Source organism: Rattus norvegicus, chromosome 4 (assembly GCF_021556685.1).
Source record: "Rattus norvegicus strain SHRSP/BbbUtx chromosome 4, alternate assembly SHRSP_T2T, whole genome shotgun sequence".
Lineage (NCBI taxonomy): Eukaryota > Metazoa > Chordata > Mammalia > Rodentia > Muridae > Rattus > Rattus norvegicus.
The window spans coordinates 112,089,526-112,208,012 of record NC_141537.1 but is presented as its reverse complement, the minus strand read 5'-3'; the positions used below and the strand labels follow the sequence as shown (position 1 = coordinate 112,208,012).

The 118,487-nt window shown below is 39.2% G+C and overlaps 1 protein-coding gene, 1 long non-coding RNA gene and 1 pseudogene across 3 annotated transcripts; 2 read left to right on the top strand and 1 right to left on the bottom strand.

Moving 5' to 3' along the window:
• Positions 1-40,203: 40,203 nt before the first annotated feature.
• On the bottom strand, positions 40,204-108,791 carry LOC102556035 (uncharacterized). 2 transcript variants are annotated; one of them, XR_015687238.1, is made up of 3 exons: positions 108,620-108,787; positions 87,210-87,290; positions 40,204-40,632 (listed from the first exon to the last, which is right to left on the bottom strand). It is a non-coding gene; the product is annotated as an uncharacterized LOC102556035 (long non-coding RNA). The 2 variants fall into 2 exon arrangements; XR_015687239.1 differs by lacking the exon at positions 40,204-40,632 and adding an exon at positions 86,119-86,328 and having other exon boundaries at positions 108,620-108,791.
• LOC147994921 (peptidyl-prolyl cis-trans isomerase A pseudogene) lies at positions 71,345-71,922 on the top strand (annotated as a pseudogene).
• Reg3g (regenerating family member 3 gamma) lies at positions 98,196-100,751 on the top strand. The gene is made up of 6 exons (NM_173097.1): positions 98,196-98,215; positions 98,492-98,572; positions 99,125-99,243; positions 99,441-99,578; positions 100,158-100,281; positions 100,461-100,751. The coding sequence occupies exons 2-6, from the start codon at positions 98,497-98,499 to the stop codon at positions 100,526-100,528; spliced, it is 525 nt and encodes a 174-aa protein (NP_775120.1). The 5' UTR covers positions 98,196-98,215; positions 98,492-98,496; the 3' UTR covers positions 100,529-100,751.
• Positions 108,792-118,487: the final 9,696 nt, after the last annotated feature.

Sequence of the window (118,487 nt, the reverse complement as noted above, 5' to 3'; positions counted from 1 at the left end):
CAATCCTGGGTCAGAGTTTTTGACTGTGGGGTGGCAACCCCATTTCTCCACTTGATGCACTATCTTTCTTCAGGAGGTGGACTCTACAAGTCCCCTCTCCCCACTGTAGGGTATTTCATCTAAGGTCCTTCCACTTGAGTACTGAGAGTTTCTCACCTCCCAGATCTCTGGTACATTCTGGAAGGTCCTCCCACCTTCTACCTTCCAAGGTTGCCTGTTTCCATTTTTTCTGCTGTGCGTCAAGACTTCACTCCTGTCCCCCCAATACTTGATCATGTTTCCCTTTTCCCCTCCTTGTCCTCTCTCTCACCACGGTCCCTCCCTCCCTTCCTCCCTTCTTCTCCCCCTCCCTCCCTCCCTCTGTCCCCCATGGTTGCTTTCTTCTCCCACCCAAGTGGGATTGAATACTCTTCACTTGGGCCTATTGGCTTCTTAACCTTCTTGAGTGAGTTCTGTGGATTGTATTCTGGGTATTCTGTACTTTTTGTTTGGCTAAAGCCACTTATTAGTGAGTACATACACATGTATGTCCTTTTGGGTCTGAGTTACCTCACTCAGGATATTTTCTATTTCCATCCTTTTGCCTGCAAAAGTCATGGTATCCTCATTCTTAATAGCTGAATAGTATTCCACTGTGTGAATGAAACACATTTTCTGTATCCATTCTTCCATTGTGGGACATCTGGGTTGCTTCCAGCTTCTGGCTATCACAAAATATGGCCGCCATGTACATGTGTCCCTGTAGCATGGTGGGGCATTTTTTAAGGTATATGAGCAAGAGTGGTAGACTTAGTCTTCATACAGATCTATTTCCAGGTTTCTGAGGAACTTCTAGATTAATTTCCACAGTGGTTGTACCAGTTTGCAATCCCACTAGCAATGGAGGAGTGTTCCTCTTTCTCCACATCCTCACCAGCATTTTTTGTCACCTGAGTTTTTTATCTTGGCCATTCTGGTTGGTGTGAGATGGAGTCTCCGTGTTGTTGTTTCATTTGCATCTCCCTGATAACTAAAGATGTTAATAATTCCTTTAGGTCCTTCTTGGCCACTTCAAATTCCTCAGCGGAAAATCCTTTCTTTAGCTCTGTACCCCATCTTTAATAGGTTTATTTGGATTTCTGGAAGTTGAGAATTGCTCTTTCAAGGTCTATAAAAACTTGTGTTCTTATTTTGAGGGGGATTGCACTGAATCTGCAGATTGCTTTTGGCAGATCTGCCAATTCACTATGTTAATCTTTATCCTTGAGCACGGAAGGTTTTCCATCTTCTGATTTCTTCAATGTCTTTCTTCACGCACTTGAAATTCTTGTCATGAAGACCTTTCACCTGCTTGGCTAGAGTTACACCAAGATATTTTATATTATTTGTGGCTACTATAAAGTGTGTTGCTATCTATTTTTTTCTCTGAACATCTACCATTTGTAAGCAGGAAGGCTACTGATTTATTTGAGTTAATTTCATATCCAGATACGTTGCTGATGTGTTAATCAGCTGGAATTGTTCTCTTGTAGAATTTGGGGCTTTCATTTATGTATGTTATCACATCATCTGTGAATAATCATACTTTGAGTTCTTCCTTTCCAGTTTGTATCCCCTTGATATCCTTTTGTTGTTCATCTAAAACTTCAAGTATTATAATAGATAGGAAGAGAGTGGGTAACCTTGTCCTGTTCCTGATTTTAGTGGGATTGTTTTAAGTTTCTCTCAAGTGTCTCAATTTGATGTTGACAATCCGCTTGCTGTATGTTGCATTTATTATGTTTAGATATGTGCCTAGAATCCCTTATGTCTCTGAGACTTTTAACATGAAGGGGTGTTGGATTTTGTCAAATGGTTTTTCTCCCACCATTTACTGAGATGATCCAGTATTTTTTTTCTTTCACTTTGTTTATGTTGTAGATTACATTAATTGATTTTAGGTTTTGATCCATTCCTGTATCCCTGGGATGAGGCCTACTTGATTATGGTGAATGATGGTTTTGAAATAGTTTTGTGTCAATGATCATAAGCGAAATTGGTCTGAAGTTCTTTTTTCCTTGTTGAATCTTTGTGGTTTATGATATCAGGGTAATTGTGGTCTCACTGAATGAATTATGTAATGTTGCTTTTATTTCTATTTTGTGAAATAGTTTGTAGAGTGTCAGTATTAGTTCTTTGTTGAAGGTATATTAAATTTCTGCACTAAAACCTGGGCTTTTTTTTTTTTTTGGTCGGAAGACTTTTAATGACTGTTTCTATTTCCTTAGGGGTTCTGCAATGGTATAGATAGTTTTCCTAGTCTTGATTAAATTTGGTAAGTGTTACCTGTCTAGAAAATCATCCATTTTCTTTAGTTATTCCTGTTGTGTTGAGTACAGGTTTTGAAGTAAAACCCAATGATATTTTTAATTTGCTCAGTTTCTGTTTTTATGTCTTCCTTTTCATTTCTGATTTTGTTAATTTGAATACTGCCTCTATGTTTATTAGTTAGTTTGGTTAAGGGTCTGTCTATCTTGTTGATTCTAAAAGAACCAGCTCTTAGTTTTGTGGATTGTTTGTATTGTTCTCATTATTTCTAATTGATTGATATATTATTTTTTAAAAGGGTGAAACATTCTCTAGATAGCTGTTAAATCCATTTGGTTCATATCATCTGTTAGTTGTATGCTTTCTCTCCTTTGTTTTTGTTTCTATTACCTGTCCATTGGTGAGAGTTCGGTGTTGAAGTCTTCTTTTTTTTTTTTTTTTTTTTTTGGTTCTTTTTTTCGGAGCTGGGGATCGAACCCAGGGCCTTGCGCTTCCTAGGCAAGCGCTCTACCACTGAGCTAAATCCCCAACCCCTTGAAGTCTTCTTGTATTATTATGCAATGTTCAATGTGTGTTTGAACTTTAGTAAGATTAATTTTATGAATTTGGATGCCCTTGCAATTGGGGTATAGATATTCAGAATTGAGATGTCATTATAATGCCTTTTTAAAAATGAGTATGAAGTTGCTCCTTTCTTTTGATAACTTTTGGTTGAAAATTTATTCTAGATATTTATTCTAGATATTCTAGATATTAGATATTTGAATGGCTACTCTATCTTGTTTCTTGGGACCATTTTCTTGGAATACATTCTCCAGTTCTTTCCCATGATATCTTTCTTACTGAGGTGTGGTTCTTGTATGTAGTAGAATGATGGATTGTATTTATATACTTAGTCTGTTACCCTGTGCACTTTTATTGGTGAGCTGAGTCCTGGATGCTAGTGATTGCTAGTTTCTGCTATTTTGATTTTGGAAGAGTTTTTGTGTTTCTGATTTTCTTCCTTTGGTTTTGCTGTGAGATGAGTAAATACCTGTGTTTTCTTAGGTCTAGTAACACTCCTTGTGTTGGAACTGCCCTTCTTTTGTTGAGCTGGATTTTGGTTTTTCTAATTACGCTGAGTTGGGGTTTTTCTGAGTATAGTAGACTGTGCTGGCATCTGTTCTCTCTTAGGGTCTGCAAGACACTTATCCAGGATCTTCTAGCTTTTAGACTCTCTGTTGAGAAGTTTGGTGCATTGCCGATAGGTCTACTTTATATGTTGCTTAAATTTTTTTCCTTGCAGATTTTAGTATTCTTCTTTTGTTTTTTGCATTTAGTGTTTTGATTATTATGTGGCAGGGAGATTTTCATTTTTGCCCCCATCTATTTGTGTTTATTAAGCTTTTTATAATTTTATAGTCGTGTCTTTCTTTAGGTTAGGGAAGTTTTCTGGCACTTTGAACTGGGAACCTTCACTCTCTTCTACTCCTATTATTCATTCTTAGGTTTAACCTTTTTATAGTGTCCCAAACTTTCTTCATGTTTTGTGCTAGGAACTTTTTGCATTTGACAGTTTCTTTGATAGATGTATCAATTCCTTCTATGGCATCTTCTATGCCTGAGAGTCTCTCTTCCATCTTTTATATTCTATAGGTGATGCTCTTCTGTAGTTCTATTCTTTTTCCTAGGTTTTCCATTTCCAGGGTTGCTTCCGTTTGTAATTTCTTTATTGCTTCTATTTCCATTTTAGGTTGTGGGGCATTTTATACATTTCCTTCATCTGTTTGATTGTGGGTTTTATTCTCTTTCTTTCTTTTTTATATTTCTTTAAGGAATTTATTTGTTCCTCTTTAACATCTTCTATCTGTTTGATTGCATTTCCTGTATTTCTTTAAGGAAATTATTTATATCCTCTTTAAAGGCCTCTATTTAAGGTCACCATCTTGCTCTTTATGTATTTTGGGATACTCAGGGCTTCCTTTGTAGGAGAGCTGGGATCTGAGCTTGCCATATTGTATTAGCTTCTGTTGATTATGCTCTTTTCTTTCCTTTTGCCATCTGGTTGTCTCTGTGTTGGCTGTCCTGGCAGTCCTGGGTTGGAACAGGTCTTCTGAGAAGCAGGGAAAGCTACAAATTAGAGCAGGTCTCTTGGGAGATCTGGCTACATTAGAGCAGCCTCCTGGGAGACAGGAAGGGGTGGGGTGGCTAGCTGATCCCCTCATAAATGTATTTAATTGCAGAATATATCAAGGTTTATAATGTGGCTTTCTCCAGATGGTGGAGTTCTGTGAAAAAAAAACATTATATTTACAGTCATAAAGTGATTCTATACCCCTCAGTCCTTAATACTTTGTTTATCATTTTGCATCCTGATGACAATGAAAGTAGGGCTCCATATGATGAGACTGTAGAATAAAGTCAACACCACCCCAGAATCTTGGCATTCAGGCTAGAATGACATAAACTGTCAAATAAACTCAGAAGTAAAGAGAATGTCTCTTTCTCTGTTTGTCACTATGAACTTTAATCCTTCTGCGATTTCCAGGGAATTTTAGCATGAAGCACCTAAATCTGGATGAGGCAGAAGGAGTGGGGTATGGAATAGTGTTCTATGGACATGCTTTTCACTGTGTCAGTCCCCTTATAATTACTGCTTCAGAATGACCTTGAGAAGGAACTATTCAGATGAAGTTGGTTACTGTTCTCTAGAGAAGCATGTGGTCATGCTCACCATGGAAGAAACCTTATCTGATTGCTCCTGGGGACATTTATGCACTATTGATAAATGATGGGTTTTATGGAAGAGAATCCAGGTTTTTGTTGTTTGTTTATGTTGGTTCCAGCCTGGCCTTGGTGGGGAAAGAATGATATGGTTCCTGCCTCTGGGACAGGGTTGAGGAGATGTTCCTCTTCTATGAGTGTTGATGGCTGCCATGGACATAAGGCTGGTTTCTACTTTAAGAAATTTCCTCCATGTTAAAGCTAATGACTCCATGATCATCAGAGACAGCTCAATCAGGGAGGTGAAGATGAGGTAATAGGCTATCAAAGTGTTAAAAAGCTGGAAACTTCAGTGTCCATAGCCCTTAAGGCTGTGGAAAATAACTCTTAAAAGCATGAGTTCAAAAATATATAATTTCTCGACTATGCAAAATATAAGGGAAGCAATATAAATTAAAATCAGCCAGGGGCACAGCAAGACCAGCCCTAGATGTGGTAAAAATGGTAATTTCTTGATGGAGTCCCATCCAGCTAGCTTATCATTTGTGCTAAATAGAGGAGGGCAGATCTCTGAATTCTCTTGTAATATTAAAAGAAAATGTGCACTTTCTGTTTCCTAAGAGCTGAGGGGCTGAGGACACAGGATACTGATTTACAGGATAATCAAAAGGAAACCTGAAGTAAATGACTGGATTGACTGGGCTTATGATCTGCAAGAGATGAGCTATCCAGAAGAATTTTTTAGAATAGCAAGAGAAAATTGCTTGGAGAACTGTCTCAAGCAGAATATAGCAAGAGAGAGCTGTCTGGAGATCTCCAGAGAAACCAGATTAGAGAGAAAGAAAACAGAGCAGAGAGAAAACAGGCTGGAAAGCTGTCTTGAGAAGAGTATAGGCCACCTGCTTTGACCCACAATTTGACTTGGAGTCCTTTGTTTTTGCTGCTACCTCATAACCCCTTTCCAAGCTGAGGCTGGTCCTTGGCACTTTAAGATTGTGGTTCTCGGTACATTGTTCACACTCCAGTGAATACCCCACAAATAGAAGTAGATGGATGTAACAAAATGGGTTCAGTGGATTGATAAAAATGGACTAGACTGAATGGGGTTTTTTTTGTCTCATTTTGTTTTGTTTTTCAGTTTGTGTTCTTTTTTGTTGTTCTTTGTGGAGAGACAGAGAGAGAGAGAGAGAGAGAGAGAGTGTGTGTGTTGAACAGGAAAGAGCTCTTGGTATGGTCGTGTTTTTAATTCCAACTCCCAAGAGACAGATATAGGGCATTCTCAATGAGAATAAGGCCAGCCTGGTGTACATAGCAAGCAAGCTCCAGGCTAGTCGGGACTACAAAATGAGACCCTGTGTCAAGAAATCCAAGCATACACCCATAAACATATGCACACACACATACACACACACACACACACACACACACATGCACACACAGAGAGAGAGAGAGAGAGAGAGAGAGAGAGAGAGGGAGAGAGAGAGGGAGAGAGAGAGAGAGAATGAGAAAGAGACAGAGAGAGAATATGTATTTGTATTCATACACTTTTTGGAGAAAAAAGGATATGATAAAAATTCATTATATAAAAGCTAAGAGCAACAAAGCTTGGATCTGGGAAGAGTTAGTATGAAAGGAGTTGGGTGAATATGATCAAAACACATTGTAGGAAATTCTTATAGAATTAGTAAAATGCGTATTTTTAATGAGGAGAGATACCAGAAACTTCTAAAAACTCTACCTCTATAGAGAAGTCTATAACTTCAGGTTGTTATTAAAGATACATACTTTAAACATGGAATTCATAACTGCGAAAAGGAGGAACAGAGAATGTATGGGCCAAGTTCTTGCCTGGTATCTATTTTGACATTTCCTGCCTTCATTGGAATCATTTGCATATTGGGAGATATTTTTTTACATATAATTTTCTAATTTCTGCTATCCAGAGATAGAGATAGGAACTCCTCATGGCTTCCACAAACAGTCTTCTTATCTCTTCTCTAGACAAGGATAAGTTGAAAAGACAAGCAAAGTGTTCAGCCAACAAGGCTGAATTGTGGCCAAGGCTAAATTTACCCAGAAAAAAGGAGGTTTGTGTCTAGTTCACACAAAGATGTCACTGATGGCTACTTGGACTAATAAGTGCAACCTTTAGAGGTAATGCCTTTTTCTCTTCTAACAAAGACACATTGCAAATCTTCTATAGCCCAAGCTTTCTCAGTTACTCAAGCAAAGCCAATGAACAGCTATGGGTGAGAGCCACAGGGTGACATTGACTCTGGTTCATGCTGAATTCACACATTTCCCTGCATAATTTGATATCTACTTTTCCATTCTTACAACTGTCCCCTGATCATCTCTGATTTCTATTTCCATTTCTATTTCTATTTCCTCCTATATTTTTTGGCAAGCCTATGCCCATACTCTTCTTGTATACTCCCTTGGAAATTGAAAGCTTCTATGTAGAAACTTAGCTCGGTATTTAGAATAAAATATAATTCAATGTCTCCAAAGTCATTACTTTGGAGATTGGTTACTATAGTTTCTGTGATATATCATGGGTGTGCTGAAATTTTTTTTTTACATTGAGATGCAACATCTGGCTTCAGAACAAGTGTCATCTTATTATAGTAAAGGTAGGATTGGGTCTGGGGACAGTAGTTGGTGAACAATTTCCTACTTTACGGCTTTCAAAAGATATTATATGGTCCACAAAAATGATATTCAAAAATGGAGCATATATCTTTCACTGTTTTGTATTAAGACATCTAAGTAATATCTGTTTGTTTGGTTGATTGTTGTTGCCTTGTTTTGAAGAACCAGGAATTGGACACACTTTCTGTTCTTGGTACAAATGATTATAGCAGTGAGCTATTTTCCCCGCCTAAGCAATAGTTTTCCACCCAATGCCTCAAACTGAATTTAACCCCAATATTTTTGAATAAATGATAGAAAGAACTGTGGTGTAAAGTATGGCTCTATTGTGAAAGGTTACCACACAGGCTATACCAAAATAGACATGCTATAAGATTCTCACATAAACCAAAGTAATTTGTGGTTTATTTTCTTCATATCTGAAAAATTCATATATGTATACAATGTATTTGATCACACCAATCCCTATTATCTTTCCAAATTCTCCCAGATTCCATCCAGAACCAAGTCCTGTTCCCAACTTCACATCTTCTTTTTACAGACCACAGAGTTCTCTTTTCATGATCACTCTTAGCCCAAGACTTAACACAGCCTCAACTGTTTAGAAATGACTACTAAAGCCATAGCCTACTTTGTGCTCTGGCCTTCAAGTCACATATATTTTCTCCTACCACATTCCATACATCACAGACAGCAACTCTGATTAAGCACCAGAGGCAGTGGAAGAAGACTGAGGAACTGAAAAGCTGAGAGCCATTTCAGTGCTGCCACTCTCAAGTATAGAAATGTGTGAAATATCCTTTAAATTCATCTCAACGAAGATGGGTTGCTAGTCAAACCCAAATTTAATGATAGACATAAGATAAAACATATATAATGTTAGAGTCCACTATTAATGACTGAACTCTAAGTGGGGGAAGGTTATATTGCCCTAGTTTAATTTTTGTTACTGTGATAAAGTATCCCAACCCAAGCCAATACAGAAGTGGAAAGGGCTATTTTGAATCAAAATTTCAAATGATATTTCATTACTATGGGTAAGTCAAAGCATGAACTTAAAGCTTCACATCATAGCCTTTATCAGTCATGTTAAGACCATTTTTAAATCTAACCAGTACATGCACATGCATGTATTAAAACAACTCATTTCATTGCAGTGCAAACATGGTGTTGCTGTTCACATCACTGTGATAATTATTTCGACAGTGGACCAATAAGCAGAAATAGCACAATAGGAGTCAGAGATGGGTATCGCCTTCAGAGGCTAATCCCTAGTGACCTCTCCCACCCATGATACCATATCTCCTAAAGCAGTGGTTTTCAATCTTTCTAGTGTTGTGACCCTTTAACACCATTAAATTATTAATATTTTAATACTATTAAATTATTTTTGTTGCTATGTTATAACTGCAATTTTGCTATTGTTATGAAGTGTAAGCTAAATATGTCTTTTCCAAGGGACTTAGGTTACGCCTGTTAAAAGGTCCTTCAAACCCCAAATGGGTTGTGACCCTTAAGATGAGTCTTAACTTCCCTAAATTTTCCCAAAAGTAGCATCATCAGCTGGGAAACACATATGGAAAACCTAAGCCTAGGGTACAGTTCATATTCAAACTCACAGAATAAAAGTGACCTTACAAGGCAGTAAACACTTCCATATGCTTTAAATTTTCCAAAGTAGTGAAAGTGACATAATTCTATCCAAAGGAAATGAGGGAAGATCCAATCTCTCTTGAATAGTAAAGTAATTTTACAAAGAGCTTAGTCAGATTGAAAAACAAAAAAAAAAAATGAAGGCAATGGGAATATAAGCACCCAAGCTTCAGAAGGGTGCAGCTCTACCGGAGCTGTTTGCATTAGATGTCCAGCAGAGACTCCTGAGAGAGCTCAACGTACAATCTTCTGAATCCCTAGAAAGCGTGTAGAAAAACAAGCCTAGGTATGGAGTCATACTTGATGAAGCAAAAACTGTTTCAGGGATTTTCTTTTTTAAGAGAGGAGGACAGTAACTTACACTTTATGGGAGCTAATATTTAAAGACTAAGACCGAGTGGTGTGGGGCTGGTAAAGACACTTAACAACAATGCAGACTCACAGCCACTGTTGGACAGAAACACAATCCGGATGAGAAGAGGTTTGGAGCTGACATCAGGGAACACATTGAGGTAGAATGACTAGAAACACAGGAAGTCTTATGGTTTAACATTTTCTCCATACAGGAGCTGGAAATGTGGTTTAATAGTTAAAAGGGCTACCTCTTCTTTCAAAGAACTAAGGTTTATTACCCTAGCCTTGACAATGTGGCTCACGACTACCTGTAATTCCAATTGCAAGGGCATGTAACAAACTCTGTGGGCTCAGGCATGCGTGTGTTGCACATAAAGTCATGTAGGCATGCACGCCAAAAGCATATTGATTCGCTTATTTAAGAAAAGAACTCTCTATGGAATCCTTTCTTAAAAAATTCCATGCATTTTTCAACTTTTGGAAGGTAGAGATTATTTTTCTGTAATTGGTATTAATTATAAAACAATTTAATTTAGGTACATGGTAGGAAAAAAAACCATGCAAGTACAATATCATCCTTGGAAGCTACCTACTCATATAGTTAAAACAGTAGCTCTTAGAGAGCTGCTTGTCCTGAGAATGGAACTGTTCACACATAAAACACAACTATGAAGTACATCTCCTATGTCTATGTTTGACTTTTTGTTTAATTGGAAAATAGCAGGCATCATAACATCTGAGTAAGCTGCATATTAATTGGAAGAATCAGCGAGAAGGCACACACTCAAAAGCTGAGAAACGGGAGCCAGCGACAGACGTGAGCTAAAGATAGTTCTGGTACTTTTGTCCCTGTTGTGCATGTGCTCTGTCCCCTTGGCCTTTCCACAAAAACTAGACAGGGAACACTGCCATAGACAGCACAAAGAACCACATGCAGGCACAGCCTTTCAGAATGATCCCTTTTGGTCACTGGGGAGCCAAGCACAGCCCCTCCCCTCCAATTGTTAGCAACTTGGATGAAATACTGTGAATCTGGAAAGATAGTGGTTCAAGGAGTAGAAGTGGCATAAGACATGACCTTGTAGGCCAGATAGGAGTATAAAGGGCACGCTTCCCACCCGTCAAAAGTTCAGGAGGATGTGGTCATCATGATCTCATGCAATCTAAGCAGATCATAAATCTCAGAGGAAAGGCAGCTGCCAAGTGTTAACACCACTGCTTACTTTCAGAATATTGTTTATGAATGGTCTTCTCGGACTTTCTCTGTTTGAGACAGGGCCTCATGTAGCCCTGATTGGTCTCCAGCTTGCTATTAAACTGCTGATTATAGACACCACTCACAAAACCCACATTGTTCAGTCTTCTTTCTCTGCTTTCATTTGCTTTATTATTGTTTTTAAATAAGCAAGTGACAGGACCTCTGAAGTTACCTCTTCCCTCATCTTGCCCAGTGCATTAGCTACTCTTGCCAGTTTTGTGAGGAAACACCAGACGAAACACAGCTTAAGGAAGAGAAGACTCATTTTGGCTTGTGATCTAAAGTTATGTGGTCCGTTTTGGTCATATAACCCACTAATGACCAATTGCATTGCAGTAGTCATCAGGAAACAGGAAAAAAAAAGACTCAGTTTCAAATGGAAGTTAAATCCATTTGTCCCCAGTGACCCTCCTCCACCTGTCAGATCTTAGCAGAAGGTTTCAGAAGTTCCCCAACAGCAGAGCCACTCCAGGGAACAAGTAAGTGTTCAAGGCACGGGGTCATTGCACATTCAAATGTTATCACAGAGCAAACGGAGGTGGAGTGGGTGGAGAATGTCAGCCTGGCACTGATGAGGGCACAGTGTGCGCCTACAGCTGGGAGACAATTTTTCTGCACCTGGGTTCACTGTCAATGCAGCTTTGTGGGGACCATGCTCTGCAGGTGTCCCACATTTTCCTGAAGGCAGCATGCATGTCTCGGCAGCACCTGAGAGCAAAATAAATCCTCCCAATTAAAGAGCTCCATGGGAAGAGGATCGAAAGCACTATCTCAGAATCCTAATTGTTCTTTATTAAAAAGGAGACACTTTTTGTGCCAGGTGCAATGCCCTGACATACTTTATTTGCACCTCCTGGCTCTCAGATGCTGGCGTTTCTTAAAGCAGAAACAGCTTGTGCGTGATGAGGCCAGTTGCTACTGGCAAATCCCACCTCCTCACGCCAACATGAGAATTTCCATGAAGCATGCCAGCGGTGAACCCTAGTGTCTAAGGACACATTAAGTCAGGCTGCCTCTTCAGAAGACGAGCAATAAAATATCCTATAAATGCACCAGCTCAATTTGCAATTAAAATGATTTAGTGCCTTCATTGTTTTTTAAGTTTTCCCAAGTTTGCTGATGACAAAAATTATGTGGTGAAGCTTTCAAGGTTTTCAATCTGCTAATTAATCTCTGCACCCTTACAATAACCCCAAGCAATAAAAGGAACAATGGAAAGGGGTGGCTTTATGTCTGAGTGGATTAACCCATGGGGGCTGGTCTTTCCCAGCCTTGCTGACTTGTGCTTTAAAGTGGGTCAAATCATCAGCTAGCCCTGAATGCTGTGAGCAGTGGCACACATCAGGGTTGCTTCAGCGGCTACTTTTCTTCTGCTGCTGCTGCATCTGCTGTGAAGCCTGCTGTGAAGCCTGCTGCTTGCCAAACTTCTGTATTTCAAAGTACTAGGGATGGGGGGCAAAGGCTCCTGGAGGCTGAGCTTCAAGGAACAGTTCAGAGAGGGACAAAACAGTGACTCAAAGTCATAGGCAGAGCAAAGGAATAAATTCTGATGTGCTATTACACAGAAAGGTGATTACAGTTAACAACCTCAAAGACAAGATTTGATGTTCTCATCACAAAGAGATGGTGCTTTGGATGATGGATCGCTTAAATTTCCTGACTTCATCATTACACAATATATAAATGTGCCAAAAACATCATTGGCCACTCCATAAAAGTTTCAACTGTCTACCAATCGCAAAATACACTTAGGGCCCAGCTAGATGGCTCACTGGGTAAAGAAAGACACTTGCCACAGAGCCTGATGACCCAAGTTCATTCCTCAGGACCTTAATCACAGAATTGTTGATACCAACAAGCTGTCCTTTGACTCCTACACATAAACTCATGTGCACACACAGAGACAGATATGCACATGCAAACAAATAAATAAAACTATATTTTAAAATTATTCTAGAAAAAAGTTAATAGTTTATTTGACCAGAGTTATTAGACTGAGAGCCTGGGCCCTACCATTCATAAAAGCTAGGCTTGCCTACCCATGCTCAGTACATCAATGAAGGTAATAGATAATGAAAATTGGGAGGGGTGACTTGTGCCATGGGGCCTTATTAAGAAGAACAAAAATGTCCATTAACACTCCCACCTGAAGTCCATCTTCAAGTTCCTGTCATCAAATCTAGGTTTAGCTAGAAGGTAAGAGGGATGCCCAACTAAGTCGTGCTAATCCAGTTGTGTGATCTTATCCTTTGTTGACCCATCATTGTCTTTGCTCCTGTCTGTCCTGTAGGAAGAAAGCACTGAGTGGTTGAAGTCCTCAGTAAATCTGCCCTACTAACATGGTCATGGTCATGTCAAGGAGCCCAAAGCTGCAAAACCATGGAGGAATGGAAAAACCTCCCTGGGGGGGGGAGTGAAGATCAATAGAAAATGTTCACCATGATTTTCTCCGCTAATCCAGATTTATGACTGAAGACTGCTCCCCTGGAGAGATTGCTTCTACAGCGATTACCTAAACTTGTTCCTATCCTCCAACTGTGTATGATAACCCTGCCTTCGTGTTCATCTGCATGTAACAATGTCACCCTGCTGCTCAGGTACATATAAAAACCCACCAGTCTGTGCATATCTATATTGTAAACAGGTTGTCAGTCTGGTGCTGTAACCCCTCCGTGTGAAAGCACAGCTCACCTGACTCTAACTTTCTCTGGCATTTATTTATTCCATCATCATTCAAATCTGATCCAATTCTCTGGAGCTATGCAAGGGCACGACACTGTCCAACAAGGTAGTCTGACAAATTATGAGGGTTGGATAAATTTTTTTTCTGGAAGACAAGTTCCTTTTCTGGATAGTGCCATGATTCAGTTTTCCCCCTAGGGTTTTTGTTGTTGATTGATGCTTCTGAGGTAGTAGGACTCAGGGTGCTGTGTAGTTGAGGCAAGCACATTCGAACTCAGTTATCCACAGCTCTTAATCCAGGCTTTACCTGCTTCCATGATGAGATTGCTAAGGAAACACAATTTCTTGGTGTCCGTTCTTTCCATAACATGATAGATAGAGGGAGGAGACCAAGTGCGTGTTTTCAATATCCTTACTTCTGTTGTGATAGTTACAGATGAAACTCTCTAAAAAGAGCCAGGATCCCATAGCCTGTGTTAGGCTGATGCCAATGTGAGTTAAGAGGTCAATGTGGCCTCTCGGACAGCCCTTAGGGAATGGACAATGCTGTGTGGTGTTTTTTCCTCCAGGAAAACTCCCAGAATAATGATTCTGAGATTCAAATGTATTTACACTTTGGTCATAAGCTTTGGCTCATAACTTAATATCCCATTTATTCTAACCTAATTTCTGTCACAAGGCTGCTTACCTCTGCTCAGCTCTCACATGTATGTTCGCCTATATGTCCAGAGTAAGTCCTTCTAGCCTTGATGCTATCCCCAAATCTTTTCTTCCTATTGGATATCACACTTTCTAATCTACCATTTCCTATATGCCATAGTTTTTTTTTAATTGACAGGTGATGTGTCCATATAGTACAAGAGCTTCTTGCTACAGAACAGAGATATCCCAGCACAAAAGAATAGTCAATATTTGCCACTCGAAAGCTAAGATCCACTAAGGGGCAGTTTCTTACTCTAGGTTGAAATTTATTGGAGGTTCAGCTGTATTTGCTCAACAGTGTCACTGTACTTTTTGATGGATAAATCGCAGTGCACACTATTTGTATATTGCCTCTCAGCTCCGCACCCATTTCCTCTGTGCTAATCTGGAGACGAGTCCATCAGTTTGTATTTCTTGGACTTTTTTTGACAGAAACTAATGGATTCGATTGTGTTCTGCCATCACAAGACACTAAAGAAATGGGAATACACCAAGGGGTTGGGGTTGGGGCACAAAACCAACAAAAAGAAATGCCTCTCCATTTTCAGTTCCTGTCAGTATGATAGTAGTATTCCAGAGTAGCTTTGGCATGATTAGCACTGAGAGTCAGATCTATTTGGCTGCAAATATCATGCCCTGCACTCCAGTCCCTATATTCCTCCTTTGGCAGTAAAGTTTGGAGAAAGTAGATCCAGAGAGTGGTGAGCAATGCTCTTGGCATGACTCCCAGCTCTAGCATGTGAAATTTATATGGTTAGGAAGGCAACAGGAGTACCTAGAATAATAGTATATGTAAAAGAAGCTAAATGATGGAATTGTCAAAGTTTTCAGTGAACATTAACAAGTGAATTTGCATTAATGCTTTAAGTTTTCCATTTGTGCTAACTGGCTTTGGGGGAATAGAAAAATTAATTTACCGTAGAAGTCAGATATCAGAAAAACACATGCACACACACTGTTCTTCAAGCCACTGGTGAACAGAATTTCAACACCAAACAGATCCATCATTTGGAATTACACTGTCACAGCCCATCTGCCTACAACAGCCAACTGTTAAAACCCCCACCAGATAGCAATCCCATCCCAGATCATAACTGGTTTCCCATGCCTTCTGGAAACTTGTGTTGGATTTCTCATTAGAATTCCCATGTTCCATCAGCATGCCATTCTCCTTATAACACTTAAATGGGAAGAAAAGAACCCAAGGCAGTCTGCATGTTTGACAACTTTGGGATAAAAGAATCCTTGCAAAAGACCCAGAGAGTCTTACTAAACAATATAAAAATAAAACCCATGAAAAGAGAGTCAGCAATACCCATATTAAAATGAAAGACCAATAATTGTGAGGTTTCAGCAGCTGTAAGGGAAATTAATATTGTGGATTAATGTTTTCTGGGTAGCCAGCAACTCATTTTCCCTATAAGGCAGAACTTGCCATGTACACAGAGATGGGAAAAGCATCCATGACAAATTTGCAAGAGAAACACACGACCCAGGTGATACAGAAATGGGGGCATCCTAGCAAACAACTGAGCCAAAATTTCCTAAGAAAGCAACATCTATTTTCTTTAGCTTCCTTTGGCAAATGTTCTGTGTCCCTCTGAAGCCTCATTTTCTTATCTTTTGCAAAATGCTACCATTTCTTATCACCTATCAAAGCATGAGAAATGTCAAAGTAATGAATACTGACAAGGTGGCAAAAAAAGGTAACCCACAGTCATTGTGGTGCAAGTTCGGTTCAGCTCCGTCCCAGCACAGTACCACATCATGCAGGCCCATGAAGCTGTGCTGTCCCATCACAAGAACTGCACACACAACAGGTAAAATATTCTTGAATAACAGCCACAGAAGCCAATTTGAATTTGAAATGTAACTATGGCCAGAAAAGTAATGAGGTTTCTGAAAAGTTTAAACCACCTTCTGCCTTGACGGTATCACATGTTCAATTCAACTTATTTAACTCGTCCTCAGTGGAAAGAATGGTTAAATCATGAATTTGGATCATTAGTCATCTTTTTGCAGAAACTGCACTTCACAATTCAGGACATTGGTCATCTGAAGGATTTGGTTTGAAATATAAATAAAGCCCCATGGTACTCGGTGTCCTTGCCCAAGTCAAGAGAATTTCATTTTGAGCAGTTTTATTTCAAAAACTAAAGTTTATATGAGATCTTCCATTGTTCCTAGTACTACTTCTAGGGATTCTTTTCTGCAAAAGGAAATGCTGGTGCCTCCTTGTCCACAAAGGACACAGGGACAAACGTTGTACTTAAAATAATCAGTAGAATCATTTGCAGTGAACTGATTTTGCCTGCAGACTCACAGAGCTCTGTGGACCCTCTTAGGGCTGCACAGGCATGCAAAGCCACTGATTAGAAACTGATGTTGCTCAAAGGCAAAAAATAACTCTGAAAGAAGAATGATTTGAGGGCTAAGAAGGTTAATGTTCTTATCTAAAGTCAGGACTGACTCTTGATTGAAGACGCGGAAGTCACAACTGGGATTATTTCCTAGCAAAACAGAAGTAGAGTTGAAAAACTAACCTCTTGAAAAGTGAATACCTTTAGGAGATCCTACTACAGCCTTTTCATTAGTCTTATTTTCGGATGTTTTATTCCTTATTGGCATATAAGTAGTATGAAATCTCATGTTCAGATGGATATTCTCTGCTTGACTTGTATTGAAAGGCATACCCCATATATTTAGTATTGATATACAGGTAAGAAGAGACTTCAAAGACAGCACCAGACATGCCTGCTTCCTATGATATGTAAAGCAATTCATGCCATCCTCATTAGCTATGCAAGCTTTATAACTTCAGCCATGTTGAATCCATTTCCCCAAGTATCAAGATCCTTATGGATGTGATATCCCTTACTCAGGCTACTGAGCTACTACAATGCACAGTAACCACTACACTGACCCTGTGTGATTTTTAAGTATTCTGCTGGTGCTGATCATTGTGACTTTTTTCTCCATGATCAGACACCACTCACCTGTTAAATCTTCACACCTACTTGTCACCCACAGACAGCCTCTTGTTCCCTAAATTGCTGTACTTTTGTAATCTGCATCTAATATTTTTTCTTTTCCCTTCTGCCTCATTGAGCTTTCTGTGTCTTTTTTAAAAAAATGGATAATTTATGTATTTACATTTGAAATTTTATGCCTTTTCCCGGTTTCCCCTCTGCAAAGCCCCTATCCATCCCCCATTACCTGCTTCTGTGAGGGTAATCACCCACCCATGCACCCTCTCCCACTTCACTGCCCTAGCATTCCTCTACACAAGGGCATCAAGCCTTCACAGAACCAAGGGCCTCCTCTCCCACTGATGCCAGATAAGGCCTGTTCAGCTCCTTCAGTCATTCCCCTAACTCCTCCATTGGGGTCCCTGTGATCAGTATGATGGCTGGCTTTGAGTATCCACATCTGTATTGGTCAGGATCTGGCAGAGCCCTTCAGGATACAGCTATACAAGGCTCCTGTCACAATCACTTCTAGGCATCCACAATAGATTCTTGGTTTGGTGTCTGCATGTGGGATGGATACCCAGGTGGGGCAGTCTCTGGATGGCCTTTATTTCAGGATTTGCTCTACTCTTTGTCCCTGTATTTCCTTTAGAGAGGAGCAATTCTGGGTTAAAATTTTGGAGAATAATGGGTGGCTCCATCCCTCAACCGGGGACGTTGCCTAAACTCTGGATATGGTCCCAGACAGGTTCTCCCTCTCCTTTGTGGGATATTTCAGCTAATATCACCATGGCTTCCTGGGAGCTCTTGCTTTCCTGGTATCTGGGACGTTTTGGTGCTACGCCCAGTTCCCTGTACCCAGTTGTTACAAACCTCTGTTCAATTTCCTGACCCTCAATACATCTCCTCCATTTCCTCCCATACATGATTCTGCCCGTCTTTTTCCCCTCACTGTCCTGTCATTCTCCCAAATCCCTCCCATATTCTACTTCCCTTGATTTTTTTGTTCTCCCTTCTAAGTAGGACTGAGGCATACACTTCAGTCTTCCCTCCTCTTAAGCTTCATGTGGTCCAAGAGTTGTATCTTGGGTATTTCAAGCTCTTTGCCTAATATCCACTGATCAGTAAGTACATATCATAGTTCCATCCATTTACCTAAGAAGTTCATGAAGTCATTGTTTTTAACAGCTGAGTAGTAGCCAGTTGTATAAATGCACCACATTTTCTGTATCCATTCCTCTGCTGGGGTACATCTGGGTTGTTTCCAGCTTTTGGCTATTATAAGTATGTCTGATACAAACATAGTGAAGCTTGTGTCCTTTAATATGTTAGAGCAGCTTTTGGGTATATGCCCAGGAGTAGTATAGCTGGGTCCTCAGGTAGTTCAAAGTCTAATTTTCTGAGGAACCACCAGATTCATTTCCAGAGTGGTTGTGTGCCAGCTTGCAATCCCACTAAGAATGGAGGAGTGTTCCTCTTTCTCCACATCCTTGCCAGTATCTGTTGTCACCTGAGTTTTTGATCTTAGCCTTTCTGACTGGGGTGAGGTGAAATTTCAAAACCATTTTGATTTGCATTTCCCTGATAACTAAGGATGTTGATCATTTCTTTAGGTGACTTGGGTCCATTTGAGGTTCCTAAGTTGAGAAATCTCTGTTTAGCACTAGTCCCCATTTTTTAATAGGGCTATTTGGTTCTCTGGAGTCTAACGTCTTGAGTTCTTCATATATATGATATTAGCCTCTATTGGATGTAGTATTTATAATGATCTTTTCCCAATTGTTTGATTGCCATTTTGTCCTATTATCAGTGACTTTGGCATTACAGAAGCTTTGCAATTTTATGAGGTTCCATATGTCAATTCTTGATTTTAGAGCATAAGCCATTGCTGTTCTGTTCAGGAAAATTTCCCCTGTGCCCATGTGTTCGAGAATTTTCCCTAATTTCTCTTCTATTCATTTCAGTGTATCTGTTTTTATGTGGTGGTCCTTGATCCACTTGGATTTGAGCTTTGTACAGGGAGATAAGAATGGATTCATTTGCATTCTTACACATGCTGAACACCAGTTGAATGAGCAGTGTTTGTTGAACATGGTGTGTTTTTCCACTGGATAGTTTTGGTTCTTTGTCAAGGATCAAATGACCATAGGTGTGTGAGTTCATTTCTGGGTCTTCAATTGTATTCCATTGATCTACCTGTCTATGCAGTTTTTATCACTATTGCTCTATAGTACAGCTTGAGGTCAGGGATGATAATTTCCCCAGATGCTCTTTTATTGTTGAGAATAGTTTTCACTATCCTGGGTTTTTTATTATTCCAAGTGAATTTGCAAATTGTTCTTTCTAACTCTATGATGAATTGAGTTGGAATTTTGATGAAGATTGCATTGACTCTGTACATTGCTTTCGGCAAGATTGTCATTTTTTACTATATTCATCCTGTCAATCTCTGAGCATTGGAAATCTTTCCATCTTCTGTGGTCTTCTTCACTTTCTTTCTTCAGAGACTTAAAGTTCTCGTGCTACAGATCTTTCACTTGTTTGGTTAGACAAACCCTCAATATATTTTGTATTATTTGTGACTATTGTGAAGTGTGTCTTTTCCCTAATTTCTTTCTCAGCCCATTTGCTCTTTAAGTAGAAGAAGGCTACTGATTTGTTTGAGATAAATTTATACCCAGCTGCTTTGCTGAAGTTGTTTATCAGCATTAGTAGTTCTCTGGTGGAATCTTTGGGATTACTTAAGTATACTATCATATCATCTGCAAATAGTGATATTTTGACTTCTTCCTTCCCAGTTTGTATCACTTTGACCTCCTTTTGTTGTCAAATTACTCGAGGCAGAACTTCAAGTACTATATTGAATAGATAGGGAGAGAGTGTGCAACCTTATCTAGTTCCTGATTTTAGTGGGATTGCTTCAAGATTCTCTCCATTTAGTTCGATGTTGTCTACTGGTTTGATGTATATTGCTTTTACTATGTTTAGGAATGGGCCTTGAATTCCTGATCTTTCCAAGAATTTTAACATGAAGGGGTGTTGAATTTTGTCAAATGCTTTCTCAGCATCTAATGAGATGATTATGTGGTTTTTTTCTTTAAGTTTGTTTTGTGGTGGATACATTGATGGATTTCTATATATTGAACCATCCCTGCATCCCTGGGATGAAGCCTACTTGATCATGTTGGATGATTGTTTTGATGTGTCCTTGGTTTCAGTTTGTGAGAATTTTATTAAGTATTTTTGCATCGATATCCATAAGGGAAATTGGTCTGAAGTTCTCTGTCTTTGTTGGGTCTTTGTGTGATTTTGCTGTCAGTGTAGCTGTGGCTTAATAGAACGAATTGGGTAGTGTTACTTCTGTTAATATTTTGTGAAGTATTTTGAAGATTATTGGTATTAGGTCTTCTTTGAAGGTCTGATAGAATTCTGCACTATACCTACCTGGTCCTGTGCTTTTCTTGTCTGGGAGACTTTTAATGACTCTTAATGTCTTTAGGGATTTTGTAACTGTACAGATGGCTTATCTGTTCCTGACTTAAGTTTTGTACATGGTATCTGTCTAGAAAATTGTCCATTTCATCCAGATTCCCAGTTTTGTTGAGTATAGGCTTTTACAGTTAGACCTGTTAATTTTTTTAATTTCCTCAGTTTTTTTGTTATATCTCCATTTTATTTTTGATTTTGTTTATTTGGATACTGTCTCTGGGACCTGTGGTTAGCCTGGGTAAGGGCTATCTATCTGGTTGATTTTCTCAAAGAACCAGCTCCTAGTTTTGTTGATTCTTTGTAAAGTTGTTTTTTTCTACCTGATTGATGTCAGCCCTGAGTTTGATTATTTCCTGACATCCACTCCTCTTGGGTGTATTTGTTTCTCTTTGTTCTAGAGCTTTTAAGTGTGTGTCAAGCTGCTAGTGTATGCTCTCTCCAGTTTCTTTTTGGAGGCACTCAGAGATATCCCGTAAGTTTGGGTATGCTGTGCCTTCATTTTCATTAAATTCTAAAGAGTCTTTAATTTCTTTCTTTATTTCTGCTGTTTTCATTGTTATTTTTATTGTTATTCATTGTTGTTAGTCTATGGTGATCTGATAAGATGAAATCTGGTGTAATTCTGATAGGACTGCCTTTATATGTTATTTGACCTTTTTCTCTTATTGATTTTAATATTCTTTGTTTTGTGTATTTGGTGTTTTGACTATTATGTGATAGGAGGAATTTCTTTTCTGGTCCAATCTATTTGTAGTTCTGTAGGCTTCTTGTATGTTTATGGACACCTCTTTCTTTACCTTAGGTGAGTTTTCTTCTGTGACTTTATTGAAGATATTTACTGGCCCTTTAACTTGGGAATCTTTGCTCTCTTCTATACCTGTTATCCTTAGGTTTGGTCTTCTCATTGTGTCCTGGATTTCCTGGATATTTTGTGTTAGGAGCTTTTTTAATTTGCATTTTATTTGACTGTGTGCCAATGTTTTCTATGGTATCTTCTGCACCTGATTTTCTCTCTTCTATCTCTTTTATTCTGTAGGTGATTTTTATGTCTATACTCCTGATCACTTTCCTAAGTTTTTTTTTTTTTTTTTTTTTTTTTTTATCTCCAGGGTTGTATCCCTTTGTGATTTTTTTTTTTTTTTTTTTTTTTATTAACTTGAGTATTTCTTATATACATTTCGAGTGTTATTCCCTTTCCCGGTTTCCGGGCAAACATCCCCCTCCCCCCTCCCTTCCTTATGGGTGTTCCCCTCCCAACCCTCCCCCCATTGCCGCCCTCCCCCCATAGACTAGTTCACTGGGGGTTCAGTCTTAGCAGGACCCAGGGCTTCCCCTTCCACTGGTGCTCTTACTAGGATATTCATTGCTACATATGAGGTCAGAGTCCAGGGTCAGTCCATGTATAGTCTTTAGGTAGTGGCTTAGTCCCTGGAAGCTCTGGTTGCTTGGCATTGTTGTACTTTTGGGGTCTCGAGCCCCTTCAAGCTCTTCCAGTTCTTTCTCTGATTCCTTCAATAGGGGACCTATTCTCAGTTCAGTGGTTTGCTGCTGGCATTCACCTCTGTATTTGCTGTATTCTGGCTGTGTCTCTCAGGAGCGATCTACATCCGGCTCCTGTCGGTCTGCACTCCTTTGCTTCATCCATCTTGTCTAATTGGGTGGCTGTATATGTATGGGCCACATGTGGGGCAGGCTCTGAATGGGTGTTCCTTCACTCTCTGTTTTAATCTTTGCCTCTCCCTTCCCTGCCAAGGGTATTCTTTTTCCTCATTTAAAGAAGGAGTGAAGCATTCACATTTTGATCATCCGTCTTGAGCTTCCTTTGTTCTAGGGATCTAGGGTAATTCAAGCATTTGGGCTAAAAGCCACTTATCAATGAGTGCATACCATGTATGTCTTTCTGTGATTGGGTTAGCTCACTCAGGATGATATTTTCCAGTTCCAACCATTTGCCTAAGAATTTCATAAACTCGTTGTTTTTGATAGCTGAGTAATATTCCATTGTGTAGATGTACCACATTTTCTGTATCCATTCCTCTGTTGAAGGGCATCTGGGTTCTTTCCATTTTCTGGCTATTATAAATAAGGCTGCGATGAACATAGTGGAGCACGTGTCTCTTTTATATGTTGAGGCATCTTTTGGGTATATGCCCAAGAGAGGTATAGCTGGATCCTCAGGCAGTTCAATGTCCAATTTTCTGAGGAACCTCCAGACTGATTTCCAGAAGGTTTTACCAGTCTGCAATCCCACCAACAATGGAGGAGTGTTCCTCTTTCTCCACATCCTCGCCAGCATCTGCTGTCACCTGAGTTTTTGATCTTAGCCAATCGCACTGGTGTGAGGTGAAATCTCAGGGTTGTTTTGATTTGCATTTCCCTTATGACTAAAGATGTTGAACATTTCTTTAGGTGTTTCTCAGCCATTCGGCATTCCTCAGCTGTGAATTCTTTGTTTAGCTCTGAACCCCATTTTTTAATAGGGTTATTTGTTTCCCTGCGGTCTAACTTCTTGAGTTCTTTGTATATTTTGGATATAAGGCCTCTATCTGTTGTAGGATTGGTAAAGATCTTTTCCCAATCTGTTGGTTGCCGTTTTGTCCTAACCACAGTGTCCTTTGCCTTACAGGAGCTTTGCAGTTTTATGAGATCCCATTTGTCGATTCTTGATCTTAGAGCATAAGCCATTGGTGTTTTGTTCAGGAAATTTTTTCCAGTGCCCATGTGTTCCAGATGCTTCCCTAGTTTTTCTTCTATTAGTTTGAGTGTGTCTGGTTTAATGTGGAGGTCCTTGATCCATGTGGACTTAAGCTTTGTACAGGGTGATAAGCATGGATCGATCTGCATTCTTCTACATGTTGACCTCCAGTTGAACCAGCACCATTTGCTGAAAATGCTATCTTTTTTCCATTGGATGGTTTTGGCTCCTTTGTCAAAAATCAAGTGACCATAGGTGTGTGGGTTCATTTCTGGGTCTTAAATTCTATTCCATTGGTCTATCTGTCTGTCTCTGTACCAATACCATGCAGTTTTTATCACTATTGCTCTGTAATACTGCTTGAGTTCAGGGATAGTGATTCCCCCTGAAGTCCTTTTATTGTTGAGGATAGCTTTAGCTATCCTGGGTTTTTTGTTATTCCAGATGAATTTGCAAATTGTTCTGTCTAACTCTTTGAAGAAAAGGATTGGTATTTTGATGGGGATTGCATTGAATCTGTAGATTGCTTTTGGTAAAATGGCCATTTTTACTATATTAATCCTGCCAATCCATGAGCATGGGAGGTCTTTCCATCTTCTGAGGTCTTCTTCAATTTCTTTCCTCAGTGTCTTGAAGTTCTTATTGTACAGATCTTTTACTTGCTTGGTTAAAGTCACACCGAGGTACTTTATATTATTTGGGTCTATTATGAAGGGTGTCGTTTCCCTAATTTCTTTCTCGGCTTGTTTCTCTTTTGTATAGAGGAAGGCAACTGATTTATTTGAGTTAATTTTATACCCAGCCACTTTGCTGAAGTTGTTTATCAGCTTTAGTAGTTCTCTGGTGGAACTTTTGGGATCACTTAAATATACTATCATGTCATCTGCAAATAGTGATATTTTGACCTCTTCTTTTCCGATCTGTATCCCTTTGATCTCCTTTCGTTGTCTGATTGCTCTGGCTAGAACTTCAAGAACTATATTGAATAAGTAGGGAGAGAGTGGGCAGCCTTGTCTAGTACCTGATTTTAGTGGGATTGCTTCAAGTTTCTCTCCATTTAGTTTAATGTTAGCAACTGGTTTGCTGTATATGGCTTTTACTATGTTTAGGTATGGGCCTTGAATTCCTATTCTTTCCAGGACTTTTATCATGAAGGGGTGTTGAATTTTGTCAAATGCTTTCTCAGCATCTAATGAAATGATCATGTGGTTCTGTTCTTTCAGTTTGTTTATATAATGGATAACGTTGATGGTTTTCCGTATATTAAACCATCCCTGCATGCCTGGGATGAAGCCTACTTGATCATGGTGGATGATTGTTTTGATGTGCTCTTGAATTCGGTTTGCCACAATTTTATTGAGTATTTTTGTGTCGATATTCATAAGGGAAATTGGTCTGAAGTTCTCTTTCTTTGTTGTGTTTTTGTGTGGTTTAGGTATAAGAGTAATTGTGGCTTCGTAGAAGGAATTCGGTAGGGCTCCATCTGTTTCAATTTTGTGGAATAGTTTGGATAATATTGGTATGAGGTCTTCTATGAAGGTTTGATAGAATTCTGCACTAAACCCGTCTGGACCTGGGATCTTTTTGGTTGGGAGACCTTTAATGACTGCTTCTATTTCCTTAGGAGTTATGGGGTTGTTTAACTGGTTTATCTGTTCCTGATTTAACTTCGATACCTGGTATCTGTCTAGGAAATTGTCCATTTCCTGAAGATTTTCAAATTTTGTTGAATATAGGTTTTTATAGTAAGATCTGATGATTTTTTGAATTTCCTCCGAATCTGTAGTTATGTCTCCCTTTTCATTTCTGATTTTGTTAATTTGGACGTACTCTCTGTGTCCTCTCGTTAGTCTGGCTAAGGGTTTATCTATCTTGTTGATTTTCTCAAAGAACCAACTTTTGGTTCTGTTGATTCTTTCTATGGTCCTTTTTGTTTCTACTTGGTTGATTTCAGCTCTGAGTTTGATTATTTCCTGCCTTCTACTCCTCCTGGGTGTATTTGCTTCCTTTTGTTCTAGAGCTTTTAGGTGTGCTGACAAGCTGCTGACATATGCTCTTTCCTGTTTCTTTCTGCAGGCACTCAGCGCTATGAGTTTTCCTCTTAGCACAGCTTTCATTGTGTCCCATAAGTTTGAGTATGTTGTATCTTCATTTTCATTAAATTCTAAAAAGTTTTTAATTTCTTTCTTTATTTCTTCCTTGACTAGGTTATCATTCAGTAGAGCATTGTGATTTCTTAATTGGTTCTACTTCCATTTTTAGATTCTGGTTGGTTTTGTTCAATTCCTTTACTTGTTTGGTTGTGTTTTCCTGTAATTCTTTAAGGGATTTTTTGTGTTTCCTCTTTAAGGGCTTCCACCTGTTTACCTGTGGATTTTGTGTTTTCTTTAAGAGGGTTATTTATGTCCCTGAAGTCCTCATCATCATGAGATCTTATTTTAAATCAGAATCTTGTGTTTCTGGTGCTTTGGGTTATCCACAATTTCCTGATGTGGGAGAACTAGTTTCTGATTATGCCAAGTAGCCTTGCTATGCCTGTTGCTTATGTCTTTTTTTTTTTTTTTTTTTTGAGCTGGGGACCGAACCCAGGGCCTTGCGTTTGCTAGGCAAGCGCTCTACCACTGAGCTAAATCCCCAACCTTGTTGCTTATGTCTTGAGCATGCTCCTTGCCATCTGCTTTTCTCTGGTGTTAGCTGGCCTTGCTGTCTCTGAATGTGGCTTGTCTCTCCTGTAAGCCTTTGTTTAAGTCCTCCTCGGAGACTATCTCACTTCCAGTAGGATTGGGATAAGGAGAGCTGTGGTACAGGGTCTGCTCTAAGCACTGATTAAAAACCAGAAGGATCCTGTCTCAGGTTGCTCCTAGGTTACTGTGTTCTGAGGACTCTGGGCAGGTTTTTCTTGGGCCAGGTATTTGAGCAGAAGTGGTGACCTTTTTTGTGCTCTCAGGTGTATCAGCATTCCTGGGAGACTAGACCTCTCCAGGTGGGATTTGTGTACAGAGTGCTGTAGCACAAAGTCAGCTCCATCCATAGATGGAAACAGGAAGGCTTTCTGTGTCTTCTCAATATATTCTGTTTTTTTTCCTGAGATATTTTGTTTCTGTCAGCGTAAAACAGGGGAGTAGAACTCATTATTTAACAGAGTTTTATTTGAAATAAAAGTTAAGCAGCTTCAGATATTTGTTTCATAACTGATGAGTAGAGTTGATGATTAAATGGCCAAATCAAGAATGACATCACAGTGCTTTTGTACTACAGAGGGATGACTACGGTTTTAGTAGTTTTTCTGTTGGTTTGATAAAACACTATGAGCAAAAGCAGCTTTAGGAAGAAGGGCTTATTTTTTCAACTCATGGCTCACATTTCATCACTGAAGAAAATCAGAGCAAGAACTTGAAGGTAGGAATCGAAGCAAAGACCATGGAGGAACAGTATTTACTGGCCTGCTCCTCGTGGCTTGCTTAATTTGCAATCTTACACAACTTAAGATCATCTGACTAATGTTACCATGCACAATGACCTGGGCCATACCCCATCTGTGGGTCAAAAAAAAAAATCTTGATGGAATTGCCTATAGGCTACCCTTCAAGTGGCCTTTTCTGAACTGAGAGCCCAATTCTCAAATGACTCTATATTGGGTCAAATTGACATAAAACTCACCAGCACAACTGGCATTCAAGCAATCCGAGTTGACTAAGATCAGAGATATGTTAGTGTTTCTTCTGTTTCTATGGTAAAACATCATAGTTAAGGCAGCTAATTAGAAAAAGACTTATTTGGACTCATATCTCCAGAAGAGGAATCCTGAAAGGCAGAATGTACACAGCAGCACAGGCTGGGAAAGGGTGTTAAAAAACATGTCTTCCACAGGCCACACAAAGAGAGCAAACTGGATGTGAGATGAAGCTGTAGACTCTGAAAGGTACTCTCTGAAACACACTTCCGTCAACATGCTTGTAGCACCTCTTCAAAGAGAGCTTTGAACTGGACACTGAGAATTCAAAATACCCGAGTCTGTAAGGAACAGTTCTTATTCAAACCATATCAAGAGTTCAAGAACTAAAGTCAGTAAATCAGAAGTCCATGAGACAGATCGTCTGTGAGTTCTCTCTGTTAACCTTTTTCTGCTAGGGCAGTGGTTCTTAATCTCAATAGCGAGTGAAATGAAATTGGGGTACTTTGATAGTGGAGCTATCAGAAATGTTTGAAGCACTCCTCTTTGCAAAATGGTAAATCCTATTTATTGGCCTCAGGTTCTTTGCCTGTGAAGCGAGGAGGTTAGCTATGGACTCCGAGGTTCAGGGAGATTTGTGGTGCTGAGTTCACACGATGATACGCTGTTGTCTAGGCTGTTCTTATCACCCTTAGAGTACGTTTGAAGGTCTTGCGTTCTGGAGAACACACACTTTACGGGTATAGCTGTGACTCAGCATTTAGAGCAGTGGGCTGTGTCAGAAGTTTGCACACTTGTCCAACAAAACGACAAGGTCACCCAGTTAAGGACAAATGCACAGTCACTCCTAGGAAACAAGGACTCTGAGAAGAGTACTTTACCATCCTTCTACAGCCTTGTGCAGAAAAGAAGCATTTTATGTTGTTTCCAGCCCAGGTAGGGGCTTTTCTCCAAGGGTTCTCCCCTCAAGGGTGAGGATATGCTGCCACCTGCTGGTTCCTTGCTTCTTTACAAGAAATGTTTCCTAAAGTCAAAATAAGTTCAGATACACCAGAGTCTATCAGTAGTTACTAATCTATTAATTTTGTAAGCCTGATAAAATCCTGAGAGTGTTATAGATGTAATAACTATGTTAATTTTTATGTTTATATTTAGAGTCTCACAAAGGAAATGTTAACTAAAAAACAGTAACTGATATTCATAAAAAGTCCTTCAGAAAATTGCAGTAGCTCATTTTTGCATAATAGAAGATTTTAGCTTGCAGTAATCCTGTCAGTCTGCTATCACATGAGGTAATTGAGAGTTCTTTTACATTTAGAGTTGTTATGCATGCCACGTATCGGTAATAAAATGGTATTTTCATTTTAGGCATTTGGTATTGTCAGGAAAAATTCTGATTGTACTTCGTTGATTCAGGCCATTAGGCCCTGTGATTAATTTTCTCCAATTAGAATGGTGCAGAGGCTAAAAGTTAATACAGACACAAACACCAAGAGTTCTATATTTGAAAGGCTTTTGGATCCGGGGTTCAGGAGCAGTGTTTTATTTGAAATTACATTTGTTTTACTCTTTGGTTCTAGAACTCTGGGAATTTCATAGTTGTAGTTTTGTGTGGGCAATGTGCAGGTGTGCATGTTTACACGTGTGCTCATGTATGGGTGCATAGACATTTGTGCATGTGGAAGCCCAAGTCACTCTTGGTAACATTCCACCAGCGCTTTGCACCTTGCTTTTGGGATAAAGTATTGTATTGACCTGAAGCTTAGCAAGTAGATTAGTCCGGGCTGCTATAAGTCCCAGAGATCTGCTCGTATCCTCCACACCATGGCTGGGACTTCAGAAGCATCTCCTGACACCCAGGTTTCCATGGGGATGCTAGAGGTTAACTCACACCTCATGTTTGCAGGAAGCTCTTGACTGCCTGTGCTATCTGTCTACACCCCGATAAGTGTCCTGAGAACTAAATGTTTACAGTCTATGTGATTAGTGGATGTGGAATATTTAATAACTGAGACACCATTTTCTCTTTTCACCTTGAAAAACCACTAGAAACATTTGCATTCTTTTCTATGCAAACCACCCATTCATCACTGTCTTGTATTCTTCCAATCCACAGCTACGTTTGGCTTTGATTTTTGTCTTTGCATAAAGATAGTATCCATTAAAAGGTTATATTGGCCCCTTTCTCCCTTTTAAACATCCCATTCTTTCAGCAACTAGGTGTGGGGGTGGTATTGTCATTTCTAGCCAGCAAGGCTTTTAAAAATATTGATATCCAGCATCAGATCAACTTAATTCATAAACCTAATGGGGTAAGAAAAGAAACTCACCCATCTTCAGCATCCCCTCTCCTTGGTGTTTCCTTTCATTCTGTCCAGGTACCAAACTCTCCCCGAGTTACTAAATAAGTGAAAACCAAATTCACAGATGAAGAGAGAACCTTCCTACCCACAGAAAATACCTAGATATTCCAGAAGAACAGAATCAGAAGGTGGTGATGCACACTGAACCTTTTCTACAGGTTTTAGACTTGTTTTGATAATAAAATTCAAAGACAAACTCATAAATTACAATGGGTTCCCAGACCCTGCAACATTTGCAGCACAACTCCTGTACCTAAGACTCTGGGACAACTGCAGTGGTGGTGTGGGGATAGGAAAGGCTGAAAGAGGCAGATGAGATCACAGCTCCTAGGAATGGCAGGGAAGCTTCACTTGTGATATCTCCATGAAATGGCTGCAGAACAGTGACAATATTTATATCAACACACTAGCATGGAAGGAAGAAATCTCATGGAACCCCACCCTTAGACAAAGAATTAGGAATGCTGAGAGCTGGGAAGAAATAGTATTCTCCATTTTATCAGCCCTGAAATCATAAATCATACGTATACACTATGATGAATACTAGTAACACTAAACCCACAGAGCAAGAGCATGTGTGTGTGTGTGTGTGTGTGTGTGTGTGTGTGTGTGTGTGTGTGTGTATAAAAAATAACAACTAAATAAACAGAGTTCATGATTTAACTTGGGGTGGGTACGTTGGGAGAAGTAAAGGAAAGGTAATAGAAAATGATGCTTTTTGTAATGTGGCAGGAAAAGGAGAAGGCTTTGTGTTACAGCTAGGAAAGTGAGTGCAGAAAGTAGGCAGGCTTTACAGTGAGTCTTCAAGCCACTTCATTGAGTTAGGGTCTTTCTTTCAGGAAATAAATTGACATTTCTTATGAACAAAATATTCCATGCATGTTATTACCATGTCTGCAATTACATTATATTTCTTTTCAGTTTGGGGCTTCAATGAAGCTATTTGAAGAAAGGTTTTTTTATAACTCTTACCTTGGAATTGAAACATTCCCTCAGGAAGAGAGCCCAGAGGCTTGAATGATCCAATAACTAAATGAAAACTGTTTGCCACAGGAAGCTCATGAAAGTTACAAGATCCACAGTATCCCTTTCCAATGTTGCTTAGGCAGAAAAAAAAAAGCTTTTTTTTTTCTTAATGGAGAAATCTACAAACTGGGCAGGAAACTCCACAGTTTAAATATTCATTCTAGGATGGGTTTTTCACCCATGCTGTTGTAAGTAAAACAAATGAATTCATTAATTTATAGAGCTAGACTTGGGTGGGGTTATGTCTAGTCTTTTGATCATACATCCCTAAGGAAAAGTCATCAAACTGGACTACTGCCCATCAGTTATGCTATTAATGTTGAGAGGATGATAACATATTGAGATTCTTCTATCTCCAGGACGATCTTTGATGCTGAAGGCACCCATTGTCTGTGACAGAAAGGATGCTATCAGTCATGCACCATGCCTTATATACCTGAAGCTATCCAAACAGATTACCATATATCCCAACTTGTACCTTGGATACAGCTGGCTGTGGATCAACCTTTACATTCTCTTCTTTTCTGTCTAGCATTCCTGATGAGAACAGCATTTCCAGCTCACATTCAAAACCACTCATGGTATTCCTTTCAATATGCTCCTCCCTTCTTGCATTGATATCCCTAATATGTAGCAACCACTTCTCTGGCAGGTAAGGTGGTATGTTCTAATATAAGAAGCCCTGGAATAGAAGGAGCATAACTCCAACTTTGAATAACTATGTATGAAGTTTGCATGGTCCCTCTAGCACTTACAGCATCTGCATTCCTATGGAAATTCCTCAAACCTTTGAGACTTTGTTTTCCCAAAGGTACCATGGTTGTTCTAGACATAAGGATAAGATCATTCACTTCTCCATGTGCTGAACATTAGCTTCCTGGCTCTCTCCCCAGCTTTCTTACTTTCTAGATAAGTGACAAAGATAAAGGGGAAAGTTACAACATTTGTCCTTAAGCAATAGAGTGTGTTCTGGGCCTCACATCAATAAAGACCTGACACTGGAGATGAAGTTCATTTTGAAACACAGACTCCAAAGTCTAGAGACTGTGCCTGAAAACTAGTTTATAGAAGATCAATCTTATGGATTATGCTAGCCAAGAACACAGAACAAGTTTGTGACTTTACTATCAAAGTATCAGGGTACTTGACATTGTATCCCATACATAAGTGGCTTTGAGGACCAGTTGTTTCTTTTGTTCTGCCATTCCAAAAATATATACATAAGTACATATTTAACTAAAGCTTCTTCTTAAATTGCGATTACATAGCATCATTAACTCAGAAGTTTGAAATATCAACCATGTAGAGTCTTGCTGTTATAGAAAGCTTATAGTTAAAAGGTAAACAGAGCCATGTCCTTTCTAAAGTATTATCATGTTGAGTACTTTGATTTCCTGAAGAATTTCATTGTAACCTTTACATTGATTATAAAATTGTCCTCCTCGATTTTGAAAGAGAGACCTCTGAATAACTGTGCTTCTGCAGGTAGGGTACGTGTTGAGTGGTGAGGGAGAAAAGGTTTCGCTACTTAGCCAAACAAAACAGCTGAATCACACTAGGTGACAGAGCTGACTAACAGATCACCCTCAGACCCCACCTTAGATGCTTTGAAATGAGAGAAGGAAATAAGAGAACAAAAAGTTAGAAAGACTGGGACACGTTTGGGCATATCTTAGGGGAAAGCACTTGAGGGGCTAATCAGCCTTAGCCTTACCTGTTAAATAAGAATATTGATACCTACCCATAGATGACATGCTTTTCAAATAAAATAAATCACAAATGAGAGAGTTCGGCTTGGCCCATAACAATTCTCTAGTCCTACCTGCAGACGTATGCTGTGTCTAGTGTTTCTCCTAGGACGTGCCTGGGCTAAAGAAACGATTATTCTCCAGCAGACGGATGTCCACAACCATCAACAAGGCAATCATGTCTACAGCATTTTCTCTAGCTTTTGCGTGTTCTTTTTTGCGAGACAGCAACCCATACCTGCCTATCCATAACACAGAGTCAGAACAATCGGTTTGATTTAATAGAAGAAGTTTTACTAGTTTGCATTATCCTTGGAGATGGCACGGCCTCCCACACTGTCAAATCTGGGTTCTGTGCACTCCTCTGTGTGACACCAGAATTGGTAGTGGTACAAACACAAAGCTAAATCACTGCAAGGCAATGGGAAGGGAAATTCAGTAAGTTCTGGTTTGTCTCCTGCTGAAGTCAGCCAAGGAAAATTAACCCACCTCTTTAATCACAATTGTGCAGCCCAGAATCTTCAGCTGACAGAAATGATGATCATTTGGTCCATTGATTCTGGGATTAATCACTGGAGTTAATCTTGGCATGTATTGATCCCATTTCTGCTGGCTGTAAGTACAGTGCTCAAATTACTTATTCCAGGTCTGACAGGAATGGGTTCTCAAAACAAAGGGATTCAAAGATGAGCTATTACACCTGACAGTTCTGCACAGCCCCTAGTGACAGCGCTGTCTACCCATCTTTCTACAAGAGGGGCCCCTAATGGGGAAGGATCAACCACCTGTTCTTGCTGTTGTACACTGTTTCCTAAAGTAGATTCATCAGTGTCTGGAGGAATTGGAAAGTAGTTTTATCGCAAAGAATCTGAGCTCAACGTTTGGCTGAAAGGCAAGTGAATTATGTAGGCAGCATAGCAGCACAGGTCCATCTCACAGACTTGGCCTCTATGTCAAAAACATTGGCGTCTGTTACCTTGAAGTTATACTGAGGTGACTGAACAGACCTATCATGAGCCTCAGAAGCTTTATTCTAAAAATACCAGTTTGCTACATAACAACATGTTGGGTCACCCCTTTCCTAACCCAGTCCATGAACTTTTGGCTCTGACTAAAGTGTCAAAATAACTTATTTCAGCTTGGACTGGAAAGATTCACAAAACATAGGGACCCATTCTAGCTTTATATGTAGTGTGATCTGTTATTTATTAGGTACATCTTTGTGGCTTATTCCAAAAAGAACAGAACACACTAAAGCCTGGAAGATACATTGTATTTGTACCATGCGTGGTATTATGAAACGTACCATAAGCTAAAACCCATGGGGTTTGAGGGGAAGCGTCACCTGTGGCAGAGGAGATTTTATAAGGCAGACTGCGTAGCCATGATTTGAGAGAGCTGTAATGTTGTATGTCTGGAACTAAATTATTCGTGGCTGTCATTATTGCCCCCCCCATCATGCGTTAGCTGTTCATTGCCCACTTTTGCATTGGACATAAAAACTTTGTTATTGTCTAATGAAATTCTTTCGGAATGTACTAATAAACTCCTAACCTCTAACAAACCAAAGGTTAACAAAGCTATCAGACAGCATCTGAGATCTAAAGCAGACTTCCCTGCTTTTCTGTAACCTGATCATCCACCAACTATTCAACAAGTGTCTTAATTATTGACATTTTTGTTTTCTTTTTTTTTTTTTTTTTTGGTTCTTTTTTTTTTTTTTCCCGGAGCTGGGGACCGAACCCAGGGCCTTGCGCTTCCTAGGCAAGCGCTCTACCACTGAGCTAAATCCCCAGCCCCGACATTTTTGTTTTCTTAGTTATTATAAAACCTTCAGGAAACTGTTGTCAACTGGAACGGAGGTATTTAGGATACCCATGTTTCCTGGTCTTAGTGATGTATTTAGCTTCAGAACAAACTATATCTTATCAACTTTGAGGTGACAGCTCTACTTGTGCATTGACAGTAGGAAAAGTCTCAAAATGTAGTAACCCTAAGCAAGATCAAGGGAGAAAAATGATGAAATCAATAGATTTAGTAGAAAAGAGAGATCTGAAAGGATGCGCACAAGCAGGTTGTCCACTGATGAGTGCAGTGGCACCTGTATGTGCCCAGAACTCCCACATATGAAATAAATAGATCAATCAATCAATCAATCAATCAATAAACAAACATGCTTTAAAAGGATAAAGAAGCTGGGTGTCATTGGAATATGCAGTTGATATCAGCACTCAGGAGGCAGAAGTAGGCAGATCTCTGTGAGTTCAAGCCAGCCTTGACTATAGAGAGAGTTCCAGGACAGCCAAAGATGCACAGAAACACTATCTTGAAAAAACTAAAATTAAAAAAGCAATTATGTCTATCATAATATAGAGTTTTATGTCTACAAAGTACAATGAAGCGTTGTATGAAATTGAACTCTACCAAATGTATTGTCTTAGAGCAAATCTCTAAAAATTTTCTAAGGAGAAATCACAAATACAAAATTTCAGCTTGGTTTGAATCTATGAAATCCTGGTGAAATTGGTTGCACTGGGACTTAATTGCCCTCTCCTTTGGTACCACTGCAACTCAGTCTAATAGACATGTGGTGAATTGGAGGCCACTCTAATACCTGAAATGTACATTCAGTAGAATCCAACAGAGGCCAGATTTACAGGATAAATGATAAATGGTGTTACTTCTCCAATAAAAAAATGTCAAAAATATCCAGGAAAGTCAAATCTGATTTTCCTTTCTGATCTGTGTTGGTGCAAGGTGTGAAATATAGCTTCTTCTTCCGGGCTTAACAGGACCTACCATCAAGGACAAAGGCTGCACTGCCAACCTACATTAACCTTGGCTGTGTAATCACAGAAATAAAACAAGAAGATCAATACTGTGATAACTAGGTCTGTGCTGATGACAATAGACTGGTGACGCTTCCTCTGCAAATGAGAGAGGAGAAAGTTATGGAACACTTATTGCAATTCCAGTTACTGCTTCTTTCTGAGCCCCAGTTGAAGCTGCGAAATTGCATAGGAGGAGAAAAGCTAGCTGAAAGTCAAACATCATTGTTGAAAGCTTTTTCTTCTGATGGTGTCTATGTTGGGGCTTGACAGTTTTATAGCTATCTTGGGGTCATTTCTGCTGTGGTGAGTAGCAGCACTCCAGTCATGATCCTGCAAAATAAGAACAGTGGATTCTGTTGCAAAACATTTCATTCTATTCTCTATGCCACTAGCTTCTTCCTTAGATTCCTTGTGTCAATTATGGTTTAACAGTTTGCTGCTGTCCAAGCTAGTACACACACACACACACACACACACACACACACACACTAGCATTATCAGATGGAAGTGGGTGAAAAAATATCTTGGTCTGTCATTGGTGCAGTATTTGAAATGGAGAAGAATTTGTTTACATATTCATAGGAATAGGAATACCACACTAAAATTCCTTTCCCAACATCCAGAGCACATTCATCAACTTTAAGCCTGTGTACCCAGTTCTTTGCTAATGACTGACTCAGAGATGACCATACGACCCAATGTCTCAGAAATACAAGTTGGTAGGTATGTGTCGGCAAACATGAATCAATGGTACAGGCTGCTCAACTAGACATGTTAATGTGTGTGTGTGTGTGTGTGTGTGTGTGTGTGTGTGTGTGTTTGTGCGTTTACTAGCCATGACAGCAACAAAATGTAAAACCATAATGGACTCAAGGAATCTAAGGAATACACTACCAACATAGAGAACAGAATGAACTGTGTCACATCTGAAAAGAAATAGGCTCTTGAGTCCCTGAGCACCAAAACATAACTCTTTTTCAGTTCGCTAAGACAACCCCTTTATTTCACAAGCCAGGTAAAAAGAACTTGTAACTTAAAGAAATACTTCTGAAACCTTCCCAGGTAGGTAGCTACTGAAAGGAGACACTGTTCTTAAAGGTTAGATAATGGCCATATCACCAAGGAGCTGATCAGGAATAAAAATATCAATGTGCATCTGGCAGACACCAGTTTTTCTAATTAATGAAGTCTTCCATACATTTTAGGTTGTAATAGGTATTCAGCTTGAGAAATATAGCTAAGTGGTCAGATATTGGGTAAGTCTTACTTGTTCTTATTGATAGATGTATTGATAATTTTTCATTGAACCTAGTAGTAAGATTAGTGCTAATAAATCCAGTGTAGTGATGATTTCTAAAACAGAAGAAGTCAATTTGGACATTACCCCCAACCTTCTATCCTCATGGAACTTCTCAAATGTCACTTAATTTTCTGCTTTACAGAGACTGAGTAATGAATGTGGTAGGAGGTTTTTTCTCATAGCTTTCTCTTGTGGTTACTTATGATTTTCTATTCTTGTCCAAATATAGTTTTATATTGCTCCTTCAAACTTTTGAAAACTACAAGAAGGCATTCATTTGATGTCATAACCCTTCATGAACATACATAATTGAAAATTCTATTTTTATTTATTTACTTATATATTTATTTTTGTGTATGTGTGTGTTTGAGTGCATGTATGTTCACTATATGTATACCGGAGCCCATAAATGCCAAAAAATGATGTTGGGTTTTCCAAAACTAGTCACTTTAGCATTGGTTTTTTTTTTCTGGTTTGCCCCCCAAAAAGTAACCTCATGCAGATCATTAATGATATGTATATGGAATCCACTGGGTGACTTTCATTTCCATAATCATCCCCTACAGCTCTATGTTGGCGGTTGTTCTTATGTTCCATGTATTAAGATGTTAAATTCTGTGCCCCAAGATCTAAGTACATGACATATCCATGAGCATTGTCATAAATACTGAAGAGTCACTTGTATCAATGTGGTGTGAAAAGTGTTCCCCAATTATCGCTGATTAGTTAATAAAAGATTGAATAGCCAGTGACTAGGCAGAGGACATAGAAAGACTAAACTTTCAATCCCAGCCATGGGTCCTGGGGAAAAGGATGAGATAGAAGGGTTCACCATGAGGTAGGTGAGGGTCCAGAAGAAGAAGAGGCATAAAGCAGGTAAGCAAGAAGGTCACCATGAGATCAGACATGAGAACAAGTTGCCAAGTTCTCCATTAGGACAGACAGCTACATTAAAGTGAGCCAAGGAGAGACTAAATGCAAGTAACATAGGGCATGGAGCTGTGAAATGTCTAAATAGCACAGAGGGTTAGAAATATCTATTCAATTGTTGTGCTTAAAGCTTATTGAATAAATCTATAAGCCTCTGTTTCAATTATTCGGAAGCTACTGTGTTAGAAAAAACTGACACCTATAAATTCATCCTATGGCTGTAGAATATTAAAGTCATGCATGTACCACACAAATTTGTTAGAAATTCCTCACTGGATGTAAACCCTCTACAATTCTGATAAAATACACAAAATGAAATATATATTAATAATCCCAATCACGTGCCAACTCGTGTGTTCAGCCATTTACTCCAAGATCTCTAACTTCTTCAGCATTCTAGCACTCACACAATTCCTAGTTTTCTATATGAAAATCTTTAACAATTTATTTCTATATTACATTATTTTAGTGAATCAAAAAATATCAACCTGACATCTAATTACTAAGTCATTAGAGCAAGCAGAAGGCAGTCTTATTTTTCACGAATTGGCCAATCGCAGCCCCAGATTGTGGGTTCCTATAGTCACCTGGAGTCTAACAATTTCTATGACTCTCTGTACCTTTGAGAAGAATATGAATCATGTAGCCTTTTGTAGTAGTTTCCACCGGCTGTACCATTAGCCTGCAGCACTATCTGCCAAGCATTTGGGTGTCCTTGAAGAACTTGCTTTCCAATCCTTAGTAGTATCTTCCAGAAGCGCCAGCTGCCTTCTTTCAACCATTCTCCGTCAATGATCTCATCTTAGGCTTAAACATTCTTTTGCTAATGGCACTTACCATGGGCTGGGGATGTGTTATGATATGGCATGTTATTTTTGCTCCTAATTCTCTGCCCTTATATGTTGACATCCTAATTCTGGTAATTGAAGAAAAGGACTTTGGATCATTGTTAGGTAACAAGGAAAAGCCTCACAATGAGTCTAACTCTCTTAATAAAGGAACTGGGCACCTTGTGTTTTCTCATAAAAAATGACACCTAACTATGAACTGGGAAGAAGGCTTTCACCAGCATCAGACCTTCTGGTACCTTCATCATCAACTTCTCAGCCTTTAGATCTATGTGAATTTTTTTAAAGATAGCAATCATCTATTACACAGTTGTAACAGTCAGAGATGACAGAACTATGATGATTTTCAATTTTTCTTTAAATTTTATTTTTAGTTTATGGTATAAGTATTTGCTTGCATGCATGTATGTGCAATGCCTGGGGTGCCTGGTGCCTTCAGAGGTCAGAAGATGGTGCTAGATCCCCTGGGGTGGAAATAAGAATGGTTGTAAACCTGCAGTCATGTGGATGATAGAAACCTGGATCTTTCACAAAGACAACAAACTATTTTAAGTACTGGGCCATTTCTCCAGCCGTAGGCTCTGTTTTAATTAACATGTGCAGGTGTGCATGTGCGCGTGTGCGTGTGTGTGGGGGGTGTGTGTGTGTGTGTGCGTGTGTGCGCGCACGCGCGCGCATGCGTGCGGGCGCACGCGCATCTGTTCATTCATTAGCTAGGAAGCATTGAAATATAAACAATTGAGTCTCTTTAAAGGTTTTCTTTACTATTTAAGGTCACACAGACATTATGCATAACAATAGCAAATATTAATAGAAAAGGTGGTTTCAAAAATGGGCTCTAAAGACCTGTTTTAAAATAATGGGTCTTGACATAATTTTACTCACCTGTTCCTTTATCTATCATACACATGTTTAAATGGTATCAAACATCACACCCCATCTCTGGCTACCAAATGTTACCATTCACATTGTTTTAGAATTAATTATTTCTATTGTATTATTTGTCTAACCCTTTCCAACTGACTATTCTTTTAAAATAAATGCCAAAATACAGTGAGTAAAATCTATATCTTATATTTCTGAATCCTATGTTTAGAGATGTAGCATGTATTTTGTTACATGTGAACCTCTGGAAGAGATGATCTACTAATCCATTCTATAGTCTTCAATGATGACATATATTTCCATCAAACTCGTTTCTAAACATTTGCTAAAAATGAATCTCTCAAAACCCTAAAGGGCCTTTCTATTCATTCATCTTTTTTTATTTCTCAATATGGCCATCACAACATGCCAGAGTTGAATGTTGCTTTCAGGCAGTGGTCACCTTCCTCTTAATTTCTGTCATCCTGTCCAGTTACTCCCTTCCATGTCACGAGGAGCCACTTGCCCATTTTAATTCTCTTCTTCCATTAACTACAGGTCTTCTATGCTCTGCCTATAAGCTCCACCTCCTTGACTTGTAAACTGATCCCTAGTCTCCATTAGAGCACACCATGGTCTGAGCTTCAGTTTCTACTTCCAAGTTTCTATCTTCATACCTTGGCTTCCCTCAGTGATAGACTATGACAGAGGCATGTACACCAAATAAATTAAACCTTCCCTCCTCAAGTTATGTTTGGTCATGGTGTTATATCTAAGCAATAGAAACCTTGGGCAATTAATATCCCCTAATGTTATTGGTGCCCCACCATGTCCAGAGTAATATCTAATCTCTGTCCTGTCATAAAAGCAGACAAGCTTTTTTCCAAAACATTATCCTTGCATTTGCCCCAACCCCTGCAATTTAGCCCTAATGAAGTGTCTTTTGCCATCTGTGTTTGCGGCAGTTCTGTGTTTTTCATATTTTGTGTGATTTCTTTCCTGCTCAGTACCTGCTGAATACCTTTGCCCCCCACTCTCATTCTCTCCATCATTCAAAGTCAATTAAATATGTTATTGCATTTGCAGGCTTAATTCAGACCTCCAAGTCAGATTAAATCGTCTTCCCAGTTTTCCAACGACACTTGACACATCCTCAAATTAATATATGGGCTACAAATTACTGAAAACAGTTTATATATTTGTCTTCATCTTTTGCTTTGTTCATTTTCTGATTTCAGGATTTATGAAGAACATTGTCATTTTTTAATTTTTTTTTACACTCCAGATTTTACTCCCCTCCCGGTCCATGCTCCAACTGCTCCACATCCCATACCTATTCCATGCCTGCCCCAGTCTCCATGAGGATGCCCCTCCAGCTCACTCCACCCCCACCCCTTTGGACCTCTAAATTCCCCGGGACCTCCAGAAACTTGTGAATTAGGTTCATGTTCTCTGACTTAACCCAGACACACAGTCCTCTGTTTTATATGTTGCGGGGGCCTCATATCAGCTGGTGTATGCTGTCAGGCTGGTGATCCAGTGTCTGAGAGATCTTGGAGATCCAGGTTAAATTGAGATGCTGGTCCTCCTCCACAGCTTGTTCCAGCTTTTCCATCATGTTTTAAAAGATAAAGAATAAATAAATAAATGACTCTAGTGGAAAGATTTAAACTGGCAAAGACTAAGTTTTAAACTGACATTAAAAGCATTGATGAGATATTGTCAGTTATCTAAATTGGAGTGAAGCAAAGAAGGGAAAGGTAAAGTAAAATGATGAGGAAGGGAAAAAGAGAGGGGAGACATAAAGATAGAAGGAAGGAGATGAGGGAAGGAAAATGAGTAGACAGGAAGGAATAGGATGGGAAAGGTGAGGAGAGCTTGAGAAAGGAGAGAAAAATGGGGGAGAGGAGAGGAGGAGGCAAGCCCAAAAGCACAGTATGTATTCCCACTATGTGGTTTTGTCCTTCATAGAAGGAAGTAGAAACAGCCCTGAGAAGAAATGCAGAATAGTTAGGGGTAGATTACATAGTACCATAGGTCTGTTTACATGTTTTCTTATTAATGGCATACATGAATGCATGCATGCTTGTGTGCGTGCATGTGTGTGTGTGTTGTTGTTGTTGTTGTTGTTGTTGTTATTGTTGTTGTTGTTGTGCACATGCATGCCAGGATGTACATGCGTATTTTAGAGGACAACTTGCAGCAGCCTGTGTTCTCTTCTATTATATGGATTTAGGAAATCAAACTCAGGCCACCAGGCTTGCAGGGCAAATGCGTTTACTTGGTGAGTCAACTTGCCTGCCTTCACAGGTAAATTTTTACCCAAAAAAAGTCTTAAGGAAGCTCCAATGGGCTTAAAAAAGAGCTGTAGGGGTGCTAAAGATTCTAGGAGGCCAAATGAATAAATGTGGTATTCGTGTAGATGTAAAGTGTTGCAGACAAATCCCCTTAAGGTGTTCTTGGACATTTTCAGGATGTTCATTGCTTTCCCTTATGTCTGACCTAAGACTCCATGTCTAGCTAATTGTTTAAGGTATACTCCTAGAGAACCACTGACTTCCACTATTTCAAAGCTGTTGATGTCATTGCCATCTCAAAGGTACATCACAGTTTACCCTCTTTGAAATAACCCCTCTTCCTGTGGTCTTCACATATTACTAAGTACATTGCTTTAGGATTATTTTGTTGTTGTGTTTTTTGTTCTGTAGCTAAGGAAATCTCATCTAACCACGTCTTCAGTAGGACATGTTACCTGAGAAAACCTAAATCTGTGTTCCACTACCATGGTCACGAATACTTGTCTCTAAACTCAAGTTTCTGTTGATCTTTTCAAGGCCAGAGCTGTGCTTGCTTACGAAAAGTTAATCAGCCACACTATCACTTACTTTCATAATGCCAAGTTTTGGAACAAATCAATACTGTGCTCCCTAAAGTCATAGGGAATAGTGGGAAGGCAGTAAATGATCCTGTGGTGTTATATTACTATAGTAAGGGAGTCCGGAGGTCCTCTTCACTGAAGCATGAAGCTTACAGAACAGCAGCTGTTGTCATATGTAGGTCTGTGACTCTGATGTCCTCCCTGTATCGCAAAGGCCTCATAGCTAAAATAGGTCTTCTTTTGGGGGTGGAGAACATTACATGACCTGCTGTGGATCTAAATCCTTTGTCCAGTGGTTTTTATTTGTAAATGATGATACAGAGAGAAGCTACATTTTCAGGGTTGTTGAAAGGGAGTATGCCCTGGACAGAGATATCATTCCTGTATGGTGTGGTATTTGGCCAGACTTAATATGAATGGCCGATAACTGGATAATACCAAGCATTAGCTAAAACTGAAAATAAAAAAAGAAAGTAGGAAAGGAAAAAAAGAAAAGAAGCAAGAAGAAAAGAAAAACAGCATTTTACCCAAGTCTCCCCTCTCCTTTCACATACTGGGACTCTGTTGGTCATAGAGATCAAAGGTTCCAGTATTTTGTTCTGAGTTTTTAGCTAGCTTCTGTACACTTAGCTATGTTTCAGAGTAAATATGTTTACTTTTGCTTGACTTTCTTGAATTTCTTGCTCATTATTTTAGCCAACATGTTCTGTTATAGTGCATATCTGTGCAGGGGGAGGGGGAGGGAGCTGCAGCATGTTCCTGCAATGTCTGGGGTAGAGGGCCTGGGATGGATTCTCAGGCTCAACCCCTTCTCTGTGCACAGATGGTTGGCCTTGAACACTAGTAGTCCCTGGATCTTGCTTTTATAAGTGTCTTACTGATAGTTATTCCCCAACTTATTCTCCCTACTCTCTGATTCTTCCACCCTGTGCATTCTCTTATTTTCTCTATATCATCTTAACAAATGTTCTTGCATTTTAGCTACAAAGTTGAAATTACTTGAGTTTCTCTCAATAGCCACCAGAGGGGGCACCAAATTACTAAGATTCATTGAGGCTTGGAGGACAATACTATATTTCGAATTTTTTTTTCTTTTTAATTTCTCAAATGTTCATCTCTGCCTTTCATAAGTGCCTAAGTACCATTTCTCTGTGCAGGGCTCCACAAACTTTTCCCAGCCCTATAAAATGTCTTAGATGCTAACCTCTGCAGGTTCTAAGCTACTTTCTCTGCTTTCCAGCAGAGAATCTTAGCATTGAGATTTCCTTCCAAATATTCTTCGTTGTTGCTGCATCATGGCCAGATTCCATATCTTGTCCCTTGACCATATGGATACCTGTCCTTGGCAATATGGGATTTCACCTCTCATTACTTGGTACTAAATTTCAACGCCAGCAGATGTCACTGCAGGCACCCAGGATGCCACCTTACAGAGGCCATGTACTTGCCTTCTAGTCTCACTCTGAAAGATCCTACCCTGTATATTCTAGGTTAACCTTGAGAATTTACCCTATCATCTTCAGATGACGCAGAGATCTCCAGATGGTTTTAGACCCACCCAGGAAATCACTAGTTCTGAACCTAAAATTTCCAGATACAGTAGGAGGGACTACAAGGGCAGGCTTCTGTAACATCCATGGGTCTTCACATAATGTGCACTTTCTTGCCCTCCAAGGATCAGAGAAGATCTGGATCCAGATGTAAGACAGGTAGTTATTCCATTTTCAAGCTCTCCCAACTGTTCTGGCTTTTTCCCATGTGGGATGGCTTTGCTTTAAAGGCTTTCAAACAGTCAGAAACCTGGCGGCTGGAGTTGATATGAACATGGAAGGATGCTACTTACTAGCTTTCCCCTCGTGGCTTGTCGATCTTGCTTTCTGATAAAACCCAGGACTACTAGCCCAGGAGTGTCACCACCCACAATGGGCTGGAGCCTTCCCCATCAAACAGTAATTAAAACAATGCCTTATAAACCTACCTACAACCCAATCTTTTGGAGGCATATTCTTGATTAAGGTTTCCTCCTTGTAGATGACTAGTTTGATTCAAGTTGACATAAAACTATGCAGCCTAAGGTCTGTGTAGCCAGTGATATTATTTTTCATTTTTTAAATATAAGGTTGCTTTGGTGGCACACATCTGTAATCCCAGCACTGGTGAAGCAAAGGCAACATCAACTGAAATACACAGCACCATGACTTAAAGAAAGATAGAGGTTAAGTAGGTAGGTAGGTAGGTAGACAGACAGACAGACGGACAGACAGATGATAGAAAAGACTGTTGTTGAATCTGAGAATTAAAGAGGAAGACTTACTTGGCTACCTTTAAAGAGCACCTTGTATGTTAACTTTCCAGCCCAAGTCTTCCCTTAACACACATACCTCTAAGTCAAAGGCTCTCAACCTCCCTAATGATCCAAGCCTTTAGAACAGTAGTACCTCAAGTTGTAGTGACTCTCAACCTTAAAGTTATTTTTATTGCTACCTCATAACTGTAATTGTGCTATAGTAGTGAATTATAATGTAAATATCTGGTTTTGCTTGTTTATTTGTTTGTTTTTCCAGGGTCTTAAGCAACCCCTGTGGAAAGATTCATTAATCCCCAAAGTGTTCAAACCCGCAGGTTGAGAATGACTTCTCTAAATGATACCCCATAATACCCTACAGGGCTGAAAGAAAGAGGAAGAGAAAACAGATTCCATTCCCTGAATCCAATTTAGCCTCCACACAGCTCACCCTGTGCCCTGCAGGTAATCTTGCATTCTTTCTAGGAACTTCAAACTCCCCACCTCCAGCCTTCAAAGAATAATGGATCTTCACTTCCAGCAGAGGGCGCCTAGTCCCTGCTCTGAGCCGCAGAACTTCTTGAACTCTGTCTTGTACAACAGCCTCTGCAAGTACGTTCCAGCTGCTTTGCTAACCACCCTCTCAGTGTCCTCTCAGTTGAAGAGCAGTGTATCTACAACATCAAATCATCTGCTTTTTGTTAAGCTCCGTTGTCAAATTCTCCTTAGTTTTATTTTTTCTTTCAATTGCAACTAAGGATCTTTTTGCTTTCTGATCCTGCCTGCTTTTCTATGAGAAATCTAAACACCAGGGAGAAATGGATTTGATTAGGAAGCCTCTAAGAGGGTAAAGGACATCACTGGAAAAAAGCACAAGCAAACTCAGATCTTCTGAAAGCAGCGGGAGGTATTCACTGCTTTGGCCTCTGTTCAACCCTTTAAAACATTTCTCCCAAGAGTTATTAATATTTGAAAATGTTATTTTCTTTTTCATGCTTGCTTTTGTTTTACTTGTTTTGAGGTGGGATCACACTGTTCACCAGTTCAGACTGGTCTTGACTTTAAAATTCTTCCTCCCTCCACCTCTGAGTGCTGGATTCCAAACATAAGGCATGTGTTAAAAATGACCAGTTAGCAAATTATTTCCTCTTCTTCTTCTTCTTCCTCTTCTTCCTCTTCCTCTTCTTCTTCTTCTTCTTCTTCTTCTTCTTCTTCTTCTTCTTCTTCTTCTTCTTCTTCTTCTTCTTCTTCTTCTCCTTCTCCTTCTCCTTCTCCTTCTCCTTCTTCTCCTCCTCCTCACCTTCTTCTTCTTCCTCCTCCTCCTCCCCCTCCCTCCTCCTCCTCCTCTTCCTTCTCCTTCTTTTTCTGCTCCTGCTCTCTCTTCTCCTGCTCCTGCTTCTCCTTTTCCTTCTCCTTCTCCCCTTCCCCTCTTTCTCCTTCTTCTCCTCCTTCTTTTTTATATTTGTTTTGTATATGTGTGTGGTTTATGTGTATGTGAGTCATGTGCACATGTCTCGTGTTGCATGGAGGAAGGTCAGAGAATGGCTAGAGGGAATCAGCTCCCTCATTCCCACCATGTGGGTTATGGGGAATGAACTCAGGTCATCAACCTTGATGATAACTACATTTATCCACTGAGCCATCTCATAGACCCAGAATTACATTTGTATAAACTGATTTTCATTTTCTGGTCACTCCACCCATTGGTCTCTAACAAGAAATCACAGAAATCACAGGGAGACAGAACCAAATAAAACCACCCATCTTTTACTTTCAGAAAGAGAAGACCAACAAACAAGCAAACAACAAAACAACAAAGCAAATAACAATCAAGATCTTTGAAGTAAATATTACTTATACAAGTGCATTTGATGTCTTTGATTTCAGTCAACAGATTAAGAGAGCTGACTTTTCCTGCATCAGGAAGGCACTTCATGAGCTACTCAAAGGAAGTGTTGCACGTTTGTATTTGCAGTGTTGCTGAAACTTTCACCTTAGTAACTGCCTCATTTTTGTCATTCCATCTACAGGAGACATTGATTTTCAAGCATAAGAGAAGTTTGGATTACCTTGCTGTGAAACACAAAGGAGTGACAGTATTCAATTTGGGTTGAGGCAGTCTTTAACAGTGAACCCATTGCATGCCTTTACAAAAATCCCACCTCAGAATGTTCTTTAGTGGTTCTCATATATGGAGAAAGATGGGACTGGAGAGACAGTTCACATACCTGTTTTACCCACAGAGATGAACCATTTCCAAGAAGTAGGAAGGTCCAAGTTCAGTGAGAGAACACATCTCAAAAAATAACATGGAGTGTACTAAAAGATACTTGCTGTCAATCTATGGCCTCTACATGTACATACATGTACACTTCCACACACATGTGCACAGACTCATACTCACACACAACACAGGCAAACACAAAGATAAAACTTAAAGAATTCATTTTGAGTACCCAGTCTGATGCTCGTGTGACCATCTCTACTTCACCTCTAGTCAAGCATGAACTATAATTCTTACAAATTGTCTCCAATAATCAATAACACCACTAGTAAAACAAAGATTTATTATTGCGGTTTTAAAAAAATTTATAAGTGTGAGAGGAAATTAAGGGCTCAAGGAGACAAGTCAATAAAAGTACTTCTTTTATCCCTGGCCAAGTGCTTCCCTTGGATAACTATGATGCCATATCTATCTGCAATGTGTCCCAGGTGTGGCAGGCAGGAACATTGTACCCTGTGTTTATAATGCACACTGTGTTTACATTGCAATGACAAATGTTCTGCAACCTTTGTAAATTGTGAACCTTGACTAGTGACTCCTTTCTATAATAACAGCAGGAACCAGATAAGGAGCTTACACATAGCCTGGTTTGTGATAAACCCAGGTTAGGGGCATCCCTGGGACCACCACACAATTTTCCTTTTCTCTTCATTTCGACTTCCATTCCACTCATGAAAATTAATCTTTATTGGCAAATAGGCTGGATTTAGAATTGCCTCAGAAGCATGTCTCTGGGCATACCTGTCTGGACATTCCCAGAAAGGTATAGCTAAGGAAGGAAGACTCACCTATGGGCTATAGAGAGGAATTGAAAAAAAAGGGGGGGACTTAGAAAGCACAAGGAGCATCAGCAACCATTTGTCTCTGTTTCCTGGTCCAACAGAATGTGAGGAGCCCCAGCCACATGATAATACCAGGAACACATCCCTACCATGATGGAGTATGAGCCCAGATAAATTGATGCAGCTCAGGCCTGCCTGCTTCATAAAGGTTGTACTGCTCCCATTAGGCTGGCCCTCTTACATCAATTATAAATCAATAAAATGCCCATCTGCATACCCACAGCCAATATAATGAAAGAAGTCCTTCAGTTGAGGCTTTCTCTTCATATTGTGTCTAGTTCGTGTCGTTAACAATAAAAAGCAAGTAACTTGAGTTCAGTTCCCAGTAGCCACTTTGGACAGCTCATGACAGACTGCAACTCCATCATTCTCCTCTGTTCTCCAAAAGGACACATGTCACTATTTTATATAATAAGCTTGAACATGTATGGGTTTTCGTATCTTCAGGTGTCCAATTCCTGGGGATATCTAGGGATAGCCTACAACCTCAGGCCTGACTACCCTCCAACCACACCACACCTGTAGTTCTCACATCTAAAACTTTCACTAGTCCCCACTACAGGGCTTGGCTCTAGATTCTGAATGATTTAAATCCCTCTGACCAGGGTAAGTCACTAAACTTTGAACAGTAATATCTTCCAGATATTAGTTATTGTATGGACAGATTAACCATATAAGTTACAAGACAGATCTCAATTTCAGAACTAAGAAAAAGATCTTCAGAGTGCAGAAAAACCCACACTCCGGAGGTGCACACTCAGAAAGGCAGCTGGCGCACTCTCCTCTCTTGTCAAGCCCTACTTGGAGATCATTAGATCAGGTGGGCACAGAAACCTGAGTCAGCATTGAAAACAGAAAGGCATGCTATAGAATTTCAGGTTTTTAGCATGGGATGATGGTGCCCTCTTGTGATAATTTCTAAGACAAGCTGGTTTTCATCTGAGATGTGATGCTCTTATTGTCAAAGTATTTTTTAATCTTCTAGACAATCAAATATTTTATGTGAAATTTCAATATATGTATCTGACATTATGTAGAATATCTTTAGAACATTTTAATAAAATTAGTTCATTGAAAGTTTCATACATGTATATATTTTGAAAGATTTATTATTATTATTATTAATTATTATTATTGGTGTATGTTATTGCAGCATTATTTCAGTGCCTATGGAATCCAGAAGTTGGCAACAGATCTTCTTGGATGAGGTGAGCTTACATGTAGCTGTGAGACACCCCACTTAGGTGTTAGTAATTCAGGTCCTCTAGAAGGGCAGTAAATAAGCCATTTCTTCATCACTTTAACACTTGCATATTGAAAAAAGTCTAATAATTCAATATCCACACAAAGTGTGAAGAAAGAAACCATTGCAATAGATAGTTAAGGGTTTATCAGTGACAGGGGGTGTTGGAAGTCTGGAGCAGGAGGATTAAAGAGAGAAGTGAAGGGAAGAGTGCTGTAGGGATAGACTGTCAAAAGGGACAGCTAAAATTAAGGGCCATTTGACCAGTAGTATGAAAACCTATTACAGTGGAAGCTTCCTAAATATAAACACATATGACAGAGATCTAAAAAATCAGCAAATACTGGGGGATAAGAAGCCACAATTGTAGACATCTTGTCATCAAATAAAGTAGTACTGGGAATGTGTTATACCTAACTGAGATTTGGGCCAAATGAGTCCAATGGGAATCTACAAACAACCTAAGCTTTAGCCAAGACTCTAAGTTACTCTCCAAAAATGGACATTAAGTTCCTCCTTTTGGAAACGATGCCTACACAACTCATTGAAATGGAAAAGTTGAGTTGGTGCCAACATAAAGCCTTCACTCCAACATTCTAGTGTCTTTAGTACAGGAAGATATTCTACAGGTTACCAAAAGAGAAACAAAAATCAACGCAGCTTTGACACAGTGAAAACACTGCTATCCACTGAAAACAGGGAGAATCATGAAGCCTGCAAGACTGCTTGACACAGTTCCAGAGAAGTTGATCTGTGTGCTTCAATTGCTGTCCTTCTACCTGTAAATTTTGGGTTTTTGGTCTTTGCATGTTGCATTCTTTTTCTTAATTGGATATTTTATTTATTTACATGTCAAATGCCATGCCCTTTCCAAGTTTCCCCTCTGCAAACCCCCTATCCCATCCCCACCCCCCTGCTTCTATGAGGGTGCTCTCCGACTCACTCCCACTTTGCAGCCCTGGCATTCTTCCACACTGGGGCATTGAGCCTTTACAGGACTAAGGGCTTCTTCCCCAGTGGATGAGGCCATCCTCTGCTACAGATGCAGCGGAAACCAAGCAAACCCCCTCTGCTCCTTCACTCCTTTCCCTATCTCCTCCAATGAGGTCTCTGTGCTCAGCCCAATGGTTGGCTGCCCCACCTGTATCTATATCTGTATCTGTCAGACTCTGTCAGAGCCTCTCAGAAGACATCTATATGGGGCTCTTGTCAGCAAGCACTTTTTGTCATCTGCAATAATGTCTGGGTTTGGTGTCTGTATATGGGATGGATCCCCAGATGGGGGAGTCTCTGGACTTCCTTCAGTCTCTGTTACACACTTTAGACAGGAGCAATCCTGGGTTTTGTAGGTGAATGGGTGCCCTCTTCCTCCTTCTGGGGGCCTTGCCTATCCTCTGAATATGGTCTTACAGGTTCTTACTCCCCTAAGTTAGGAATTTCAGTCTTAGGCACTTTCTTCTTTACAATTCATTTTATGGCTTTTCCTGAGAAAACAATGTCTGAATTTTTTAGTAAAATCCTAAAATGAACTCCATCTCACTATTTGGACATTTTCCTCATGCCCTGGAGATCATAAGCACATAGATAATCACATAGCTAGTTGAATCCAGGAATCTTCTTGGGGTATCTGCCCCTGAGAAAACTCAAATTGTATAATTGGTGCAGGATAAATAGAGACAATTGACAAACTCTGACTGGCCAGGAAAATGGGTACAGATTCAGGGTCTCTTTTTGTCATAAGCTTAAAGCTCCCTGAAAAGGTAGTTTAATGATGGAGGGGGCGATCATATAGCATATACCCTTGGAGGAATAGAGCTCAGTAAATAAGGCAGATTGACTAAAATAAACTTTTCCTATTTCATACTTCATAGCACAAATGGGGTACCATATAGTTACCCATAGTCAAAATTTCTGACTCAGAATTGTTCCTGTTTAAAAGAACGAAAGAGACAGAAACAGAGAAGATACTGAGGGAAAGGTGGTCCAATGACCAGCCCAACTTGGGATCCATCTCATGAGAAGGCACCACAGACTGACACTATTACTGATGCTATAATATACTTATGGACAGGAGATGAACATGGCTGTCCTCTTAGAAGCCCAACAAGTAGCTGACTGAGACAGATGCAGATACTTATACTCAACTATTGGCCTGAAGTCAGGGACTCCTATGGTAGAATTAGGGGGCGAATGGAAGAAGCTGAAGTGGACGGTGACTTCATAGGAAGATCAGCAGTCTCAACTAACGTTGATCCCTGGGAACTTCCAGAATCTGAGCAACCAACAAAGCAGCTTATACAGCTGGTCCTAGGCTCCTTACACACACACACACACACACACACACACACACACACACACACACACACACACACACACACATATATATATATATATATATATATATATATATATATATATATCAGAGGACTGCCTGGTTTGGCCTCAGTGGAAGATGTCCCTAGTGCTCCAGAGACTTGAGGTCCCAGGGAGGGGGAGGCCTTATGGGAAAAGAATGGGATGAGGAACTGTGAAAAGAAATACCAGATGGGGGACAACACCTAGATCGTAAATAAATAAAATAATAATTTAAAAAAGAAGTTAGATATTAGTCTTTGCTATTTATAAAAACATCATTTACGATATTTTCAGTTTTTCTGGGGTGCTTTAAAACTATAAACATTTCCAGTCTGAAATACTATAATAATATGTGTGTTTGCTTTGTAGGAAACATTCTTTAGATTCTTTAAATTGGAGTTAAAGGGCTAATAATAAGAATAAAATATGTTTTGTTTGTATTTTATAATTGTAACTGAACTTGTAGCCCTGGCCATATAATGAAAATAAAACACATAATCTGTACCACTTGGATGATCAATATACTGTCTTTTTTCTGTCAAGATTTATAAATAAAGAAATAGTGGTTGCTAGTAAGTCGGAGCCATTGAAGTGGCCAGATTGCTAGTCAGTCAGAGCTGCCAGATTCCTCTGACCATCTCAGTTAACTTCCTCCCTCTGCTTGCTGCTGGTTCCTTATCTCCTCTGCAGGGAACACTGTCAGCAGGGGAAAGGCTCCCACTCTTTGATCTACAGTGGTTTTCTGCATGCAAGCTATGTTAGTGCAAAAATTGCAAAAATTGTGAGAGTAATGAAAAAAACATCTGATTTTACTTAAGGTCTACTTTATGAGATGGAGGTCATAACCAACAATATTTGTTGACCAAGAACCTGATACTAGCTAGGTATGGACCTAGAAGACCAAATAAAGTGATTCCTAATGACATTCTAGTATACTCATAGATTAGTCCATTCCTTTGACACCATCAGAGAAACTTCCTTCAGAAGCAGAGGGAAACAAATACAGAGACCCACAGGCAGACAATAAGTAAAGAGTGAGAGACCTTGGAACACTATCTCTAAATGGTATTCCTGCATCAAATCTCTCATCTCAGTATTTATGGAACCTTGCAGAAGAGAAGACCAGAAGTATAAGAGACACAGGCAATAGAGGACAACAAGAAACCAAAGCCCACTAAACCAATATGTTCAATACACATATGGATTACAGAACCTTAGACAGCACACACAGGTCACCCTTTCTGGAGTGAGTGAGCCATTGTTATACTTCTGAAACTATACTATGTAACCCAGTACAACTAGTGTGTTTATCCTATTGTGAATCACAACTGTGATTTAATATATATCCATTCCATCAGTTCCATTTTCTAGAGAGCACAAATACAGAATATATGTGCTAGAGAGTATCCGATATATCAGATAGATAAATGCATTAGATAGAAAGATAGGTAGAAACGCCCAAGGAGCAGAGGCAGGCAGGGCTAGGCTGATGTCAATGCCTGTATGTATGTGCCAAGGAAAGCATCCACTTCACGGTTGGGGCCACACAGCTGGGATATAAATAACCTGCATCACAGAAAATATCCCTTCATGTGGGTTACATCACAGAACTCTGCTTCCACAGAGCAAATGAATGGGCTTTCATCCAAAGTCAAGAGCATCTCCTTTTAATAGCCAAGAGAGTGGGCACATCCAAAGATGTTGACTCCTATCTCCCTTCTATGTTCTGTGATTATAAACATGGAGTTTCCTGTATAGAGAAGTCTTACCTCACTCAAGGGTTGCACTGAGGGATATCCCATACAGATTGCTCAACTGTTTCCTACGTTCATTAGAGGATTCATCCACAACCTAGGCTTCCAAAGTAGCCTCTGACAGCATAAGTTAAAATTCCTGTAAATTCTCACTTCAGGTCATCAACTCTTCTATTCTCCACCCCAAATGAAATATTGCTTAGTTCAGCAAATCTTTTATTCAGCACGTTTCTTTTGCATCTCAGTGGTTTTATTTCAACATTTTTATATTTATTGCCTACCATATGATACTTGTATATATTCTGCAATATTCGAATCAGACAAAGTATATTTTCACCTCACTTCATGCATTTGTCATGACTTTGTGGTCAAATATTCATAATCCCCTTTTCAAATGTATATATTTTGGTATATATATTAATATTTGTTTCTTATATTGGTAACTCAATATCTATTGGTAAATCTCTCATTTTATTGGATATTTCCTCTAAGAAGTTATTTACTTTTGTATATTTATGTGTATTGGAGCCAATGCACATCTGAGTACAGGCTATTAATGACTTGTTTTATGTCAAGTTGACGCAAGCTGGAATCATCAGACAGGGGGGAGCCTCAGTTTAGGAAATGCCTCCATGAGATACAGATGTAACCATTTTCTCAATTAGTGAATGAAGGAGGGGCCAATTCATTGTGGGATGTGCCATTCCTGGACTCCTGGTCCTAGGTTCTATAAGAAAAAAGGCCAGGAAGAGTACTTCAGTATGAAACACCCTTCAATGACCTCTCCATAAGTGCTGAATGCAGGGTCCTGCCCTGTTTGAGTTCCTATCTGAATTTCTTCAATGATGAACAGCAATATGGAAATGTAAGCCAAATGAAATATTTCTTCCCTATTTTGCCTTTTGGTTATGGCAGTTTATCACAGCAATAAAAGACTTCACTAAAATTTTCCTTGACAGAGAAGCAAGGAAAGGGAGTTAAAAGTTAAATCTGAAGATACAGATGGCTGGAAGTTGCCTGCCATGAGTGCTCAAAACTGAATGAGGGTCCTCTGCAAGAAGAGTTTGTACTTCAAAGGCTAAACCTTATTCCCAGCCCTGCAATGGGCATTCCTTAAATAATCTTTTTATTGGACATTTTTAATTTACATTTCAAATGTTTTTCTCTTTCCCAGTTTCCCATCCATTATGCCCCTATCGGATCACCCCTCCCCCTTCTCTAGGAGGGTATTCCCACTCACTCACTCCCTTCTGAGTACCCACCCTGACATTCCCCTACACTGTGGGATCCAGCCTTGGCAGACCAAGGGCTTCTCCTCCCATTGGTGCCCAACAAGGGCAGCCTCTGCTAAATATGCAGCTGGAGCCATGGGTCTGTCCATGTGTATTCTTTAGATGGTGGTTTAGTATCTGAGAGCTCTGGTTGTTATTGTTGTTCTTATGTGGTTGCAAACCCCTTCAGCTCCTTCAATTCTTTCTCTAACTCCTCCAATGCAGAACCCATTCCCAGGTCAATGATTTGCTGCTAGCATTCACCTCTGCATTTGTCGTGATCTGGCTGAGCCTTTCAGGAGACAGCTATATCAGGCTCCTGTCAGCATGCACATCTTGGCATCCCCAAAAGTGAGTGAGTTTGGTGGCTGTAAGTTTATGGGTTGAATCCCCAGTTAGGGCAGGATCTGAATGACCATTCCTTCAGTTTCTGCTCCAAACTTTGGATATAGAAATCTCCTCCTATAAATATTTTTGTCCCCCCTTATAAGAAGGACTGAAGCATTTACACTTTGGTCATTCTTCTTGATCTTCATGTGGCCTGTGGATTGTATCTTGGGTAATTCAAGCTTTTAGGCTAATATCCACTTATCTGTGAGTGCATACAATGTGTGGGTTGTGTGTGTGTGTGTGTGTGTGTGTGTGTGTGTGTGTGTGTGTGTTTCTTTTTTGTGACTGGGTTAACTCACTCAGGATGACATTTTCTAATTGCATCCATTTGCCTAAAAATTCCATTAAAACATTGATTTTGATAGATGAGTAATACTCCATTGTGTGGAATATTACTTTATCCATTCTTTGTTGAAGGGCATCTAGGTTCACTCCAGCTTCTGGCTATTATAAATAAGGCTTCGATGAGCATAGTGGAGCATGTGTCCTTGTTATATGTTGGAGCATTATTTGGGTATATGCCCAGGAATGTTGAAGCTGAGTCATCATGATGTACTATGTCAAATTTTCTGAAGAACCAGACTAATTTCCAGAGTGGTTGTATCAGCTGGAAATCCCACTAACAATGGAGAAGTGTTCCCCTATCTGTACATCCTTGCCAGCATCTGTTGTCACCTGAGTATTGGATGTGAGCCATTCTGACTGTTATGAGGTGGAATCTCAGGTTTGTTTTGATTTGCATTTCCCTTATAACTAGGGATGTTGTACATTTCTTTAGGCACTTCTCAGTCATTCAGTATTCCTCAGCTGAGAATTCTTTGTTTAGCTCTGTACCCCATTTTTTTTGGTGATTGCATTCTATCTGTTTATTGTTTTTGGTAAGATGTTCATTTTAATCCCAGCTGTCCATGAGCATGGGAAATATTTCCATCTTCCGGAATGTTTTTTTTTTTTGGTTTCCGGGCAAACATCCCCCTCCCACCTCCCCTTCCTTATGGGTGTTCCCCTCCCAACCCTCCCCCCATTGCCGCCCTCCCCCCAACAGTCTAGTTCACTGGGGGTTCAGTCCTAGCAGGACCCAGGGCTTCCCCTTCCACTGGTGCTCTAACTAGGATATTCATTGCTACCTATGAGGTCAGAGTCCAGGGTCAGACCATGTATAGTCTTTAGGTAGTGGCTTAGTCCCTGGAAGCTCTGGTTGCTTGGCATTGTTGTACATATGGGGTCTCGAGGCCCTTCAAGCTCTTCCAGTTCTTTCTCTGAGTCCTTCAACGGGGGTCCTATTCTCAGTTCAGTGGCTTGCTGCTGGCATTCGCCTCTGTATTTGCTGTACTCTGGCTGTCTCTCTCAGGAACGATCTACATCCAGCTCCTGTCGGTCTGCACTTCTTTGCTTCATCCATCTTGTCTAATTGGGTGGCTGTATATGTATGGGCCACATGTGGGGCAGGCTCTGAATGGGTGTTCCTTCAGTCTCTGTTTTAATCTTTGCCTCTCTCTTCCCTGCCAAGGGTATTCTTGTTCCCCTTTTAGAGAAGGAGTGAAGCATTCACATTTTGATCATCCGTCTTGAGTTTCATTTGTTCTAGGCATCTAGGGTAATTCAAGCATTTGGGCTAAAAGCCACTTATCAGTGAGTGCATACCATGTATGTCTTTCTGTGATTGGGTTAGCTCACTCAGGATGATATTTTCCAGTTCCAACTATTTGCCTACGAATTTCATAAAGTCGTTGTTTTTGATAGCTGAGTAATATTCCATTGTGTAGATGTACCACATTTTCTGTATCCATTCCTCTGTTGAAGGGCATCTGGGTTCTTTCCAGCTTCTGGCTCTTATAAATAAGGCTGCGATGAACATAGTGGAGCACATGTCTTTTTTATATGTTGGGGCATCTTTTGGGTATATGCCCAAGAGAGGTATAGCTGGATCCTCAGGCACTTCAATGTCCAATTTTCTGAGGAACCTCCAGACTGATTTCCAGAATGGTTGTACCAGTTTGCAATCCCACCAACAATGGAGGAGTGTTCCTCTTTCTCCGCATCCTCGCCAGCATCTGCTGTCACCTGAGTTTTTGATCTTAGCAATTCCTACTGGTGTGAGGTGAAATCTCAGGGTTGTTTTAATTTGCATTTCCCTGTGACTAAAGATGTTGAACATTTCTTTAGGTGTTTCTCAGCCATTCGGCATTCCTCAGCTGTGAATTCTTTGTTTAGCTCTGAACCCCATTTTTTAATAGGGTTATTTGTCTCCCTGCGGTCTAACTTCTTGAGTTCTTTGTATATTTTGGATATAAGGCCTCTATCTGTTGTAGGATTGGTAAAGATCTTTTCCCAATCTGTTGGTTGCTGATTTGTCCTAACCACAGTGTCCTTTGCCTTACAGAAGCTTTGCAGTTTTATGAGATCCCATTTGTCGATTCTTGATCTTAGAGCATAAGCCACTGATGTTTTGTTCAGGAAATTTTTTCCAGTGCCCATGTGTTCCAGATGCTTCCCTAGTTTTTCTTCTATTAGTTTGAGGGTATCAGGTTTGATGTGGAGGTCCTTGATCCATGTGGACTTAAGCTTTGTACAGGGTGATAAGCATGGATCAATCTGCATTCTTCTACATGTTGACCTCTAGTTGAACCAGCACCATTTGCTGAAAATGCTCTTTTTTCCATTGAATGTTTTCGGCACCTTTGTCAAAAATCAGGTGCCCATAGGAGTGTGGGTTCATTTCTGGGTCTTCAATTCTATTCCATTGGTCTATCTGTCTGTCTCTGTACCAATACCATGCAGTTTTTATCACTATTGCTCTGTAATACTGCTTGAGTTCAGGGATAGTGATTCCCCCTGAAGTCCTTTTATTGTTGAGGATAGTTTTAGCTACCCTGGGTTTTTTGTTATTCCAGATGAATTTGCAAATTGTTCTGTCTAACTCTTTGAAGAATTGGATTGGTATTTTGATGGGGATTGCATTGAATCTGTAGATCGCTTTTGGTAAAATGGCCATTTTTACTATATTAATCCTGCCAATCCATGAGCATGGGAGATCTTTCCATCTTCTGAGGTCTTCTTCAATTTCTTTCTTCAGTGTCTTGAAGTTCTTATTGTACAGATCTTTTACTTGCTTGGTTAAAGTCACACCGAGGTACTTTATATTATTTGGGTCTATTATGAAAGGTGTCGTTTTCCTAATTTCTTTCTCAGCTTGATTCTCTTTTGGGTAGAGGAAGGCTACTGATTTATTTGAGTTAATTTTATACCCAGCCACTTTGCTGAAGTTGTTTATCAGCTTTAGTTGTTCTCTGGTGGAACTTTTGGGATCACTTAAATAAACTATCATATCATCTGCAAATAGTGATATTTTGACTTCTTTTTTCTGATCTGTATCCCCTTAACCTCCTTTTGTTGTCTGATAGCTCTGGCTAGAACTTCAAGAACTATATTGAATAAGTAGGGAGAGAGTGGGCAGCCTTGTCTAGTCCCGGATTTTAGTGGGATTGCTTCAAGTTTCTCTCCATTTAGTTTAATGTTAGCAAATGGTTTGCTGTATATGGCTTTTACTATGTTTAGGTATTGGCCTTGAATTCCTATTCTTTCCAGTACTTTTATCATGAAGGTGTGTTGAATTTTGTCAACTGCTTTCTCAGCATCTAATGAAATGATCATGTGGTTTTGTTCTTTCAGTTTGTTTATATAATGGATCACATTGATGGTTTTCCATATATTAAACCATCCCTGCATGCCTGGGATGAAGCCTACTTGATCATGGTGGATGATTGTTTTGATGTGCTCTTGGAATCGGTTTGCCAGAATTTTATTGAGTATTTTTGCATCGATATTCATAAGGGAAATTGGTCTGAAGTTCTCTTTCTTTGTTGGGTCTTTGTGTGGTTTAGGTATAAGAGTAATTGTGGCTTCATAGAAGGAATTTGGGAGTGATCCATCTGTTTTAATTTTGTGGAATAGTTTGGATAATATTGGTATGAGGTCTTCTATGAAGGTTTGATAGAATTCTGCACTAAACCCGTCTGGACCTGGGCTCTTTTTTCTTGGTAGACCTTTAATGACTGCTTCTCTTTCCTTAGGAGTTATGGGGTTGTTTAACTGGTTTATCTGTTCCTGATTTAACTTTGGTACCTGGTATTTGTCTAGGAAATTGTCCATTTCCTGTAGATTTTCAAGTTTTGTTGAATATAGGCTTTTATAGTAAGATCTGATGATTTTTTGAATTTCCTCTGAAGCTGTAGTTATGTCTGATTTTGTTAATTTGGACACACTCTCTGGGTCCTCTCGTTAGTCTGGCTAAGGGTTTATCTATCTTGTTGATTTTCTCAAAGAACCAACTTTTGGTTCTGTTGATTCTTTCTATGGTCCTTTTTGTTTCTACTTGGTTGATTTCAGCTCTGAGTTTGATTATTTCCTGCCTTCTACTCCTCCTGGGTGTATTTGCTTCTTTTTGCTCTAGAGCTTTTAGCTGTGCTGTCAAGCTGCTGACATATGCTCTTTCCTGTTTCTTTCTGCAGGCACACAGCACTATGAGTTTTCCTCTTAGCACAGCTTTCATTGTGTCCCATAAGTTTGGGTATGTTGTACCTTCATTTTCATTAAATTCTAAAAAGTTTTTAATTTCTTTCTTTATTTCTTCCTTGACTAGGTTATCATTCAGTAGAGCATTGTTCAATTTCCACGTTTATGTGGGCATTCTTCCCTCATTGTTATTGAAGACCAGTTTTAGGCCATGGTGGTCTGATAGCACGCATGGGATTATTTATATCTTTCTGTACCTGTTGAGGCCCGTTTTTTGACCAACTATATGGTCAATTTTGGAGAAAGTACCATGAGGAGCTGAGAAGAAGGTATATCCTTTTGCTTTAGGATAGAATGTTCTATAAATATCCGTTAAGTCCATTTGGCTCATGACTTCTCTTAGTCTGTCTATGTCTCTGTTTAATTTCTGTTTCCATGATCTGTCCATTGATGAGAGTGGGGTGTTGAAATCTCCCACTATTATTGTGTGAGTTGCAATATGTGTTTTGAGCTTTAGTAAGGTTTCTTTTACATATGTAGGTGCCCTTGTATTTGGGGCATAGATATTTAGGATTGAGAGTTCATCTTGATGGATTTTTCCTTTGATGAATATGAAGTGTCCTTCCTTATCTTTTTTGATGACTTTCAATTGAAAATTGATTTTATTTGATATTAGAATGGCTACTCCAGCTTGCTTCTTCTGACCATTTGCTTGGAAAGTTGTTTTCCAGCCTTTCACTCTGAGGTAGTGTCTGTCTTTGTCTCTGAGGTGTGTTTCCTCTAGGCAGCAGAATGCAGGGTCCTCGTTGCGTATCCAGTTTGTTAATCTATGTCTTTTTATTGGGGAGTTGAGGCCATTGATGTTGAGAGATATTAAGGAATAGTGATTATTGCTTCCTGTTATATTCATATTTGGATGTGAGGTTATGTTTGTGTGCTTTTCTTCTGTTTGTTTTGTTGCCAAGACAATTAGTTTCTTGCTTCTTCTAGGGTATAGCTTGCCTCCTTATGTTGGGCTTTACCCTTTATTATCCTTTGTAGTGCTGGATTTGTAGAAAGATATTGTGTAAATTTGGTTTTGTCATGGAATATCTTGGTTTCTCCATCTATGTTAATTGAAAGTTTTGCAGGATACAGTAACCTGGGCTGGCATTTGTGTTCTCTTAGGGTCTGTGTGACATCTGTCCAGGATCTTCTGGCCTTCATAGTTTCTGGCTAGAAGTCTGGTGTGATTCTGATAGGTCTGCCTTTATATGTTACTTGACCTTTTTCCCTTACTGCTTTTAATATTCTTTCTTTATTTTGTGCGTTTGGTGTTTTGACTATTATGTGATGGGAGGTGTTTCTTTTCTGGTCCAATCTATTTGGAGTTCTGTAGGCTTCTTGTATGCCTATGGGTATTTCCTTTTTTAGGTCAGGGAAGTTTTCTTCTATGATTTTGTTGAAGATATTTACTGGTCCTTTGAGCTGGGAGTCTTCACTCTCTTCTATACCTATTATCCTTAGGTTTGATCTTCTCATTGAGTCCTGGATTTCCTGTATGTTTTGGACCAGTAGCTTTTTCTGCTTTACATTATCTTTGACAGTTGAGTCAATGATTTCTATGGAATCTTCTGCTCCTGAGATTCCCTCTTCCATCTCTTGTATTCTGTTGGTGAAGCTTGTATCTACAGCTCCTTGTCTCTTCATTTGATTTTCTATATCCAGGGTTGTTTCCATGTGTTCTTTCTTGATTGCTTCTATTTCCATTTTTAATTCCTTCAACTATTTGATTGTGTTTTCCTGGAATTCTTTCAGGGATTTTTGTGTCTCCTCTCTATGGGTTTCTACTTGTTTATTTATGTTTTCCTGGAATTCTTTCACTCATTTTTGCGATTCCTCTCTGTAGGCTTCTACATGTTCTCTAAGGGAGTTCTTCATGTCTTTCTTGAAGTCCTCCAGCATCATGATCAAATATGATTTTGAAACTAGATCTTGCTTTTCTGGTGTGTTTGGATATTCCATGTTTATTTTGGTGGGAGAATTCGGCTCCGATGATGGCATGTAGTCTTGGTTTCTGTTGCTTTGGTTACTGCGCTTGCCTCTCGCCATCAGATTATCTCTAGTGTTACTTTGTTCTGCTATTTCTGACAGTGGCTAGACTGTCCTATAAGCCTGTGTGCCAGGAGTGCTGTATATCTGTTTTCCTGTTTTCTTTCAGCCAGTTATGGGGACAGAGTGTTCTGCTTTCGGGCGTGTAGTTTTTCCTCTCTACAGGTCTTCAGCTGTTCCTGTGGGCCTGTGTCTTGAGTTCACCAGGCAGGTCACTTGCAGCAGAAAAGTTGGTCTTACCTGTGGTCCCGAGGCTCAAGATTGCTCGCGGGGTGCTGCCCACGAGCTCTCTGCGGCGGCAGCAACCAGGAAGATATGCGCCTCCCTTTCCCAGGAGCTTCCGTGCACTAGGGTTCCAGATGGCGTTTGGTGTTTTCCTCTGGCGTCTGAGATGTGTGTGCAGAGTGCAGTCTCTTCTGTTTTCCCAGGCGTGTCTGCCTCTCTGAAGGTTTAGCTCTCCCTCCCACGGGATTTGGGTGCAGAGAACTGTTTATCCGGTCTGTTTCCTTCAGGTTCCAGTGGTGTCTCAGGCGCAGGGGTCCTGCTGCTCCTGGGCCCTCCCCTATGGGAACCCAGAGGCCTTATACAGTTTCCTCTTGGGCCAGGGATGTGGGCAGGGGTGGGCAGTGTTGTGGTCTCCTCCGCTCTGCAGCCTCGGGAGTGCCCACCTGACCATTCGGTGAGGTCTCTCTCCCACGGGGTTTGGGAGCAGAGAGCTGCTGCGGGCCGGGATCCGCGGGTCTGTACCCCATTTTTAATAGGGGTATTCTAACTTTTTGAGTTCTTTGTTTATATTGGGTATTAGCCCTCTAATGGATGCAGGATTGATAAAGATCTTTTCCCTATCTGAAGGTTGCCATTTTGTCCTAATGACAGTGTCTTTTGCCTTATATAAGCTTTACAATTTTATGAGGTCACATTTGTCGATTCTTGATCTTAGAACATAAGCTACTGGTGTTCTCTTCAGGAAATTTTCCCCAGTGCTTATGTGTTCAAGCCTCTTTCCGACATTTTCTTGAATTAATTTGAGTACATCTGGTTTTATGTGGAGGTCCTTGGTCTACTTGGACTTGAACTTTGTACAGGGTGATAAGAATGAATCATTTTGCATTCTTCTACATGGTGACTTCCAGTTGAACCAGCAATCTTTGTTGAAAATGCTATCTTTACTTCATTAGATGGTTTAAACTCCTTTGTCAAAGATCAAGTGACCATAGGTGTGTGGGTTCATTTCTGGGTCTTCAATTCTATTCTATGTATCTATCTGCCTGTCTCTGTACCAATATCATACATTTTTATCACTATTGTTCTGTAGTACAGTTTGAGGTCAAGGAGGGTTTATCCTCTTGCAGTTCTTTTATTGTTAAGTACAGTTTTCATTCTCCTGGTGTTTTTGTTAATCCCAATGATTTTAAAAATTTCTCTTTCTAATTCTATGAAGAATTGAGTTGGAATTTTGATGGGATTGCATTGAATATGTAGATTGTTTTTGGCAAGATGGCCATTTTTACTATATTAATCTTACCCATCCATCCTCATGGGAGGTCTTTCCATCTTCTGAGATCTTCGTTTTCTTTCTTCAGAGACTTGAAGGTTTTGTCATACAGATCTTTCACCTGCTTGATTAGAGTCACACCGAAGTATTTTATGTTATTTGTGACTATTGTGAAGACTGTCATTTCCATGATTTCTTTCTCAGTCTGTTTATCCTTTGAGTAGAAGAAGGCTATGGATATGATTGAGTTAATTTTATACCCACCCACTTTGCTGAAGTTGTTTATCAGCCTTAATAGTTATCTGGTGGAACTTTTGGGGTGATATTTTGTCTTCTTCTTTTCCAATTTGTATCTCTCTGACCTCCGTTTGCTGTCTGATTGCTCTGGCTATGACTTCAAGTACTATATTGAATAAATAGGGAGAATGTGGGCCGCCTCGTCTCGTCCCTGACTTTAGGGGGTTCCTTCAAGTTTCTCCCCATTTAGTTTGATGTTGGCTACTGGTTTGCTGTATATTGCTTTTACTTTGTTTAGGTATGGGCCTTGCATTCCTCATCTTTCCAAGACTTAACTCATGTTAAGTATTGATTGTTGTAAAATGATTTCTCAACATCTAATGAGATGATCATGTGGGAGTTATGGGAGTGTTTAGATGGCTTATCTGATCCTAATTTAAATTTGGCCTCTGGTATTTGTCCGGAAAATTGTCCATTTCTTCCAGATTTTCCAGTTTTGTTGAATATAGGCTTTTGTAGTAGGATCAGATGATTATTTTAATTTCCTCTGATTCTGTTGTTATGTCTCCTTTTTCATTTCTGATTTTGTTAATTTGGACATACTCTCTGGTTAGTCTGGTTAAGGGTTTATCTATCTTCTTGATTTTCTCAAAGAACCAGCTCTTGGTTCTGTTGATTCTTTGTATAGTCCTTTTTGTTTCTACTTGGATGATTTCAGCTCTGAGTTTGATTATTTCCTGCCTTCTACTCCTCCTGGGTGTATTTGCTTATTTTTGTTCTAGAGCTTTTAGATGTGCTGTCAAGCTGCTGATATATGCTCTCTCCAGTTGCTATTTGGAGGCACTCAGACCTATGTGTTTTCCTCTTATCACTGCTTTCATTGTGTTTCATATGTTTGCGAAGAGATTACTTTTTTTGTTTATTTAGGGTGCAGTTTCCCTCCTTGTATTGGAGTATTCCATCTATTATCATTTAAAGGACAGGATTTGTGGAAAAGTATTGTGTAAATTTGATTTTGTCATGGAATATCTTGGTTTCTCCATTTCAGAGTTTTGCTGGATATAGTAACCTGGGCTGGCATTTGTGTTCTCTGAGGGTCTGTATTACATCTGTCCAGGATCTTCTGGCTTTCATAGTCTCTGGTGAGAAGTCTAGTGTAATTCTGATAGGTCTGCCTTTATATCTTAATTGACATTTTCCCCTTACTGCCTTTAATATTCTTTCTTTGTTTTGTATATTTAGTGTTTTGACTATTATGTGACAGCGGGAATTTCTTCATCTGTTTGGAATTTTGTAGGCTTCTTGTATGTTCATAGGTATCTCTTTCTTTAGGTGAGGGAAGTTTTTGTCTATAATTTTGTTGAAGATATTTACTGGCCCTTTAAGTTGTGAGTCTTGGTTCTCCTCTATACCACTTACCCTTAGGTTTGATCTTCTCTTTATGTCCTGGATTTCCTGAATGTTTTGTGTTAGGAGCTTTTTGCATTTACCATTTTTTGATGGTTGGGTTAACGTTTTCTTTGGTACCTTATGCCCCTGAGATTCTCTCTTCTATCTCTAGTATTCTGTTGGTGATGGCTGTGTCTATGAGTACTGATCACTTTCCTAGGTTTTCTATCCTCAGGGTTGTCTCCCTTTGTGATTTCTTTATTGTTTCTATTTCCAATTTTAGATCCTGGACAGTTTGTTCAATTCCTTCACCTGTTTGCTTGTGTTTTCCTGTAATTCTTTAAGGCATTTTTGCGTTTCCTCTTTAAGGGTTTCTAATTGTTTACCTGTGTTCTCCAGTATTTCTTTAAGAGAATTACTTACGTCCTTCTTAAAGTACTCTATCATCCTCATGAGATGTGACTTTATATCCAAATCTTGCTTTTCAGGTGTGTTTGGATAACCAGTATTTTCTTTGGTGGGAGAACTGGGCTCTGATGATGCCAAGCAGTCTTGGTTTCAGTTGTTTTGTTTCCTGAGTTTGCTTCTCACCATCAGGTTGTTTCTGGTGTTAGCTTATCTTGGTCCCTCGGCCAGTGGTTTGAACCTCCTGTAAGCCTGTGCGTCAGCACTCCTGCAACCTGTTTTCTCCCAGTGGTATCTGCAAGGGTCCTGTCCCAGACTGCTTTTGGGTTTGTGTGTCCTGAGGGTTCTAGGCAGTTAGCTAAGAGCAGAAGAGTTGGTCTTACCTCTGCTCTTAAGTGTGTCAGTGCTCCTGGTGACTGGCTTTCAGCTCTGGGTACAGGCAGAGATTCCTTAAATAATTAATGAAAACAAAACAAAAAACAAAACAAACAAAAACCCAGAGAAATTTTAACAACAAACCATTGTTCTAATCAAAGTCTGCCTGGCCCTGGGCATGTCTGTTGGCTCTCTAAGAACAGAAACATGATGTTTTATAATGATTACTCTTAGGACACCCCTCATCTTACAGAAAGTCAGTCTTTAGATCACAGCATTTTGGTATGACAGCCTCTGACAGCCATTGTTGAGGGCACTGGGGTCAGCAGACAGTGAAGATTGAAGTTGGAGCCTGGCCATCATGCCTGCATCCTAAGAGATTGAAGAAGATATAACTAAACAACAGGGATATTGATTATCTGAAACCTGTGTATAGAGTCTGACCTTTGGAGAATAACAAGAGATGAACAAATTTGTTTTCAGGAGTAGGGACCATAAATGTTTGCTGAAGGCTTATTATTTATTGGAACTAGGCACTCTGTTAAAATATTACTTTATTAAAAATAGCCAACCAGTAAGGGAGGTAGATTTTTTCAAAGGCAATAAAAGGCAAATTCAATGTACAAACATTAGCTTGAAATATTGTAAACTATATAACAATTGTTTTCTAGACTGTTCCATCATTAGTTTAGTAAAGGATTAAGGCAGCTTGAAATTTAAGGTCATAGACATAAAAACCTTGATTCCCCCTTCACACTAGATGAATATGTGGTATGAATAAGATTGATGGAGATGAGAGAGAGAAATGGGAGAAGTTGTGTGACAGACAGGTAGATGAAAGATAATAGATGATAGAGTGACTGATACGTAGATGACAGGTGGCAAGTACTTTATAGAAAGAAAGATAGTTCTTTCCTCTGACAGTCACTGAGGAGAGCACTGGGGTCAGATAATAGATAAATAGATAAGTGGATGAATGGACAGAAATATCTATGCTTCAGTCCTTACTAAATTATTAACTTATAAAATAACCATACTAATGTGTATCCATTTTTAAAAATTAATACCATGATACAAAGTACAAAGATGTATTATGTCTTAAAAATTTTTGTAGCAGCATCTTATCACACCATAAATCCCTCTAGTAGGTCACTGGGCTACTGCTTGACTGGCAACAGTAGTGCCCACAGGTCAAAGACAGGCAAATATGGCAACATGCTAGGACACATCACCAACTTGAAAACCTTCCTCCAAGTTAACTTCTGCTATGTTCCATGAATTGCTGCAAAAGTTTTCCAAAACAGAATAAAATCTCTTTTTGGAATTAAATTTCACAGACAAAAAAATCTATCAGTTAAAAATTCCTTCATCCATATTATTAAACTGCTGTTATTCATTCAATGGAAACGTTTTCCTGTCCTCAAACAAAAATCACTTGTCCTGTTGATTGCAAGTGTAGATCTACCTTCACAAATAACAACTAGGTCAGAGCTCAGGTGCACTTTACCTTTCCTTTTTAATTCTGGTCTTATGTCCTTTACAAGAACAGCATCTTGAAAATTCAGATTTTCCCATTTTGCTGTCTTCTGAGCATCAGTTTCTGTCTTATCTAGGGTTTTCATTGCTTTCAAGAGATACCGTGACAAAAGCAACTCTTATAAAAGACAACATTCAATTGATTATCAGTCCCATTTTTTGAGGTTCAGTCCATTATCGCCGTGGTATGAAGCATGGCATCATCCAGACAATCATGGTGCTGCAGGAGCTGAGAGTTCTATATCTTTATCAGAAGACATCTAAGCAAAGACTGGCTCCAGGGCAGCTAGGAGGAAGGTCTCTCAAAACCTACTGCTTCAGTGCAAGCTGCTTTCAACAAGGCCATACCTACTTCAACAAGGCCAGACTTCATAATAATGCCACTCTTTGTGTCAAGTATATTGAAATTAATCACATTCCACATCTTAGTCATGCCTAACGTTAGCATAATGCAAAAATAGATTTAGTCAAACTTCAGAAGTCCCCATAGTCTATAGCAGTTTCAACAATGTTAAAAATCCGAAGTTCAAAGACTTTTCTGAGATTCATTCAATTAATTAACTGTAATCACCTGTGAAATCAAAATCAAACAGCAGATCACATACCTCCAACATCACTGGATATCCCAAAATTCAAGTGAGGTTATCCTGGATGAGAGCAATACAGAAAAACTAGTTGGGCAAACTCTAAACTCTGAATCTCCATGTCTAATGTCAAAATACTCTTCAGACCTTCAACTCCTTTCATCTTTCTTAACTGCAACAAATTTCTTCCTCCTGGGCTGGTTCCATTGCCTGTTATCTGATTTCCATGGCAGGGATCTCACAACTCTGACATCTCTAACATCATTGGGATCTTTAAGGAAACTTCAATGTTACAGCTTCTTGTTTCAACATCTGGGATCCACATACAATCTTCTAGGCTTCTCAAAAGGGCTTGGGTCACTTCTTCAGCTCTGCCTTCTATAGAACACTAGGCTTTGGTTGAGTCCACTCCATTGCTGCTGTTGTACCTGGTGGTCATTCCATGCCACCAGCATCTCCAGTTCACTGGGTACTTCTGCCACAAGTAGGCTTCAACAATAGCTTTTCATAGGCTCTCTTTATGGTATCAAGCCTCAGCTTCTTTGCATGACCCCTTCAGTCCTGGGTCATCAACTATACCCGAGGCTACATCCTTTCACCAATGGCATTTTCTGGCCTCATACAGTGCTAAGACTCACCTGCTCTCCATGGCTCCTTCATGCCCACTAAACCAGTACAGTCTGGGTGATTCTTATATATTACCAAGTCCAGCTGCAATTTCAGGTATAATATTGGCTATCTCTAGAACATGGCTTCTTTGTGCTCTTAGAAAACACTTCCCAGATGTCATCTCAATAATGCTAGTCTCTTCTTAATACCTGCTAATTTCATAACTTCACCTAACCATCATCAATTGTCCAAGTAGTCCCTTCTATTCTCTACTCTAAATCCAGAGCTACATGATTAAAGCTATCAAGTGTTTCTGTTTGCTGGGGCTAGAATCTGGCCCCTTTTTTATTATCACCAGCTTTTTGTTTTATAACATTTTCACTCTGTAGGTTTGACTGTCCTGGAACTTGCTCTGTAAATTAACCTCGAACTTAGAGATCTAAGTGGCTCTGTATCCTGAATGCTGGAATTAAAGGCATATATCACTACTTGAACCTAAGTTTTTCCCTACTTGAAACTTGCTCTGTACCAGGCTGACCTTGAATTCAGAGATTTGCTTACCTCTGTCTCCTAGGATTAAAAGTGTATACTACCATTCCTGAACCTAAGCTTTTTTCATGACCACTATTCCTCAAGGTGTGGATCAAAAGCCTGTTTCTGGATGGTAGTTCATTTCAAATTAAAAGGTCAAATGAAAACAATAGCAAGGTAATAAATTTTAGCATGATATAACAATTACTTGTTCAATGGCGAACACATAAACAATAAGCTTAGCTGGGTGGGATCTTGCCCAGAGGTCACCATTCCCTTAATCTGTTTAGGTCCTTGAACATACAATTGAGCTCGATTCCACCTCTTGGTGCTTCTTTATTCTTTGAACTATCCATTTTGTACTTTTCCTTTTGAAGCTTGCTACACTTAATCAAAGTAGTCTTCTTGAAACAAATCCAGAGAACAAAGTCTCTGCTGGGCTTTTCTGAGACTTCCTTTGTCACCGTAATTAATATAAATCTCTTTAGTTTAGCCTCAGATGGACTCTTTAGACAAAAAAAAGAGCCATATTCTTTAGCAAAATACCATAAAAGTAGTCTCTAGGCCACATTCTGAAATTCTTTTACACTGAAAATTCCTGGGCCAGGGCTGCACAGTTCAAATCGCCTTCAGAACCAATGTTCTCTACATTCCTACTCAGATCAGCCAATAAGCCCCATTTAAAGCATTCCACTGCTTTCCAGAGTAACAAAATCCACATTCAAAAAACAAAGAAAGAAAGAAAAAAGAAAAGAAAAAGGAAAAAGAAAGCATGGTCAGACATAGCACAGCAATAACCCATTCTTCCCTGGTACAAACTTCTGTGTTAGTTAGGGTTTTCATTGCTGTGAAGAAACAGCATGGCCAAGGCAACTGCAACATAGGACAAAACTTAACTTGGCTAGTTTACAAGCTTTGAGGTTCAGTTCATTTTCATCATGGCAGAAAGCATGGCAACATCTAGGCAGGCATGGCATTGGAGGAGCAGAGAATTATGCATGTTGATCAGAAGTGAGCTAGAAGTAGATTGGCTCCCAGCAGCTAGGAATAAGGTCTCTCAAAGCCCACCTCCATAGTGAGACACTTCCTCCAACAAGACCACACCTACTCCAACCAGGTTATCCTTCCTAAGAGTGCCATGCTGCGCCAAGCTTATCTATTCAAACCACCACAAAGCAAGTGAGGCACAGATACTTGGTGAAATCTTTTAATATGCAACTTTAAGTTGTTGTGCTGGTTAGTTTTATGTCAGCTTGAAAAGAGCTAAAGTCATCTGAGAGGAGGAAATCTTAACTAAGAATGTGCCTTCATTAGATCTGGTTGTCGGAAGGCTTTAGGCATTTTCTTAGTGATTGATGGGGAGGGTTCAGCCCATTGTCGGTACTGCCATCACCAAGCTGGTGGTGATAGAGCCAGGAAGAGAAAGCCCATAAACAACATTCCTCCATAGCCTCTGTACTAGCTCCTTTGTCCTTATTCTAATCCTGCTTGAGTTCCTGTCAAGAATTCTTTCAATGATGAATGATATAGAAGTATAAGTCAAATAAACCTTTTTCTTCTCAACTTGCTTTTTGGTCACGGTGTTTCATCTCAGAAAATAGTTATCCTCAACAAATTACATACATCCTTTAATGTTCATGCTGTACATTGTAAGTTAACATAGTTATAATTCTATCTCTATTTGTTATGATGTTCCTGTGTTGGATCATTATTCACAGAGTTTCAGGAGGCTAGCCTTCTCTGTTCTCTACTCAGCCAAGGAAACTGGGTCAGCCGGTCATATCTAGCTAATCAGTGAGGAACACTTATTGGGAACAGAGGATCTTTGTTAGGCCAGAAAACATGACCTCATGCTGCAGAGACCTGTATGAATAAGGAAATCAATTAAACTTATTAATTTAATTACAATGTGCAGGAAACTGAGTGTATCTCTGATGGCTTACAGATGAGTTAACACAATGTTCCTATTTCCAGTGACTACTTCATATAGAATACCTTATAACAAATCAAACTAGAAGAGATATGAATTTGGCTCTAGCAAAGAGGGAATTTTGGCTCTAGTAAGGAGAGAGTCAAAGAAGAAGAGAACATTCCAAGCAGAGATGAAAAGCATGGCCAGACTTTCCTAAGAGGTTTAACCTTGTGTGAGCACTCACAAAGAGCCTGGAGCCTGCAGGGCTGTGCCAAAGACAATTACTACAAAGTCATGGTGAGGTGACACAAGAGCACACCAGTGTGTTTTCATCAAGGAATAGACTTCCTCACTCAGGCAGGGATGTGCCCTGAAGGTGAGAAGTCATGTCACTTGAGATTGAATCAGATCACATTCTATTAACTGATGCTTCCAACTGGCCTTTAGCTCAATCACAGAGGTAATCTTGACTCCAGAGCACAGATCCCTATCCTCCTTTATGCTACTTTTTCTTGGGCATGACAGTGGGGTCCTGTGTGAGAACATAGTTTGAACCATTCTCAGCAGACTTCTCAGTTGGTGGCTCAAAGCTCCTCACTTCTAGGAAAATAGCAGAAAATGCTCAGCAACCCTCATCTTCAATTCTCTGGGTCTGAAGAAATCATAGAAGGAGGCAAATGCCAGTTCAGGTGAGCAAGAAAGCCTTAGTTACTATTTCAGTAAGATGAGGACTGACTCTGCACTTGGGAGGATAGACAGGGGAGATAGAAAGCTGAGTGATCTCATAAAACATATCATTTTAGTTATGAGATATTTTTTATCTTCTGTTAATGTCACAACCATCTAAGTTCATTGGTTGATGAAGAGAGGAGGCTTACTTTGACTTGTTTAAGGGTTCAGACTTGTTTTTGCTTAGTCTTTATTTAGGCAGCAGATTGTTCTGGAAGTGTATGGTAGAGGAAGTTTGTTAACCTGTAGCCAGTGTTAACAAAGCTGGAGACTAAGCTTTTATTGAACATAGGATCTTTTAGTAAAAATCAGGGTTAAGAGAAGGAAAGTATTTCTTAAAGGTCATACATTCGCAAAAGTCTCTACTTGAAAACGTTGATATTATTTTTTATTGTTAATATGCTTATTTTTGTTTTGCTTGGAGACATGGTCCTATGTACCCAGAATGGGATTAAGCCTGTTCGCTAGACCTTGAACTCTTGACCTTCTTGCCCCTACCTCCTACTTGATGAGATATAGGCTATGTTCTCTCTACATGGCTATGTTATACTTTAGTTTTATAGATTCATTAATGTTATGTGTTTTATTTTCATATAAAATCACCATAGTCACCACAGAGCTTTGTTCTTGAAAGATTCATATAAACAGACACTGCTGCCCCCTGTCCCAGCTTGCCATGGTCAAACCCACAGTGTTCATAGACATCTTTGCTCATGGCAAGACCTTGGGTGGTAAGGCAAGATCTTTGAGCTATTTGCAGACAAAGTTCCAAGGACAGTAGGAAACTTTGATGCTCTGAGTACTGGCGAGAAAGTATTTGGATATATGCTTCCTTCTTTCATAGAATTATTTCAGGATTCATGTGCCCGTGCGTTGACTTCACAGGCCATAATAGCATTGTCAGTGGGTCCATCTGTGGAGAGAAATTTGAGGATGAGATCTTCATTATGATGTATACAGGTTATGGTATCTTGTCCATGGCAAATGCTAGACCAAACACAAACAGTTACTTAAGTTTTTATTTGTACTGCCAAGACTGAGTGGCTTAATGGCAAGTGTGTGATACTTAGGAAGGTAAAAGAAGCCACAGCACACTTTGGGTCCAGGAATGGCAAGACCAGTAAGAAGATCACCATTCTGACTGTGCACAACTCTATTTTTTTTACTGCAGGCCACTCCTTCTGTAGTTTAGAAGAGAAGCCCCAGCCCATCTGCTCACCATGCCCTGTAATCTAGATTCTGAAGGAAGACCTTTGTGTTCCATATTTTCCTCGTTCCTGTCCAGGTCTATCTGGATAGCAGAGTTAAGTTTATGACTATGAATAAACACTAAGAAAAAAAAGAAGACTCATGTACAATCTTTTCACTTAGAATATTAGACTTTTAAGACTATTTATTAACCACATACTCTAAGCCTTTAGTCTGAGTGGTGTTTTCCCTAGTTATAGGGTTTTCCTTGCCATTAGCTGATACTAAGTAGATACCTATGCAAAATAAAGTTTGTTCTCTCAGGAAATGCCTCCTTTTAAACCATACCAAATCAATCATATTTTCAAGGAACATCTCACGACATCCAATTCAATTTCTTTAGCCATTGTCTCTTGAGAACCTTGTATATAACAGGAAATGTAGTAAAAATTCAAAAATGAGGAAAATGGTTGAAGTTGTATCCCTAACTAAACTTAGCTTCAGTAAAATAGATTGACAACAACTATATAAAACCCAGGTAAGCAAAGGCAACCAAGATTGTCTAAAACATATTCTCAAATGTTCATTTTCAATAACTGCCCATGAATTAACTGGAGTATGAGTCTTCCTTTTCATTAGAACACTCAAATTCAACACTTCTCTTCTCCATCTATGCCCGGAACTGAGACTGTCCCACAGCCCTCAGACCCAAAACCTATCCCCAGAGAGCTGGTCTGCCAGGAGCACTCTCACTCCTAAGCTCACAGGTGGGACCCCACTTTCTCTCCACTGATTGTTCAAGGAGAGACCCACCTGGGGAGCACAACGGGCATGAAGCATCAGGGTGGTCTAGGACAGGACCCTTCTGTTCTCCATCTGTGTTCAGAGGTGGGGCTGTCCCACAGCTCTCGGATCCAAACTGCCTACAGAGAATTGATCTGCCAAGAATGTTTTCGTTCTAAGCCCACAGCCCACAGGTGGGATCTCACTTTCTCTTCACTACTGTCCAAGGAGAAATGATACAGGAACACAAAAGGGTGCAGGATCTACAGGGTGACTTGCCACAGGACCCTTCCGATCTCTATCAGCACTCAGAGCTGGGACTGTCCCAGCTCTCAGACCCAAAGCCTGCCCACAGAGATCTGATCTGCCTGGAGTGCTCTCACTCTTTAGCACATAGGTGGGACCCAATTTTCCTTCCACTGATTGTCCAAGGAGAGACCAGCCAAAAGCATGAGTGACGTGAAAGAAAAGGGGATCCTGCAACAGGACCCTTTTGGTTTCCCTCTGCACGCAGAGCTAAGGCTGTTCCACAGCACTCCAGACCCAAAACCTGCCCGGAGAGATCTGGACTCCCAGGAGAGCTCTCATCCTAAGATCACAGGCTCACAGGCTCACAGGCATACAGGTTCACAGACTCATAGGCCTACCAGAAGGACAAGCTCCAGTCAGAGACAGCAAGACCAACTAACATCAGATATAACCAGAAGGCAAGAGGCAAGCCCAAGAACCTAAGAAACAAAAACCAAGACTACTTGGTATCATCAGAACCTAGTTCTGCCACCACAACAATTGCTGGATATACCAATACAATAGAAAAAAAGATTTGGATTTAAAACCTGATCTCATGATGATGATAGAGGACTTTAAGAAGGATATAAATAACTCCTTTGAAGAAATGCAGGAGAACACAGGTAAACAAGTAAAGGCTCTTAAAGAGAAAACAAAAAAATCCCTTAAAGAGTAACAGGAAAACAAAACCAAACAGATGAAGGAATTGAACAAAACCATCCAGGACATAATAATGGAAATATAAACAATAAAGAAATCACAAAGGGAGATAACCCTGGAGATAGAAACCTATGAAAGAGGAGTCATAAATACAAGCATCACCGACAGTATACAAGAGATTGAAGGGAGAATCTCAAGAGGCAGACAATAACATACAATACATTGACACAATTGTCAAAGAAAATGCAAAAAGCAAAAAGCTCCTAACCCAAAATATCCAGTAAATCCAGGACAAAATGATAAGACCAAATCTAAGGATAATAGGTATAGAAGATACCCAACAAAGATTCCCAACTTCAAGGGCCAATAAGTACCTTCAACAAAATTATAGAAGAAAACTTCCCTAACTTAAAGAAAGAGATGTCCATAAACATACAAGAAGCCTACAGAACTCCAAATAAATTGGACCAGAAAAGAAATTCCTCCCATTGCATAATCTTCAAAACAACAAATATACAAAACAAAGAATATTAAACGCAGTAAGGGAAAAAGATCCCATAACACATAAAGGCAAACCTATCAGGATTACACCATACTTCTCAACAAAGACTATAAAAGACAGAAGATCCTAGACAGAAGTTATATGGATTCTGAGAGAACAGAAATGCCAGGCTAGGCTACTGTATCCAGCAAAACTTTCAATTACCATAGATGCCATACGAAGGAAAATAGATAGAAAACTTTAACACAAGGAGGGAAGCCACACCCTAGAAAAAGCAAGAAAGTAATCTTATTGCAACAAACCCAAAAGAAGAGAGCCAAACAAATGTAGTTCCACCTCTAACAATAAAAATAACAGGAAACAACAATCACTATTCCTTAATATCTCTTAACATCTATGAACTCAATTCCTCAGTAAAGACATAGACTGACAGAATGGATACATAAACAGGACCCAGCATTTTGCTGCATACGGGAAACACAAAACACTGAAAAGACAGACTGTACTTAAGAGTAAAAGGCTGGGAATTTTTTTCCAAGTAAATGATCCCAAGAACCAAGCTGGAGTAGCCTTTATAATAGCAAATAAAATGAACTTTCAAACAAAAGTTATCAAAAAAGATAAGGAAGCATACTTCATACTTCATTTTTCAAAGGGAAAATCTACCAAAATAAAGTCTCAATTCTGAACATCTTTGCTCCAAATACAAGGACACCCATACTCATAAAAGCTCACAAAGCTTTACATTGCACCTCACACAACAATAGTGAAATAATTCAATGCCCTACTCTCATCAATAGACAGATGATGGAAACAGACACTAAAGAGAGACACAGTGAAACTAACAGAAGTTATGAACCAAATGGATTTAAAAGATATGTCTAGAACCTTTCATCCTGAAACAAAAAATATACCTTCTTCTCAGCACTGCATGGTACCTTCTTCATAATTGACTATATAATTGGTAACAAAACAGGCTTCATCAGATACAAGAAAATTGAAGTAATCCCAGTCATCCAATCAGATCACCATGAACTAAGGCTGTTATTCAATAACAAACAAACAAACAAAAAAATACAAGAGAAATACTTTAAATACCTGGAAGCTGAACAATGTTCTACTCAATGACAACTTGGTTAAGGGAAAAATAAAGAAAGAAATTAAAGACTTTTCAGAATTTAATGAAAATGAAGATACAACATACCCAAAGTTATGGAATACAATGATAACAGTGCTAAGAGGGAATCTCACAGCTTTGAGTGCCTCCAAAAAGAAATTGGAGAAAACATACACTAGCAGCCTGACCTCACACCTGAAAGCTCTAGAACAAAAATAAGCAAATTCATGAAACAGCATAGATGACAGGAAATAATCAAGCTCAGTGCTGTAATCAACCAAGAACAAACAAAAAGAGCTATACAAAGAATAAACAAAACCAGTATCTAGTCCTTTGAGAAAATCAACAAATAGATAAAAGCTTATCCAGACTAATTAGAGGGCACAAAGACAGTACCCAAATTAACAAAATCAGAAATGAAAAGGGAGACATAGCAACAGACACTGAGGAAATTAAAAATATTATCAGATCTTAGTATGAAGCCTATACTCAACAAAACAGAAAAATCAGGAGAAAATGGACAATTTTCTAGACAGATACAAAGTACCAAAATTAAATCAGGATCAGATAAACCATATAAACAGTCCCTTATCCCCTAAAGAAATAGAAGCAGTCATTAAACCCTCTCACCTCCTGCAAAAAAAAAAAAAAAAGCAGTAGCAGATGAGTTTACCGTTGAATTCTATCAGACCTTCATATAAGACCGATACTCTTCAAAGTATTCCACAAAATGGAAACAGAAGGAACACTACCAAATCATTCCTTGAAGCCACAATTACGCTTATAACTAAACTACACAAAGAGCCCACAAAGAAAGAGTACTTCAGGCCAATGTCCCTCAAGAATATCAATAGAAAAATTCTCAATGAATTTCTTGCAAAACAAATCCAAGAACACATCAAAAAGATCACGCAGCGTGATCAAGTAGGCTTCATCCCAGGGATGCATGGATGATTCAATATACAGAAATTCACCAAAGTAATCTACTATGTAAACAAACTCAAAGAAAAAAATAAAACCACATGATCATCAAATTACATGCTGAAAAAGCATTTGGCAAAATTCAACACCCCTTCCTGGTAAAAAGTCTTAGAAAGATCAGGAATTCAAGGTCCATACCTAAAAATAGTAAAATCAATACATAGCAAACCAACAGCCAACATCAAAGTAAATGGAGAGAAACTTGAAGCAATCCCACTAAAATTGGGGACTAGGCAATTCTGCCCACTCTCTCTTCTTTTTCAATATAGTACTTGAAGTCCTAGCCAGAGGAATTAAACAACAAAAAGTGATCAAAGTGTTATAAATTGGAAAGGTAGAAGTCAAAATATCACTATTTGCAGATGATATGATAGTATACTTAAGTGACTCAAAAAATTGTACTAGAGAACATGTACAGCTGATAAACATCTTCAGCAAAGTGGCTGGTTATAAAATTAATTCAAACAAATCAGTAGCCTTCTTCTACTCTAAGGATAGTCAGGCTGAGAAAGAAATTCTGGAAATGACTCCCATCAGAATAGCCTCAAATAATATAAAATACTTTGGTTTGGCTCTCACCAAGCAACTGAAAGGTCTGGCAAGACCTTCAAGTCTCTGAAGAAAGAAATTAAAGAAGACTTCAGTGGATTGAAAGATCTCCCTCGCTCATGGATTGGCAGGACTGATATAGTAAAAATGGCTATCTTGCTGAAAGCAATCTAATCTACATATTCAATGCTATCCTCATTAAAAATCCAAATGGATTCTTCATAGAATTAGAAAGAACAATTTAGAAATTCATTTGGAATGACAAAAAATCAGGATAGTGAAAACTATTCTCAGCAATAAAAGAACTTCTTGGTGAATCACCATACCTGACCTCAGGGTTTATTAGAGAGAAGTAGTAATATACTCTGCAAGGAATTGGAACAGAGACAAGCAGGAATATCAATGGAATAGAATTGAACACCCAACAATGAACTCACATACCTATGGTCACTTGATCCTTGATAAAGGATCTAAAAGTATCCACTTGAGAATGACAGCATTCTTAACAAATGGTGCTAGTTCAACTGGAGGTCAGCATGTATAAGAATGAAAATTGACCCTTTCTTTTCTCCTTGTACAAAGCTCAAGTCAAAGTTTATCAAAGACCTCCACATAAAACAAGATATGCTAAAGCGAATAGAAGAGTAGGTGGAGAAGATCCTTGAACACATAGGCACAGGGGAAAAAATTCCTTAACAGAACACCAATGGCTTATGCTCTAAGATTAAGAATTGACAAATGGGACCTCATAAAATTGCAAGACTTCTGCAAAGCAAAGGACACTGTCAATTGGAGAAAATGGCAACCAACAGATTCAGAAAAGATCTTTACCAATCCTACATCCAAAAGAGGGATATCATCTAATATATACAAAGATTTCAAGAAGTTACAATGCAGAGAATCAAATAATCCTATTAAAAATGGGGCAGAGAGGGGTTGGGGATTTAGCTCAGTGGCAGAGCGCTTGCCTAGGAAGCGCAAGGCCCTGGGTTCAGTCCCCAGCTCCAAAAAAAAAAAAAAAAAATGGGGCACAGAGCTAAACAAAAACTCAACTGAGTAATACCAAATGGCTGAAAAGCACCTAAAGAAATACTCAACATCCTTAGTCATCAGGGAAATGGATATCAAAAGAACTCTGAGATTCCACCTCACATCAGTCAGAATGGGTAAGATCAAAAACTCAGATTACAGTAGATCCTGGAAAGAATGTGGAGTAATAAGGACACTCCTCCATTTTTAGTGGGGTTGCAAGCTGGGACAACCACCCTAGAAATCAGTCTGGCAGTTTCTCAAAAAATTGAATATAAAACCCAGCTTTAACACTCCTGGGGGTACACCCAAAAGATGCTCCAACATGTAACAAGGACACATTCTCCACTATGTTCATAGCAACCTCATTTGTAGTAGCCTGAAACTGGAAAGAACCCAGATGTCCTTCAACAGAGGAATGGATACAGAAAATGTGGCACATTTTCACAATGCAGTAAGACTCAGCTATTAAAACAATGACTACATGCAATTCTTTGGCAAATGGATGGAACCAGAAAATATCATCCTGAGTGAGGTAACCCAATCACAAAAGAACACAGGTATGCACTAATTGCTAAGTGTCTATTAGCCCAAAAGCTTGGAATATCTAAGAAAAAATTTATAGATCCTATAAAGCCAATGAGAAGAAAGACCCAAATGTAGATGCTTCGGTCCTTCTTAGAAGGCAGAACAATGTACTCATGGGAGGAAACACAGGGACAAAGAGTGGAGAAAAGACTGAAGGAAAGGACATCCAGAGACTGCTTCACCTGGGGATCCATTCCATATGCAGCCACCAAACCCAGTTGCTAATGCCAAGAAGTGCTTTCTGACAGGAGCCTGATATGAATGTCTGCTGAGGGGCTCTGCCAGAGCCCTACTGATACAGATGAAGATGCTTGCAGCCAATCATTGGACTGAACAAGGGGACCTCAATGAAGGAGCTGAAGAGGTTTGAAACGCCAAAAGAACAACAACTATGTCATCAAACCAGACCCTACCAGAGCTCTGAAGGCCTAAACCACCAACCAATGAGTACACATGGAGGGACCCATGCCTACCCCATGTGTTGTAGAGGATGTCATTGTTCAGCATCCGTAGAAGGAAAAGCCCTTGGTCTTGTGCAGTCTCTTTTCCCCAGTATAGGAGAATGCCAGAACATTGAGTTGGAAGTTGGTTCGTGGGAGTGGGAGCATCCTCAGAGAATTGGGGAGGGGTTATGGTAGTGGGGACAGACATTTGAAATGTAAATACAATAAAATATCCAAGAAAAATAAAATTAAAAAGTAACCCTCAAATTACGTTGACAGTTCCCAAAGGGCAGGAAATCTTTGTCATTAAGCCTCTCAAGATTCATTATTTATTGCTGAGTGACTGTTGCCCAAATCTACATGTGTAGCCAACACTATAACCATACTCTTAACAGCACCATGTGGAGTAGAAATGAATTAAGTGAAAGATGATCCTTAAGAAGGGAAAATGGGTAGAAGATTAGCCAAGAGAACAAACAACTTAGGAAACTACTGCCTTCATCCATCAGCCTTCAAGTGACACCATTGAACTCACCTACTAAGCCTTTCATGTGAGCTTAGAGATATAGAATAGACAAGTACATAGAGAATAACTGGGGACAAAGATGAATTGTCAAAGAAATCCTAAGGAAGTCTTCATTAAAGAAGTCACATTTAAGTAAAGACCTAAAATATAAGCCTGGTCAAGTAATATGGAGTAAGGGGTGGTGCATGCCACTGCGAAGGATTTGAATGTGACTATATCCAGAGACAGAAACTATACGACTTCCAGATTGGTAGCTTGTAGTTAGCTGATTGGAAGTAAGGGTGTGGGAGAAGGGTGTAGAGTTTAAAACAATAAACTAATTCAGAGAGGTGATATTCACTTGTTTTTCCTAAGTGTAATTCATGGACATACACTTTAATTATTCTCAAGGTCATTCACAGTTCGTTTCTAAAGATCAGAAGTCTAAGTAGAGGACAGACACTTGCTAATCAGTTGTGCTTTAGGTTCCTCGTGATGTTGTTGTGAACCATAATGATTCTGGATATGGTTACAAAAATTTTTTTACACTGATGATATTTACATTTATTTATTGCTTGCATGTTTGTATGCATGCACATGTGTGTGTGGTGTTGTAAGTGCTTTTGTGTGTAGGTACACGTATATAAAAGAGCACGTATGAAGTATGAGTGCAATTTCCAACTTCCATTATACTGATTTAGGGAATAAATGTATCAGTCTTGGCAGGTACCTTTATGAGCTGACCAATCTTTCTCGTCCTGTCTATCCATTTTACTAATTGAATTGGAAGTGATAAAAGCAAGGGACACTCAGGAGACCTCCAAGATTTGTTTTGGGTATCTAGATAAAAACTGATACTATTTGTGGAAATGAGAAAGGTAGAAGAGGCACACTTTTGAAAGATATGGACATCCTCACATTTCAAAGACCTTTGCATGACTGCTGGAAATATATTGGGCACTAAAGACATTCCAGAATTTGGTGAGGATGGACACCTTGGTGGGAAGAATTGTTTGCTACTCCCTTATTTGCCATTAACTTCATTCCAGAGATTTCCAAGATGCCTTTCCCACCCATTAAATGAACACCTTTATCTCACAGTATAAGTATCTCAACAGGGGCCACTCACCTAAGCCAGAAACCGTTTTCCAGGTGCTCTTGGATTATTATTTCTTGGAGAGTCCTCATTATTCTTAACAAATGTATTTCTTCCATATATATATATAATATATATATGCCTTGAACATGACAGGATACTCAGCTGCCCTTGTCCCCTTGTCCCTTTGGCACTCAAACACAAGTGAGATCAAATAAGAAGCAAAGATATTTATGTGATATATATATATATATATATATATATATATATATATATATATATATATATATCCACTCACTTTGGCAATTATATTTTTGAAATGGTAACAGTAAGAAAATGGAATGTTATACTGAGAAGGCTGAAGTCTTACCCAACCAAAGGAAATACTTGTCTCCTGAAAGACTTTTGTAACTTATCAGACCTCCTTGCAGAAGAGACTTGACAAATAAATGATGGAAGGGAGGGGTGGGTGGGGAATCCAGCTTTAACTGAGACTGCTTTGCTTTATGCACAACTATGACCATTTACTTTCATGTCAGATCCATTACAGGGCCCCTAAAGATTGACTTGGAAAGGGGTTCATTGTATCTCTTCCCAAAATGCCTCATTTAATAAAATCTGTTTCTGCTTTTCAAGATAAATTCAGATCTCTTAATTTTTTTTAATTGAGGATGGGAGCTTGCTCTGTTACAGCCAGAGCCTAGTTTGCCCTCAACATTGAGAACAGATTGTGAAGAATTAACTACAAAGTAAGGGTAAAAAATTTTCCACATGGTAGATGAGTCAATGATAAGGGTAATTCCAGAAGATCGCCAAGGTGTTTACAGTCAACTGTGTTCAGAGTTCGGGGCTAAGTGTTGGATGGAACTCTTGAGATTTACATTTTCTCTGGTGTTCAGAGCTGCTGAGCTTGCACTCCTACTCTTATGTGTACTGTTTACCTTGCAGGACATAGCCAGGTTTTCAAAAGTGAAAAACATAAGAGACATAGTGGAATGGAATTGAACCATATGGGACCTGGCAAGGGCTGAGTTATAGCAGCCCGCCAAAAACGGCCAACTATTCTCTATCTCTGACTTTGTTTTTATATATCAACTTCTCCAAGTCAGTTTTCTGCTTCCTGCTCACTCCTTCCTATTATATGCTCTGGATCTCCCACTTTCAAGTGCCTCCAACATCACCACCATGGGCAGTGTAACCCAGAAAATCCCATCTCTTCTTCTCTGGAAGTTCAATATCTACTCCTTCTAGTGACCCTTGGCTTCTCTTATACCACTGGTAGGGAGCACTCTTCTGGGCATTGCATAGACTCAATGCTGCCACCACTAAAGACCTTTTTGGTGATGTAAAACCATAATACCTAAATGAAAATATTATCTCCCCCCCAAAACACAACTAGAACAATGAAACCCACTAAGAAACAAAGGGCAACATCAAGTCCTGTTACAGAATGCAAAACTCCTCTAAGAAAACCCACTATACATTGATGCAGCATATGGACTTTCAGAGACAGAAAGGCAAAATTAAGTTAAGGCAAATCCACAGAGGAAAAGATTAGAAAAATCCATTGATGTGGGGAAGGGAATGCAGGGGCACTGAGAAATAAAGTTGTATTAGGTAAGAAACAGCTCCAGTTCTAGGGTCCTCCACAAAATGATTATCAGAGCCACCAAAGGCCAATAGCTTCATAGACCTTTGTCCCACTAAATATAAGAATGGTTTTCAGGATCATCAAGAGGATGAGATTCTGGGGGAAATAAAGAAAGTTCATTCTCAGTTCCTAGGTGATAACATAGAGAAAAGATGAAAGAGAGGTATGGGAGCTCCTGTATAGCAGGAACAGGTCCTGAGGCTGCTGTCTTGGGCTGAGAAACCTTCAGTGTGCTAAAGAATGGCTGGGAATGTTGAGCTGTTCAGTCCAGAAATCCCAGGGACATGCCTCTCCCTCAGGAATACTGTCAAGCAGCTGTGTTCACACAGGTACTATGGAAAAGAAGAACAAATTAAAGCTTGAGGTAAAGCCTTAATTCCCACCTGGTTTGGGCATTTCTGGCCTTTTGGCTTGGACAGAATTGCCTATAATACCATAAGCCTTTTCATCTTCTGGACAAGGAAAAGAGGCAGGAAGCCTCAAGTTCCCAATTTAAACCAACTGCTTGAACTGGTTCTCCTCCCAATACCATTTAATAATAAAAGCCAGTTTCTTAAAAACCTAACTCCAATTATGCTGGGAGCCATCAGATCAACAAGGCCAGGGACTACATAAAAAGACCCATCATTACTTTTTAATTACTAGTAATTGCAGCCTGGTATTGTTTGCATCTTGATTAGTCAATTCAATTTCCTTGAAAAGGAGTGGACTTTGATCTGGTCCTAATTACACCTTGGTGTTTATAATTTCTTATCAGCCCTTTATCTGGAAAGGTGATTTATACTAACACAGAGAAAAGTAGGCCATCATCCAAGTGGCACCAAATGAAAGAGAGGTTAAGAGACTCAAGTAATACCCCAAATGCTGATAAAAGAATATTCCCTGAAGGAAAGATTCAGAAGGCTGGAAAAGGAAGCCATTCGGCTCAGGACCAGGAATGGGAGTACTCCTCCTTCCAGCTTTTCCAAGCAATCTCTGTTTATTCAGAGGCACACTGGCCTTCTGGGGATTTCTGCTGTCTGGACTTTAGTGGAAAATCTTACACTCATCAGTGCTGGAATATGGGTGGGACGTAGGCTGGGTTACTAGCTTGTTCTTTTCACTGGGTCTCTAGCCATCACTTTTGACTGTTTATCCATTGTACTTCCTCCTCTCTTTTCTTGATTTTTTAAAAGACTTTATTTATTTTATGTATGTGAGTACGTTGTAACTACATCCAGACATACCAGAAGAGGGAATTGAATCCCACATGGTTGTGAACCTGCATATCATTGCTAGGAATTGAACTCAGGACTTCTGGAAGAGCAATAAGTGCACTTAAACATTGAGCCATCTCTCCATTCGCCTTTTTTATTTCTATATACACACATTAATTTGTTTGTATGTTTTTATGTTTATAGACACATGTACTACTGTATTTGTGGGTCAAAGAAAAACCTTTCAAGAGTTGTCCTTTATTCAGGGGCACATTTTATACACAGCTATTTTGTTGGCCTTCTGATATTTTAAAATTATATACTTTTATTATTTAAGACTTATTAGGCCAAGTAAATTATATTTGAAATGTGTTATTATTACTAATTTTGAGTGTGTGTGTGTGTGTGTGTGTGTGTGTGTGTGTGTGTGTGTGAGTGATATGTCTCTGAGTGAAGATGCATGTACTATGGAATATACATACAGATCAGAGGCTAATATTTGAGGGTCAGTTCTCTTTCTGCAATTGGGTTCTGGTATTGATTTCAAGTTCTCAAATGAAAAGCACTTTTATATAATGAAGTCATCTGTGGATATCCTTAGGCAATATACTTTTTGTCATAAGAAAAATTACAGCAATACATGTAGTTCCTTTATATTTCTCTGGGACAGAACCAATTTAGACATTTGTAACAGTTCTTTGTATGAGTGCAGTGAATTTTATTGATGTACAAGAGAGTGGGACACCCTAAGCCCTTCCTCTTCTTCTGGGCATCTGGTTTGAAACTATGAGGAGAGATTGTGGTTTCAGTTGGGACAGGGACACCACAGCAGCTGAGTAACACTGTCTTTCTTGGTCTCATATTCTTGATGGGGTGGATGGTCAAGGACTTCTTAAATCTTAGAGGCCATGAAGTCTATGAGGTTCATTCCCACCCCTGCTTTGCTGTGGCCAAATTCATTGTCATACTAGGAAATACTCTTTACAAAATTGTCACTAAGACCAATGCTAGCCCCAGCATAAAAGATGGAAGAAGGGACATCATTCTTAAAATTGGAGGAGATAGTTTGGCACACAGTACAGCCCAGGTTGCCCTTTAGTTGTCCCTCAATAGCTGCTTCACCAACTTCTTCATGTCATTATATTGGCAGCTTTCTCTAGGTGCTATGTTAGATCAATGATGAATACATTGGAGGTAGAAATGCAAAAGGTTATAGCAGTGAGATTCCTGTTCAGTTCTAGAATGACCTTGCCTACAGACTTGGTAGCACCATGCAGAGAAGATATTCTGGGTAGCCCCATGGTGATCAAGAAACAGCTTCTCAAAGGAAACATTCCCAGTATTCAACGTGGCAGTAATCTCACAGAGTGTGGTCAGGAGTTCTTTCATAATACTAGAGTTGTCACGGATGACCTTTACCAAGGGCCTCTGAAGTTGGCGATATAGAAAGCATTGTCAATAATCTTAAATGAGTTGCCATACTTCTTGTGGTTCACACCCATCAGAAACATGGGTGAATCATCAGAAGGGGCAGAGATGATGACCCATTCAGTATCACCCTTAAGTTGAGCCCCAGACTTCTCTCTGTTGGGTGAGACATCAGTAAATTCCAAGAATATATTCTGCACCAGCATTACCCCTTTGATATGGGCAGGGTCTTGCTCCTGAAAGATGGTGATGGCTCTCTCATTGATAACAGTTTCTTGTTGTCAGCCTTGACTGTGCGGTTGAACTTGCCATGTGTAGATTTGTACTGAAACATGTGGACCATATAATTAAGGGCATTGATGGCAATAATATCTTCTTTACCACAGTTGAAGAAAGCCATGCTTAACGTAACTAATATGGCCAAATACACTCCAACCTTTGCTATCCTGTCCCAGGATGAAGCTGACTTAGCTATGTCTCATTTCATACTCACTCACTAGGTGTCTCATACTGGTCTTGAACTTATGGAGATCCTCCTGTATCAGCCTCCTGAGGATTCAATTACAAACTTGGACCATCAAATTCCAAGTGATACTACTATTCCACTTTATTTCAAAAATGATACAACTTAGGCTAGTAATTTATTCCTATTAACAAGGGTAGCAGCAAAAATAGGCCACGAAGTTTGCCAACAGAAAGCCTTATCTCTATATAGAAATCCAGAGACAGCATCATCTCTGCTGACACAACACTGGATTTAGGGCTCAGATAGCAATCTGAACTCAAAATTTCATCTCAAACTATATATTTCCTTCAAAGGTAGTTTGTCTTTTCATTCTGAGGGTTAGAGACATATGGAAGGATGAGGAGTGTGTCAGTGAAGGCTCAGAGGAGTGCTTGGCACTGTTGTGAAGTTTGATTAAATCAGACTCTGTTTTAGCAGACAAAAGGAATTCCTTTTCAGGGGAAAAAATTACGTGAACTGACCTCCCAGCTATTTCACCTAAAATCATCCTCCACTTTCCTAACTTGCTAGCACTGAATCACATACTTCTCATTGTTCTTCCAGTTATCTCTCCATCAAACAGCTGCTGCCTTTACACAAGTGCTCATTAACGTTAGCATCCAGCCATTGCTATTCTACTAAAAAGTCAAAAAATCTATGACATATCGTTCCACTGTAATGGATGAGTAGCATGTGTGAGTGAGCAGTCAAACAGAGTCTTCCTCATTGGAGGTACACAGGTTTAGAATAAGTTCTGTCAATTTGGGCTAGATACCGAAACTTGGCCCATGGGCATCATGAGCAAGTACTCTATCAAGGACATAACAGGTCTAGAAAGAGTTGACTCAAGATATTAAGAATATCCTCCAACTCGTTAACAGTCAATACTTTTATAAAAAGGGATACTCGGGGACCTACTTCCTCCTTGATGGTGACCCTTGCCACATCTTCAAACCTTCATTCTTTGGATACTAAGGTTGGGAGTCATCCCTACTTCTGGAGTGATATCCATTCCTGGCTCCAAGATAGTTGAGGTTTAAACAATGAAGATGAGCAGATGAATGTAGGAATTTAGCCATTTAGACTGAAAGAAAGAAAAAAGAAAGAAAGGAAGAAAGAAGAAGAAAACAAAAAAGGAAAGCTGATAAGGGAACTGTTTAAGAATTACTTATGAATTTCAAAATGATTTCTAAAGTAATTAAATTCACCAAGCAAATGAGGTTGACGCTGAATGCAACCAGTGTAAGGAACTGGGAACAGCTTTTCCATTTCTTTGCTAAATAATTTAACACTTTGTCTTTAAATAACCACTACAGAAACCTCCTACTCTTCCTCCTGCTCCTCTGCCTCCACCTTTCTCTTTGGCTCTGGTCTTTCTCCTATCGACTTCTAACTAGGACCCTTCTTTCTCCCAGTTGGTCAACTCTGTCTGTTCCTATCCTCTATTCTTCTACATATACAAGTTTGTGTGTATATATGGGGGTGTGCCTACTTAATGTGTGAAAGAAATCATAGAATATTTCAGTGTATGTACAATAAGTGTAATATGTCATCCATTCCCAATGTCCAGTTAAATTAAATATTGACATAAATATTATTGGCACACAAATGCCTGCATACACATACTATACAAGAAAATGAAAGAAAAGCTTCTTTTCCATTATGAGAGAAGTCAGTATACTGAGAATGAGAATGTTGATATTGTTCTTCATGCTAAAAGAATCGTGTCTTCATAGAAACATTCTTTTTGTCTTTCTTTCTTCATGACTTTGATTAAGACTCAGCACTTTATTAAAAGAATATATAAAGTACGTAATCATAGTCCAAACTACTTAATTTACCACAGGCAATCTTCCCTTATGGACATTGTCAGTGAAGCTTTCTTCATGGGGAAGTAAAGTATAAGCTAAGTGCAACAAGGTAAGCAGATGTTCTACAAAGTAACTCAAACACTTGGAGGTTTACCTGCTGCATTCTCTATTTCAAAGCAGTGCTCTTGGACATCCATAGTCCCCATTAGTAGTGCTTAGATCTGAATCATGCTTGCTGAAAAGAAAAAAAAAGCTTTACTGAGGTAAATACACTCTACAAGTTCAGTCCCAGAACAGAAGAACTAGCCAGTGGTTAAAAAGTAAAACCTTGACTTGCTTAAGTCAGATTCATAAAGTCAGAGGAGTTAGAGAACAAATGTTTAACAACTCAACTTCCTCGTATTATTTCCTTTTAATAAATGAGAAAATGGAGTTGTCCTATCTTCCCTTAGGAAGGCAAATATAGATGTTTAGCACATGACGTGCCACTTAAAAGTTTATATGTGAAAATGTTTTCACGTAGTTCTAAATCAACTTTAGTTCTGCTGCTGTTTTGAACAAGTCATAAAATACCATTTACAAAAAGGTATAGCTGGGGACATGCATCAGGGTAGGAGGTAAGAAACTACAAAGGGCCCAAGTTTTGGTAGTTCACAGTCAGCTGTTACTACAGTTCCAGGGATTGGACTCACTCCTCAGCACTCTTCACACACCCACACACATGAGCACTTAGCCCATACAGAGAAACAGTTGGAAAATAATTGTTAAAATTGAATAAGAGCATAAGCCTAAATATTCACTGCATTTCTAAGAATACAATTTTCTAAGAAAATAAGTTTGAAGTTAGTACCATGATGTTATCTATATTCTTGTTTTGTGGTGACATCTCAGTGGTTCACCAGTCTTTCCTGCTTCCTCCATTTACTCCATTGACTTTCCTACATTATGGCATTATGCCTTGCTAATACCAAGGTGGAGTAATTCCTTAGGTCCTTTATGCTTTTGAGACAAATGATTCTCAATCATTCTGTTAGCTTAGTCTACATTCACTAGTATCAGCCTTGACTTTGTGGTTTATGTGGGTACAAAGTCCAGCAAACAAAATATAACCCTAATGACTCTCCTGATACCTTCCCGTAAGAATACTGAGACTTCCTTTATTACAGCCCCAGAATTTCTTCAATGTCAACAATAATTCCAGATGCCCGGATGGTTCCAGTCCTCCCTCAGTGTCTTCCATTTGGTGAAGACAGTTATTTCTCATGGACTTTGTCTTATACCCACCCCTTAGAATCACTCTCATAGGTTTCGAGGGCTGTAGTCTGTATGTTTTCTTCTCTGTAGTGTTTTATGATGTCTCTTATCTCCCAAATCCAGAATGGCTTCTCAGAATATGCTGAAATCATTCTCTTATAATGCCTAGAACTGGAAGACTTATAGGGAGAGACAATGGCTGAACACTCCAAGAACAAGTGTTTCCTCAAAGCATAACCAGCACATGGAACCCGTATTTGCATAGATTTGGGCTTATATGTATACAAATAACAACCTAAACATGCCTAGAAAATTCCCCCAAAATGTCAGTCTAACATTCCTACTATAAGAATTATTTGGAGCAATTTCTATTTGTTTTCAAAAATAAATTGCACCAATCTTCCTTAAAGTACATATATTTATAAAAGAAAATATTTAAACTCTACATGAGACTCAGAAAAAGCAACTAAACAATCACCTGTGGAAAATTCCATTAGGAGAAAGCAAATAAGATGTCCTAAAATTAATAAATCTGTCTACTGAGGTGAGTTTTAATATTACCAACTAGGAAAACAATTTGTCCTTTTTATTATTTAATTCATGGTTTATGAATGCCTGAAGAATCCTAACTGAAATGAAATAATAAGTGTGCAATATCTCTAAGAAAGAACTCACTGGGATTCTTCATTGCATATCCTACATAGGCTCTGACATGTAGTGTTGCCTAGACCTAAGGCATGTGCCTCCTGTCTTCCTGTGTTCATTCACTGTAGTACACAGATAACACCTGCCCTTCATAATATCCAGGATAATTTAAAGATAGAGAAAACTAGTGGACCATATGAATAAATGAGACAATAGCTTAAATTAAAGAAAGGCTGGAACTTAAAGCATCCATACAATTTACAGGAAGACGAGGACTAATATCTATCTTTTCCTAAGAAAGAGATATTGGTGCAATTGTATTTTGAGTAAGTAAAGGATATCCAATGACTCCACTGAGTACTTTTCCTCTTAATGTCCATTAAGGTAATGTGGCTTAGCAAACATCCACTCTGGACTATTGGCCACAAAATTTCCCCAGAGTGTTCAATCGCTCCATGTATAAGAGGATTCTGATTTTCTATGCTTAAGTCATCTTGAAGTCAGATATATCCAATGGCAAATTAAACATGTTTAAGACACTTTTACTTTCACCTCATGTAGCAATAAAGGGTTTATAGCAAAATCCAATACACCTACATCTTCCCTTCTCCTTCTGCCCTCAGAGGAAGCTGGCGGTAGTGAGCTGAGAATCACTTTGACCTTCAATGCTACTTCTTCCAATCTATGACAAGATTACCCAGTCACTCCAGATTTGCATTCCTTTGTGTGAAAAACGAAGGTGTGAATAGTTGTTTCCTAATGTTAATTTGGGTGTTTCATTAATGTGTGTAGAGTTATGAGCACAGTGGCTAGCACAAAATTAGTGCTTAATAAATAGGAGTTATTGAAGTTTTTCACAAATTAGTCCTATAATTCTTTGACAACAATCTTAAAAAGAAAATTCCTTAATGAGTAACATCTAAACTCCTTTATAAAAATTAATATAATTTCACTACACTTACGTATATTCTGAGAATGAAGAGAGGTAGACAAGTACTGATCACTTGCCCCCAAGGGAACATTATTAAAGATTAAGGAACAGATCACAATGATTGCAGCTAATAACTAAGCTACAACTTGATTCAGAGAGGCTTCTTTTCAATAACCTAAACTCCAGATCAAATGTTGCTCTCTCCATTGAAAATTAAGCACTGATTATACCATGAGCCAGTGTTAAGAATATTATTAGCTTCTATTTACTATGACACCATGATCAATGACGTGCATGCATTGTTTTACGTGATTCCACGTTAACCTCATGAAGTAGACCTCGTCTTATCCTGAAGTCCAATTCCTTAATCACTGTGCCTTCTGCTGGTCTAGGATTTAGACTGCCATGTGTCACAGTTGGATGAAATAGGTATCTGAGAGATTTTCGGGATACCATGGGTTGATAAAGTATTACCACTTTTTTAAAAGATCTATAATATCTTGGACAATTTCCAAATTAGAATGTTTGGGGGGGGAATCTCAACCTCATATTACCCTACAGCAACAAACATGGCTTCCCTACTCAGGTAGAATGACCTAACTACAAAAGTTTCATGAATACTGAAATTCGTATTTCTCAGTACATCCTCAGAGAACCTTGGTCACCTGGATTTGTCTTGAGTGTCTTCATGCTACTCTACTAAGAACTTTCCAGTGTTCTGGGGTGAAATCTGTCTCTGAGACACACCATGACATTTTTCTTTACCCTTTAGTGTATATTCATGGTTCTCTTATCACCCTTTTATAACTCACAAGACTGTGTTTGCATTTTGCTTATGTCCTAATTCTTGATTTTCCTACAGTTATAATGGAATCTTATTATTTGAATTCTTTTCTAAGAAATATATGAACATGATGAGAAGACACTGAGAGACACGGGGATAATAGCCTAAATATCCCAGATATTTCTAAGAAATTTTTTCTATGAAAGTCACTTTTGGTTTGCTACTTCAACTCATTCATTGTGAACTCCATGGAGCAAATTTTCATTTGAGTTTTAGTAACCAACAAGATGCAATATCTTGAAGAAACTAGCATCCCTGAGTTTTTATCTGATCTTCTTTCTTCCTCCCTATTTTCCCTCCTTCATTCTCTCCCTCTGTTCCTCTTGCCCTTCTCCCTCCTTTTCTTCCTTTTTTCTTACTTCCTTTTTTCCTTTTAGTAAACTTCAATCTAAGAGTTGACCATGAGGGCAAATTCTGCATTTTGATCCTAGATGTAATTCAAATATATCTGTACAAGTTTCCATGCTAAATTGTGTATGCAAAGTAGGCTTTCTTTTAAAGCCGCTTAGGGAATAAACTCAAAGGCTTAGAAAACAGTGACTCTTTGAATAAAGTTATTTAATCTACATTGCCATGAGATGACTTTCTAAAGCAGATTTTGTTTACATAAGCTACAAGGAAAGGCCAGAGAATGTATTTTCGTTTTAGAATGCTATTTCTAAAAGTGAATTCAAAATAAAGCAGTGAAAATTATCTGTAATTGCTCCCCTTGCAGGCTAATTCTGCTATCATTTTCTATTTCCACAGATTCCCACAGAAGACCTCAATGAACAATAAGAAATTATTCTTCATATAGATTGACATTTTAACATGGGAACAACAAACTCATTTCCCAGGGGCTCTCTGTTCCACATTCATGATATTCTACTATTCCTTAAGAATAGAAAACAGATGAATTGTACCTCAGAGAATTTGTGTCTAATATCTCATTAGACATTTGAGAAACACATGCCAACGGTGATAAAGTCACTACTCAAAATAATACATTTAATTATGGAAATAATATCAAAGTCTCATTTTAAAGCTTAAAATACATTATGAGTTTAAGATAATTATGAGTAAATATATTATCGAATAAATATTAAAGGACTTAATATACTAGAAGGAAAATGTACAAAAACACATTTAGACATAAGAAAATGGAAAAAAGGATAATATGTGATTTATAATCTCTGTCTGTCTGTCTGTCAATCCTTTTGTCTGCCTGTCTTTTGGGTTTCTGTGAGTAGAGGGCATGTATACCAGTACAGGCAGACAGGTATACATGTATGCGGAGGATATACCATCTCAGCTGCTGTTCCACAGGTATTTACCTTCTTATCTCTTACATGGCCTGGAACTCAACAAGGAGGCATAGCTTTTTGGCTAATGAGCCACAGAGATCCACCTATCCATGCTTCCCCAGCACTGAGGTTACAAGTACACAACATCACACCACCTGGCTTTTTGTAGCCTGAGCTCTAGAGATTGCAAAAGAGACCAAAAAGGTAAATGCAGTCACCTTGGAAGACCATGTGAAACAATAAAAACTTGTTTCAATAAACAAAGAATTCACAGCTGAGGAACGCCCAATGGCTGAGAAACACCTAAAGAAATGTTCAACATCTTTAGTCATAAGGGAAATGCAAATCAAAACAACCCTGAGATTTCACCTCACACCAGTGAGAATGGCTAAGATCAAAAACTCAGGTGACAGCAAATGCTGGCGAGGATGTGGAGAAAGAGGAACACTCCTCCATTGTTGGTGGGATTGCAGACTGGTAAAACCATTCTGGAAATCAGTCTGGAGGTTCCTCAGAAAATTGGATATTGAACTATCCGAGGACCCAGTTATACCTCTCTTGGGGCATATATCCAAAAGATGCCCCAACATATAAAATAGACACGTGCTCCACTATGTTCATAGCAGCCTTATTTATAAGAGCCAGAAGCTGGAAAGAACCCAGATGCCCTTCAACAGAGGAATGGATACAGAATATGTGGTACATCTACACAATGGAATATTACTCAGCTATCAAAAACAATGACTTTATGAAATTCATAGACAAATGGTTGGAACTGGAAAATATCATCCTGAATGAGGTAACCCAATCACAGAAAAACACACATGGTATGCACTCATTGATAAGTGGCTATTAGCCCAAATGCTTGAATTACCCTAGATGCCTAGAACACATGAAACTCAAGACGGATGATCAAAATGTGAATGCTTCACTCCTTCTCTAAAAGGGGAACAAGAATACCCTTGGCAGGGAATAGAGAGGCAAAGATTAAAACAGAGAAAGAAGGAACACCCATTCAGAGCCTGCCCCACATGTGGCCCATACATATACAGCCACCCAATTAGACAAGATGGATGAAGCAAAGAAGTGCAGGCCAACTGGAGCCAGATGTGTCCTGAGAGACACAGCCAAAATACAGCAAACACAGAGGCGAATGCCAGCAGCAAACCACTGAACTGAGAACAGGACCCCCGTTGAAGGAATCAGAGAAAGAATTGGAAGAACTTGAAGGGGCTCGAGACCCCATATGAACAACAATGCCAAGCAACCAGAGCTTCTAGGGACTAAGCCACTACCTAAAGACTATACGTGGACTGACCCTGGACTCTGACCTCATAGGTAGCAGTGAATATCCTAGTAAGAGCACCAGTGGAAGGGGAAGCCCTTTGTCCTGCTAAGACTGCACCCCCAGTGAACGTGATTGTTGGGGGGAGGGCGGCAATGGGGGAATGATGGGGAGGGGAACACCCATAAAGAAGGGGAGGGGAGGGGTTAGGCGGATGTTGGCCTGGAAACCAGGAAAGGGAATAACATTCAAAATGTAAATAAGAAATACTCAATAAAAAAAAAACTTGTTTCAAATCACTAACATTGCTAACATTGGGGAAAGTTCATTTTGCAACAATCTGTCATCAAAGAAACACAAAAAGGCAAGATTGCACAGAGAGATTCAAGAGGAAGGTCATGATAAATTTACATTTATTACTGACTTGACTAATCTAGACTCCTGAGATCTCTCAGACACTGAGCCACTAACCAGGCAGCATACCCCAGCTGATATGAGGCCCTGGCACATATACAGCAGAGGACTGCCTGGTCTGGCTTCAGTGAGAGAAGATGCACCTAATCATAGAGAGAATTGAGACCCCAGGGAGTGAGGTGGTCTGGTAGGGTGGGGAGTGATGGGGTCATCCTCTTTGAAATGGGGAGGGGGAGGAGGTATGGGATGAGAAGACTGTCCTCTGATTTACCTTACATTTAAGTTATGTAGAGAGTTTTGAAGATTTCTGAATGGAATTGAGTGAAGTTCTTTCTTCTGCATCCAAATGGTATTTCATAGATGCACAAATGTTTAATGGGTGGGGACAGAAAGAGGACCAAGCACTATAGAATATGTGATTTGTGACCTATAACTTTCAAAGTATTAGATTTTAACACTGGTCATCAGTTAAGAAGTTTCCATGGAGGGGAGGCAGGCAGGGTAGGGGTTAGAGTGGCAAGAACAGGAGGATCAGGTGAAAATAAGGAGAGAAGATGAAATTGAAGGAGGGAATGAGGAAAGAGATAGGTAAGATTGAAATACATGCCCTAGTGCATTGGAAAGTAAAAATCATCCTTAATGACATTCTGTTATATGGATAAATCACTGCTTTATCAGACATCATCAGAGGCCCTTACTCCTGAGCAGATGGGAACAAATACAGATACCCACCACCAAACATTATGCAGAGAAGGAGAGAGAGAGAGAGAGAGAGAGAGAGAGAGAGAGAGAGAGAGAGAGAGAGAGATGGAGTGACAGAGAGACAGAGAGATACAGAGACAGAATACAGGAACAGACAGAGAGACAGAGGATGAGAGAGAGGGAAGGAAGGAGGGAGGGAAGAAGGAAGGTGGGAGGTACGGAGAGGGACAAGGAGAGGGAGAGCAAGACCTCTGGGAACACACAGCTCTGAACTAGATGTCTTTATAAAAGTCCTCTGGAATTTGATGTGGAATTCTGAGCTCAGAGTTCAAGGAACCAAGCCCATGACGGAGGAGGCAGAAGGACTTGGGGAGATAGTGGAAATGAGGAACACCATATCAAGTATCTATAAACAACTCGTAGAAACTCACAAAAACGGAATCAGTAATCGCAAGGTTTATTTACATCCATCTGCAACAGTTCCCCTGCATAATATATATATATATAAATATATATATATATATATATATATATATATCCTCTCTATACTATAGCTTTTAAGTTTAGTTTTTATTTGACTTTTTAGTCTGTGACCAAATCAATCTCTGATTCTTCTGCCTTCTCTTGTGGCTATTTTATTTTTCTCCTATTCAAATTATGATATGATGGCTTTTGTTATGGTGGCTTTTGTTTTATCTTAATATATTTTATTTTGTTATGCATTGTTATCTCCTAGAAGCCTTATGTTTTCTAATGAAAGGCAGAAAGGGAGTAGATCTGGAGAAGAGAAGGTATGGAAGAACTGGTAGGAATAGAGGAAGAGGAAACTATTCAGATTGTATTGTAAGAGAAAAGAGTCTATATTTAATAAAAAGGAAAACACTGGTGCTATTTCTAACAACACCTTTTCTAACTCTGTTGCTAAAATATATGTGTTTAATTAGAATTTATATTTTGAAAGTATTTTTCATGGTTATTAAATTCTTTTATTAGCTCTAATGATTAATTTAGAGTGTTCAATGCTTTATTCTTTGTGGAATTGGAACATTTGTACAAATGCTTATAGCTCTATTTATTTTTGATTGTTTAATTTTCTTTTTCTTTGAAAATTATGCTTTATGTAATCCAATACTGTTGAATCAAATTATAAGGGAAACTTAGGTTCCTGGTTTTGAAGGGAACATTTTTAGTGTTTTGATTTTTGTGTCAGTGAAGTTTTTTTTATTCTATTGAAGTACTAATATGTACACTTTATTACCAACTTTCATAACTCATTAATAAAGGTTAGATATTACTAAGTACATTTTTTTCTTTCTAAAATTATCCTTTAAGGTTAAGTTTCTCAATATGATAGAAAGAAAAATGATTCTTCCTGATGAAACTATATTTGCATTTCTGAGATTAATTCTTTCTCTTCATTTGTTGTATATTTTCATACAGGCTCTTGAGAGAAATTGGTTTTTCAATTTCTTTCTCAATTCAGTTCTCAGTTTTCTTCTTCTCCCTATGTTCCCTTTAAACCAACATTTTATGAAAAAATTCGTAGAAATTGAAAGAGCACAGCATGTTGATTTTCTACATGTCTGTTGCTAAGAGATAGCATGCTCCCATTATTGCCCCTTGTTTCATCAAAACCCCAATCTTTGTGACTAACACAGTAGACTATATCATAATGTATGTTTGTGAATCATATATCACTTATAAGTATTGTATTAAGCTCAAAATGATAAAAGTATCTCAAGTAATATGGTTTCCATTTTCATGTCAACATGTAAATACATAACACCTTAACTTTGTCAAATGTTCACATTTTACCCATAATCTCATAATTATTATTTTTCCATCGAATTTTTCCATATAAGAATCTAAATGGGGGTTGGGGATTTAGCTCAGTGGTAGAGCGCTTGCCTAGGAAGCGCAAGGCCCTGGGTTCGGTCCCCAGCTCCGAAAAAAAGAACCAAAAAAAAAAAAAGAATCTAAATGTATTAATGTATTTTACATAATGGACTTCCCATATATTTCCCTCAAATATTGAATTTTTGTTATTTTATTTTCTTAATTGTTTGAATTCACACTTTTATTTTAGTGGTTGCATCTGTAATAATTACAACTTCTCAAATTATTTTCCTCCCACAAAACTTTACATACACAATTATTCTCAAATTATCAATATTATTTACATTATTAATTTTTGTAACACTAGTCATTTACAGGCAGTAGCCTAGCATTACTGCCCTCTATTCACAAGCTGACTGAAACAGGTGCAAATACCCACTGCCAAACATTGAACAGAGATTACGGACCCTAATGGAAGAGTTGAGGGAAGTATCTATCCCCTGAAGGGGTTAGAAACCCCACAGAAGGCCAATATGTTAACTAACATGGACCCCTGGGAGCTCTCAGAGACTGAGCCACTAACCAAAGAGTATACTCAGGCTGGACAGAGACCCGTGGCACATATGATGTGCCAGGGTAGGGGGATATTTTGGGGGACCCACTCTTTCAGAGGTAAAAGAAGGGGGAATGGAGAAGATATTCTGTGAGGGGGCATGGAGGGGGACAGCATTTGGGATGTAAATGAATAAATAAATATTGAATGTTTGACCAGTTCTATTTGAGCTTTTTTAAAGCATGTTGTTAAATGTCCACATATTTTGAAAATCATTTGTGTTGTGTCATTTAAGCCTTGCTTTACCTCAGGACAACAATTAGTCCTCATGGACTAGTTTTTTAAAGTATTTAAATGATAAAGTTTCTTAACATTAATTATCTTCTTTGTTCGATATAGTTCAAGGTCATTCTAATATGAAATGTTAACTCGTTTCTGCCTGAACATTCATCAGTGATGAGCACAAGTTAAAGACCCTGGCTGAATTAATGCTAAGGCACACTCTGTTTATCTACAATTTCCTTAACTTCATGAACACAAGTGTTGGTACCATAAAATCATCACATGCAGCACTTAAGTATAGTTATGATAATTGCATCAAAACCATTCTAAGAGATTCTAAAAGACCCATGAATGCTTGATTAAAGTTTAAGGACAAGACTCTGAACATCAAGTGGACAATTCAGAATTACAGTAAACCAAGGCCTTGTCTCTCAACCTTCCCACAAAGAGTCAGTAGGAAAGCAAGTCCATTCAACCACTGTTCCTTGAAACCTCAGCTAAAATATCAACTCAAACGATTATTATCAAGGTTCCTACAAGTCTTGGTACAAAGTTTAGACATTTTCTCCTTGGTTTAAACTTTTCCATTTTTTCAACTATTTTACCACCATCATCGATTGTTATAATTCCTAACTAATTAAAAATTTAATCATTAATATATTTTAAATCTTACAAAGCAAAGTACCAAGAAATATACCTGTGAATCTACAGTAACAACTTCTTTTTTGTGGTATAAAAAAAGTACCCAGCTAATATTTATTTTCTTCAGTAAATCCAAGTTAGAATATTTTGAAAATGTTGTCACAGCCTAATCTGTAGCCCAGCTATCACTATCTTAAGTTTCCCAGAACAAAGTATCTGGGAGAGGGTGGAGAAAGTTCAAACTGCACCCATACCTGACAATACATCAGGACTGCTAACAGGAAAGGGCCACACACGTAACAGTTTACAGTCTTTACCGGGAAGAAATTTGTGCTTTTGATGGGAACCCCCTAGAGTCCATGCCAAGCACCACCCACCTCCCTGACTTGTATGAGCATTGTGCTTACTCATTTTGGTGTCCCTCCCTTCAATCCTATTATAAAAGCTGTCATCTCAGTCCTGACAAATCATCCCAGGTTCACAAGACAGGTAAGTAGGAGCTTTGTAGGGGCTCACCCATTGTACCACAGGAGGGTACCTGTCCACACAGAACAGAGGACTCTGAGAATCAGCACAGGCTTTCTGGGGAGTTTTCAGGGGAAGGGAATAAGATGTTTTCTTTTCATTCCACAATAAAGGAGAGAAATGGAGTGAAAATTAGTGTTTCCTACAGTTAGTCAAAGGAGACAGAACAGATTCTTCTTCTCAACATGTCCTCTCTAGACCATATTCTCACACCATGACCTGGTTGTTTCTTCTTCACAGACAAGATGCTGCCTCGTGTAGCCCTCACCACCATGTCCTGGATGCTGCTGTCCAGCCTGATGCTCTTATCTCAGGTGCAAGGTAAAATTTCAAGTGTCCAGTAAATGTCCCATGAGTGTCCCTAGCCAAAAAGTAAAGGAAGGTTCTGCAGAGACTCATGTGGTAAATAAGAAGAGAGCCTCACATCAGATAACAGTCTGACACATAACTGTCCTCCTGCTTGACACTAAGTCACTAATGATGGACAGGATCATGTCAGTCCATTACTGAAATGAAAGAGGTTCCTTTTAATTGGTGGGTTGAAGGAATGTGTGGAAGTCATTAATGAACTGTTGAGAAAAAGAAGGACTGGATGAGTCAATTTAGAAATTGACAGCCCTGGAATTTGGAATCTATGAATAATATGAGAAGAGTGAAACATGAAATTAGAAGAATAAAATTTCCAATAAAGTAGGTCAATCTCAAGACTCAGATGACTGTTAGAGAGAAAGGGTGTTCTGTATTCTGTGTAGTCTATACTCTGATACTCTGTGTTCTTGACTTAATCTCAAAAGGCAGGCCTCATCAACTTTTGCTAAATGGACCTTCCTATCCATTTCACCGCCTTGCTTTCTTTATCTCCTTCCACCCCAGGTGAAGATGCCAAGGAAGATGTGCCCACTTCACGTATCAGCTGCCCCAAGGGCTCGCGTGCCTATGGCTCCTATTGCTATGCCTTGTTTAGTGTATCCAAATCTTGGTTTGATGCAGATGTGAGTGCTTGTGGGTGTGGAGGAGGGAAACAATGGGATGTACCTGTCAGTCTCAAAAGAAGTGGACTCCAATTTCCATGGTTCCTTGAGAATCACAATGAACTCCTGTCTTTCATTCATTACCCCTACCATCTACATTTGTTTACTGTTAGCTAATGAAGTTTCAGTCTGTCACTCATTCTGTCCCTCTTACCTAGCTGGCCTGCCAGAAGAGGCCATCAGGACACCTTGTGTCTGTGCTCAGTGGATCTGAAGCTTCCTTTGTGTCCTCCTTGATTAAAAGCAGTGGTAACAGTGGCCAAAACGTGTGGATTGGGCTCCATGATCCAACACTGGTGAGATACCATATCTTCCCAACAGATTTCACTCTCACTGATTCTGTTCCCAATCTCATTTGCTCTGTTTCCATGAGAAAACCTCCCATTGCATCTAGAGACAGTATTATGGATTGTAACTGGGGCAAAAGAAAAGTCCCTGAGTTCTGTGAAGGTCCCTAGCCTTCAGATGAAGTCCATGTGACTATGGACGGCCTTTACAAATTTTCTCAGTGAAGGTTTGAAATCTCTTTTCTGGGATTGTGGGTGTTTGTACTCAAGATTTTGAGAGAACACAAAAGGGAAGATATCGGCCTTTGTTCTTCACAGAATCTACAGGTGTCTTGAAGTTCAGGAACATGTAGCATAGTGGGCTATATTCCTCAAGGTTTATGTTATTTTTTCTGGGTTTAAAGAATTTGTGATTATCACTAGGCAACTGGTAATAGGAGGGAGACATTCAGGTTGAATTTTTTGCAGTATCTGAAAGAATAGATCAATTTTCATGGTGTTGAACATAGGTATCAGCTATTGCCAGTAAGAGATCATGTAAGCAGAGCTTTAATGGCTACCTTTTTCCCATGGTTGCCCCAATTCTAGGGCCAAGAACCCAACAGAGGTGGATGGGAGTGGAGTAATGCTGATGTGATGAATTACTTCAACTGGGAGACGAATCCTTCTTCTGTCTCTGGAAGTCACTGTGGGACCCTGACACGAGCCTCAGGTAAGCCAGAGGGCAGTCCTCTCTGAAATCCAATGCTTTTTAACTGTTTTCAATTGTTGACCTCTCTTCCTTTTTTCATGTCTCTCCTCCCTTTGTTTCTCCTTCCCTTGAGGTGAGACACTGGTAAAGATGTTGCAATGACCCTAACATCTAGACCTCTTACTCTTCTGTGTCTGCAGGATTTCTGAGGTGGAGAGAGAATAATTGTATCTCAGAATTGCCATATGTCTGCAAGTTCAAGGCCTAGAGTACAGAGATGACACCATGTGTTGATATATACCTCACCAAATCAAGAACCCCAATGGGAAGATCAACAACAACAACAAAAAGAATATTCTCCTCACAGTCAACATCTGACCTCCTATTTTTCTCCTCATCTGCCCCTTCCTTCCTCTCATTTGAGGCTCTTCTGTGTGTACTGTGGCCTGAGATCTCACAGCACAATAATAAAATATATAACTCACGCTCATATCTCCTTGTGCTCTAGTTACTTGGTAAATGAACAAAATATATCAGTTAAAGGAAAGAGATAAGCAGAACTGGATTTTAACGGGGGAAGAGAGAGACATTTTCTTCATTAATGTAACTACAATTAGAGTTTTCAGGGTCCTATAAGGTGTTTCTCATGCTCCTGTACAGAGTTCTAATTAAACCTACTGGTCCACATACACAAAATGGCTTAAAAAATGAAAATCGAGGGGGAATTATAGGAAAGAAGAAAGGAATCAGTGATAGTAGACAGAAGATGAAAAATGGCAACTGTGTACAAAGTACATGAATTACATATGTGAAAGTGTCATAAAGAGCAGTATGTGGGGTGAGTGTGTGTGTGTGTGTGTGTGTGTGTGTGTGTGTGTGTGTGTCTGTGTCTGTGTCTGTGTCTGTGTCTGTGTCTATGTGGGTCAGCTAATTATATTTTTTATTATTCTATCTTTAATACAGTCCAGTCATTATCCCCCTCTCAGTCTGCCCTTCAACTGTTTCTTATCCTATTCCTCCTCTGCCATACCAACCCCAGTAGATTCTGTGCGAAAAGTTCCACAGAAACTGAAGCGTTTGATTCCAAAAGAAGGAGGTCTCCTGGAACTGGTTGTGGAACTCTCTAGCCAGAGGAATATATTGAGCTGTAGGTCTCATGGCAGTCTATTTTATCTTCTTCTATTTCCTTTTCTATATTTATGAAATGTTCCTGATAACCATAGTTGAGACTTTAAGCAAGAAAATTGGATAAAAAGCCACGCCTTGAAATGGGGTCACTGATCATGACCTTTTCTCCAAGATATCCAATGCCTTGCCTCATAATCATATAATTATAAAATAGTACTTTGATGAAAATCCTTCTGACAAAATATTAAACTCATATGGCTATGCATGTGTAATTGAGGTGGGCTCTGACATTTTGGTATGGACAGCATTATTTTTAAGTATAGTTTTAAATTGAACTTCGAGCATTTTTAGTAAGACAGACATTAGATGTTAGAGATTACCCATGGAAGTTTATTAACTTGTTCAGGATCTAGGGATCATTAACCAAGTGCCCGTGAAGACATTTTGAATCCACTCCTGGAAGTTTGTTATTAACTATAAGTGACTTTTTTGTATTTTATTTTGTTAAGTGATAATAACATTTATTTCATTTGTAATTGATTCTTTGAATCCACTCTTTGGAAGTTGTATTACCTGAATGATTTTATAATTCCTTGTGTCTGATGATTATGATAATTGTTCATTGTAACTGCTTCAGTGAACATATCTTTTAGGACTGTAATACCTGTTTCTCCTGTATAAAAACCCCTACTTGAAAGTTGCAAAATACACTCAGATTCAAACTGCTTCTGTGTTTGTTTCTGTTTGTCACCGCCGACTCCTTACCCGCCTAGGCTTTGAGAACCTATGTCAGAGGAAACTCCACACCCATCTGGGGAGGTCCATGGGACTCCTCCCCCATCTCCAAGAGGATGTGCTCATCCCACTCCCACTTTTCAGACTCCATTGGGGCCTCAAGTCTCTCCAAGTTTAGGTGCATCTTCTCTCACTGAGGCCAGACCAAGCAGTCTTCTGCTGCATGTATGTTGAAGACCTCTTATCAGCTAGTGTATGATGCCTGGTTCAGAGTTCAGTGTCTGAGAGATCTTGTGGTTCCAGGTTAGTTGAATTGCTGGGCTTCCTGTGGGTATACCCTCCTCTTCCTCAGCTTCTCATAGGACTGTCAGTTTAAATTCATTTGTTAAAAAAGGAAAAGGGTGGAGAAAGGTAAGCCATGGTATTATTAAAAAGATATACTGGAGTAAATTTAGCCAAGTCCAATTTCAGAAAACGGCACATTATTGAGAATCAAGAGAACCATTTGAAAAATCTTAAAGGTGCTCAGTTCTCTATGAGGATGTGCCTGAGAGCAGAACCACAAAGCAATGAGGCAAAAACTTTTCAGGGCTTCGGTAGAAATAGAATACTCCTATAGATCCTATAGCAGAGCTGCTTTTGCTAAATACGCTGTAAGATACTAACATAGCAATTCAAATTGATCTGACTTCATCTAGCTCATCAAATACCATAGGTTAGTAGGACAGAGCATGCTTTGAAGTAAGTATCGTTTACTATTTTCCTAGGGTTACTTGTCACTTATAGGTATTCTTAGAGTTTCATAGACAATTAATTGCCCAGGAATACATTGCAGGTGTATTTATTAATGACTATATAAGGTTTTGCATATTTACAAAGTCAAAAGATATTAAACTTAACTATTTTATGTTGGGGACAACTTATACCTTAACACTTTAACACCGTTATTTCTATAATAGATAGGTCAGCAGGAAAAATACTTGGAAGTAAATAATTAACTTGACCAGTATAATCAGTCCACTTAATATGCTTGACATTGCCCACCTGGGGACCCATCCCATATGCTGCCACTAAACCCAGTCTCTATTGCTGATGCCAAGAAGTGCTTGCTGACAGGAGCCAGATATGGGTGTCTCCTGAGAGGATCTGCCAGAGCCCTACTTAAACAGATGAGGATGGTTGCAGCTAACCATTGGACTGAACAAGGGGTCCTCAGTGGAGGAGTTAGAGAAAAGACTGAAGGAGACGAAGGGGTTTGCAACCCCATAGGAAGAACAACAATATCAACCAACCAGACCCCACCAGAGCTCCCAGGGACTAAGCCACCAACCAATGGGTACAGATGGAGAGATCCACGGCTCCAGGCACATATGTTGCAGAGGATGGCATTGTCCAGCATCAATGGGAGGAAAAGCCCTTGGTCCTGTGAAGTCTTGTTTCCCCAGTGTAGGGTAATGTGAGGGCACTGATTTGGAGTCGGTGTGTGGGAATAGGAGCATCCTCATAAAAGCAGGAGGAGGGAGTATGAGAGAGAGGGAAATGAGGATAACATTTGAAATGGAAATACATAAAATATCTAATAAAAATAAATTATTAAAAAAGAAGGAAATAGAAAAAAGCAAGCCAGGATTGGTATGGTGGCACATATCTATAATACCAGTGTTTAGAAGGCTGAGTCAGGAGAGCTACTGGTAGTTCAAAGCTTACCTAGGATATGTAGAGAATTATAAAGCAATCCTAGTACAATGTAAGACACAGCAAATGAAGAATACTTTAGGTAGTTGCAAAATACACATCCTTCTCAAGTCTAAATGAAACAGTCTTCATGTTATGTCAAATTGCTAATAAATATGAAAATGGATGAATAATACAAAATATTTTATCATCTCAAATGGAATTAAAAGTCAAGGCAAAACCAGAATCATAATAGAGCAATCTCAATAATTTTGGAGATGAAAGTGGACACTTGTAACTAATACATGGAAAAGAGAACACACAGGAGAGCTTATACTAGTTTGAAAAATGAATATACAATGCATTAAAGCATGAAGTGTACTGCAAATCCAGTGCTTAGGGACAATCTGATAATGCTAGAGAAATGCATGAGAAAAGAACAAAGATCTAGTACCTATAATGTAGTGGTTCTCAACCTTACTAATGCTCCGACACTTTAAGACAGTTCCTCATGTCGTGGTGACTCCAAACATAAAATAATTTTTGTTGCTACTTCATAACTGTAATTCTGCCACTATTATGAATGATAATGTGATTATATGTGTTTTCTGATGCTCTTAGGCAATCTATGTGACAGTGTTATTTGATACTCAAAGGGTTTGCAACCCAGAGGTTGAGAACTATTGTGAGTACAATCTAAGCTAATTCTGAGGAAACAAAAGAAGCAAGCAATGAAATAGTAAAATAAGCAGAGGAGAAAGGGTAAGACAAAACTCACTGAAACGGAAAACGTAAAATCAGTGGGAAATAATTCACAAAATAGAAATAATCATTTTTTTAAAAAATCTATAAAATTTGTGAATTTATAGTCAGCCAACTTAAACATAAGGAGCCACATGTGAGTGATATTACAAGTGGAAAATATACTGTTATGAAAATATATGTTCTGAAAATAAAAGAAAGCAATAAAGTTAAAACACTGTATAAAATACTGATTACTGATTTACACGACTTTAGCTTAGTGATGGTTAACACCAATAAGTCAAGTCTGTGAATAATGCCTAAGATAACTCTCTAAGTAAAAAGGCTAGAATATAAAAGTTACATTTTATTGAGTAAAGTTACAAAACTATTCTGTGTGAAGTTTTTGTTACAATTGTGTCATCATAAGTAGATATTATTGATACGAAATTATATTTCTTGCAGCGAAGGCTTCTGTGATTTCTGGTTTACTATGCTGAAAATTGAAGGCAGGGTGCTCTGTGTGCTATGCTACCACACTACACTGAGCTACAGCGTTCCCAGAAAACATTCTTAGCGTGAATACCAGCTAAACCTTTGAATTCCATTCAAAATAACACAGAAACTTTGAGGTAACAATAGGTGAATTAAATAAACGACCAGTAGGGGAAGATTTGGGCCAACCTACAGTGTAGTTCTAGGAAATAAAAAGAAAAAAGTTGTTCGTGTGAAAGAAAAGAAGGAATTAAAGAACATAAATTAGGAAACTAAATATGTTTATTCTAGCCATATTTCCTCTGAGTGGAAGATTGCCGTTCATCTCACAGAAGTCAGGTACAAAAACGTGCAAATGAAAGCACACAGTATGTAAATAGAAGAGGTTCCAAACTGTGGCCCCCAAGCTAACTAGAAAACCAGGAATGTGTGTTGCAAAGAGCAATTTGCAAGAATAAATGAAACCTAGAATTTGAAGGTCCCTTACCCCTACCACTTCATGTGGCTTCCTAAGCAAGCTGTCCCTATCTTTCTACTCATAAACGTTTGGGTGCTGCTCTGTAAGATGATGCTGGTATAGATTTTGCAATAAAAGCCTAAAAGTGAAGACGGGAGAACCTCCCCCCAAGCTTCTGGGACCTTGTGCCATGGTTATGATTGTGGTAGGCTAATAGAATGCTGAATACGGAGAGGAGAGAGAGAGCGAGAGCGAGAGCGAGAGCAAGAGCAAGAGAGAGAGAGAGAGAGAGAGAGAGATTCCTAGTGAAGGTTGGGGAGGGTCCCCTCAGTGGAAACAAATTTCAGTGGTCATTGCTTATATGTAACTTCACCACCAAATTGTTCTAAGTATGTGCACTTACTTAAATTTTTAAGCTGCCAAGATTTCCTGAATATGCTTGCTTTCTACAATTTAACTACAGGCTTCAAGGAATCTTTGAAGCATTATAAAGAGCTTCAAGTTTTTTCTTGTTTTGGTATTACAACTGCCTCAAGGTCACCCTTGGTGGATTTGTTCTAACCAAGAAAACATTAAAAAATGTTTCCATGTCTATGATGAGGTCACAAAACTATTCTGCTCACTTTCTTCTTTTGCAAAAGATGATCTGGGAATCAATAACAGGTTATCTTTTGACATCCGTATGCATAGACTAGATGTGCACACACACACACACACACACACACACACACACACACACACACACACACTCACACCCAGTGTTAGCGCATTTGAGATTGGGCATACACTATTCAGCCTTCAAATAAGACTGAATCCCATAACAACACTTTGAGTACAAGATAAGATTCTCTTGCCATAGATAATCCTGGCATTGGAACTCAGTTGATTTATGCCTTTTGTGAGAATGTTTGCCCCTACAAAGGAAAGATAAGTACAGTAGTTTCTTAATATGATATAGAATAATTGTCTTTTTAAAAAATGGTTAATTTTGGAGAGAATACATCTGACTGGTGTATTAGCTATCCAAGTCAATGCAGCAAGGCCTTTTTTAACCTTGCATTAAACTGTGTTGGATTAAAATCCTACTTCAATTGTAAACTGATGATATGTTGTAGTTTAAATAAAGTGATTCAGGGCTTTCCTTTGTTATTTTGATGCAGAGTTGTATCTCTCTACAAATGGTTGGCTTTCCCTATGGTATGTCTATCTATTAATTCTTTTTTTTTTCTTTTTTTCGAAGCTGAGCTAAATCCCCAACCCCCTATCTATTAATTCTTATTGATACATAAGGTACCCTATTTGGTTTCGGGTAGTAGTGTTGGTGGTGGTAGTAGTGATGCTGTGTGTGTACACGTGCATGTGTGTGTGGAAGAGATAAGGGCACTTATTTAAGATGCTTACTCAAAAACAAAATAAAAAATGATTTGTTCTAAAATGTTAAAAGCTGTTTTTCACTTTAAGCTAGATGCAAAGAGACTGTCCCAGGTCCAGACAAACAGTCAGGAAATGGTGGGAATAATAATAATAATAATAATAATAATAATAATAATCATTATTATTATTAATATTATTTTGTTATTATTATTATGTTACATTGAAAAGAGAAATTCTAATTTGGTGAAGCATTTTAATCCCTTTCACATAATGATCCAGTTTTACAGTCTCAATTCTCCATGCACGTGATGCTTGCTAATTTTTTAATACAATTTTATGAAAGAACAAAATGGCAGATAAACATAAGCCCATTTTTCTACAATCAGTCCAACCAATCTGTACATTAAAAAAGTGAGTGCTTAATAAATATAAACAGAATGCTTGCCTGTTTTTGCCTCTTCTGGCATTGAGAATTGAACCCACAGCCTTAGCTATGCTGGGTTAGCACTCTGCCTCAGAACCAATGCCCAGTCCTGACTTCGCCTTTGTCATGTATACTCAGTAGCTACATCTTTAATCTATTTTAAGATTGTGCGTGTGCGTGTGCGTGCGTGCGTGCATTCATGTGTGCGTGCATGCGTGTGTGTGTGCGTGTGTGTGTGCAGTGTGGAATAGAACTCCAAATTTCAGCCTGTAGCTTGTGGACAATCTGGTTTTCCCAGTAACATTTGTTGACTAGAGTAGCCCTTCTCACCATTGTTTTGTAGTACCCTTGCTAAGAATCATTTGATGATGTATGTCAAAGTTTATTTTGGGTCTCTGTATTCTGCTTTATTGATCTGTATGTTTTCCATTGTATGAATATGAACAGAATGAAGAAAATAATTTCCATTGTAGAAGAATAGAATACAAAAAGGCATAGAATTGTTCTTTTTTATTTAATTGGATATTTTATTTATTTACATTTCAAATGTTATCCTCTTTCCCAGTTTGATTCCTTTGGTTGTTAATCCTTCTCTGACCCATTTCCCTACTGAATTCACACTAAGGGACTCAGGACAAAATCAGATTTCCTTTGTGTCTCTAAAATGCCTATTTGTAGGGGACAGGCAGAGGATGATGGGCATGAACAAAAGGGATAAAGGTAATATATAATGTTAATATGCTGAGTATAAGCAGGACTCATTCAGAGAGCACATACTCTTTCATTAAAGCACATAATAGATAATAGCATACCTTGAAAGCAATGATAATTGACAGAGCATATGTTTGTGACTTGCAAAATGGGTAATTAAACACAATGTGTACATGCTAGCAGCCTACTAAATGCATTATGTCACCACTTAGATTCCTGGCATCCTTTACACCCTCCACCCCCATCAGCTGGGCTCTGCAGACCATGTCCCATCTGCTTTTCCACCCAGCAGTGCCAGACCATCCTTAAGTAAAACTCAGGAAAGCTCACCAACACAAAGAAGCCAGAGATTCTTTTTCCTCCAGGGGATCCCAGCCACTTTCTAGGTCTGTGTTTGAAGTGTGAACAGCTGGCACAGTACTTGTGCCAGCCTCAAGCTCATAGCTCCTGCAATGATGGAGCTCCAAATGAACTGCCCTCTGGTGGGGAAGCTGCAGTACTTGAAAGTGTTTCAAAGTCGACACAAGCTGTTTATTGTTCCTTAGATCTGAAAGCATCCCTGTTCCACGCCAAGTTTCTGTGGTGTTTAGAAACCACTCAGGTAGAAAACTGGTTATTACCTTAAACAAAAGCCACTGGCACTTTGGTCTCCGGGGACTGTGCTACTGTTTCATTAACATTCTCCTCATTCTGTTGTTCTGTTCCTTCCACTACAAATACCTTCCCTTCAGATTTTTCCTAAAATAAAACCAAAGCCATCTTGTATATGAAATACAGAGTTGAGCCTTGAAAGGAATTAAGGGAGCAGCCCAGAATGGGTGATATCACAAGTCCAAGAACAGTTCTAGGGATTCTAAAGAATCCAGAACTCTCGGGTGTAGAGGTAGCATAGGAACTCACTTTGTAGGAAAATAGCAAATCAAAGATAGATAACTGGTCATAGACTGAGCTTCTTTCTCAGAAATAAGTTTTCCATAAACTTCATGTAAGAAACAATTATGAATTTCAAACTCTCTGTTCCAGGGGTTTCCATAATTGTACAAAAATATTTGTAGATTATAGCTATGCAGATGAAGGCAGGCACAAGGTAAGGTCTGCGACTGGGCAGTGAAAAAGTATGGTGGGCACAGAATTTTGAAGAGAGGAGGAAGAGAGGAGAAAGAGGAAGAAGAACCAAGATTGAGGCAGAGTAGGATGACCCAGATCCATGTGGTCTTAAATGTCCACAGGTAGTTATGAATATTTCATAAGGGATCAATTTTTGTAGGACATTTTGTCTTATTTAGGTGGGCAGTTTATAACATTATCAGTTGGTCGTGAGTAATTGTGCAGATGTTTTGTGGAGTTTGAATTTACTGACATAAATCTGATTGTTAAATTACAAGCTTGTTGAGTTTGGTCTTTATTGCCTTACTGGGAGTTGTGACTGCAACCACAGAGGGCAGAGGCTGGGAACAAGAGTCGTCTCTGAAGCAAGGGAGCCTCCAAGATAGGCGGCCTCCCACCTTGGGAACTAGATGAATGGCCAGATTACTGCAGGGGTGCGGGCCGCAGCTAGGGATGGAGATTGTGAGCTAGGAGAGTTGGGTTGAGACGCTCAACTCTTTAAGATGAAAATACCTCGAAGATGCCATGTGGCCCAACAGAGCAGGCAATAGCATGGGTTGGTAGATTCCTTTTTAGTTTTTGCCACTACAAATATTTCCTTACCCTCAGGTTGTGCCTTAGACCCCCAAACTGTGTTCAATCACAACAAAGAAAACTCTTTTTAACACTTAGTTTCTTGCTGGAGGAGTGGACATTATTTTTTCAATTAATATTCCTAAACCAAATCAGTTACTCATGAAAACCTTCATCCATCACCCGAGAACAACAGCCATTGTGTCCTGCTTCTCCAGGTTCCTTGTGTCAAGTGTGCCTTTCACTTTGGAATGCATCTCCTCCCATCATAATGCTTTAAGCTTTGGAATCATCAGTCCACAGCTAGCATTCCTGTTTCAGAAATTTGTGCAAAATTTGTGTTAGAAGGTGGATGAAAGGGCACAGATCTTGAGGTTTTGTAGCCTAGTCCGACTTCCTGGTCACTCTTTGCTTCCTAACTGCTGATGTACTGTGACTCTGGCCACTCCTTTCACCATACCTGCCCTAGCTATGGTCCTGCCTACCCCACAATGACGGACTGACCCTCTACCTGTCTGATACAAAGACTTCTCACTAAAGGAGTCTTTCCACATTTTTTTCTATTATTTTTCTCTTTTTTTCTATCTATTTTTTTTCAGAATCTTTTATTGGTTATTTTATTTATAACATTTCAAATGTTATTGCTCTTCCCAGTTTCCCCTCAGTAAAAGCTCTATCCCATCCCCCCTTGCCCCTGCTATTCTGAGAGTGCTCCCTGCACTCAACCACCCACTCCCACCTCACCACCCTACCATTCATCTACACTGGGGCATCTACCCTTCACATGACTAAGGGCCTTCCCTCCCATTGATGGCAGATAAGGCCATCCTCTGCTACATATGCATCTGGAGCCACGATCTCTCTATGTGTACTCTTTGGTAGGTGGTTTAGTCCATGGGAACTCTAGGAGGTTTGGTTGGTTTTGTTCTTCCTGTGGGTTTGCAAACCCCTTCATCTCCTTCAGTTCTTCCCCTAACTCCTCCATTGGGGTCCCTCTGCTCAGTCTAAAGGCTGGCTGCAGGCATCTGCATCTCTATACTGGTTGGGCTCTGACAGAGCATCTCAGGACACAGCTACATAAGGCTCTTGTCAGCAAGCACTTCTTGGCATCAGAGATAGTGACTGGGTTTGGTGGCTGGCTGGATCCCCAAGATGGGGAGTCTCTGTATGGCCTTTCCTTCAGTCTTTGCTTCACTCTTCCTCCCTGTATTTCCTTTAGACAGGAACAATTCTGTGATAAAATTTTGGAGATAGGTGGGTGTCCCCATTCCTCAACATTGATTGCCTAACTTCTAGATATGATCTCTACAGGTTCTTTCTCCACTTTACTGGGTATTTCAGCTAATGTTATCCCCATTGGGTCCTTAGAGACTCTTGCTTTCCTAGCATCTGGGACTTTCTGGTGCCACAAGTTCCTCATCCCCCACTGCTACACACCTCTATTCAATTTCCTGACCTTCTGTGAATCTCCCCCATTTCCTCCCACACCTAATCCTTCCCCCTTTTTTCTCCTTCCCCCTCTTTTCTCCCTCCCAATTCCTTCCATCCTTTGATGTCCAATGATTATTTTGTTCCCTCTTCTAAGTAGGACTGAAGCATGCACACTTTGGTCTTCCTTCTTCTTGAGCTTCATATGTTCTGTGAGTTGTATCATGGGAATTTCAAGCTTTTGTATTTATCAGTTATTTTCTCATAGAAACAGTTTAAGGTCCCAGAATTAAAAAAGATGGTTCGTCTCTTTATTATTTCTGAATATCCTTGCTCTTACAAAGTAACAATGGACACATTTATTGAAAGTTGACCATTTGCCTGGTATTTTATGTGACCTCTACAATGCATTAATGTATATAATCATCAAATCAAATTTACAGATATTACTACTGCCTGGTGGAACCACAGGTATAACAAAATTATATGGCTTAGCCAAGGTTGTCAACATCATGGTCTCCAGTCTGACTCCAGATTATAAATGAAAAATATGAAGTGTCACCCTTACCCTTCCTTCTATATTAAATTGTGCTAGCAGATAAACCACATAAGAAAGAGAATCCAAGAACATCTATTTCTCATGTTTCTTGGGAGGGTTCTTTTATGAAAATGCAGATTTTAAACCCCAATGACAAATATTAGCGTTGCTCATTATAGGTGGAGGGAGGTCTCATAGGCATCTTTAAAATCAGTTCAATTTATTTCTTCATCTACTGAAAAATCAATGCTGCTTTAAAAGCCTGGAAGAGAAATATATCTACTTTTCTATAAACAGTGAATTCAACCATATTTTAAGTTGCCAAAGAATACTGGATGCATGCATCTAGTCTGTAACTATGACAGGTTTATCTCACTGAAGTGAAGAAATAATTGTACTTCTTTAACAAAAAAGGTTGTCTTTTTACTTACATACAGAGTCAAACCATAGCAGGATGCACACACAGGCTTACACACAATTATAGGCAAATCATAAAGGCTTAAATTATTACCAAAATTATGTTGCAATATACTTTAAGAATATGTTTTTCTTTGAGCTTTTAAATAATTTTCATGGATAAAACATCTGCCATTTCAAAATATATAATAAAATGCTTTTGTGGAGAATTTTATTTTAACTTTACAGATCTCTGATACATATATTATAGTTTCCAATTTTGTTTCTATGGTTTTCTCTGTCAGAGTGTGTGTGTGTGTGTGTGTGTGTGTGTGTGTGTGTGTGTGTGTGTGCGCGAGCGTGTGTGCGCGCACACGTTCATCTATATGTGTTTTTTGTGCTGCTTCTTTGGCTGTTTATTTTTTATTTTATTTCTCATTTTTGTTCATTATGCCTGTTCCAATTTGTTTGTTTTTCAACTTATCTCATTTTATTTCATTTCATTTCATTTTTATTTTATTTTCTGAATTCACTTTACATCTGGATCATGGGCCCTCTTTCTGCCCCCCCCCCCCCCACAATACCTTCCCTTCTCCCCTTCTCTTCTGAGAGAGTGGAGACCATTCTGGGTATCTCCCCACTCTGGCGCAGCAAGTCTCTGCAGGGCTAGGTGCTCCTTCTCCCACTGAGACCAGATAAGACAGCTGAGCAAGAGGAACATATTACAGAAACAGGCAACAGCTATAGGGATAACTCCTACTCCTGGAATATTGTATTTCAAGACTCAGCTATACCAATCCTGGGTGTATATAACCAAAAGACACCCCACCATAACACAGGAATATTTCCTCAAGTATGTTCATAGCAGCTTTATTCGTAATAGCCAGAAACTGGAAATGACCTAGATGTCCCTTAACTGAATAATGGATAAAGAAAATGTGTTACAACTACAAAATGTGATACTATTCAGCTATTAAAAAACAAAGATATCATACATTTTGCAGGCAAATGGATGGAACTTGAGAATACCATCCTGAGTGTGGTAACTCAGACCTAAAAGGATATACTCATTTATAACTGTACATATCCATAAAATACAGGAAACCCATGCTCCACTCTACAGATCCAAAGAAGGTAAACAGGAGGGAAAGGACAAGAAAGGATGATTGCATTCCACTTAGCTTCCTAAAATGAAAATATTCATAAAATGCAGATAGAGGGAGGGAACTGGGTAGGAGAGGGGAAGGGGAGAAGAATGGGGAATGTTCAGTATCAGGTGCAGAGAGAGAGACTGGGAGATGGCCAGATGGCCATGAGAATGAATGAAAATCTGTTCCTGGTGGAGGATAGGGGTTATCTCAAGGACATGACTGAGACCTAGGATAGCGGAGGATTCCAAGACTTAATGGTGGTGACTGTAGCTGAGACTCACAGCAGTGTAGATATGGAACCAGAAAAAAGCCACATTCTGTACCAAGAAGTAACCCCAGTGGAGCGATGCGAATGCACCCACAAAACTTTAGACCCCAAATTTATCCTCCCTACTAGCAATGCAGGGATGGGGAATAGAGCTAAGGCTGGGGAAATGGCTAAGCAATAAGCAGCCCATCTAGAAACTCATTCTGTGAGTGAACACCAGCCCATGACACTAATAATAATACTCTGTGATCCTTTAAGACTGAGGTCTAGCATGGCTACCCTCTCTGAGGCTCCACCCAGCAGCTGAGTCAGAAAGGTGCAAGGACTCACAGTCAAATATTGGCTCAGGGACTCTTATTTCATCATTTTCTTTTTTAGATGCTTGTTTGTTTTCTAATGAGAGAGAGAAAGAAAAGGTGTAGATTTGGCGGGTATGGAACTGGGGAGGATCTTGAAGAATTTTAATTAGAATATATTGTATGAAAAATTATTTTCAATTTAAAAATGTTGATTGGTAGCAAGCACTGAGAGATTTAAATGAAACAGATTTAAAATGAAATCACTTGGCATAGTCCTCATATTAGTATCTTTATAGACACAATAATTATATGCCCATTCAGATGGATGCCATTTCTGCTTACTGATCCATCCATCCAAATTCTACCTGGAAGATAAGACAATCGAGGATTTTGCTTCAATTGTACTTCACAGCTGTTCAAGATTTATCTCATTATCCACAGAATCAGCAAGGTGTCTTCTGAACCCATTCAAGAATGTTCTGTTTGTTTCAGGCCACTTCCTTCAAATTCCCTCTATAAATCTTTGAGGGATGGTGAATTGTATCATGGATATTCTGGGTTACTTCTTCCCATTTGAGTCAGTTTCTTGATAAACCACCAATGCAGATGAGGGTATTTCAATGACTGCAACTAATGTTGAGCAACTTAAGGGCTCTGCGAATTGTCAGTTCTTGATTTCTTTTGCCATTAAGATTTAGAAATCTTAAGTAAGCCTTATTTCCATCTTACTTGGGTTATTGGCAGGGATGTGAATAATACTCTGTTTGAGAAGACTGGACTGGAGTAAAGCAGAAAGAGTGCTAGGAGACCAAAGAGATTCTTAAGTCCTCTGTCCAGGTATCCTGGAACATGGTTCTAATGTGGCCTTTTCTACTTCAAAGATACGATCTAGCCTACTGAGCACACACACACCTTTGTTACATTCTGTCTGTATATTCTAAGCACTATTACTAATCACTATTCTATTCTAAGCACCTTATAAATAGGATCCCCCCACCCTTTTGAAAACCAGATGAAAGAAGATGGACTGATAGAAATGTATTTGCTAGACAAAGCCGAGGTCAGGGAAGTTTCATTTCTATTTGGCTGATGTCTACATAAACAATTTTTCGGTGATATTTTCAGTCACTGTAGGATGATAACATTATGCAAGTGAAGGCAGGTAGAGGATAGAACAAGACCTGTCATTGGAAGAGAAGGAAAATGGAAGAAAAGTTTGGGAGAGGGGGAGGAGACAGGAGCAAAGGAGGAGACTGAGAGAGGGGAAGTAGCAGAGAGAACATGGAGGCTGATGTTAAGATTCCTCTCTGCACATTTACAGGTTGTTATGAATATTCTTAAGGGATGGATATGTACAGGGCTTTGTATGTTGAGGTGGGCAATTGCATATTATCAACTGGATCAAAGGTTATTGTGTTGTGTGTTGTTTCATGTGGAGATTTAATTGAATTCAAGAGAGTGTGTGGTGGCAACCTGCCTTGGGAACTAGACAGGTAGAGAGATTTTTGCCAGGCTCAGAGAGTAGCAATCGGCAGTGTGATATGGGATGGAGCAAGTGGGAAGCTTTGCTGCCTGATATGAAGACATCATACTGATGTCTTGGGGCACTCAGGTGCTAGACCTAGTGCAGGGTAAAAGACAGCCCTTTTAATAATTTTACAGCAACAAATCCCTTTGTGACAGACACGTTTAGGCACAACCACACTGCTTTGCAATTCAGTTGCACTGATATTTGCCACCAGCCATGTGAAAGGATTCCAGTTGCTCAACATCCTGCCAGAATCTATTATGTTATTATCTATTTTCTGATTATAGCCATACTAATAAGTGTATAATAGGAATTCACACATGATTTCCAATGACCAGTATATCAGGACTTTTCTGTTAACAGTATACAGGTTGTCTCTGTACTTACTTAAGAAAAATATATTAGGGGGGAAGGGGAGGGATTAAAAAACAAAAATATGTTAGAAATATTACCTTTTATTATCAAATGATAAGAGTAAGATGTATAAACATACAGAACAGACAGAAAGATGATACATATGTAGATAAAACATTTTATATAAGTTTCTTATCAGAATTGGAAATGCTATCTTCTGTGCTGTTAGTTTTTTTGCTTTACTAATTCACCTCAGGCACCAAATTATTAAATGTTGATGGAGTCTCATATATTTAGATATACACACATAACTGGTATTACTGTGTTTTGATACTGTTACAAGACACCATTGTCCTATCCCAGGTCATAGAGAGCTAGTCATTTATTTATCAAACTATTTTTATTTATGTGGATGTTTATCCCTGTTTTTATGTATGCACAAGAATGTAGGTGCCCATAAAAGCTTGAGGTATCAAAACTGTTAGAACCAGAGTTGGAGAGATTGTGAGCGACCCAAAAAGGGTTCTGGGAACTGAACTCAGGTCCCCTGAAGTTGTCCTTCACCTGAAAGTGCTGTTAATTTGAGCGTTTTTTCTCCTTTTACATTGGTTATTTTATTTATTTACATTTCAAGTGTTATCCCAATCTTGGTTTCCCCTCCACAAACCCCTTATGCCATCCCCAGCCCTGATTCTATGAGGGTACTCCACCCACCACCAAACAACTCCCACCTCATGTTCTAAGAATTCAATCCTGTTAGCTTTTCAGTTGAAGCTTATAAAAAACTTTAGCTAATTCCCATGTACAAAATAAGAATGAAGACTAAATTCATTATTTCTTTTTATTTTGTTTTTTTAATATGTTATTTTTGTATTATTATAAACAAGAGCATTCAATTGGAGCTGGCTTTTTTTCCATTTTTATTAAATTGGGTATTTCTTAGTTACATTTCAAGTGTTATTCCCTTTCCCAGTTTCTTGTCCATCAACCCCCTAAACCCTCCCCCCTTCCCTTTTTATACGGGTGTTCCCCTCCCCATCCTTCCCCCTTTACCGCTCCCCCCAACAGTCCCATACACGGGAGTCCAGCCTTGGCAGGACCAAGGGCTTCCCCTTTCAATGATGCCCCAACAAGGTTATTCACTGATACCTATGCAGTTGGAGCCCAGGGTCAGTCCATGTATGGTCTTTGGGGAGTGGCTTAGTCCCTGGAAGCTCTGGTTGGTTGGCATTGTTGTTCTTACGGAATCACAAGCTACATGTGGGGCAGGTTCTGAATGGTCATTCCTTCAGTCTATGCTCTAAACTTTGCCTCCCTATCTCCTCTTATGGATATTTTTGTTCCCCTTTTAAAGAAGGAGTGAAACACCTGCATTCTGGTCATCTTTCTTGAGTTTCATATGGTCTGTGCATATTGGGTAGTTCGAGCATTTGAGCTAATATTCACTTATAAATGAGTGCATACCATGTGTGTTTTTCTGTGATTGGGTTACCTCACTCAGGATGATATTTTCTAGCTCCATCCATTTGCCTATGAATTTCATGAAGTAATTGTTTTTGATAGCTGAGTAGTATTCCATTGCATAGATGTACCACATTTTCTTATCCAATCCTCTGTTGAAGGACGTCTGGGATCTTTCAAGCTTCTGGCTATTATATATAAGGCTGCTATAAACATAGTGGAGCATGTATGCTGGAGCATCTTTTGGGTATATGCCCAGGAGAGGTATAGCTGGGTCCTCTGATAGTGCAATGTCCATTTTTCTGAGGAACCTCCAGACTGATTTCTAAAGAGGGTGTACCAGTTTGCAATCCCACAATGGAGGAGTGTTCTTCTTTCTCCACATCCTTGCCAGCATCTGCTGTCACCTGAGTTTTTGAACTTAGCCATCCTGACTGGTGTGAGGAGGAATCTCAGGGTTGTTTTGCTTTGCATTTGCCTAATGACTAAGGATGTTGAACATTTCTCTAGGTGTTTCTAAGTCATTCGATATTCCTCAGCTGTGAATTCTTTGTTTATATCTTTACCTCATTTTATAATAGGGTTATTGGCTCTCTGAAATCTAACTTCATGAGTTCTTTGTATATTTTGGATATTAATCCTCTTTCAATCTGTTGGTTGCCATTTTGTCCTAATGACAGTGTCCTTTGCCTTATAGAAGCTTTACAGTTTTATGAGATCCCATTTGCCAATTCTTGATCTTAGAGCATAAGCTATTAGAGTTCTGTTCAGGAAATTTTCTCCAGTGCCCATGTGTTCGAGATTCTTCCCCCACTTTTTCTTCTATTAGTTTGAGTGTATATGGTTTGATGCAAGAACATTGATTCACTTGGACTTAGGCTTTGTACAGGGTGACAAGAATGGATCAGTTTGCATTCTTCTACATGGTGACATGCAGTTGAACCAGCAATGTTTGTTGAAAATGCTATCATTTTTACATTGGAAGGTTTTGGCTTCTTTGTAAAGAATCAGGTGACCATAGGTGTGTGGGTTCATTTCTGGTTCTTCAAATCTATCCCTGCCTATCTCTGTACCAATACCTACAATTTTTATCACTATTGCTCTGTAATACTGTTGAGGTCAGGAATGGTAATTCCCACAGAAGTCCTTTTATTGTTGAGGATACTTTTTGCTGTCCTGGGTTTATTGTTATTCCAAATCAATTTGCAAATTGTTCTTTCTAACTCGATAAAGAATTGGATGGAATTTTGATGGGGATTCCATTGAATCTGTAGATTGCTTTTGGTAAAATGGCCATTTTTCCTGTATTAATCCTGCCACTCCATGAGCATTGGAGATCTTCAATTTTTCTTCAGAGACTTGAAATTCTTATCACAGAGATTTTT

Coding starts and splice junctions, on each gene's coding strand:
- Reg3g (NM_173097.1), top strand. CDS start 98,497: ATGCTGCCTCGTGTAGCCCTCACCACCATGTCCTGGATGCTGCTGTCC. Junction 99,244..99,440: donor AATCTTGGTTTGATGCAGAT/GTGAGTGCTTGT, acceptor CCTCTTACCTAG/CTGGCCTGCCAGAAGAGGCC. Junction 99,579..100,157: donor GGCTCCATGATCCAACACTG/GTGAGATACCAT, acceptor CCCCAATTCTAG/GGCCAAGAACCCAACAGAGG.